Raw genomic sequence first — 144,179 nt, forward strand, 5'->3', positions numbered from 1 at the left:
CCTTTCCACCTCACTATTCATCCTTCCGGTCGCAAAATCGTTTAGTCCACATCAAAGGTATGCTAAAACCGACTGAGGAAATGGTGTTTGTTCATTGATTCGACTTATACTGGGGGATTAATCGAGGTTTTTCAGTTCGTCGGCGTTTACGGTTTAGGGAGGGCTTACGACCGTAAACGGTCTGAGCTTACGGCCTAGAAGCTTACGACCGTAAACTCCTTTTGGAGCTTACGACCATAAACTCCGTTTACGGTCAGGAGATTACTGCAATTTGTTTGTGTATTAATCAGATCCAATTGATGGTGCGGAATCCCAATCAATTGGATGATGTCAGATCAAATAGAAGAGAAGGATAAGAAGAAGATGATGAATCTTGAATGTATTGATGATATGAATTAAGTTCCCTTACACAAGATTCACACACTTACACACACTAAAACTCCTCTCTTCTCTCTTGGCCGTACACTCCTTTTTTGTTCATTAATTTCTTCCTCACACCCCTCACCCCTATATATAGTAGACATGGGACGTGAATGGGTTTACGGCCGTAAACCTGTTTACGGCCGTAAACACCCCCTTGGCCATAAACCTGACCGTAAACTCATAAAACATTACAGAATAATACAATCAACTAGAAAAGCAAAGTATAAACCAATATTTTGACCCAACACTTAGTCTGATTGCATTCCTCGTTAAGAATCAACTTAAGTGTATACTTGATATAATACTTGTTGTCTTTTATATTTCATTATATTTTCGCATCTAACTTTCTAACTTTCTAACTCTAACTTATTATTATTGTTGAGCTTTAGTGATCCTTTGAGTTAAACTTTATTCTGCATTATCACTTGTTCTAACGTTTGTTCAAGTGACTCAAGTTTTTCTCTCAACAGACATCAATAAACTCGTTCTTGGTGATCATGTGCGAGGGCTTCCACTCTTGAAATTCGATAATGAACATCTTTGTGTAGCCTGCGAATTAAGGAAGCAGAGCAGGAAGAGTCATCCAACAGTTGTGAACACCAAAGTCATAGAACCACTTGAACTTTTGTATATAGACCTTTGTGTTCCTTCTGCAATTGAAAGCATTGGTGGTAACAAATATATTCTTGCAATTGTTGATGATTTTTCTATATTTACATGGGTGCATTTTCTTAAGTAGAAATCAGAAGCCACTCCTAAGCTCAAGGATTTTATAAAGCAGATAAAGATTCAACTACGAAAGCTGGTTCGTAACATTTGCAGTGACAACGGTTTAGAATTCAAAAACCAAGTGTTTTAAGATATCTGAATGCGAAAGGAGTAACTCATAACTTTTCGGCTCCTTACACTCCTCAACAAAATGGGGTCGTTGAAAGACGAAACTGATCTTTGTGCGAAGCTGCGAGAACCATGCTATCATTTGTGAATCTGCCACTTTACTTCTGGGCGGATGCTACTGGAACAACATGCTTCACAAAAAATCGATCAATCCTCAATGTTACTCCTTATTAGATATTGAATAATCGAAAACCTAGTGTCAAGTTCTTTCACGTGTTTGGTTCCAGGTGCTTCATTTTCAATTCTAAAGAGCAAAGGAACAAATTCGATGTGAAGGCTGATGAAGGTATTTTCTTAGGGTATTCTATGACTTCTAAGGCATATAGGGTTCTCAAAAAAAAGTCTAAAAAAATAGAAGAAACCTATTATTTCATGTTCACTGACAATTATTTAAAGAAGTATCAGAAGAATGACAGTCAATCAAAGGAGATCTTTCCTAAGCCGAATCCAATAACGGTTCCTCTCTCCAATCTCTATAACAAATTCATGAATTTATTTGATGAACTAGAGAAAGCTATATCTTCAGAATCCAAAGCAGCAGATAACAAGGAAGATGAAATGAAGAAAATTATCGATGAAGCTGCAAAGAATCTTGAAAGCGAGCCCCAGAATCCGAAAGATCCTCAAGTTGCGAATGCTCCATTTCAGGGAGAGGGTTCTACATCAACCTCCACACCTGGCACACCTTTTCAGGGTGAGCATTCAACTCCTCAAGTGACCCACGAAAGTCCACTCGAGGGGAGAATCCAATTCCAGAATAAAAGGAACATACATCATTCGAGGGGGAGAATGAAAATACGAATGATGATTCGGATGTGCAGTCAGAAATTTGAGGATGTAACTGCTGAATTGGATCCAACATATGATCCAAATTACCCTCCTTTGACCAAATGGAACATAGATCATCCCAAAACACAAGTACTCGTAGAATCATCTTCGGGAGTTCTTACGAGAGCACAACTAAAGGCAAAGCAGACTGCATTATTCTCTAAAGTGAAATATTGCATGTTTAATTCGTTTATCTCCAAAATTGAACTGGAAAATGTTAAGGTTGCTCTTGATCATTCTGATTAGGTGCAAGCAATGCAGGAGGAGCTCAATGAGTTCGAACGAAACAAGGTCTAGAGATTGATCCCCACTCCGAAGGATGTATCTGTTGTCGGTCTAAAATGGGTATTTCGTAACAAACTTGACAAAGAGGGAAATGCCATATGAAACAAGGCGCGGCTAGTTGTTAAGGGGTATTTCCAAGAAGAAGGAATTGACTACGAAGAAACCTTCGCACCAGTTGCAAGGTTGGAGTCTGTTCACATCTTTCTGGCGTATGCAGCTCAAAAAACTTCGAAGTCTTCCAAATGGACATTAAGTGTGCCTTTCTGAACAGGGAACTAGAAGAAACAGTATATGTGGAATAACCACCAGGGTTCGTAAACGATAAATATCTGAACCACTGTTACTTTCTGAATAAAGCAATCTATGTTCTAAAGCAAGCACCACGAGCCTGGTATGAAACTCTTACTAGATTCTTAAAACAAGCTAAATATAAACAAGGTTCGGTTGACCCAACCTTCTTTCACAAGAAAGATGGTGACCCTTGGATGATTGTCCAAATTTATGTTGATGACACCATTTTCGGTTCTATAAATCCCAGTTTAACTGCTGAGTTCCAAAAGTTGATGGAAACTAAATTTGAGATGAGCTCTATGGGTCGAATTAATTTTTTCCTTGGTTTGAACATAAGACAGAGTCAGGAGGGAATTTTTATCAACCAGGAGGCTTACACGAAGACTTTACTTGCTAAGTTTGGAATTGTGGGAGATTCAAAGGTGAAGGTTCCAATGGCATTCGGAACGAAACTAACACAGTCTTTGGACAAACCGGCTACTGATATGACACTCTATCGTCAAATGATAGGTTCTTTAATGTATCTAACCGCTAGTCATCCGAACATCATGTTTTATGTTTTCTATTGTGCCAAGTTTCAAGAGAATCCTCGCGAACCCCACATGACTGCTGTCAAGAATATATTCAGGTATCTTAAACGAACTTCCTTGCTCAGAATATGGTACCCTTCAAGCTCAGGGTTCTTTGTGCAAGTGTTTTTGAATGCTGATCTCGGAGGTTGCGGTTTAGATCGTAAGAGTACAACGGGAGGATGTCAATTTCCCGATGGCAAACTTGTTAGTTGGCAATCAAAGAAACAAACCCGCGTATCCCTATCGACTGCTGAAGCAGAATACATAGCTGCTGCCTCTTGCACTTCACAAGTTATCTGGATTCAAAGTCAGCTTCATGACTATGGCATCAATATGAAGCGAATCCCCTTGTATTGCAATCCTGAGAGCGCCATTCGCATATGTCACAACCCAGTTCAACACTCTAAGACCAAACACATTACACTGAGGTATCACTTCATCAAAGATCATGTGGAAGATGGAAACATGGAATTCACTTTGTTAGATCTGCTGATCAGCTGGCTGACATCTTTACAAAAGCCTTACCTGAACAAACCTTTAATCACATTCTTCAAGGCTTAGGAATAATTGAAGCTGAATCAGTTCCGAAACTACCTTCACTCTAAGAAAGTATTGATTGAACTACAAATGGGTGTGAACGTTCGTAGTAATTCGCAGTCAACTGTTCATCTACAAAAGTTTGTGGTGATTTGTTGTTTACTGTTCATTCGCGAACGCTCGCAGTGGCTCGTAGTCCACTGTTCATTCGGAGGTTCGGAACTTCTTGTATACTTTTATATATTTCGTGTGTTATTTAATTTATCTCTTTCTATTTTAATTTCATTTTCAGAAAACTCAAAAATCCGAAAATATTTTATTTCTTTCTGTTTTTATTCTTTTTCAGAAAACTCAAAAATCCAAAAATATTTTCTATTTTTATTTTTATTTTTATTTTTATTTTTATACATAAAAATCAAAACAATAGATAATTGAGCAGGACTGGCATATCATATCATGATACTCTCAATTACGAATGATGGGGCATGTATTGCATTTCTAATCTTTACACTAGTTAAGTGTCCCTAGAAGCATGTTGTTGCATGTAGTCCGAAACCTCTGAGACTCTATGTTGAAGCCTTAATGAATCGTTAATACCAATCGTTTCTTCCCAATTAGGCTATTCATTCACATAAGTCATGAGCTACCTTACTCTTCTCATATCGAGTTAAGAGTTGACTGCTTGGTCACTTTCGCATAGCAGAGGTACATTTTTCTTTGGAACCACCTACCACTACTTCTCCACCACTTTCGCATTCATAAATGTAACCCTTGAGACTCTCAGAAATTAACACTGAGGTTTATGGTTGCACAATCACTATGTTTATGATCTTCAATTCGTTATAGCCACAAATTGAGTGAAACCCAAAATCCAACACATATTTACGAATTGACGGTGAACGATATAAACGTTTTAGCTTTTTCACCGAGGAATTAACGAATGTCCACCTTCGTGGCTTGTACCCTGAAATCTTTTTTTATTTTTCTGCGGTCTTAATGAAATGCTCTAGTCCTAAGACGTTTCTTCCCAAAGATCTTTATGAAATTTGTTTTACTTCTTTATCTTTGGCACACTCTTGCACCGGGATCCATCTGCTTTATGTCTTTAGTGACATCACTAGAATCCCTTAGAGAATTTGTTTTACTTATTTATCTTTGGCACACTCTTGCATGAAGATCTTCATGATTTTCAAAAATCTGGTTCGTTGTCCTAATGATTACGTTCAGGTTCGGAGTACAACATATGGTAATTAATTGCGAAAGTATGAAACTGCGAAATTTAGCATCTGAAACGACGGTCTTTATGGATAAGATTTGAATTTAGGCGCGTGAAGATTGAAACGTCGCCTGCTGTCACGCCACCTGACGTCACAGCTGTCAGTCACGCCTTTTTAGGCGTCTTTTCAGTAATTTGATGTAACCAACCGCCAGATTTCTCTCTCCTATCAAATCGTATATAAGGATTTCGACGATTCATTATTCATTACCACTTTCAAAGCAATCGAAATTCTTCTGGCTATTTCTCTCTCCATTGTTCATCATCTTCCTCACTAAGCAACAATGGCAGCCTCTTCTGAAACACCTTCTATTGCTGATCAAACGGTACAATCAACTCTTCTCAACATCAAGGCCAACCAGAATCTAATCCTGGATCTTGAACCAACCAAGTACAACGCTTTTCTCTAACCATTCATCGAATGTCTCCGCTATTCACCACTAATTATCGCTCTAACCAAGATTGAGAATGTACCCTTGGTTCATCTGTCCAAAGCGTACTCGACTGCTAACTACCAACAAGGGGAAGAGATGATCACTTTTGAAGTCGACAACAAGAAAACCCACATCACCAAATCAAGGTTCTGTAACATGTTGGGGCTTCCTCAAGGTCGTGACCTAATTAACCCAAAATCCATCTCCAACTCTGCTATCTTGGAAATGTTCTATCAAATGGGCTACAGCGGAGTATCTAGCCACCGTCTCCATGTTCAAGAATCCTAACCTTCCACCTGTTAGGAATGCTCTGTTCACCTTGCTTTTCAAAAGCTTTTCTGAGAAGGGTAACAGGCTCGGACTGTGCTAGCAATCAGTTCATGACCATCATGTATGGTGTTTACTCAGGAGTCAATCTCGACTACGGATCGGTGCATTGGTCTCAACTCGTCCAAAGTACGCTTTCTTCAACTAGGCACAATGAGATCTCATATGCTCGTTTTTGGACTCTATTTGTTCATAGGGCTATCGACCGGCCCAGCATTCCGGTGATAGAGGGTTCGATTATGGCTAACATTCAATTTTTCCACACCACCAACATCATTCTGTCGGACACTTTCAGATTCACCTTCATTGGATCCATTCTGGAATCAATGCTTCGCACCATCCCAGCTGCGAGTGAAATTATTCAGTCCGATCGCAGTCTACCAGCTTCAGGTCCACGTCCATTGACTGATGCAATTAGAATGGTTCTTGAAGAAGTTGATAAGCCAAAGAAGGGAGGTAAACGAAATGGGAAGACTGGTCCGTCCGAACCTGTCCAAACTCCAAAGAAGAAAGTAAAGCGATTCGATCGCAAGCCAAGAACTCCAACCCCAAGTGATGAGGAGGATTCACAATCCAACACTATCTCTGAGATTCGCATTGAAGAGCAAGTCTAGCACGAACAAGATGACATTGCTATGACTTCGCAACCCCAAGTTTCGGAGCCAATACCTACGAACCCTGAGGTTACATTTCACATGCCAACATCTATCCCAATTATAGATGATTTCTTTGATAATAATCTATGGAGCTCAATATCTCATAAAGCATCCAACTTTGGAACCAAAACCCTAAAATGAACTAAAATGATGCACCAATAAAAAAAGTGAGAAAGCTTTGAGATTTATACCTCAAAATGAAGCTCCAAACTCAGATAAGCTCAAATCCAAAACCTGGAATCCCACTCCTTCTTCTTCAAGGCTCCTTCTTCACTCCAAAGAAACACATGATCACTCAATAGCTCACAAATGGACAACACAAGCTCAATGGACGAGTATTTAGGGTTTGAGAGGGTTGATTGTCTGAGGATGGTGGCCAGGAATGAGGCCATCTTATTCTCTATATAGGGACACCCCCTCATTTAGGGTTTTCACTCTATGCCTAGTACGCCCAGCGTACTAGGTGGCTCCGCTTAAATTTCATGCACATGAGTACGCTAAACGTACACACACGTACGCCCAGCGTACTCAGCATCCACCTTTCTCAAATAAGGGACTTATCCTGCCAAAACTTCAAACTGTCATAATCTCCTTGTTATATGTGCGTTTCCAATGAACCTCATATCCACGGAAAGGTAACGGGAAGCCCTACGCTTCTAGCAACTCGTCGCAGCCCCGAGGCTTCCTCATGCCCGGGTTGCAGCCCACGAACCCTAAATCGCGGACAATCCGAAACAGGATGTTACAATTCTCCCCCACTTGAATTAGATTTCGCCCCCGAAATTGCCCCTTATCAATCAAAGATCGAACCCATTAACCCGAGAAGTACCACCGAAAGGACCTCATATCATCCAACAATCTCTTCCAAAGACATTTGAGCCCAAACCAGAACTCTCAATCCCGGAAAAGGGCAGACTCATCTGCTGCTGCGGTACTCGTTCTGTCTCTCCAGAACTTGAAAACTCTTGTGGTATGTCTCCCTGACATACCGTCCTTGCAAGATATCATCATGTTAATCTCTCATCGAATAACAGACTCTAAGAACAATCTACCAATTCTAATTCTCTAATCGATCCCAGGCATACTCAAAAGGAACGGAAGGGCCATATCCCACCAAGGACCCACCGCCTAAATAGTTATCAGCACTCTTCTGAAGGAATGATCCTCAAAATTTGTTCTCAGACACAAGAAAATGATCTTGCTCACTCAGAAGTATCCTCTGACATCTATAAACATAAGCCCCAGCTTCCTCTCAAATATCCCTTCCAACACTGAGCACCAGGTCAACTCCCGACCCAATACTGGAACCTCCAAAGGTTACCCACTGCACACCCAATAAAACGACTTATCGGCCTCCTTCTCATAATAACTATCTCGGCCCATCGTGACACACAAGTCACGAAGTTCGCTTTACCCCAAGCGAATACTACAACCCCATCCGAAGTCGTCTCACCTCCGACCTCTGTCATCTACCACCTACTGGTTCCATGCGTCTCGCGGTTCTTCCCACACCAATGAAACTGACCCACTCCGGTCTAAGACATCTGATGGAGATCACTAACCCTCAAAATGAAACCCATCTACGAATCTGGAACCTCATCTCACCTACTCAATACAGGAATGGATCCACACTCAAGCTCGAGAGTCTGATTCAACAACAGAATTGGAACCGCTCATTTCCAATCTGGTACTCAACTCATGACCCAAGATTCGCAAATTCGTGCGCACCCCATCTCTATAATTTCTTCTGACTGCGATAACCCCTCCTCAAATCGGGATATAACGATTTTCGATCACCACGGAGACCCCAGTCTCGCCCGTGGTCCGACCACCAGGTTCCCGAAAACTAAATTAATAGGGCTACCCAAGCCTAAAAAAAAGTTCTTCGGCGTCATGCTCTGACTAGCGAATAATACGGCTCCGCGTAGTATCACAACACTCTTTCACTGACTAAGAAATACTACGGCTCCCCGTAGCCCTATGACACTCTTTCCCCGACTCATGAATGCTACAGCTCCTCGCAGTCTTACGATACTCTCTCGCTGACTCACGTATGCTACGGCCCCCCGCAGTCATACGATACCCTCTCTCTGACTCATGAAATCTACGGCTCCCCACAAGCTTACGACACTCTCTCACTGACTCGTGAATGCTACTGCTCCACGTAGTTTCATAATACTCTCTCACTCGTCGTGGGCTCACCCCATGGTTTTTCCCTGACACTCCTAAGTGATTACTCCCACTCGGATCTACTCGCTCTCTTATCACCCCACAATCTAATCCTCGAGTCATTCCACAACTGAGTTCACTAACTCACGCTCCGTGGTTCAATCATAGATAGGTACAAACACACACCCAGATTAAGCATCTCTAATTCTGACGACAATTGCCGCAACAAGACACTTTCTCCTGCTACCATTCCCATTTGGATAGTCTCGTCCTATGACAATTGGCTGAAGGGTTCCCACTGTAACAATAGTCACTCGGTACTCCACTTGTCATCTCACAACTCAAGTCTCAAAATAATCCTAAAAGTTTGGGGCGTCATACTCAGATACCCCGATACACCATCACAGAACTTCATAATGTCTTGTCTCATCCAGGGATCGTCCACTCACGACATCATACTCAGTTACCACAATACACTCTCTCAGAATCTCACCATGTCTTTCCTCGACAACTGATCTTCCATTCGCACAACTCGCAACCTCGAAATACTCCAACTCACAGCTTGAAATACGGAGGAATCATCAATGACCAAGAACATGCTGACGACAATCTGAAATCCCATCTCCTACTGCTCAAAACCCATGCGAGAATACTCATACCGATTCTGAAGTTGATTACCAAACAACTGTTGCCCTTCTTGGAGTGCATATAATAACCCATACATCGAACTAGAAATTTCTCAATAGTCGAAACTGGACCTCAACGAGCCAACCGCCTCGAATCTCAATGACTACAACTTGAAGAGTTCCTAACCACAATAAGGTCCCTAGCCAGCGACTACTTACTGTGGTTGCATTATCTCACTCTGCACCTTGTCTCATCCACCAATGACCCAAGTCTCATATTCCCGTACCGCATATCTCCATAACCAGTTCTCTAACCGCACTTCAACAGGTCGCTGATCCTCTCAATAGAATACCCAGTCCTCCCCCACTCAGGGTTCGAACCATCACCAATTGGCATACCACCAATGTACTCCATAGACTGTTTCACCTGGTACATCACACTTGACTCTTGGAATCGTACCACGCAACACTCGATGATCTTCTCGATAAAGACCAAGCAACTCCAAATATCCCGAATCTCATATGAAATCCTCAGAATCCTCCCCACATGATTGTCTCTAGTCATCCCGAAACCTCGTACCGACACACCGTCGGGTATCCCAACTATCCCAAGTTAGTCATAGCTCTTAATCTGGGATTAATGCACTATCACACACCTCGTCTCCGATCCCTCATCCAAAATTTCAGCATGTAGATCATCATAGAAACAATAGACTTCACTCTCACAGTCGATACTCAATGCAAGCAACGAGGGCCACTGCCCCAGTACACTCCTCTTAATCTCCTGGAACTGCTGCTAAAAAGCATGCCTCACTCATTAAGGCACCTTCCCTGGTTCCTTCCATCTCAGTCCCCACTAATGACTCCTTCATGGTATAAGAAATACCTCACAGCAGACATACTGCCCAAATATTCTGGTGAAAAGGTCACCACCATATGCTACCCCACGGGGTTTACCTCCAACTCTGAAACCGGAAGCTCGTTATCTCTTTTGCTTCTCCCAGGAAACGGGGACAACGCAACTCTTGTCACAGAAGGTGACGTCTCATCTATCGGCCGATTGCTCAACTCAGACCGTGATCCTTCATAAGCATCATCTCTACTCATCCCTGAGTCTTGCGACTCCAACTGGCATCTCACCCATAAAATCTCTCGAAAACTAACTCGATTTCCCTCTCAAGGTATGCTCTATTGAAACTCGTTCAACATGGCCCTCTGGCCCCACACTCCGTCATATATGTTCTCAAATCTAGTCAACCACAACGGGATAACTGGTAAAATCAGAAGCACTAACCGCCACGAATCATGGTACTCGAACCATGTTATCTCCTCTCAATCTGCCACGAATCATGGTACTCGAACCATGTTATCACCTCTCAATCTGCTACAAATCATGGTACTCGAACCATGTTATCACCTCTCAATCTGCTACAAATCATGGTACTCGAACCATGTTATCACCTCTCAATCTGCTACGAATCATGGTACTCGAACCATGTTATCACCTCTTAATATGCTACTTAGAACATCTGGAATTCTCCCTGTTTTAAGTACGGGTCCTCTGCTTTCAGTAGTACGGGCCCATACTACCTACCACATCTACCCATACTTTCCACACAGATCGTCCCAGATTTCCTAAGTAGTTGCTCAACCTTCTTGATCACCAATCCCGACATACCTGGTCGCTACCTAGTGAATACTCTCCTCTATCAGCGTACTCTTCTGACTAAAGTCACTCCCTAGGCTCTTCCTAGGTTCTCACACTTCTCTGCCATCAGTTGCTAAAGAACTCCTTATGATGTCAGCCATCTACCTCTTGAATATCGTCATATTCACTTAGTAGCTGGCTCCCATCATGAAGAGTTCCACAAAGCACAAAGCAAGCAGCATTCGGGCATCGAATAATCTCCACCAACACGTAAAACCACTCTAGGTTACAACTCCACTTTCTCTACTCATACTCAAAACGTATCACCGAACTCAAGCAACCCTACCTCTCAAGGGTATCTAACTACTCCCTCAATAGGCTCCTACAATGCTCATCTAGGTATCTCTCCTAGATTACTCCTCTACTCAAAGTTCTCTCTAAACGTTTCCTACTGGATACTCTCACTCCGCACATACTCAAAGCACATCACAGATCGCAACAATTCCTAGGCTAAGGCATCACAAATCAGGCAACTCTAGCCCTAAAATATGAAATACCTAGCCTGTCTTCTAGCATGCATCACTAATATCTCAATAATAACTCATAACACAAATAAGTAAGGGTATTTTGGGAAATCACCGTTCGGGATATGGCTGATTGTACACACTGATCCTTCTCGTTTTTCTCTTAGAAACTCTTGCTCATTTTAGAAAAATCATTTGTTTTGAAAATTTTTCTCAAATCCTCAATTTGAGTCCAGACATACCCGAAGGTGCATCCAAATCCTTCAAACCAAGGCTCTGATACCAACTTGTAACACCGTAAATTTTCAAACAAATTTTTCATTTTAAAATCACATAATTCACATAATACATTTCACAAAAATCCCATTTATTTAATTAACAAAACGCAACTCCATAATTGTTTGATTAAAATCCAGGATCCTCAAATCATGACTCTTTCTCTGGTGTGTACAATCAAGTCGGCACCTTCTCGCGATCCTGAGAAGAACCTGAAACACATATCACATAACACGGTAAGCACGAAGCCTAGTGAGTTCCCTAAAATACCACACATATCTCATTAGCCTCGCATGGCTATACTCAGATAAGACCCGCCGGTCAGTGTGTCTCAGTGGGACCCTCCGGTCCCAAAACTCGGGTGGACCCTCCGGTCCTAACTCAGTAAGAACAGAATAATACACAGCATAAACCACAAAGACATAATGCAGGATATCACAATACTCAATATAAGCACATAAGACCCTCTGGTCACACAAAGGTTACCACTCTAGGTAAATTATAGTGAGAAGACTCACCTCGGATGATGAACAGCTCCTAAAGATGTTGTTGCTGCACCGGCCTCTCACACTGGACCAAAATCCACAATTACCCAATTAAGATCTAAGTCCAAATCCTCACTCTTTAGGTCTAAAGGTAGTCCACTAACTAGCCTATCAATAACCTAACACTCATTGGGCCCACCAAGGCCCAATAATGAATGGGCTCTCCCGAGGCCCAACTCTCAAGTCCAAGTGACAAGCCCAACACAAGGTCCCAAGGCACATATATATAATATTTCTCTGTTCAAAATATCTAGTACACAAGCCCAAAGATCCAGGCCCAACCCTTAAGTCCCAAAATAAGATTTAGCCCAAAAAGCCCACAGCGAGGTTACGCGGGGCGTACCTCCCTTGGTACGCTCAGCATACACAAGCATGCACGAAACCTGATTGGGGACACAAACCCAGTACGCAGGGCATACTAGGATTACGCTCGGCGTATGTCCAGTATGGCTTTTCTCACTCTCTTGGTCTTAACCCGTTAAGACCTTAACTCATATCATAGATCTAGACTCCCTAGAGGCTCTTACTCCATAAAGTCTTTGACTTTAAGCCTTTTCATGGCTGATAAAGTCACAAAAATCCAAAACTCTCATTCTCTCATCTCAAAAATGCACATATCTCATGTATGGGTTGATTCAAACGTCCAAGTCTCGATTTTTATGACTCTACACCACTAAATACACTCAAAGAAGCTGATAATAATCTCTGGAGCTTAATATCACATAAAGCATCCAACTTTGGGACCAAAACCCTAAAATGAACTAAAATGATGCACAAATCAAAAGAGTGAGAAAGCTTTGAGCTTTATACCTCAAAATGAAGCTCCAAAATCATATAAGATAAGATCCAAAACCTGGAATCCCATTCCTTCATCTTCAAGGCTCCTTCTTCACTCCAAAGAAACACATGATCACTCAATATCTCACAAATGGACAACACAAGCTTAATGGACGAGTATTTAGGGTTTGAGTGGGTTGATTGTCTGAGGATGGTGGCCAGGAATGAGGCCACCTTATTCTTTATATAGGGACACCCCTCATTTAGGGTTTTCACTTTGTGCCTAGTACACCCAGCGTTCCCTCTGGTACGCCCAGTATACTAGGTGGCTCTGCTTAAATTTCACGCACATGAGTACGCTAAGCGTACACACACGTACGCCCAGCGTACTCAGCTGTCACCTTTCTTAAATAAGGGACTTATCCTGCCAAAACTTCAAACTGTCATAACCTCCTTGTTATATGTCCATTTCCAATGAACCTCATATCCACAGAAAGGTAACGGGAAGCCCTACGCTTCTAGCAACTCGTCGCAGCCCCGAGGCTTCCTCATGCCCGGGTTGCAGCCCACGAACCCTAAATCGCGGACGATCTGAAACAGGATGTTACAATCAAGTTTGAACCTTGACTTATAGATGTTTAAATCTGCTCATATTGTTCTTTGTTATGCTTTTGGTCTTTTTTTGGGTTGATTAGAGAGTGAAGTCATTTTAAGGGCTTGTTATTCCATATCTGATTTTGTATTGGACTCCTTGAGCATAAAGGTACAAGATTTATGAGATAATTGGTTTCATGCATGCATTAAGGAACTTATCAAGTCCCTTTTTAAGCTTAATAGCTTCATTTAGGCATGCATGAACGTAAAGTTGGCAACTTTACGTGGTTTTCCAGCTCAAGAAAGGCAGATCTATGTTTTGGGGCTATCTCTTCAAGGATTAAGTGCTTATTGGTTAAGCCATTGCACTATCAAGCCTTATGGTTGGGTTTTGGACCCTGTTTGGTAATCCCTACGGGTAAAGTTGGAAACTTTACCCTTCTAAATCTCATTTTGGTCTAGATATGAGCTTTGGAGCTCCTAGAGTCGAAGAAGGCAGCTTAATGTGTTAGGCTGTTGGAACTCAGGCAAACACGGCGTGTTTGCAAGTCAACACAACGTGTTGGCTGGGGTTTTCCCCGACTATTTGGATGATGGCGAATCACGGCGTGTTCCATGTTGACCTTGACCTTGACTTATGTCTTTGACCAAATTTGACCTAAAGGGGGTGCTGAGGTATTTTGAGTTGTATCTAAGGATTGATTACTATTTAGGTGTCGGGTAGAGCTGATATTCGGAGCCAGGACCTATTCATCTATAGCTCAGATTCGGAGGTGAGTTTCCTCACCATGTATAGCGGGTCGAAGGCACCAATGCCGATCCATGACCCGATATGTTAGAATACTCATTGTCTGTGTAACACTAGTATGTATATGTGCTTGTATGTTTACTGGGAGGGGCCCGGTGATTATCATGTATGTTATTACTTGTTATGTAGTATGAATTGTATGTGGGCGGGGCCTGTTATGTGAGTTAGGGTGGGGCCTGTTATCGGGGCCTGTTATGCGATTTACGGCGGGGCCCGTTATACTCATTGGGCGGGGACCGTTATGCTCATTAGAGCGAGGCCCGTTATACTCTTTGGGCAGGTCCCGTTATGTGTTTTATGTTGGTAGGCGGTATCTTGGGGAACTCACTAAACTAAGCTTACGATTTTCAGTTTATGTTTCAGGTACATCCGGTTCCAAGGGGAAGAGCTCGGGATGACTGCATCGCACACACCACATGGTTTCCTCTTTTTAGATATTACTCTGATCGATATGATGTTTGTTACACTTATTTTTATTTGGGTTGTATGGATAATGTTTTGGAATACTGCTTTATTAAATTAAAAAAAATGAAATTTTTGGATCGTATTTTTGGGACGTTTCAGAACTGGTCCCATGATACGACAGCTCGCTGCTCTAGGGTGTATGAACTAGTAACCAACCTCCACCAATCCTTCGTTCCAGACCGAAGAAGGTTCATAGCACACTAGACCTTTGGTTCAGTTGGGCAAGAGCACGTAAAGAAACATCCCTCGACATAAGACAGCTACCTCATTGCTATGATCGGATCCTGAACTCCGTCAAACACCGGGGGCTTCGTATTATCGAAGTCCCGGTACTGGAAAGCCCTCCCAGCACCAATCCCTACAGCAGCAACGACTGTGATGGCTGCAGCAGCAGCAGTCTCAGAAAGTGCAACATATCTGTCATCAAAGAAAACCATCTTAGCGGTCTTAATAGACCCAAAAAACTCTGGTATCTGACCCCTAAAGATGGAAACAATCTCCTCCTAAATGATCTCCCTAACCCAGTCCTCAGTCAATGCTGGCCTATCCTGGCCACCCGCTCCTGATCCTGATTCGGATCCTACCTCAAATCACCTCGTAACCACCATACTAAAAATAGACTAGGGAGATATCAGATAAACGCACATAATACCATAGGGACCAATTCCCAACAAAACCCTAGGGGCTGTGACTTCCCTACTACGTGTACGGGTCCTGTGCTTCTGTTAGTGTGGGCCCATACTACCGTCCATACCTACCCGTATTTGTCTCAGAAGATCATCACAACAACCCTAACAACACACTAGAATACGCATACACCCTATTCTCACTTCCTAGAGAAAGGATAGACATTCCTCGACTGGTCGACTGACCCCACATAACTCATCCATGAAACTTCCACCAACCCTGCAGCATTCGTGTATGATAATCATACATAACACTGGTTCCTATAGACAGTCGAATATTGGATTCTATCCTTAGCCCACAACCAAACAAGGAACATGAAATAAGGCTAAACCAAACATTCTCAGGCTATAAAATCTTAGTTATGTACAATTTTTATGCATACACTAAGCAACTATAGTAATTATGTCAATTTCATATAAGGAAAACACTAAGCTATCAAGCATCATATAATCAGGAAATTCTATCATGCGATTCATGAAGATCCCTAGCCTATAACAAGCATGTTGTTCGAACATATCACAATATCAAATAACAGTGTGGTAATTTGGGGTCTACTTACCGGCTCCGGTTGAACGTACACATCGCATCCTCTCTTGATTATTTTGAAAGCAATTTTGAAAATCATTTTTAAAACCTTTTCATTTCCTTAGTTTGAGATTGGATTCACTCGAGTGTTCCTCCGATTCACACAAACCAAGGCTCTGATACCAACTTGTAACGACTCATAAATCATAGAAAATTTAAAAATTTTAAAACAACCCATAGTTATAAAAGGTTTACAAAATCATTGTTTCCAAATTGTATATCAATATTAGAGTATCCCAAAATCATAAAGCCATAAAACAGAGGATGTGTATGGTCACGCCTTCACCTTCCCGCGATCATCATAAGTACCTGAAACAACAAACTAAAACTGTAATCCAAAGCTTAGTGAGTTCCCATAAAGTAGCAACACACAAACAAGTGACATATACAACAACATGACGGGTCCAATCAACCATCAGGTTAGAATACCCCCAGGCCCAATCAACCTCCGGGTCCAGTCATCCTCGGGATGGAATACCCCAGGTTGGAATGCCAATATACAACGGGTCCAGTCATCCTCAGGATGGAATACCCTCGGGCCCATTTAACCATCGGGTTGGAATGCCCCCGGTATGTTGGCTCACGCACAAAGTGTGACACCAGTCAAATTTTGGTCAAAAAAAATTGATCAATAATCTTAATTGGGATGAACCAAGTGGTAGAATTTGTAACAAGGTTTCCAAAAACATAAAGAACACTGAAATCCGAGTTATAACGAAGAAGTTATGACCAATCGAAAATCCGCGTCAAAACCGGCAAAACACTGTTCAGTGTAAAAAGTGAATTTTCGATAAAAGGCTTTTTAGCCTTAACAATCTAAATGAAACTTGTAGAATATGTTAAACCGAGAACGTTCATAAAAAGAACGTCAAAATCTGACTTCGTATGAGGAAGTTATGATTTTTCGAAGTTTCGGTTTAGCAGTAGACAGCTAAAAATTCGAAATATAAATCGATCGATATTTATCCGACGCAACTTAAACGAGAATCGAAGGTCTCGTCAAACGTTGCACAACGGTAAAAAGACAGACGAAAACGGACGTCGGATGAAGAAGTTATGAATTTTTAACGGAATCCGATCCCGGTCTGTTTAAAATAATAATATTAAAAATAAAGTCAAAATTAGCCAACGAAGTCTAAAAGAAAGTCGTAGAGTATGATTTTACCTACGTGTGCATATAAAGAACACCAAAAACGGAGCTCGTATGCGAAAGTTATGATTTTCGCAAGTTTTGGCACAAAAATAAAGAAAAATAAGAAAAATCGGGCAATTTCGCATGTTCCACGTCACCCTCCACGTGTTCGCTTCTCATTGGACCGCAGCCTCGCGTGTCATCTCCTGATTGGTCCGGAGTCGTCACCTTCTTTCCCCCATTGGACCGAACTTCGGTCCACTTAGAAGACACCACATGTCCGAAGTCACGTGCTCGCACCGGGTCCGATCCGCACCGCCTTGGCAAGAGCTGCCGCGTGTCCTGCTGACTCACCTCCTCGCCTCGCCTGCTGTCCGGACCCTCGCCTCGTGTACCACCCTCCTATCCGACGTGTGTGCTGATGACTAAGCAGCTTCGGACCGAGGCCTCGGCCTATAAAAACCATGCGAGACTCCTCGGCTAAGAACACTTTTTCACCCCATTTTTCACCCATTTTGCACCATTTCACCCCGTAAACTTTCTCACGACCCCCGAAGGCCCCGGTATCGTGTCTAAAGCCCGAAGCAAGCCCCGGAGCCCCGGAATTCTTGAGAATTCATCCTCTCTCCTGTCGAAGTGAGTTCATACCCCTATAATATACCTTTTTAAATGGTTTTATATGCTTTTTAGGGGGGAATACAAGTTTAACACAATATTAAATTGTGTTAATAACTGTATGTGATAATAATCACACAAATAATTTCCGTATGCTTTTAAGAACTACCAAATACTCTCAAAATAACGTGAAGCCATGTTAAATCTTTATAGTCATGTAAAAACTCCGTTAAATTCTTTGAAAAATGTTTTATAAGCTATTTCAAAGTATAAATGCTAAAATCATGTTTATATATGTATAAATATATAAATAAGATTTGAAGGGCTTAGGACTAATGAATTATCCTATATCCTTTTCATTGTTTGGATGTGGAATTAGGGTTGCATTATTTGTCCGAATGTCGTTTCCTTCTTAATTATATATATATTATACATATATGAGTCTAAAAGGTTACTCCTTTTAGTATCATTACCTTTGTATCAGGTTGAGAAAAGGTGATATTCCATGAGAATTCATGCTAATCAGATAGAACATATAAATTATAATAGGTATAATTTATGATTCAAAACTAAATATACAAGTATGATTCATGACTGTATACTTTCCAAGGAAATTATCAAATACATGTTTGGAAAACTAAGAATATACTGTCAATCATTATTTCAAAATGATTGGGTTTTCAAAACTAATATACATGTAACGCTTAATATGCTTTTTATGAGATTCTATATTCAGGTTGTTTAATTCATTTTAGACAACATAGGAAGTCCTGACATTATAACCAGAATCTCCAGCCGGGGATCGAAACAAGTGTGTGTAGATCTATATCGGGAATTGACAACCCCGCACTCAGGCTGCTAGCTACAGTTAGATGAGTGACAATTGTTATCACCAGTTTAAACGCCCACAAAGCGTTTGTTTCAGGCCATCCGTCATAGTATGGTTATAATAAAAACTACTCATTAAAAAGGTATTAACAATACGTTAGTGTATAAACAAATAAACGAAAGTACACCTTCAAAGTACCAGTTTATAGAATACAAAATACAATGGTTTAATACAGTTTCCATTAACACCTGGTGGAGCCAGGCACACTCTCAGTTTCAAGTTTTCATAAAGGAATACAAATACAAAACAGTAATACAAAGAGAACGGTGTATGGGATTAAACCACTTATTCAATGGAACTTAGTCACACAATCTCGGTAAACTAGTATAACATAAAAGACCTTTAGTGGTTAATTCTATAATTCCTTAGTTGCTACATCATAGTTATACATAAGTAATGTCCAATTGACAGTAAAGTGTGTGACTTTCGCCTTACTTCCTGTTCTTTGTTTGGTTGTGGGCTTAGGGCAGATACACCCAGTTGACTGTCAACTCGATATTATGATATGTATAATCAGTATAAACTAGGTAATTACAGAGGGAAACTATTGAGGTTATCAGTTAATCACCTCAGGAGATATAGGATTTCCTGGAGAAACCAGTGAACTTATTCAAAGAACTTAGGGTATACTTAACAGAACTAAAATACTTATGAACTCACCAGCTTAAATGCTGATCTACTCTTTTCAAATAACTTGTATTCTCAGGAATCCAGTAGACAGGTACACTCCCGAAGCTTTTGAGAAGATTACCTACTACCGTACCGCGACTCTTGTCTTCTGTTGTACCTACTTTAGTGTTTGAATATGTAATGTTTAAAACACTTATGTAAAACTTATACTTATTAATGCAATGGTTGTTTGTACTTTGATTACTATGTTACATGTGTTGTGATACTTACCTAAAGTCCTCCGCCCCCGAACGTTTCCGCCGTTCTGGTTTGGGGGTGTGACAGATTGGTATCAGAGCAGTGTTTATAGTGAACTCAGTATATCAGTCATAAAAGATATACAACTATAAACCCATTGGGATAAAAACACTCTGACCAAGAGTTATACTTTAAAAATATATTAATATTTTATAAAAGTATAAGTACATGCAGAGTATATATATACCAGAATGAGTATCACAAGGAGAACAAAACTAAAGTATTTGGAAGTTGGACATTACAGTTAAACCTAGACAGTGACGTAATCATATCTGGGATCAATATAGCCTGATCAACTATATTCATCCGAGGTATGACCAACACATGTTTGGGGGAGTGATTGTAGTGTTGCAACTGGTCTAAAACTTACCTAAGTACCAGAAGAATTCTAGAACCAAACATAAAGACTAAAATACTATCGGAGTATTTTAGGATGCTATAACAAGAAAACTGAAGACTTGTTAATTTCTTGTATCTAGAAGTCCAAGAATCAAACTCATAACTAAAATAACATGGAGGTATGTTACATACCTTTGAGGAAATGTTAAAAAGATCTTTTCTGATAAATCTATAATTACTAAGTGGATACGTTAAGGTTATATATAGTCGAGATTTTATAGACTTAGAATAGGTGATTTTCACTCTACTTCCTTTTCCTTGTTTGGATGTGGTTTTAGAGTAGGATTACTTATTCAAAGGTCTATTTGATCTGGATTATATATAATTGGTACACACCATGTGATTATAGAAAGACCAGGAAGGATCACCTTCGTAAGAATTTTAATTTTCTCATAGATTCTTTAGACATTCCCATTCTCGTATACACCCGTTAGATAAACATAGTTACTCCAACAATCAATAGAAGAGTCAAGGAGGATCCAAAAGAATTTCATTAGGAGAATCCCAAGAAAGAAACATAGGAGAAGTAAACAAATTATAGAAATCATTTAGTACCCTTACCCTATTAAGGACACCAATGAGAGATTCGCATGAACTTCCGAGATTCAAAGTCTTCATTACGAAGTAATGGGGACCAGTGTCAGAATCGGAAGTGAGACAGCCCGGGAATTCAATATACCTACAGAAGAGAAGGACACCCTATGGATACCAGGAGGAAACAAATCATTATCATCCAGAATAGAACAAAGGAAAACCACGCATGATTCATGTGAAGTGTTCGAACACCTGTTCACCTAAGTAATAACTAGTAAATCAATTCAACCTAGTGAGTCAGTGATTTCATTACTCACATTAGGTTTTGAGTTTATCCTCTTTTCCGGTCACAGCTAATAACAATAACTCAGATCACGGAATCTTAATTGATAATGATTACTTCACAAATTCATAAGTCTATTTTATGTAGACACTGTTATGAATTATTTTCGAATATTTTCGAAAAATGGGAAACGATATCCACCAAACGAAGGTAACTTAGTTCGGATGATACTCGATTCATAACCACTCTAGAAACTTATTTCTGTTCTTTACCAGGACTCCATCATAGGGATGCAGGTCGAATCATTAAGAAGAATATAACGAAACGAAAGATTTCTACATAAATACAAATGGTTAGAATACATCTAAAGACAACTATCGTCGCTCATGAGCTCATTTTCTTATCATGTAACAGAATCATGCCTTCAAGGATATGTAACCAACCCACCAGGGAAGCACCAATCCTTCAGATAGATGCGGCCACATTTCAAGCTGCGGTCACAGCAGCTGTAACAGTTGTCATGGCACACCTTAATGCTAACAATGCAAATGTTAGTAGTAATGCTATCGGTAACCCCGATCGTGGTGATGGCCAAGTACAGTAACGAGCACTTACTTGGAAGAACATCTTGAACCTTAAGCCTAAAATCCTTAAACGAAAGTTCAAAAACAAGAAAGGGAGTGTTCAACTCAAGAACCTAACAGAGGGCAACGAACTGAGGTAGTCAATACCCCCATCAGCCCTGTTGTTCTAGCACTGACTAAGCTGTATTTAGGAAACCTCCCACACTGCAGCAAGTGCAACTACCATCATCATGGAGTTTTCCGAAAGCCGCATTGCGATAGACGCAACTTGAGGAGGCATACCGCCCACTTCTGTAGAACTCCGGTTGAGTTCATCACTTCAACTACCAATGTTGGAACCATTCCCATATGTCACCTTTGTGGTGAAATAGGACATTACAAGAGGGATTGTCCAACAGAGAAGAACGACGGGGGAGCAGGAAGATTTTGACCCCAATACATGGGGAAGCATCAAAGAACCCTTCTATATTTTGGTACGCTTCCAAACCCCGATAACTAGCTACAATTATGATTACTCTTCCGTTCAAATTAAATCACAGTAAATATATAAAATTTGAAACCCTAACAGGTAAGCTATAATGACTTAGTGTATACATAGGGGTCATTTATAATTAAGATTTGTAGACTTAGAGTGAGTAATCCCGCCACATTTCTTGTTCCTTGTTTGGTTGTGGATTTAGGGCAGGGTTGCTCAGTCAAAGGTCTTACTAATCTTAGTTATACATGACTTGTATACACCAAGCGATTATAGAGAGACCTAGTAAGGATCGTTTCATGAATGTTCATAATTTCAAATTAACAGAACCCTCGTATTGGTAGTACCCGCCAATTTTGAATCAAAAAGGGGTTCGTAGTAATAATAACAGAATAAAACCAGAAGTGCTGAAAACTTAGGTACATAGGATATCATCCTAGTAATCATTCGTCCCAGAACGAATTAATATCTATTTCGTCGAGAAAATTCTGACATCCTCATTCGACATGGTTTGGCCTGGCCCTTGCCATGTGAAAATTCTTATGCTGTATCAGAGAACTTTTTCCTTAATCAGCCGTAAGATGAAATTCTTTCAATCCATAACACAAAACCCTTAGGTTGTCTCTTGTTTCAAAACTTCAGAAGTACCCATGCGAAGAGTACCACGCCATTCTAGTCTACTCAGTAGACATGAAACTTCAAACGAAAAGCACCGAAGTAGTCTTAGAAGTCAGTAACTACCGAAGTACCTCAATAGATCTCATAGGAAAATCATTGTATCACAGGTCAAGTTCAAGAATAGAGACTAAGAACTCATTAAGTTAATCTATCGCTGCTAAGTGTATACACGAGGGTGGTATATAAGTTAGACTTAACAAGATTAAGGATGTGCGACTCCGCCCTATCTCCTGTTCCTTGTTTGGTTGTGGACCTGAGGCAGAGTCACCCATCCGAACGTTTTGTAAAATCTAAATTATATACGACTTGTATACACGAGGTAATGGTGGATGAGCCAAGTATGAGTCTGATCATGAACTTCGGAGCAAAAGCCAGCATCATGTATCCTACCAGGTAGAATTCAACATGAGACCACAACAGTGGGTCGAGCTGCTAAATGACTACGAATTTGAAATTCGTTATCATCTCGACAAAGCCAATATTGTAGCTAACACCATAAGTCGGAAAAAGTACCCAGGTCATAGTACCAATCATTAACTATGATAACCCTTTCAAATCTTTCCACACAAAGTAAGGAGGCTCAACAGGCAGCCTTTAAACCTGAAAATGTGACAAGTAGAGAAGATAACTAGAACGTGTGAGTGCACGGTATGCCAATATCTGTTATCTCCACTGAAATAATAGAATCATCTCCCAGTTCAGACCGTCACTCAAAAACCTCTAGGAACCAGAGTATTCATGATTCTATGGGATCGGCTATGGTAAAGAATGGGATATTCATTTACCAATTAGTCGAGTCCTTTAACACGCTCACATTCAAGTTGCTCCATTCAAAACCTTCTGTGGTCATAAGTGCAGATTATATCTGCACTGGACTAAAGTAGGTAATACGCAATTAGCTAGAGATCCAATTTCCACACAGCATCCTTGCTGATCTGGAATTCATCCGAGAAACTACCAAAAACAAAATACGAATCGGGAAACGCCATAAAGCTTCTAGACTTAACCAGAGAAGCTACGGCTTCGATAAAAGAAAACCCTTGGAATTCCAGGATTGATGACCTTGTCATATAAAGGTCTCACTCAGGAAGGATAAGATGCGCTTGAGAAAGCGTGAAATACAAAACTCAAAGTACATAGGACCATTTGAGGTTCTTACTAGAATCGGTCTTGTACTTTTAAAACTTAAACTACCACCAAAAACTTAATAACATTCATCCCATCTTTCACATATCTAATCTAAAGAGGTGTCTATCCGATAAAACACTTGTTATTTCACTTAATGAAATCAAGTTAAATAAAAGTCTACACTCTGTAGTAGAACCAATGAAAACCATGGGTAGGGAAATCTAAAGAACCACGCTAAGTCTTATCCCGTTAGTGAAGGTTCGCTGGATTACAAACCAGGGACCTGAATTCACTTGGGAAGGAAGGATTATACCTAGTCCATGAGTATCACTTTAGACTTAATTTCGGGACGAAATTCCCTCTAACAGGGGGGATAATGTGACACCAGTCAAATTTTGGTCAAAAATAAATTGATCAATAATCTTAATTGGGATGAACCAAGTGGTAGAGTTTGTAACAAGGTTTCCAAAAACATAAAGAACACTGAAATCCGAGTTATAACGAAGAAGTTATGACCAATCGAAAATCCGCGTCAAAACCGGCAAAACACTGTTCAGTGTAAAAAGTGAATTTTCGATAAAAGGCTTTTTAGCCTTAACAATCTAAATGAAACTTGTAGAATATGTTAAACCGAGAACGTTCATAAAAAGAACATCAAAATCTGACTTCGTATGAGGAGGTTATGATTTTTCGAAGTTTCGGTTTAGCAGTAGACAGCTAAAAATTCGAAATATAAATCGATCAATATTTAGCCGACGCAACTTAAACGAGAATCGAAGGTCTCGTCAAACGTTGCATAACGGTAAAAAGACAGAAGAAAACGGACATCGGATGAAGAAGTTATGAATTTTTAACGGAATCCCGTCCCGGTCTGTTTAAAATAATAATATTAAAAATAAAGTCAAAATTAGCCGACGAAGTCTAAACGAAAGTCGTAGAGTATGATTTTACCTACGCGCAGTGGCGGAGGCTCATGGAGGCCAGGAGGGGCCATGGCCCCCCTGCTTTTTTGGTTTCTAATACCTTTAAATATGTTTATTTATTAATTCTAATCAATTCAATGACTAACTACCCTTCCAATTTTAAGTTTAGTAGCGTGGGTTGAAGATAGGAAATTACAACCAAAAGTCAAAAACTCACACACTGGATCAAAATTAACCTTTTTCGTTAGGAAATTAAGTAAGAAAACTATATAAAAAACAAATATCTAATCTCTTTTACCATTTTTTACATAATCTTAAGAAAGCAGTAAACCCTACTAACTTATTGCCGCTGCCGGAAAAGAAATTATCAAACCTCACCAAAAGAGTAACACTGTCGCCGGACTAGCTCGTCTTCTCCGTGAACTCTTTGTATCCCCTCCGCCGGTCGCCACAGTGATCTCCTCCGTATACTCTCCCTCATCTCCGAGCGGTCGCCGGAGTACTCAACACTTAACCTCGTCGTGTGCTCCGCCTATTGCAGCTTTCTCTAGTGTCTCCTCCGCCTAACTAAACTAAGTTGTATGTAGTATCTGCCCTCTCTTTTTCTCTTCCTTTCTCTCTGTCACTATAAATGAAAAATATTGTATACAGTCGTCTAGTAGGTGATATGAAAAGACTAACCTAATAGATGATGATATGAAAAGACTAAACTAAACTGTAAATCTGCAAGACATTAAGCAAAAGATAGATATTACCTTTTCTTTATTTTGAAAAGTTTGATAACAATAACAAATATCACTTAAATGTATATTTATAATTTGAGAATGAGAGTGAAATAACGATTATGTATTTTACTTTATTAATACCAAATTCACAGGAAATTTATTATGCAGTGATTGTAGATTGATATTTTTGATTTTAGATGAATTTAATATTGTTTTTAAAATAAAAATTTCTATGTTGGTTTTCATCCGGAGTATTCAGTTTTTTTTGTTTGTTAAACTATCTACATTATTTGTTATTTTATAAAATTTAAGTTAGTTGTTATCAAACTATACATGTTATTTGATATTTTATTTTGTTGTTTGTTAATTAGTAGTTAACTTTGCAAGGAAGTATTATACAGCAACATCAAAAAACAATTATTGTTATGGGTTTCTAGAAAGAAAACCTCAAAAAACTACTCACAAATGTTTTGGTTGAAAATTTCACGGTGTTCTTGAGAACTGATCTAAAAATATTCATCTTGAATTTTCGTAGTTTTGAATCAAATTAAATTTGTTTATGTAGTTATGTTTTGAAGCGTTTGATTTCGGCCCCCTACTTTTAATGTCCGTGTTCCGCCCCTGCCTACGCGTGCATATAAAGAACACCAAAAACGGAGCTCGTATGCGAAAGTTATGATTTTTCGCAAGTTTTGGCACAAAAATAAAGAAAAATAAGAAAAATCGGGCAATTTCGCATGTGCCACGTCACCCTCCACGTGTTCGCTTCTCATTGGACCGCAGCCTCGCGTGTCATCTCCTGATTGGTCCGGAGTCGTCACCTCCTTTCCCCATTGGACCGAACTTCGGTCCACTTAGAAGACACCACATGTCCGAAGTCACGTGCTCGCACCGGGTCCGATCCGCACCGCCTTCGCAGGAGCTGCCGTGTGTCCTGCTGACTCACCTCCTCGCCTCGCCTGCTGTCCGAACCCTCGCCTCGTGTACCAACCTCCTGTCCGACGCGTGTGCTGATGACTAAGCAGCTTCGGACCGAGGCCTCGGCCTATAAAAGCCATGCGAGACTCCTCGGCTAAGAACACTTTTTCACCCCATTTTTCACCCATTTTGCACCATTTCACCCCGTAAACTTTCTCACGACCGCCGAAGGCCCCGGTATCGTGTCTAAAGCCCGAAGCAAGCCCCGGAGCCCCGAAATTCTCGAGAATTCATCCTCTCTCCTGTCGAAACTCTGCCCGGTTTGAGCCAGTTTCTCGTTAAATAAACTCTTTACGGGAAACGAAACGTTGCCCGAATCACCGCTTATCAAAGTGAGTTCATACCCCTATAATATACCTTTTTAAATGGTTTTATATGCTTTTTAGGGGGGAATACAAGTTTAACACTATATTAAATTGTGTTAATAATTGTATGTGATAATAATCACACAAAGAATTTCCGTATGCTTTTAAGAACTACCAAATACTCTCAAAATAACGTGAAGCCATGTTAAATCTTTATAGTCATGTAAAACTCCGTTAAATTCTTTGAAAAATGTTTTATAAGCTATTTCAAAGTATAAATGCCAAAATCATGTTTATATATGTATAAATATATAAATAAGATTTGAAGGGCTTAGGACTAATGAATTATCCTATATCCTTTTCCTTGTTTGGATGTGGAATTAGGGTTGTATTATTTGTCCGAATGTCGTTTCCTTCTTAATTATATATATATTATACATATATGAGTCTAAAAGGTTACTCCTTTTAGTATCATTACCTTTGTATCAGGTTGAGCAAAGGTGATATTCCATGAGAATTCATGCTAATCAGATAGAACATATAAATTATAATAGGTATAATTTATGATTCAAAACTAAATATACAAGTATGATTCATGACTGTATACTTTCCAAGGAAATTATCAAATACATGTTTGGAAAAATAAGAATATACTGTCAATCATTATTTCAGAATGATTGAGTTTTCAAAAATATACATGTAACGCTTAATATGCTTTTTATGAGATTCTATATTCAGGTTGTTTAATTCATTTTAGACAACATAGGAAGTCCTGACATTATAACCAGAATCTCCAGCCGGGGATCGAAACAAGTGTGTGTAGATCTATATCGGGAATTGACAACCCCGCACTCAGGCTGCTAGCTACAGTTAGATGAGTGACAATTGTTATCACCAGTTTAAACGCCCACAAAGCGTTTGTTTCAGGCCATCCGTCATAGTATGGTTATAATAAAAACTACTCATTAAAAAGGTATTAACAATACGTTAGTGTATAAACAAATAAACGAAAGTACACCTTCAAAGTACCAGTTTATAGAATACAAAAAACAATGGTTTAATACAGTTTCCATTAACACCTGGTGGAGCCAAGCACACTCTCAGTTTCAAGTTTTCATAAAGGAATACAAATACAAAACAGTAATACAAAGAGAACGGTTTATGGGATTAAACCACTTATTCAATGGAACTTAGTCACTCAATCTCGGTAAACTAGTATAACATAAAAGACCTTTAGTGGTTAATTCTATAATTCCTTAGTTGCTACATCATAGTTATACATAAGTAATGTCCAATTGACAGTAAAGTGTGTGACTTTCGCCTTACTTCCTGTTCCTTGTTTGGTTGTGGGCTTAGGGCAGATACACCCAGTTGACTGTCAATTCGATATTATGATATGTATAATCTGTATAAACTAGGTAATTACAGTTTATGTTGGTAGGCGGTATCTTGGGGAACTCACTAAACTAAGCTTACGATTTTCAGTTTATGTTTCAGGTACATCCGGTTCCAAGGGGAAGAGCTTGGGATGACTGCATCGCACACACCACATGGTTTCCTCTTTTGAGATATTACTCTGATCGATCTGATGTTTGTTACACTTATTTTCATTTGGGTTGTATGGATAATGTTTTGGAATACTGCTTTATTAAATTAAAAAAATGAAATTTTCGGATCGTATTTTTGGGACGTTTCAGAACTGGTCCCATGATACGACAGCTCGCTGCTCTAGGGTGTATGAACTAGTAACCAACCTCCACCAATCCTTCGTTCCAGACAGAAGAAGGTTCATAGCACACTTGACCTTTGGTTCAGTTGGGCAAGAGCACGTAAAGAAACATCCCTCGACATAAGACAGCCACCTCATTGCTATGATCGGATCCTGAACTCCGTCAAACACCGGGGGCTTCGTATTATCGAAGTCCCGGTACTGGAAAGCCCTCCCAGCACCAATCCCTACAGCAGCAACGACTGTGATGGTTGCAGCAGCAGCAGTCTCAGAAAGTGCAGCATATCTGTCATCAAAGAACACCATCTTAGCGGTCTTAATAGACCCAAAAAACTTTGGTATCTGACCCCTAAAGATGGAAAAAATCTCCTCCTAAATGATCTCCCTAACCCAGTCCTCAGTCAATGCTGGCCTATCCTGGCCACCCGCTCCTGATCCTGATTCGGATCCTGCCTCAAATCACCTCGTAACCACCATACTAAAAATAGACTAGGGAGATATCAGATAAACGCACATAATACCATAGGGACCAATTCCCAACAAAACCCTAGGGGCTGTGACTTCCCTACTACGTGTACGGGTCCTGTGCTTCTGTTAGTGTGGGCCCATACTACCGTCCATACCTACCCGTATTTGTCTCAGAAGATCATGACAACAACCCTAACAACACACTAGAATACGCATACACCCTATTCTCACTTCCTAGAGAAAGGATAGACATCCCTCGACTGGTCGACTGACCTCACATAACTCATCCATGAAACTTCCACCAACCCTGCAGCATTCGTGTATGATAATCATACATAACACTGGTTCCTATAGACAGTCGAATATTGGATTCTATCCTTAGCCCACAACCAAACAAGGAACATGAAATAAGGCTAAACCAAACATTCTCAGGCTATAAAATCTTAGTTATGTACAATTTTTATGCATACACTAAGCAACTATAGTAATTATGTCAATTTCATATAAGGAAAACACTAAGCTATCAAGCATCATATAATCAGGAAATTCTATCATGCGATTCATGAAGATCCCTAGCCTATAACAAGCATGTTGTTCGAACATATCACAATATCAAATAACAGTGTGGTAATTTGGGGTCTACTTACTGGCTCCGGTTGAACGTACACATCGCATCCTCTCTTGATTATTTTGAAAGCAATTTTGAAAATCATTTTTAAAACCTTTTCATTTCCTTAGTTTGAGATTGGATTCACTCGAGTGTTCCTCCAACCAAGGCTCTGATACCAACTTGTAACGACTCATAAATCATAGAAAATTTAAAAATTTTAAAACAACCCATAGTCATAAAAGGTTTACAAAATCATTGTTTCCAAATTGTATATCAATATTAGAGTATCCCAAAATCATAAAGCCGTAAAACAGAGGATGTGTATGGTCACGCCTTCGCCTTCCCGCGATCATCATAAGTACCTGAAACAACAAACTAAAATTGTAATCTAAAGCTTAGTGAGTTCCCATAAAGTACCAACACACAAACAAATGACATATACAACAACATGACGGGTCCAATCAACCATCAGGTTGGAATACCCCCAGGTCCAATCAACCTCCGGGTCCAGTCATCCTCGGGATGGAATACCCCAGGTTGGAATGCCAATATACAATGGGTCCAGTCATCCTCAGGATGGAATACCCTCGGGCCCATTTAACCTTCGGGTTGGAATGCCCCCGGTATGTTGGCTCACGCACAAAGTGTGACACCAGTCAAATTTTGGTCAAAAATAAATTGATCAATAATCTTAATTGGTATGAACCAAGTGGTAGAATTTGTAACAAGGTTTCCAAAAACATAAAGAACACTGAAATCCGAGTTATAACGAAGAAGTTATGACCAATCGAAAATCCGCGTCAAAACCGGCAAAACACTGTTCAGTGTAAAAAGTGAATTTTCGATAAAAGGCTTTTTAGCCTTAACAATCTAAATGAAACTTGTAGAATATGTTAAACCGAGAACGTTCATAAAAAGAACGTCAAAATCTGACTTCGTATGAGGAAGTTATGATTTTTCGAAGTTTCGGTTTAGCAGTAGACAGCTAAAAATTCGAAATATAAATCGATCGATATTTAGCCGACGCAACTTAAACGAGAATCGAAGGTCTCGTCAAACGTTGCACAACGGTAAAAATACAGACGAAAACGGACGTCGGATGAAGAAGTTATGAATTTTTAACGGAATCCCGTCCCGGTCTGTTTAAAATAATAATATTAAAAATAAAGTCAAAATTAGCCGACGAAGTCTAAAAGAAAGTCGTAGAGTATGATTTTACCTACGCGTGCATATAAAGAACACCAAAAACGGAGCTCGTATGCGAAAGTTGTGATTTTCGCAAGTTTTGGCACAAAAATAAAGAAAAATAAGAAAAATCGGGCAATTTCGCATGTGCCACGTCACCCTCCACGTGTTCGCTTCTCATTGGACCGCAGCCTCGCGTGTCATCTCCTGATTGGTCCGAAGTCGTCACCTCCTTTCCCCATTGGACCGAACTTCGGTCCACTTAGAAGACACCACCTGTCCGAAGTCACGTGCTCGCACCGGGTCCGATCCGCACCGCCTTGGCAGGAGCTGCCGCGTGTCCTCCTGACTCACCTCCTCGCCTCGCCTGCTGTCCGAACCCTCGCCTCGTGTACCACCCGCGTGTCCGACGTGTGTGTTGATGACTAAGCAGCTTCGGACCGAGGCCTCGGCCTATAAAAGCCATGCGAGACTCCTCGGCTAAGAACACTTTTTCACCCTATTTTTCACCCATTTTGCACCATTTCACCCCGTAAACTTTCTCACGACCCCCGAAGGCCCTGGTATCGTGTCTAAAGCCCGAAGCAAGCCCCGGAGCCCCGGAATTCTTGAGAATTCATCCTCTCTCCTGTCGAAACTCTGCCCGGTTTGAGCCAGTTTCTCGTTAAATAAACTCTTTACGGGAAACGAAACGCTGCCCGAATCACCGCTTATCAAAGTGAGTTCATACCCCTATAATATACCTTTTTAAATGGTTTTATATGCTTTTTAGGGGGGAATACAAGTTTAACACAATATTAAATTGTGTTAATAACTGTATGTGATAATAATCACACAAAGAATTTCCGTATGCTTTTAAGAACTACCAAATTCTCTCAAAATAACGTGAAGCCATGTTAAATCTTTATAGTCATGTAAAAACTCCGTTAAATTCTTTGAAAAATGTTTTATAAGCTATTTCAAAGTATAAATGCCAAAACCATGTTTATATATGTATAAATATATAAATAAGATTTGAAGGGCTTAGGACTAATGAATTATCCTATATCCTTTTCCTTGTTTGGATGTGGAATTAGGGTTGTATTATTTGTCCGAATGTCGTTTCCTTCTTAATTATATATATATTATACATATATGAGTCTAAAAGGTTACTCCTTTTCGTATCATTACCTTTGTATCAGGTTGAGAAAAGGTGATATTCCATGAGAATTCATGCTAATCAGATAGAACATATAAATTATAATAGGTATAATTTATGATTCAAAACTAAATATACAAGTATGATTCATGACTGTATACTTTCCAAGGAAATTATCAAATACATGTTTGGAAAACTAAGAATATACTATCAATCATTATTTCAAAATGATTGGGTTTTCAAAACTAATATACATGTAACGCTTAATATGCTTTTTATGAGATTCTATATTCAGGTTGTTTAATTCATTTTAGACAACATAGGAAGTCCTGACATTATAACCAGAATCTCCAGCTGGGGATCGAAACAAGTGTGTGTAGATCTATATCGGGAATTGACAACCCCGCACTCAGGCTGCTAGCTACAGTTAGATGAGTGACAATTGTTATCACCAGTTTAAACGCCCACAAAGCGTTTGTTTCAGGCCATCCGTCATAGTATGGTTATAATAAAAACTACTCATTAAAAAGGTATTAACAATACGTTAGTGTATAAACAAATAAACGAAAGTACACCTTCAAAGTACCAGTTTATAGAATACAAAATACAATGGTTTAATACAGTTTCCATTAACACCTGGTGGAGCCAGGCACACTCTCAGTTTCAAGTTTTCATAAAGGAATACAAATACAAAACAGTAATACAAAGAGAACGGTGTATGGGATTAAACCACTTATTCAATGGAACTTAGTCACTCAATCTCGGTAAACTAGTATAACATAAAAGACCTTTAGTGGTTAATTCTATAATTCCTTAGTTGCTACATCATAGTTATACATAAGTAATGTCCAATTGACAGTAAAGTGTGTGACTTTCGCCTTACTTCCTGTTCCTTGTTTGGTTGTGGGCTTAGGGCAGATACACCCAGTTGACTGTCAATTCGATATTATGATATGTATAATCAGTATAAACTAGGTAATTACAGAGGGAAACTATTGAGGTTATCAGTTAATCACCTCAGGAGATATAGGATTTCCTGGAGAAACCAGTGAACTTATTCAAAGAACTTAGGGTATACTTAACAGAACTAAAATACTTATGAACTCACCAGCTTAAATGCTGATCTACTCTTTTCAAATAACTTGTATTCTCAGGAATCCAGTAGACAGGTACACTCCCGAAGCTTTTGAGAAGATTACCTAGTACCGTACCGCGACTCTTGTCTTTTGTTGTACCTACTTTAGTGTTTGATTATGTAATGTTTAAAACACTTATGTAAAACTTATACTTATTAATGCAATGGTTGTTTGTACTTTGATTACTATGTTACATGTGTTGTGATACTTACCTAAAGTCCTCCGCCCCCGAACGTTTCCGCCGTTCTGGTTTGGGGGTGCGACACAAAGCAGTAAAGCCTCAACCACAACTCAAAATATGTCGACATATACATAACAGATAAACATATAATCAGCCAAGATACAAACAAGAAGATCTACAGATCACTACCGCATAGCAACACCCTATAAACTAGGATACAGATCAAACATATCACTACAACATAACAACATACGGTAAACCAGGATATCAATCTAATGGGCCGACCTTGGTGCCTTTGACCCGTAAGTATAGTGAGGAAGACTCACCTCATAGTCTGAACAATAGTTGATGAGGTATCGACTCCGAATCTCAGCTCTAACTGTCACCTATCCAACCAAATGGCCAATTATCAACCACAATCCAAAATACCCAAAATACCCTTAAGTCAAACTTGGTCAAAGTCAAAGTCAAACTGGTCAAAATCAATAAGTCAACTGAGTCAACACATCCGAGTCAGCCCAACTGAGTCTTCTCAGCCGAGTCGACACAGAACACATACTCGGGGCGTGCTAGGGCGTACCCAAACCTTGACCACAGATAGGAGAGTTCACCTCGTACGCGCTGCGTACTTAACTTATGCAGGGCGTACGCCCAGACTTCTCAAAACTTCGTTAAGAGCTTAATGCCTTAAGCTCTTACGTCCAACTTTCAGATCCAAGGCTAAATCATCCTCAAGAGTTATAAAGTTTCCAACTTTATGACTTTGCATGTCCATTAAGTACCCAATACCCCAAAGTACAACATCTTAATGCATTAAGACCTTCTAAAAAAAGCATGGAGCAAAACTAACCATCCAAACCACATTTTTATGACTCAAGACCCTTCCTAAGGTCTGAAAGGACGACTTAAAGGGTCTAGAATATGCCATGATCAAGAATCACCGTTTTGGAACCAAAAAGTGTCGTAAAAGAACAAAAATCTAGATCTACAAGATGGAGTGGTAAATTTGCAAGCTTTATACCTCCTGGAGGTTGCAATCAAGGTAGAAATCACAGATCCAAGGTGCTTCCCAACTCCAATCTCTTCACACTTCACTCTTCACCTTCAATAACTCCTCTAACCACTCCAATAGGCTACAAAAGGCACTCTTTCACTTAGGGTTTGCTTGGGGGTCGTTCTCACAGAGGGTGGCAAAAGAAGGAAGGGGGCATGAGGTCATAATGACGTTTATATAGGGCCAAAACGTAAAAAATTATGGTTTGCATGATCTTCACGTACGCCCTGCGTACGAGGTATACGTCTAGCGTAGTAAGGCGCGCCCTAATACGCTTAGCATACATACGTACACTCAGCGTACTCCCCAAACTCTGAAATTACAAAAATGCCACTGTGGACCCTTTTTGCACTCATTCTTTCACTTGGGGACCAAAATGAAATATAATTCAATTATAGGGTCAAAATTAGAAGTACCTCATCATTAGGATATTACATCTTTCCTAAAGGACTTAAGGGACACTTCAAAAGGTCTTTAAGCTCCCATTTGCCAAAACAACTCTTGCTTGCAAAAGAACTTCAAATCTTTATATTGTAAATGTTGTTGCACTTAAACCATTAACACTATAATTAAGCCCAAAACCACGAGTAGAAGCTCATGGTTGGGATTATGGTCTCAAGTGGTTAATTTATCTTCAAGGTGGTCATTTATTTATCTTGATACATTTAAAAAAGAAATATAACTAGTCTAACTAATTTATTACAAAGAAAAATACTTATTTATCTATTACATCTTATGAATAAATAAATATCAACCAAACACAACACAAATGTCCAAATGATTTGTTTATACACAACAACAGATCAAATATAATAATAAACAACTCTTTGTTTTTTCTAAGGCAACTTTTATATAACCAAAATGCATGAAAAATGGTTATATATAAAAATAAACACTTTTAACCAAGAAGTTGTCAAAGAAGACAAATATGGATATTTCTTAACCAAAAGAAATCCATACTTGTTTTTTAAAAACCAAAGATTATCAAACATGAAAAATCATTCTAATGTATAAAATATGGATCTGATACCACTGATGGATTATGATACAAAATATAAGTGTGTTTTTCATTAAAAACCGGTCAACGGAAGCATTAAATATAGCAAGTTTATTTTTTGAGTTTATAACAAAACCAAACCATCTAGGATCCATTTATAGAGGTTGGAATGATATTAATACAAACATAGAGTGATTTAGAATGACAACCTTTGGAGCCTTTGACCCATTTGGAATTCGGCCATAGAGAGAAAGAGTAGAAAAACTTGTAAAACAACTAGCCAAAAACTCATGCAAAATCCTTCCTTCTATACGCCCATGCAAGACATACCTTTATATTATAATAACATAAAGTATTTGTAGCTTTTTAGAAGCAGGGCAGGAGGACATAAGAAGAAGGTTGACAAGTAACCTCTTCTCTTATAAAAGTATTTTCGGCCATGCTTAAGAAGATGACAAAATTTGTCTAACTAGTTTATTTAGCCATGGTATGTTAACTCATTAACTTAATCATGGTTAACTAATGTATCCAAAACTTTGTACATGACTTATTAAATCACATCATATGATATAATATTTAGTTATACTCTCTTTAATTATTATTTTCACAAAACAATAATTATTCCCTAGTTAAATACAACAATTGATATTATTTATTAATAATAAATATACAAAATGTGTCAAATTGATAAAGGTGTAACCCTATAGGATCATATATTATTAACAATATCACTCAATAATGATTCTTGTGCATATAGATTCAACAGGACTGCCACTCATTGTTGTTCCTAGTAAGTATTGGACCAGTCAATTGTTGATGTCAACGTGCAAGTGGGAGCTAATGGAGATTAATGCCAATAGCCATAACAAGCCAGTAATATTACTATAAATAGCAGTGTCCTTTTGGGTTACACGCAAGAGCAAAATAAAGTGAAAATGAAAAGATATTTATTTTAGGGACTTCTTTTGTTAAATAATTAATATTTTAATTAATTAATTAGAAAACATAAAGAATATGAAATATTCTGGGATGATTTGATTCTTGGATAATTACCAAAAGCCTAGATAATTACAAATATATTTGGTAATTATCTTTGGGGTTTCAAATCACCTCCCTATATATAGAGGGGTCAAAATCCGGTTTTAGGTACATGATAAAATAGTCTTTCACCTCCAATGTTCGAAAACCCTAAAAAAATGCTAGAAGCGTCTGAGCTCGTCGCCACGCCATGGTAGATCATTTGTCATGTCGTGGTAGCTGCCAGATTCGTTAATCGAGTCTTGTTCTTGTTGTTTCTCGAGTTATTTTCAGATTTGTTAGTGTTTTGCGTCTTGGGTCCAATCACAATAGAGGAACTATATGTTGGGTTCTCAAGTTCGATCAACTGGTGGGACCTAAGAAGTCGAAGAAAAACACTATTTTATGATTCATTCTATTAAGTCCATTAAGTTAAATAGATTGTTTGTGCTAGATCTGGTTATTACGAGTCTATAGATTAGAACAATATTATTTCTTCCTTTGTCTCAATTTGGTCTTTGACTAGGCTACCCATCAGGATTCACCATCGAGTTAGTAGGCTATGAAATATCATAACTGATTTACACGTCCCACTTAGACATTTTATGTGTTATGACTTATAGATTTGTGAATATGTGTTTATGTTCTACATTTTTTAATTATATTAATTCTCACTTATAGGTTGGTTTTACTTGTGAACATTTGGGTTTCATTAACACACTCACCACCCAACTATAGAATAAGTCTATAGTGACACGTTAAAAACAAACATACATTTCATTAATGGAAATTATCATTATATACATACAAAACCATTTATTTTTAACTTTTTTGAACTGAAATTCAGAATAGTCATATGAGAAATTTGTTTCTTTCTATTAATACATGCTTTTACTCCATTCATTTTCTCCATAATATTCCAAAAATCAAACTCTATAACCCTAGCCTTATGTTCAACTTGTTTATCCACCATTCAATGTTCTAGATTTTTTTGTCACTTATCCAGTTTTCTTTTTCTTTAATAGCTCCTATAGTATCCTTTCTTTGTTAACTGAATCGCTTAGATTCTGCTTTCATCGGTTCAACTCCACTTCTTTGGCAAGTATAATGTTCTTCATTAAATCAAGCAGCTTGAGCTCATTGGCCGAGTTTGAAGGCCTGCTAGATTTGGGAGAGAATTTCGACCGGTTGCAAGATATTTTAAGAGCAAAAAGAAGTAAATATTTTTAGTTAATCAGGAAAATGAATGAGTGAGTGCTTATAAAGTGAAGTTTTGTTATGGTTTTACTAGGTTTAAATAGACTTTGGATAAAATAGTATGTATGGATTCTAGTGAAATCATAAAGGGATGTTATTGTGATATGTGAAGTTTTTGTCCATAATAGGGTGATTGGAAAAACTATTTCCTATTCTAGTGTGGTTTCAAAAGTATTTACCATATTAGTATTACTCTAATTTAAAAACTACTATTATTGCTTAGAAAAAAACATGTTTTTTATTCATCCCTGCCCCTGGAACAAAGCAGTGTACAGAAGAAAAAAAAAAGACAAAAACTCAATCTAGGGCTCCACTCCCGTCGCTCCTCCGCCTGCAGCCTCTTCCACCCATCTTCGGCCACCTGCGGACTCCTTTACCCGTTGTCAGTTCATCTCCAACACAGAAACCTAAAGGTATGGAAAACTTAAAGCATTTATGATTCTTCCAGTTTCAATCTGATTCAGATTTTAATTCTTCCACGCAATCCGATTTTGATTCTTCTCGTTTCCAATTTATATGCATTGTTGATAAATTTTTGCATCTTGTTAACTTTTTTGTAGATGGATTTTATCACAGCTTGTGTTTTTATCTTTTTGTAGATGAAAATGATTGCAAACATGTCATTATGTTTCTTTTTTCTTGTTATCACAGATTGGTATGATCATTTTTTAATCATTTTTTGCTTGTTTTTGTTTGTTTTGTAGATGAATTCTATTATAGACATGATTGACAATAATTATTTTTCTATAATCTCTAAGTTGTTGTGACTAATGAGATGAATATAGACAATGAAGTTGAGTTAAATGAAATATTGGAAGATGGAATTGAGATGAAGATAATGAAAAAGCATCTTTTGACAACAATGTTCAAGTACCTTCAACTTTTACTAATATGGAAGGAACAAATTTGACCATTGGTGACAATTGGATTGTGTCACGTTCAACAAGTAAGAATGACTTTACACGAGAATTGGGAAAATATTCTTTCAAGGATAAAGAGGAACTTGTTAGAGCAATCAAGATCCATTGCATTAGGACACATAGACAATTTGAGGTCATTGACTCACGCCCAACTACTTGGACTCTACGATGCAATTTATATTAATCTGGTTGCAAATGGAAACTTCATGCAAGTAAACGAAAACGTAGTAGATATTTTGAAATCACAAATTATACTGGTTCACATATTTGTTTACGCTATAAGTTTTCTCAATACCATCCGAACCAAGATGCAAGCTTGATTGCTATGGAAACTAGGCACCTTATAAAACCGCAACCTTCTATCAACATTCCTGCTTTGAGAGCTGAAATAGTTGAAACATCGGGCTATACTCCTTCATATAAGAAGGTTTGGTTTGGAAAACAAAAAGCAATTGAACATGTGTTTGAAAACTAGGAAGAGTCTTTTGTCGCTTACCAAAAGATATAGGCGCACTTCAAAAGTTCAATCCATGAACTATGGTTGAATGGTGTGTTTCAAGATCGACTAATGTGGATGAAGTTGGCCACAATCACCATTTAATGCATTACTTCCAAATTTAGAACTGTTACGGAATAAAAAAAAGTTGTCCTCGTTCAACAAGACTAAAAAATGGTATGGATATTAAAGAATGAAGAAATGTCACTCTTTGTGGAATTTGTAGGCAACCGGGTCATAATTAAAGACGATGTCCGTCTAAGCCAAGGTAATTAAAAAGACTATTTTTTATGGTATTGTTGTAGCTATTCTCTTTTTTTTCTACATGTAAGGATTTGTTATCGGTTCAAGTTCAAACTAATTGTGATGTTTTTCTTTTTATAACAAACGATGTTGGAGTTTTTTTTACTTTAAAAACATTGTATGTGTAATGTTGAAGTTTTTACATCTTAAAATTATTATAGGTTTAATTTATGATGGCTAAAATTTGATGGTCAAAGGTTTGTATAAGAAAAACGTATATTTAAAAAAAAGATAATTAAAAAAACTGTAATTAAAAAAAACAGTAAAAAGGGTAAAAAAACTTAAATAAAAATTGTTATTTAAAAAAATAATAAAAAAAACTAATAAAAATGTGAAATAAAAGAGAAATGGAGAAAATGGGATATATATAAAATAAAAAAACATTAAAAAAACTGAAAAGTAAAGAAAAATGAAAATAAATACTAATATGACAAATATTTTGTAAAATACATTAGAATGGAAAATAGTTTTTTCAATCACCTTATTATGGACAAAAACTCGTGATATGTGGGGATAAGGTGTTTTGTGGGAGTTAGGTGTCATCCATTAAAAACAACGGAAATGAAATATTGTTATTTTGTAATCCGAAATCCAAAGGGAAAATGACACATTAGCCCTACTAAGTATTGTACATTTGCTCATTCAGTCCCTTAAGTTATTTTCGTTCTTTATGAGGGAACAAACTTATTAGTGACCTGTCCATTTAGTCATTAGACCTCCTGTAACCGGTTAATAGTATCACGTAATTAAATGAAATGCCACATAATAATCTTTTTTATCAAAAAAGGGCCATGTTGATTAGGCATCTGGTTGAAAAACATCCCTGACTTCTTTCAGACATTTCCATCGAACATTTTTTGTGCACAGTTCATCCTCGACTTCTTCTTAGCTAGAATAAACGAAAATGAAAACTAACTTTTGGATGCAAAGCCATTAGTAGTGGAAGGAAACAAGAGCAGATCATGTAAATGGAAGCTATCTATTATCATGCTGGTGATTAACTCTAAAGAGGAAGGAGGAAGGAGGAAGACGATGGTGGAATCGTCGAGGTTTAATGAAGGAGGCCGCTGGTGCTCAACTAACTGAATGTATAGTTAGTTATAAGAGTAAAAAAGATGCCAATTCCCTCTAGAATCCATATCTGGTAGAACCAATATTGCATTCTTCACAAATTTGCTAACATATTTGAAGGACCATGGATGATGAATTGGAAATATGGGATCTCTTCCTTCTGATTGTTTCCACACAGGCTGATAAGTAACCTACTTCAAAGCATCCTGAAATTATAAGTTACAACAATTTTAGCAAAAAATGGAGGTCGATTACAGAAAGAACATATGAAAGAAATGGCTACGAAAGCTTGAATACACACTCACACCTGTAAAGCATCTTGCATTGTTGTTTCTCCAACAAGAAGAAGCTAATAGTTGTGAAAAATGGAACTTAGAAAAGATCAGCATCCTCCTTCCGGTGAACTCTTACAACACTTTTCAAAAGCCTTTCGGATTCTGAAGTAATCAAATCCGCCCACAGCCAGTAGTTAATTGAGGGATGTAGAGATCGACAATCAAGGTAAAACAAGTTAAAATGGATAATAAAATTGCATTTCTGGGAAAAGAAAGAACATACCTGTGAGAATTTTAGAGTGAGAAAGAATTGTGAGAGAAGATGAAGTAGGAGGAGGAATTTTTTGACTTTTCAAAGTCAATGCTTTTGGAAAATGGGTTAATGTCTATGTGGCAAAGGGGTAACCAGGTTACCCATTCATTTTGTCTAAAGTAACCAAATCGACCCGACAAAAACCATTTTGTTCCCTTTAAAGGCACGAAAAAAACTTTAGGAACTTAATGGGCAAAGTTGTAATACATAATAAGGTCGTTGCGTCATTTTTCCAAATCCAAAATGTATGTTCGTAACGAGACATTACAGATTAGTAATCCAAAAATAAAGTGGTCATTTCCTTTTATTTTGTCATTCCAAAGGGTCATATTTATAAAAAAAACTTAAAAATGGAAACCAAAATCCTGAAAATCAAACCCATAAAATAAATTCATTTGTGGTGTATGTTCGATCGAGTAAGATGAATCTAGGGTTCTTCATATCAAAGCTAAATCTTTGGTTATGTGGGTTCTTCAAAACTAGACTAGAAGAACAGGTTTAAGCTTCATGAGAAGAATATGTTTGAAATTTTTGGTGATTTGTGATAAGGTGAAGAGAGAAAAAACTAACAAAAGGGAGGCAAGAGGAGCCGGAGAATTGATTTTCCGGTGAGTTATAGACGTTGGCTAGGTGTGTATGTGTGTGTGTGTGTGTGAGAGAGAGAGAGGAAGGGAGGTCAATGGTGACCTGCGGAGTAGATCGTTAACAAAAGAGAGAAATGAGAGGGACTGATGACAAATGAGAGGGACTGGTAAATGGTCATCGGCCCCCATCCGAAACGCCGAAGGGGTGATTGTACATAAGATTTAAGGGATTGTATATTTGGTTACTTGTTAATTCTATAAAATAAAAGAAATAAACAAATTATAAATTTTAAAAATATATATATACAAAAAGAATGTAGTAGTACAATCATTATACATCAGCTAGGGACCAAAATTGAAATGAAAACAAATCATAGAGATGATGAAAAGAATGAGGTTAGGGATGAAAGTGAAACTTGAAAATTACCCCGAAACATATGGAATTTACTCTTTTATGAATGGTCAAGATTCAAGACTATTATATCATAAGTGGTACCAAAGTATAGAAATAATGTTGAGTCTGAAATCCTTCCTATATATATTAAACCGTTTGGCAATTACAAGACATGTTATTTGTTTAAATTTTGGTGAATTACAAATAGTACTAGCCAAATCTTTTGGCGACGAGTCCTTGAATGGAGCCAGCCAAAATATAAAGTGTTACGATGAGACAAAAAATGGTATAAATACGAAGAAGAATCCAGTTGAGGGACCAAGGTACAACCTTGTTGTGCACAAAGTACATCTCAACAGGGAAATAAATGGTCAAAGGCCAGAAGATGACCGACCCTGCAAATGCCACGACTTGGTTGAAGTAAGGGAACATCATCCCTACTGACATGGTCAATATCACGTATATCGTCCGAAAGCATATTCTAACAGGATTCACTCTTTTTATAGTAATAAACAAACAGACCCTAACATCCCTTTCCCTTGCTAACATGCTTTCTGGGAACTTTTCAGCATACCATCTTTCCACAATTGCAAACAATGTCTGACTGTATATCTGCCAACATCCACAAAATCAAAATTCAAATTATGAATTTATGATATCTTAAATTAAATATCATTACCTGATACCCTCCAACCAGATGGAGAACAATGCATGCGTTACCAAAGTCTATGAGCCAGAATGGTTCATAGAATCCAAGCCCAGTCAAAAGATTCCCAGGAGTCGAATCTCCAAAGGCTGCATACCCACAACCTGTTAAGATTTATGGAGTCATGAACAAATTGACAAGTTCCTAAGAGTTTAAGGGCCATAAATGTAACTTAGCAATTAACAATTGAATTAATATTCAATTATTGAACGTCCACTTGTTACGGTGCAGAAGGAAATTATTGGACGTCCACTAAAGCAATATTAAATTGTTTGTGGCAAAAGGAAATTATTGCATCACTATCACAACTCCACTTTCTCCATGTGCAGATGGAATTATTTCAAGCTATGGAGCTACTTTCTTCAATTGGCAGACAAATTGAATGGTGGAATTTACAAATTGTTGGTGGAGCATTATTTAATTGGTGGAGATTGAATTCATGCACTAATATCCAACTATAAATAGGTCCTTCGGCAATTCAGAAACATAATCCCATAAGCTCAAAACAAAGAGCAGATAACAAGCCTTTTGAGCAGATAAATTCCAAAGAAAATATTGTGAGATATTTTGTGCAGAGTCTAAATTTGGCAGCCAAAATTAGAGTGATACAATATTGTGAGTGATCAGATTACAAGTGCAGTTTAAGCCTTGTATGATTGTAATTTTCTTTAGTGTTAATAAAATCCCCTCTCTCTCGTTCGCCCGTGGATGTAGGTCAGATTAGACCGAACCACGTTAAATATCGTGTTCAATTTCGTTTGCAATTTTTCAGTAGTTTTATTCCGCTAGTGTCACCGAAATCATTTATCGATTTGTTTGAAGTACTTAACTTGTTTTGTTGCATTCCCAACAAACTGGTATCAGAGCTATGGCTGAAGATGGGAAAGTTAAGATCGAAAAATTTGATGGTCAAGATTTCGGTTTCTGGAAAATGCAAATTGAAGATTATCTCTACCAAAAGAAGTTACACCAACCTTTGTCCAAAGACAAACCCGAAGAGATGACGCAGGAGGAGTGGGACTTATTAGATCGGCAGGCACTCGGAGTGATAAGGTTATCATTGGCAAAGAATGTAACTTACAATATTGTCAATGTGAAGACAACCTACAGTCTGATAAATGCGCTGTCTAATATGTACGAAAAACCTTCAGCGGCAAATAAGGTTTTCTTGATCCGACAACTTGTAAATCTGAAGATGAAGGAGGGTAGCTCGGTGACAGATCACGTAAACGAATTCAACTCAATAATATCAAGATTGATATCTGTTGAACGAAACACATAAGTTCTGCAGATGTTCCTAGCAATTATGGAGTCATGAACAAATTGACAAGTTCCTAAGAGTTTAAGGGCCATAAATGTAACTTAGCAATTAACAATTGAATTAATATTCAATTATTGAACGTCCACTTGTTACGGTGCAAAAGGAAATTAGTGGACGTCCAATAATTTCCTTTTGCACCGTAACAAGTGGACGTTCAATAATTGAATATTAATTCAATTGTTAATTGCTAAGTTACATTTATGGCCCTTAAACTCTTAGGAACTTGTCAATTTGTTCATGACTCCATAAATGTTTGAAGTACTTAACTTGTTTTGTTGCATTCCCAACAAACTGGTATCAGAGCTATGGCTGAAGATGAGAAAGTTAAGATCGAAAAATTTGATGGTCAAGATTTCGGTGACACTAGCGGAATAAAACTACTGAAAAATTGCAAACGAAATTGAACACGATATTTAACGTGGTTCGGTCTAATCTGACCTACATCCACGGGCGAACGAGAGAGAGGGGATTTTATTAACACTAAAGAAAATTACAATCATACAAGGCTTAAACTGCACTTGTAATCTGATCACTCACAATATTGTATCACTCTAATTTTGGCTGCCAAATTTAGACTCTGCACAAAATATCTCACAATATTTTCTTTGGAATTTATCTGCTCAAAAGGCTTGTTATCTGCTCTTTGTTTTGAGCTTGTGGGATTATCTTTCTGAATTGCCGAAGGGCCTATTTATAGTTGGATATTAGTGCATGAATTCAATCTCCACCAATTAAATAATGCTCCACCAACAATTTGTAAATTCCACCATTCAATTTGTCCGCCAATTGAAGAAAGTAGCTTCATAGCTTGAAATAATTTCATCTGCACATGGAGAAAGTGGAGTTGTGATAGTGATGCAATAATTTCCTTTTGCCACAAACAATTTAATATTGCTTTAGTGGACGTCCAATAATTTCCTTTTGCACCGTAACAAGTGGACGATTCAATAATTGAATATTAATTCAATTGTTAATTGCTAAGTTATATTTATGGCCCTTAAACTCTTAGGAACTTGTCAATTTGTTCATGACTCCATAAACAAGTTAAGTACTTCTAAAAAATTGATATAACGATTTCGGCAACACTTACGGAATAAAACTAATGAAAAATAGCAAACGAAATTGAACACGATATTTAACGTGGTTCGGTCTAATTTGACCTACATCTACGGGCGAACGAGAGAGAGGGGATTTTATTAACACCAAAGAAAATTACAATCATACAAGGCTAAAATCTGCCCTTGTAATCTGATCACTCACTGTAAGATATCACTCGTAATTTTTGGCTGCCAAAAATTAAGGCTCTGCACAAAAAATAATACCTCACTAATTTCTTTCTGTGTATATACAAGAACTTGAGTTGTGTTGCTGCTCTGCTGCACCTTATACAATTGAAAGAATAAGAGACCTATTTATAGCCTTTGAGTCGTAAACCATTTTCCTTCAATTCGCACAAAATTGCCGCTTTGTTTGACTTTTAAAAGAACACGTATCAATTTGCGGCCGAAAGTTGTTTCTTTAACAAAAGAAAGCCACCGTCCAATAATATTCAATTATTTTGCCGCACCGTCCAATACAACAATTATTAAACAATTGTTTTGCCGTCCGTTCAATTTTAAACAATTGAATTCAATTGTTTAATAATTGTTGTATTGGACGGTGCGGCAAAATAATTGAATATTATTGGACGGTGGCTTTCTTTTGTTAAAGAAACAACTTTCGGCCGCAAATTGATACGTGTTCTTTTAAAAGTCAAACAAAGCGGCAATTTTGTGTGAATTGAAGGAAAATGGTTTACGACTCAAAGGCTATAAATAGGTCTCTTATTCTTTCAATTGTATAAGGTGCAGCAGAGCAGCAACACAACTCAAGTTCTTGTATATACACAGAAAGAAATTAGTGAGGTATTATTTTTTGTGCAGAGCCTTAATTTTTGGCAGCCAAAAATTACGAGTGATATCTTACAATGAGTGATCAGATTACAAGGGCAGATTTTAGCCTTGTATGATTGTAATTTTCTTTGGTGTTAATAAAATCCCCTCTCTCTCGTTCGCCCGTGGATGTAGGTCAAATTAGACCGAACCACGTTAAATATCGTGTTCAATTTCATTTGCTATTTTTCATTAGTTTTATTCCGTAAGTGTTGCCGAAATCGTTATATCAATTTTTTAGAAGTACTTAACTTGTTTTGTTGCATTCCCAACAAACTGGTATCAGAGCTATGGCTGAAGATGGGAAAGTTAAGATCGAAAAATTTGATGGTCAAGATTTCGGTTTCTGGAAAATGCAAATTGAAGATTATCTCTACCAAAAGAAGTTACACCAACCTTTCTCCAAAGACAAACCCGAAGAGATGACGCATGAGGAGTGGGACTTATTAGATCGGCAGGCACTCGGAGTGATAAGGTTATCATTGGCAAAGAATGTAGCTTACAATATTGTCAATGTGAAGACAACCTACAGTCTGATAAATGTGTTGTCTAATATGTACGAAAAACCTTCAGCGGCAAATAAGGTTTTCTTGATCCGACAACTTGTAAATCTGAAGATGAAGGAGGGTAGCTCGGTGACATATCACGTAAACGAATTCAACTCAATAATATCAAGATTGATATCTGTTGATATTGGATTTGAAGATGAAGTCATGGCGTTGCTACTATTATCATCGTTACCCGATAGTTGGTCTGGCACAGTGACCGCCGTTAGCAGTTCAGCCGGAGGTGCCAAGCTATCATTCGAAGGTATTCGCGATTTAATCCTTGGTGAGGATGTGCGCAGAAGGAGTGCCGGAGAAGGTTCCAGTAGTCTTCTAACTACTGAAGGCAGAGGAAGAAAGACCAACAGAGGAGGTGGTGGTAGAGGAAGATCGAAGTCAAGAAAGAGAGGTCAGTCGAAGAACAGACAAGATATTACCTGTTGGAACTGTAATGAGAAAGGTCATTTCAGAAATCAGTGCCCAAAGCCTTCGGCAGACAAAGGCAAGAAGGAAGTAAATATGGCAGCAGATTCTGAGATGATGCACTCATTTGTTGTGTTGAAAACTCAACTGAATCCTGGATCATGGATTCTGGTGCGTCGTTTCATGCTAGTCATTCCAGAGAAGTAATGTATAATTTTAAGCAGTACAAAGGGAAAGTCAGATTAGCAGATAACAAGAGCCTGGATATTACTGGAGTTGGGGATGTGGTCCTCAAGACAACCTTGGGTACGAAGTGGACTTTGAAGAATGTCAAGTTCATTCCAGACTTGAAAAGGATGTTAATATCTGTGGGGCAGCTTGATGATGAAGGTCATCATGTTACATTTGGTGATCATCAGTGGAAAGTGACAAATGGAAACTTAGTTGTTGCTAGAGGTCAGAAGCGGGGTACACTTTATATGGTGGAAGTTTCTGATGCTGAAGCACATGCTGTTGAAGAAGTTGGGGCATCTACTCTATGGCACCAAAGACTTGGCCATATGAGTGAGAAAGGAATGAAGATGCTAGCCTCCAAAGGAAGAATACCAGATCTGAAGACTGTGACAGTTGACTTCTGTGAGCCATGTATTATGGGTAAACAGAAGAAGGTTACTTTCACAAAGATTGGTCATCCGCCGAAGTCCATGAAGTTAGAGTTAGTTCATTCAGATGTTTATGGTCCCACTTCAGTTTCTTCAGTGGGAGGGTCCCGATATTACGTTACTTTCATTGACGACTGCACAAGGAAAGTTTGGGTTTATTTCTTGAAGCATAAGTCTGAAGTTCTCAGCACATTCAAGAAATGGAAAGCTATTGTAGAAAATGAAACAAACTTGAAAATCAAGTGTTTCAGATCAGACAATGGGGGCGAATACAGTAGCAAAGAATTTGTTGATTATTGTGCTGACCAAGGAATCAGAATGCAGAAGACGGTTCCGGAGACACCTCAGCAAAATGGAGTAGCTGAGAGGATGAACAGAACATTGAATGAGAGGGCTAAAAGCATGAGACTGCATGCAGGTTTACCCAAGATGTTCTGGGCAGATTCGGTCAACACAACTGCATATTTAATCAACAGAGGACCCTCGGTTCCCATAGGGTTCAAGATTCCAGAAGAGGAATGGCAAGGTCGGGAGATTTCGCTCAAACACTTGAAGGTATTTGGTTGTGTCTCGTATGTCAAAATCAAAGACTCGGAGAGAGACAAGCTAGAGGCAAAGGCAAGGAAGTGCACCTTTATAGGTTACGGGTTGGATGACATGGGGTACCGCTTCTGGGATAATGAGAATAAGAAGGTTATCAGAATTCGGGATGTGGTGTTCAACGAAAATGCTCTATACAAGGATGAACTTGCAAAAAGTTCCAATGGTGACAAGCAACCAGAAAAGAAGGATCAAGTTGAGTTAGAAGAAATCTCAGATGATGATGTTGTAAAACCTATTAGTACTCCAGAGATAGGTGAAAGTTCAGGAAGCAGTGGGAGCTCCGATGTATCTGGAGATAGTGGGAGCACAGTGGATAGTAGTTCAGAAGATGAGGTTGCAGATGATGCAGAAACCGAAACTCCTATTATTCGTAGATCCACTAGAGCACGAAGACCTCCAGTAAGGTATTCTCCTTCAGCTAATTACTTGCTGTTGACTGAGAATGGTGAACCTGAATCTTATCCAGAGGCCTTAAGGATGAAAGATTCCATACAGTGGAAGACGGCTATGGAAGACGAGCTGAGCTCACTTGATAAGAACCATACTTGGTCCTTGGTCAAGCTCCCGGCAGGGAAGAAAGCATTGCAGAACAAATGGGTGTTTCGGGTCAAAGATGAGATTGATGGCACTAAAAGATACAAGGCCAGATTGGTAGTAAAGGGTTTCCAACAAAAGAGGGGTGTTGACTACAACGAGATATTCTCCCCAGTTGTGAAGATGACTACAATCAGAATGGTCTTGGGAATTGTAGCCTCTGAAGATCTCCATCTAGAGCAGTTAGATGTGAAGACAGCTTTTCTCCATGGTGACCTGGAAGAAGACATCTACATGGCACAACCAGAGGGTTTCCCAACAGTTGGCAAGGAAAACCTGGTGTGCAAATTAAAGAAAAGTCTGTATGGATTGAAGCAAGCTCCAAGACAGTGGTACTTGAAGTTTGATAGCTTCATGCAGAGGAGTGGGTATCACAGATGTGAAATGGATCACTGTTGTTACTTGAAGAAATTCAACTCCTCATACATCATCCTGTTATTATATGTTGATGACATGTTGATAGCTGGGTCCGACATGCAGGAAATCAACAAGCTTAAGAAGCAGTTGTCCAGAGAGTTCGAGATGAAGGACTTAGGGGCTGCTAAGCAGATATTGGGCATGAGCATAGCCAGGAACAGAGTTACCGGTACATTAAAACTTTCACAAGCTAAGTACATCAAGAAAGTTTTAGAAAAGTTCAGCATGGCAGATGCTAAAGCCAGAAGTACACCTTTGGGAAGTCAGTTGAGACTCTCAAAGAAGCAATCCCCAAAGACGGAAGAAGACAAGAACCAGATGACTAAAGTTCCCTACGCATCTGCAGTTGGTAGCTTGATGTATGCTATGGTATGCACCAGACCAGACATTGCTCATGCAGTGGGAGTTGCGAGCAGGTTCATGTCAAATCCAGGAAAAGAGCATTGGGAGGGAGTAAAGTGGTTGTTACGCTACTTGAAAGGAACATCTGAGGTTGCCCTATGTTTCAGAAGAAAGGGTGTGATCTTGGAAGGGTTCGCCGATGCTGATTTGGGTGGATGTGTGGATTCAGGAAAGAGCACAACAGGTTATGTGTTCACAATTGGAGGTACATAAATCAGTTGGATGTCCAGGTTACAAAAGAGTGTTGCTCTCTCAACCACAGAAGCAGAGTATATGGCTATTGCAGAAGCAGCCAAAGAGCTTATATGGTTGAAGAACTTTCTATCAAAACTTGGAATGTATCAGGAGGATTGTGTATTGCATTGTGACAACCAGAGTGCAGTTTACTTGGCAAAGAATCCAGTGTTTCATAGTAGAACGAAACACATTCAGATGAGGTACCATTTCATTCAAGAATTAATTAATGATGGAACTCTAAATCTGAAGAAAATCCTTGGAACGAAGAATCCAGCATATATGTTCACCAAGGTGGTTACCACTGAAAAGTTGAAGCTTTGTATGGCTTCAACTGGCCTTTCAGAAGTTTGAGAAAAGGCATGGCAGAGAACGAGAGAGAGAGTGTGTGTGACTAAGGAATGTCGCAAAGTTTTGGATGGCAGAGAAAAGCTAAGTTGTTCAAGCCTCCAAGTGGGAGATTGTTAAGATTTATGGAGTCATGAACAAATTGACAAGTTCCTAAGAGTTTAAGGGCCATAAATGTAACTTAGCAATTAACAATTGAATTAATATTCAATTATTGAACGTCCACTTGTTACGGTGCAGAAGGAAATTATTGGACGTCCACTAAAGCAATATTAAATTGTTTGTGGCAAAAGGAAATTATTGCATCACTATCACAACTCCACTTTCTCCATGTGCAGATGGAATTATTTCAAGTTATGGAGCTACTTTCTTCAATTGGCAGACAAATTGAATGGTGGAATTTACAAATTGTTGGTGGAGCATTATTTAATTGGTGGAGATTGAATTCATGCACTAATATCCAACTATAAATAGGTCCTTCGGCAATTCAGAAAGATAATCCCACAAGCTCAAAACAAAGAGCAGATAACAAGCCTTTTGAGCAAATAAATTCCAAAGAAAATATTGTGAGATATTTTGTGCAGAGTCTAAATTTGGCAGCCAAAATTAGAGTGATACAATATTGTGAGTGATCAGATTACAAGTGCAGTTTAAGCCTTGTATGATTGTAATTTTCTTTAGTGTTAATAAAATCCCCTCTCTCTCGTTCGCCCGTGGATGTAGGTCAGATTAGACCGAACCACGTTAAATATCGTGTTCAATTTCGTTTGCAATTTTTCAGTAGTTTTATTCTGCTAGTGTCACCGAAATCATTTATCGATTTGTTTGAAGTACTTAACTTGTTTTGTTGCATTCCCAACACAACCACCACAACATAGGTAGAAGAAACTAGTTGTAAAGATTGCAATGCTGGAAGCCTTCTTCATTGTCTCTTTTTGAGATGGGGGTGTCATCAAAGTGCTCTATACCACCAATCATCAATCATCAATCATCAAACAGAAAAAACAAGGACACTGAGATCACACTGTACCTGTATTTCAAGAAGGATGAGCGAAAACGTAAATGAAAATGCAATGTCTCCAAGAGCTTGAGCAACCAGCCATACTTTTTGTGTGGGGTTGGTTGTTGAGATGCCATTGATGCTACCTTGGATCTTCCCTTGTCCTGTCCAATTTCCATCACTTCATCAGATGCTTCGCTCGCTTAAATTGATGATCGATTGAGACTTGAGAGAGATCCATACCTATTACTTGGGCCAATCCAAGTCCCATTCCAATAAAAGAATAGGTGAAGGACATGGTTGCAGCAATAACCGATAGCCATTTTGTATGAAAAATGTTGGGTATTTGAGACGCTACTATTTCAACAATTCCAAACAAAAGCATATAGTAGGTATCCTCATATTCGCAAGCAGCTTCATGCCCTTCTTTGTGGTAGCAATTTGATTGCCTAATTGCCCTGTCAAAACCTTCAAACTTCAACATTTCATAACAACTAACATATGCAAATTGTATACATTTCATTCAAATGTTGACACTTGACACTTAGTTGTTGCTAACACAATAGAATTTCAATTCGTAGAAAATTTAGCATACCTCATGCTAATCGTAGATGTAATTGTATACACAACTCCTGTTTTGAATATATTGAAATATACCAAGCATCCACATACCCATCCATTTTTCTTTCCTGAAATCCAAGTACAAACTTGTAAATGTAAATTGATGTTTATGAACAAGTCAAAATAATAATAATACAACCTCACCTAAAATAGTCTGAACCGCCTGCAAGTAGGAGCGGTTCATAATCATGGTGGTGGTGCCATTGTTAGGGTTAGGGTTAGCATAAAGATGGATGTCACAGATAAAGGATGCAGAGACAAGGGTAAAAAAGGCGAAGAGTAAAAGAGACAATGGACCAGCAATCCACCCCAGCTGTGCCATGCTCCATGCCAACGATAGAACCCCTGATCCTATTACTCCTGTTATAATATGTGCTAGGGCTGTCCATACATTGCCTTCAATCAAAAACACAAATATCAATTCATTAACATCATCATCATCATCAAGTTCCTACACCCTAGTCAATATCGTCAGAAACAAAATTAATCGGATCGCCTTATGAATTTAAAAGACCCGTTGATTAATTCACTGACAGAAGTAGACTCAACCAGTTAGTTTATGAGGTGAGGTTTGCAACAATGGCGTCTGCTGGTCTCGTCCGGCCATTGGTCGATTCTTCTTTGTTCGATATGTGATAATACATATCTGTTTTTCTATTTATGATAGGCTTTTTGATATAATAAGTTTTACAAATCTTGTAGAAAAACATCATAAATGGTCCCTTAAATGGTCCCTTGTTTCTTCATATCTGAAGTTTAGTCCTTGTGGTTTAAAAACATCATAGATGGTCCATGTGCTTTCAAAACGTTTGACGATTGTTTTTATTGCTAACTCCGTGAAGTTTTGTCCGTTAACTGAAGGACATTTTCATCATTTCACTACCATAGGGACCATTTATGATGTTTTCTCTTATTTTATAAAAAAAATATGCAAAGGTTCTATGGGATCTTTTGTTGTAGATTCGTTTACTTTTTGTATTGAAAAACGCCAATAGGAAATCATATAGCATCTTTGATGAATTTTTTAATAGAAATAATTGTAAATATGTTACAGATGAACGTTTTCATAAATATAGTCCAATTGTTCCGATTAGGGTTCTTTAGTTAAAGCTTTCACTTAATTTTGTGATTCTATCTGCACATTTTAACTGGTTCGAGCCTTAATTTGTTAATGGCGTCAAGATCTCACAGTGGGCAATCTAGGGTTTCAAAAAACATTAAGTTTGGGGTATCAAATGTGGCGAATTGGAGGCATGGTCAGAAATTTTCATCGATATATGAGCAAATCATTAAAGGAACAAAAATCGGTTGATATTAAAAGAATAATATGATCAATTGATGATTCCTAAGAAATTAATTCCATGCTGGTGTGTGTTAATATATATATATATATATATATATATATATATATATATATATAGAGAGAGAGAGAGAGAGAGAGAGAGAGCAGGGGCGGAACACGGACATTAAAAGTCAGGGGCCGAAACCAAAAAATTTCAAATGTATTATATGTTTTCTTTTAAAAAAATTGTCAATAGTTAATAGTTTTCTCACATTGATTTCTACTACATAACACAATTAACTAAGAATTAACAAATAAAAATAAAATAACAATTTATAATTATAAGAAACAAGTAAGTATTTTATTTTTACAAAAAATGCTCTATAAAAATTATAATTAACCTTAATAACAATTAACAAATAATAACATAACTAACACATAATCCAATGTACATAAAAAAAACTAACGGTTAATATATGAATATTACTAACAATCTAACAGCTAACCTATGGATATTATGAATCATATAAGTACATGAATATACATAAATATGTAACATGCTAACAAAACCAACAAAAGTTAACATATGAATATGTAAGTTGTTTCTTTTACGTATAACATTGTTATTATTATATAAAAATAATAAGTGATAGTTAATCTTTTGCAGCCTTTATTGCTTTAACAGCTATGACCTAAACCTCATACTTCACATCTCTTTTCATCACATCTCATTTTGAGAAAGAGAGAATACTTCACATCTCTTTTGAGAGAGAGAGAAAAAAAGAAATACGTTACAGTGAGAAAGAAAGAAAGACTTACAAAGTTACAAAGGTTAAGAGACATTGTTGAGGCGGAAAGGAAGCCATAGAACATGGTGGTCAGCATAAATCCGTTGGAGAGGAAGCTACCAAATGATGCTGGTCGGAATAGTAGTCGGCAAACGACTGAGATGACTGAGGAGAGGCAGAGGCCGAGTGTTTGTACGGAGAGGAAAGACGAACGGAGAGAAGGAGTGGTTAACACTCCGACGGCGGCGGTTGGATTTCCCGATGAACATTTTTTTTTTTTGCCGGCGACAATCTTTTTAGTTTAGGTTTTTGGACTTTCTCCTCTGTTCATAGTAGTTTTTTATTTATTTTTATAGAGATTTAATTTCCTAATCTATTGTTATTCTAACTAACATTGAGATTGGTTTTGATTTTCTTTCAGAAATTTTCTGGATTTTTGGTTCGTAATATTTGGCTTCCTAATTTATCGCTTGTTTTTCTTTTTTGTAGTTAAAAAGTGATCTAATTAATATTTGTAGAATTAAAACCGGGGGGCCAAAAAGATAGTTATAAAACAACCCAATCTTATGTATATATGATGTACTGGTATTAGGCAAAAAAATCAGGGGGGCCATGGCCCCCAGGCCCTATAGAGGATCCGCCTCTGAGAGAGAGAGATGTTACAAAAACAGAAATAGCAATGTATATTCTTTTTTGCCACACATATACACATCCATACATACACACATACATGATAAAGTCACACATACATACACAAAGACGTGCAAAAATACATTGTCACAAACACATACACAATTACAACACTGTCTTTTTGAAAACTCTACCAACTATAAAAAGACATAATTTATAGTATATTACGAATAATTATTCATAATAATGATTATTGGTTTGTGAAAACAACTATTTAAAAATTTTAATTTTTATATATTTTTACAACCTACTAATATGAAAAAAAAAATTGTAAAAAGATAGGAAATGAATTGAAAAAGAATAAACTTTTAAAAGGAAAAATCTACACAAGAATATATAAAGTAAACAAATAAAATGTCAATTTTGTAAAATGAATTTGTAAAAACACAGTTGTAAAAAAAGATTTAAAAGGAAAAATTATTTATCAAAACAATCCAAGTTTTAGAAAAATATATAAAAATAAAGTTGGAAAACTTTTAAAAAAAGCTTGGACCAAATTTGAGAAAAACTAAAAAAGGAACTAATATAAAACCTGAAAATCGGGTGGGCTGCCATGAATCCGAATTCGAAAAAAAAAATTAACAACAGGGACTATTTCTGTAACTTTTTCTCTCTCAGAGACCATTTCTGTTTATTTGAAAACTACAAGGAGCAAAAAGAAAAAAAATATACTATAGGTTATCTGGTCTTGGGATCCATATTGTGAAATGTAATGTATATAATTTTGGAGAAAAATACTAACCAAATCTTTTGGAAACCAATCCTTGAAGGGAAGCAGCGAAAGTAAAAAATGTTAGAAGCATACAAAAAATGGTATAAATACGAAGAAGAATCCAGGTGGCTGTCCAAGGGAGAATCCTGTTGTGCAGAAAGTACATCTCAACAGGGAAATATATGGTCAAGGGCCAAAAGATGATTGATCCTGAAAAGGCGAGGACTTGATTGAAGTAAGGGAATAAAATTGCTACTGTCGTTGTCAAAACAACATATGTAGTTCGAAAACATAACCTAAAAGGGTTCACTCTCAAACTCCCAATCCCAACATCCATTTCCCTTGTGATTATCATGCATTCTTGGAACTTTTCCGCATACCATCCTTCCACAATAGCAAACAATGTCTGACTATATATCTGTAATCAAATCAATGTATCTTATTCTTAATCAACAAGAAAGAAAGAAGACTGAAAAACCACAATCAAAAGTACCTGATAACCGCCAACTAAGTGGAGAACAATGCATGCATTACCAAAGTCTACAAGCCAATACGGTTCATAAAATCCAAACCCAGTCAAGAGATTCCCAGGAGTTGAATCTCCAAAGGCTGCATACCCAGATGCACCACAGCAGATGTATAAGGAAGCAGTTATAAGGACTCCAATAGTGGACACCTTCTTCATGGTCTCTTTTTGAGGCGGAGGTGACTTTAAAGTGCTCTACAACAGAAAAACTGTATGAATCATCATCTTGCTTGGGCCAAATATTATTAGTATTATTATGCATGCTTGCCATACCTACCTGTATCTCAAGAAGGATTAATGAATATGTAAACGAAAATGAAATATCCCCAATAGCTTCGCCAACCAACCATACTTTCTGACTTGGATTACTAGTTGAGATTCCATTCATGCTCCCTTCAATCCTCCCTTGTCCTGCCATATTCAACTTCTTCATCTTTACATGTACATGCATTATTAATTTCCGCTCCAACAACAACATTTACCTATTACTTGGGCTATCCCAAGTCCTATACCAATACAGGAATAGGTCAAGGACATGGCTGCAGCAATAATTGAGATCCATTTCGTATGAAAAATGTTGGGTATTTGAGAAGCCACTATTTCAACAATACCAAACGCAACCATATAGTATTCATCTTTGTATTCACAATCACCCTCATGCCCTTCTTCATGGTAACAATTTGATTGCCTAATTGCTCTATTCACCAAACAAATTCAGTATATAATATATCTACTAAACACAAAATAGAAAATCAGATACTGTTGCAATGACTGAATCATGCATTAATTGTGATTGTAAAATAAAAGCTGCACATTGCTTACTGCTTAGGCAGAAAAACTTAAGTTCCATACTTCCATTCCATTAAGGTACAAATATAAAATTGGTAAAAAAAAAAAAAAGTTATTAAGCATACCATACCTCATGCAGATTCCGGATGTGATTACATAGACAACTCCTGTTTTGAATAGACTGAAGTATACCAAGCATCCACATATCAATCCATTCTTATATCCTGTGATCCAGAGTACAAAAGGAGATAGATATTAAGTTGCAGCCTGGAAGTGCGTGCGTGGTGCTTATAGGTCTCACCTAAAATCGTGTGAACCGCCTGCAGGTAGGAGCGATTTATGGTAATGCTAGGGTGGTTGGAATAGAGTTGAATGTTGCTGATAAGGAAGGCAGACACAAGGGAGAAGAATGCAATGAGTATAATAGATAGTGGGCCAGCAATCCAACCCAGCTGTGCCATGCTCCAAGCCATTGATAAAACCCCTGACCCTATCACTCCAGCTATCAAATGTGCTAGGGCTGTCCATACGTTTCCTTCCCCATCCACAACACAAACCAAACAGATAAATACCTCATAAAACTCAATACGTAATTACATCCCCAAACACCACCAGAATCTACTTTATACCTTTAAAAAATCAACTTAACAAATAACCTTTTTTCCCCTTAAATTCAGCTCGTATCGTATCGTTTATTGATTCGTTTGATTTTCTAATTCATGGGGCACGCATATAAAGAGTGAAGTAGAGCATACCGGTGAGTTTAAGAGTTGAGGTCTGCAGCAATGGCATCTGTTCTTCTTCCTCTTCGTAGTCGTCTCCAGGCATTTTTCCTTGATTCTTCCCTGATATACGAGATAATACGTGGTTTTGTGTTTTGGAAAATACTGAACCTCATCAATATTTATCTGATTGGTGGTCGGTTTCCTTGATCTCCAAAGATTCCTCCCAGAAGACTTCCGAAAAAAGGGGTGGTTCTTTATAAAGTTATATTTAGGGTTGATGTCACTTGAGGGTAGCAATGTTTTTCGAATTAGTTTAAAAGGTTCCTGAAGTTATTTTTTTGGCTTAACATAGGCGTAAAGTGGATGCTGACCTGTTTTTTTGGTCATCCATATAGCCAGTTTTATATGCCATGTAAGTACTTGAAATTTATGCTCAAATGTTGATGTAGGAAGATGTGGCTTAAAAATAAAAGTCTAGGGCTAAAGTAGACATGCACACATATTTCTAGGGACTGTTAATGTAAATATGGGGAAATGTGTATAACCCATTAGATAATGTACATACAGAGGTTTGAATTCCCGGTTCTAATTCTTCTTTGTATCTTTACGCATAAAGACATACATATTGTGGAGGGTGGAGATTTAAGAATAGTAGTGTTTCAGTTATAACTTTACAGTGGATAATCAATCATATTTCTGCAGCAAGTGAAAAACCATACTGTTTTTGGGTGCATATTTTACGTGATTTTTTTTAATCTCAAATCAGGTAATTTATATTCATTTCATTGTGTCGTATTTGTTTTGGTGATTTGAATCGAAAATGGGGTCCCTCAACAAAGAAATTTTGTGTTGATGTGGAGTTTGTAAGAACGCACGCAAAGTGTTCGATAAAAGTTCTCAAAGAGGTCGAGTGGTGTTCTTGGGGTTCAAGAACAAGAATTTGTTTTAGACATTTTGTGCATTTTTAATTAATTAAGTTATACAGATTTCGATTAGCCTATGTATAACCTGACATCCGTTTCAAATTCCGATTATCATATATTCCAATTAGCCTATCTATATTAATCCTATTCAAGTTTAACAAACCTTTTTACATTTTTTTTTTTACAAAAAACGTTTATAAAAAATATACAAAAATAATACTCATACAACATTATATGTTTTATATAGTTGAATATATGAATTAAAGATAATAAGTATATAACCTTATCTATATTAAAAAAAATATGATTGTAAGTGAAGAAAGTTACGAATTATGATTACGGTGACCATAAATTCTTCAAAAAAAAATATTAAAAAAAAACAAAACTTAAGAAAAACATTAAAAAATATATTAAAACAAAACGTAAAAGAATTAGAAAAAATTATTCCAATAGAACATCATAAAACATCAATAAATATATTTGAAAAAACATAAACAAATAAGAGAAAAAATATTTGAACAAAATGTTAAAAAATATTAACGAAAAAAATATAAAAGAAAAACATTAAACAATATATTCAAACAAAACCTTATAAATATCTAAATCCTCAAATATATAAATAAATTAAATAAAAGCAATAATAAACAATAGAGAAAATTACATAAATGGTCCCTATGGTAGGAACAAATTACATAAATGGTCCCTATGCTGGAAGGACAAATATGTCATTTCACATGGAACTTAACTGAAAAAGTTAACGCTGTTAGCCCAAAGGACTGTCTCTGCAATATTTAAAAACCACAGGGACCATCTATGTAAAGAATTCGTCATAAGGACCATAATTGGTCGATTTTGTCAACCACAAGGACCATTTATGTAATTTTGTCTATAAATATATGACATGACCACATGGGTAGTGGGATTAGCCCTGTCGAAAATACCCGATACCCGAATTACCCGCCTGATTTTTTCGGGTATCGAGTAAATTTTTTCGGGTAATCGGGTAACCCGATTTTTTTCAGGTCGGGTAAAGGGTATGTTTGTTGGGTTTCGGGTATACCCGAATTACCCGAATTATTTTAAATTTTTTTTTTCATAGACCTTGTACTCTGTAGCATGTATTTGATCACGCTTAAACCAACTATCATTATTATAAAACATGAATCTCTTTTATTATGACAATATATGACACTAACAATATTAAAAGTAATTGTTTATATATCATCTTGTTCTTTAAAACTTAACTGTTTTCAAGATTATAGTTTTTATTGCAACCAACAAACTCATTATCTCGACGAAACTTCAGAACATGGCAAAACTTATGGCTACAATTATCTTAAACATTTTAAACTTTTAAATTAAGATCTTTAAGTATTTGTTTTTTAACATCTTATTAGATTAGATTAAGTTGTTAAAAAATTGCTTGATATTTCAGGTATTATTAACTAAAAAATCTTAAAGCTTGAGTAACTTCGTTTATGCTTGTTTGTTTATATAAACAAGACTAATAAAGCACAACGTATTTATTTCATTAAATTTATTTTCAGGTGAAATTCAAAAAGAAAATTATATATTTCGGGTAATACCCGAATTACCCAAACCCGACCCGATACCCGAATTACCCAAACTCGAATTACCCGAATTTAATTTGGGTCGGGTAACGGGTATTTTTTAACATGAAAAACCCGAATTACCCGAAATCCGAAAAAATTACCCGATCAACACCCTAAGTGGGATGGTCCTTTTTTGCTCTTTAGTCGTTTGACATGCAATTTTTTTTGGAGCTGCAAACTTTAAAAAAAAAATTATTTGGCAGTAAAAGTTTTTAATTTTTAAATTAAACAAAAAGTTTCAACCACCATTTAACAAAAAAAAAGCTCTTTAAAATTTTAACAAATTGAATTAAATATCTTTCAAAATAAATAAATTATATTTATACTTTTGGTAATTATATTATACTATCAAATGTAAATATATTTCAACAATTATAATATCTTTGAAACAAAACATATTTCATATCTAAACTAGATGGGGAGCCCCGCGTTGCGGGGGATGGATTTAGGCAACTTCGATCATTTTGTGTTTTCATGTCCATTTCATTGCTCGTGTTCAACTATAGTTCATTGTCTTAATTGGTATTCATCGTAAAGTATGTTGCTATTTTCTGCAATTCGCTCGTTTATGTAAGGACGTAACAAAATAGAACAAAACTTTCTAAATTATGTCCGTGTCTGACAATATATAAATAGGTGAAAAGATTTTGATATTATATATGAATCCCAAAAGTTTTACATCGGAGAATACACACACTTTCGGTAATGGCCAACAAAGCAATGGCTAAGGCCAGGTTATGGGCAATACGAAGACCTTATAAAACAAACATAAGCACTATAAAAATATGGACAATGTTTCAATACAATTTTCTAAAAATCAGTTGAGTATTAGTAATCGTATACCTACAAATCAACAATACACACACTTTCGATCAAGACCTTGGATCATAGCATATGTGCTCTCAATGCATGCCTATTATTAACTGAAGATATTTAAGTGCATAAAATATTATTTATTTGCATTCAATTTAAATTCATTTGTACACCAACCCCATCAAACCCTAGATGAAAAGGGCCACATATTATGTAAATACAATGCATTATTCAAGTCTACATTTTATAATAGATTATGAAAATTAAGAAAACTGAAGGAATGATATGTTGCTTTTCTGTTGCTGAAGCTGTTTCAGATACGTGGGGATTGCATCCTCTGGAGTTCTACTAAAAAGCTTTGTAGGTAAGTGCCTAAAGATTGCTGCCACAAAACCATTATATACATGGTTTTAGATGATTAAGATAAAAACTCCAAATCATACTATAAAAGTTAGTTACTTATACCTGTATAATTTTGCTAACAGTTGAATCCTCAGCAGGACCAATAGCATAAGAAGCCTTCATAGTAGATCTGAAGCATTTTACAAAAGCCATCAGATTCAACATTTCCATATATGCATTCCAATGCCAAGTTTCGAAATGGGATAGTTAGCAAATGTGATACTTAGTTAAAATGTTTTTGAATTAATAATAAAGAAAAGACTAATATGAAGATTGATGGGGTCAGGCGTAAAGAAATCCAACAGTACTTACGTTTTCATTGAATACAAATCGAAGATGACTCCCGGGTTCATAAATTATTTTAGTTCCAGTGACACCCACCAGACCTGCATTCACAGATTTGTTAGTTTTAGCTTTAATATCCCATTATTTAAATCTATTGTATGAATCCCATTTAGATGGCATTTATTGATTACTTAATATGGATAAAACCTAATCCATTTACATGTTTAAGTTGAAGAATAGATCGTTTTATAGATCATAAATATATGTCAGGTCAATTGTTAATTATTGTATCTAGATAAAATTACAATTACTTACATTCAATCAAAAAAAAGGTAAAACTAACAATGACTTACCAATAAAAATAGCAACTATCCAAACATAATTTTAGGCAAAGTTATATTTCCTAATACTCATACATTATCTTAATCCAAAACTTGAAAAATAAATGAAAATTAATGAATCATATATATTACATACCTGTTTTATTTGCATCATCTGTTTTTGGATCATTTTCTGATTCTGAAGTAGAAGCCCATCAATCTTTTATGTCATCAAACTCCCAACGGTCTCCTGTTGGAGACCGATTATAGCACAAAATGATCTCCTTCGAATCAAAACCTGATACAACATCCTGCAATTGCTAAAATCAAATTTCTACCAAAAAATAGCATTTTACTTTTTTCATGTTTTTTTTTTAAATTTTAAAATTGTTTTTTTTCGGTATTTGGATGAGATTGAAATAATAGACAGATAGGTTTTTTAAATCTACAATGGTGTAATAGAAAGAAATAAAAGTAGGATGCTATAATACACAAAAAATGAAAGTATATGGCTATAATTAGAAAGATTTTTTTTGACAGGAGAAAAAAAAAGATAAACTATTAGTGAGGAAGGGTAAATTGGTATCTCACAATTTGCTGGCCAAACACTGTTTCTTTTGTAATCCATACTAAGATTTTGAACTCAACGCAAATGGTTGCTGTCGTGCAAGATAAGGAACTTCCACAACTGTCCCTAAAACATCATCTCCAACAATAACTGTGTCCCCTTTTCAAGCAGCTTTTCTCTTGATATACCCTAAACCAAAACACTCATTTCCCTCTTTTCCACCCGTATAACTTGTCAATTTTCCTACCTACAAAAAAACATATTATAACATATCTTGGTTTCTTTATTTTTAGTTTTTAATTAAAAAAAAATAAATTATACCTTCTTTCCTTCAACTGTAATTGGAGTATCGGGTTTCATAATAATAATAATAATAATAATAATAATAATAATAATAATAATAATTTATATTATATTCAGCAAATAACAATCTGCCATTGATGAATACCTTCAAATGGGTGTGAGAGAAAATGAGTCGATAAATCAGAGCAACTAAAGTTCCTCTTCATAATGCCTTGAATCTTCCCCTGTTTAAAAAAAAACAAATCAAAAGGTTCAAACCCTTCTAGAATAAATCAGTAAAGAGAAAAATAATCAAGAATGTCAACTTCCTAAACCTGACTACAACCGTCTTCTTTTTTGGCCACGTCGATAATGTTTCAAAAAAAGAAAAAAACTTTCGGATTAGGGGTTCACCGGAAAAAAAAAATCACAGAAGGTTAATATCAGAATGAGGATTAGGGCATGAATGAGATGAAAAACAGTAAACCTTTTGATTTGTTGACCGGGCGACGACCTCCAATCTATGTCACTTCATCAAATGCTTAGTTGGCTATGTGGCTTGCCCTGACCACTTTACAAATAATTTGTTAAATAAAGAAAAAATATTGATTCCAACATATAGACGAAGCCTGACGAATTTCAATGGAAGTCACTCATAAATTACAGATAAACCCTTTATCAAATGGCAGTTATAATGCATAATAGAATAATAAAATACCTTCAGAAAAGTAAGATGGCAGCAAATTTAGAAGCCGAAGAATGAATTCTGCCTAATATGAGAAAAAAAGGACGTATACATTTGTTAAAGAAGAGAATGTGATAGAATCCTTATAAAAATAAAACAACTAAAATAATTTCTTTTATCAAGAACAACATTAAGGGACCTGAAATTTTTTAAATCTATACAAAGTAAAATTTTTGTTAATGCATTAAAGTGTAAAAAATGTATCAATTATGGTCGTTGTCATTACCTGATTGGACTTCAAGTATGCGATGTTGAGTAAGTAAGGCTGACGGCTGTCTTCTTAATGTACTTCTCTTCATACACTCTATCCAGCAATGCTTTAATGACTGCCTCATAAAATAAGTAAAAAGTAAAAACACATGCAATTTCTTTAAATTTCAGAAAATACATCAATTCAATTAATAGAAGTTGAAAATTAATAGAACCTCGGCAGCAAATTGAACTTAGTATGTCAACTATATAACCATATCTATATTTGGTCCTAATGAATGGTATTTCATAAGTTCCAACTCAACTCCATTTTTGTATTCAGACTAAGCCAAGTAATTTTAACTTTCGGTTCCCTGTTGTTGTTATGAGACTATTATTATTGAATTCAAATGGAAGCTTTTGCAAGTAAATTTATACAAACTCACCCATATATGTTGTCATTTTCACGCATATTTGTAAACATGATCTAGTGAACAAAAGTTGATACATATAGAAAGTTTGTTTCGTTTGTAGAGAACACTAAGGCTGTTCTTGAACCCAACAACACCAGTTGACGTATTTGAGTACTTTCATCGAACACGTGGCGTGCAATCTTTCAAACTCCACCTCAAGACACAATTTCTTGTGCAAGGACCTAATTTTCAATTCAAATCAGCAGACCAAATACAATCTAATAAAATCACAAAGAATTAGACATTATTAGTTACCTGATTTGAGATGAAAAAACCGGAGGCGGAAGAAAACGAAGCGAGCAGCAGAAGACCATCTGATTGGAAGAAGGGAGGCGGTGTTCTGTGCTCTACCCACCAAAAAGGCCATATAATTCAAAAGCGACCCCCATTCTGTGTACGATCTGGAAAAATTTCAATCATTTTTGTTGTATACCATCAGTGCGAAAAATTAGGGATTACCCTCTCGACCATCCATTCAGTAAAGAAAAGAAGCAGGAGATGTTGATGCTTCGATTTGAATTACAGAAGCTTGAAATGTGAACCTAAAAACAAAAAAAATTGATGTATAACTTACGTGTGTAGATCTATTGGGGAAGATGGTGGCGATCGCGGTCATAAGCTTAAAATGGAGATACAGAATGAGGATTAGGTCATGAATGAGATAAAAACCTGCGACGACCTCCAATCTATTTAACGGAGAAGAGAGGACAGGACGATGCCGGTGTGTCGATTTCTTACAAAACAAAGAGAAGATAAGGCTTGGATGGCGATGCGGAAATAAACGGATAAGTGAAACGTAGGAACGCTTAGCTCTCGGTCGGATGAGTTTTCTTCGTCTTCCTCGTCGTGAAGCGTCCTCATCGGAGATCGAGGCTGTATTGTTGCTATTTTTTAGCACTATGCCGGTGGGAAGTAAATGAGTTGAGATAGAGATGGAGGGTTTTGGAGAGCCCGTGAGAAGCATCGAGATAAGCAGACTGGCCAGTTGGATAAGAAGCGGGGGAAGGAAGGAACTGGAAGGACCGATTAACCTACAGTTGTTGGTTTGTGGGGATAAAATGACCGGGAAACCGGAACTGTTCCCGACACGTGTACATAAAAAATATAGATATTGACATAAACTAACCCTAAATAATTAGAGGACCGATTCTACCAAAAAATAAGGACGTTCACTATTCATTAGAGTGGTCATCTTTAATATATACAAACTGCAAAATGAGCTATAACCAAGGGACCATTTCTGCCAAACAAAAGGATATTAATGAATTAACTAAAGAAGTACAGGGACCGGATATGTAATTCAAGGGACCAAACGCGGACAAACTATGCCAATTTTACTGTTCTTTTGTTCCACAATTTTAATATATATATATATATATATATATATATATATATATATATATATAATAATTATAAATATAGTTTGACAATTATGATGTCTTTATTTAAAACAACTATATCAACGGATTTTATAATTTATTAATCTTCATCTATCAAAATAATAAATATTTATTATATAAATTTATAAACCAAAATTAATATCATACAATAAGATTGTTTCTTTTAGAATATCCAAACACTTGTAATATGTAAAAAATGTTTGGCTTGAGTTTTTATAAAATTAATAAATCTTATTTACTTTAGTTATAAAGATATTCATAATTTACTAATATGCATAAAAAAAGGTTTTACCAATTTTCTTTATTTAATTGTTTTTATATCAAGACTAAGAAGGAATCATGGGAACGGAGAACAAGGATTGGGAGTTAAGTAAAGACTTCAAAGTAAAATGCTACATTTACTCATTTAGTAAGAAATGGTTGCCTAGAAAACATATCGACTCTTGGAAAGTCAAATAGTGGTAGCAAATAAAATTGTATATTGTAATCATTCTATGTTGTAAGACAAGTATAAGAAACTTAAGGACATTAAGGGCTCGTTTGTTTTTTGGCAAAAAGACTTTTTAAGGGTTTACATCTGACGGCGGGTAGACGTTTGTCAAAAAGAGCGTTTGATTTTTGGAAGACAAAAGATTTCAAAAAGACTTTTTCGTCTCTTTTCCGGAAAGACCTAAAAACGCCGCTTCTAATTGCAGAATACGTTTCTAATACATTTTTCTCATCGTCTCCATTCGCTTTTTCCCTTTCACTTGAAACTGCATCCTCCCACCGTCCACCGGCGATCTCTCCGCACCGTCCATACCTCCGGCGGACGTCAGTTCTTGCTCCGCCTTCGGCGCTCCTCGCTCAACCTCCGTCGCTCCACGCCGTCATCGCTGCCGCCGGCTCATCAGGTATGTTCTATTCTGTCCCTCTTCGTTCTCCTATTTCGTTTATCTTCCATTATCTCCCTCTCAGCTTGTATTGTTAGTTTAAACTCCATTAATGGTGAAAACCCATCTACCATTTTGTCAATTAAAAACCTTCTGTGTTGTTGATTTCTCAGGTAACTTCTATTTATCTCTTTGATTTTGCTTCGTTTTGTACTAGAATCAAACTACTTACTGTTCATCTAAGCTTTATCTCTTCCTTTCTTGTGATTTTGTTTAGTTTAAGATGTAACTTACGTTCATCATATTTCCTGTTCAGTTTTGATTTCTGGAAGTTTTGTATAGTGGGTGTCGATTTGTCAAATTATTGCTTGGGAATTTTGTGTTTAATCTGTTCTGTCACTCTTCATTCTTGTTTTTCTGTTTCTTGTTTGAAATCCCTTTGGCATCAAATCCAGCCATCAGGGGTATTGTTGTCCAAAATCTATAGTGTCCTTTCTATAATTCAAATGTGGAATCAGTTGATGATTTATGTTTGATTCTTTTTTGATTTTTGATAAAACTGGTTATACCATCATAAATGGTTTTTACTTTCATTGAATAATTTGTTATATATTTTTTTAGATTCATTGTCTATAGCAACATACTTCATAGAGGATGTAAACAATAATTGAACAAGTAATCTGCAAAAACTCAAAAGGGTAGCTTTGTTTTTTTTGAAAAATTAATTTGATTGTGAGAAAACTTGCATTTCTTTTGAAAGAGAAGGAAAAACTCACAGCCTTTAGAGTTTCTCTTTAAACTGTTTAGTTTCAAACTACATGCTTCTAGTTTCAAACTGTTTAGTATAGTGCTTTTATTCATTACATGCTTCTAGTGTAGTGCTTTTATTCAATTTTGTTTCTTGATCAACATCATGTTATTTGTCATTAGCTTTAGATTCATTTGAATCAAATGTTTCTATTTTATGTTGTTTGGCTAACATGTTCTAATCCACATATATGAATCATGAAGTTTTTAGTTTTTTAAGTCGATTCTTTCATGGACTTAATTTATAAAGTTATTATATGTAGCTTGTCTAAATGGGAGACAAACTACAATGGTCGAACGAGCAAGTAAAATGTTTATTAGATATATGTATCGAAGAGGTTAACAAAATTGGTAAAAAAGGAGGTAGCATTGTAACACCCGTTTATTTATTAGTTAAATAAACAAATTAATGAACGAATGGTAGCCTAAAATAAATAATTATATATGCAGGGTGTTGGGTTCTAGGAGTTAATTGCCACATTTTAGAAGTCGGGGGTTAAAAGTGTGAGTTCGGGACTCATTTTATAAATATTTATGAAGACAGGGGCTCCATGGTAATTATTTGAATTTAATTTAAAAGGAAATGAGATGGAAGGGCTGATTATGTCGTAATTAAGATATTGGGGGTCGTTTTGTAGTTTATGGGACTTAATTCGTAAGGGAATTTCCATGGATTGGGTTGAAAAGGTAAATTTTGGATTAGTCTTGTAAAGATTTTAGAAGTTGGGGGCTGTTTAGTAAAATCTGGACTTTGTTTGCAAAGAAATTTAAGGGGCAGGGTTTAAAGGGTAAATATGGGGCCTATTTCGAAAATAATTATGAAGAGGGGGGCCGATAGTGTGAAAATGGGCAGAAGTTTGAAGGAACTCGGGTACGCCTCATGCAGCCTCCATATATATACTTGGTGCATAAGAAACCCTAACCCTAGTACAAGAGCACAGCCGCCACTTCCCCTTTCCATTATTTACGGCGCCGCCACCACTAATGGAACCCTCTCCGGCCATCGATTCCACCACCGAATCCGACCACCGAGTCGTCGCTGTGCTCCTCCGCTGATGACGTGAACCACCGTGACCCTCCAGCCGCCGCGTTGGCGAGGCGATCGCCACCTGGTCGCTGCTACTTCGCCGTCATGGAGCCTCCTAGCGTCATTGCCGTCCTCACCCGTAGCTGCTGCTTCGCTTCACCTTTCCTTCTTCCTCAGTTCGTCGACGAAGGCCACCATTCCGCCGCCTGATGCCGTCGGTTATGTCGTGTATGGCCGGAGATGGCCTGTGACCGCTGCCCGTTTCGGAACTCGTCTCGCTGCCGCCGTTCTTTTCTTTTCCTTTCGCTCCATCCGCCGCCAAGGGCGCGCTTCTGTTGCTCCGGTCATGGTCACCACCCCAAAGGGCTGTCGAGTTCGTGTGGGTTACCACTTGTCGAGTTGGGGTGCGTTTCCTTGCTCAGCTCGTCTCTGTGCGTGTATGCCTGCTTGCTGTTGGCCAGAAAAGCGTGGAAACCACCATGGCAGCCGCCATGGTGGCTATTACCTTGCTACCGCCGCCTTATGCCACAAAGTGGGTGGTTGGCTTCCCTCTCCGAATAAAGGAATGAAGAAGTGCATGTTTCAGTCGATGTGTGTGCGGGTGTATGGCCGGAGTCCTCGGAAAAGGCATTACCACCACCATAGGGTGGTGGCTGCCACCATCTGCCGCCGCCGGCCACCACAAGGTGGTTGTGTGTGGGTGTGTATTTGTTTAGTGTGTGTTTATTTTGATATTTAGCATTGTAAAATGTAAATCACAGCTTGGAATAATAAAAGAAATTGAAAACCACCACCTTAGGGTGGTGGCTGCCGCCACCGGCCGCCGTGTCGGGTGGCGGTGTGCTTATCTTGTGAGTTTGATTCGTTTGGGGTGCTTGAAACCCTAATGGGCCCAGTGAAGCCTAATGGGCTAAGTGAAAACCCTAATAGGCTTAATAATATTCTAGTGGGCCTAATAGGCCCAATAAAGCCCTAATTGACCTAAAAGCCCAATAAATTGATAAATGGGTTAGTATTTGGGTTGGAAACCTTAATTAGGGTTTGGAAAACCCTAATGCCATCAAAACCCTAATTTTGGAGAATTAATCGGGACACACGGAAATTATTTAATAACTTGGAATATTAAATAATAATCATTGGCAAAAATTAATATAAACAATATTGGACTTAATGGATTAAGTCCTTAGTGGATTAAGCCCTTAATGGGTTAAGTAGGAAACTTAACCCTAATCATCATTTTATGAGAAACCCTAATTTCGTTTGGGTTTATTGTTGGGCCTTTCTATTGGGCCTTGATGGTTGGGTTATTAATGGGCCATCCAAAGTCAAGCAATTGGACTAGAATAACTTAATGGGCCTAGGGTAAGGCCCATGTAAGGGGCTTGGGCCCAATTTGGAAAATTGGGCCATAGATGGGCCATAGTTTGGGCCTTAATGATTATATGATGTTGGGCCTTAGAATGAGACCATGTATAGGCCTAGGCCCAATTTGGAAAATTGGGCCATGTGTTGGGCTTTGATTCCTAATTGACTTTGGGCCTATGGCTTGGGCCTTGGGCTTGCATAAAGCCAAGCTTGGGGTAATGTAGTAATTATCCAAAGTATGTACTCATGGTTATCTAGTGGAACCCAATTATTAATTTAGTGTTATTTTGGTGTTGACAGTTCGGGAATCTGTCAGCCAGCAGCTGGGGTTGAGTCTGCGGGACTTCAGCAGTGTGGGATTGTGTCTATGAGACTTCAGCAGTGTGAGGTGAGTTACCTTCCAGTAAGGGTGGGTCTACGGCCATAATGCCGGCCCACCATTAGGAGTTGTTAGATGATTGTCTTCGTGGTAATTGTCTATGTTTGTTACTACCTGTTATGTTTATGTGCTGGTATGATATGATTTTATGTGATAGTGAAAGTAGGGGGTGAAATAGTCCCCGGTTACCGGTTGATAGGACCGAAGGGGTAGTTTAGTACCCAGTCATGTTAGCCAGATTGTGATATATGTGATATGATATTATGTGGTAGTAGTAGGGGGTGAAATAGTCCCCGGTTACCGGTCGACAGGACCGAAGGGGTAGGCCAGCACCCAAATATGCTAGGCAGTATGTGATTTATGTTTATATGCTAGGGTTTTATGTGGTAGTAGTAGGGGGTGAAATAGTCCCCAGTATCCGGTCGAGAGGACCGAAGGGGAGGCCAGCACCCAGGTATGCTAGGCAGTATCCGGTCGAGAGGACCGAAGGGGAGGCTAGCACCCAGATATGCTAGGCAGTATCCGGTTGAGAGGACCGAAGGGGTAGGTCGGGCACCCAGATATGCCTGACAGTATATGTATGTTATATGATTGTATGGTATGTGGTATGATGGGGGAACTCACTAAGCTTTGTGCTTACGGTTTACAATTTTGGTTTCAGGTACTCGTTTTCAAAGGAAAGGAGCCGGCTTGATCGCAGCGCATCACACTATGTTTTCCGCACATGATATCTTTGGGATTACACTCTGATATGGTTTTATGATAATATGTTTTGATTATTGACACTTTGGTTTGACATGAGATATTAATATGAATGTTTTTAGACTGATGGTTTTATATAATAACTTAATTAAAACGAAATTTTTGGCCTTGAATTTTGGGATGTTACAAGCATGCACAAGGAGTCTTGGGTTACATTAGGGAAAGCTCTAAAAGAAAAGTTTGACATGGATACTTCACAAAAACAATTGGAAAATGCTTTTGATAATCTAAAAGCTAAATACGTAGGGTGGAAATATTTGAGAAACAAGTTAGGGAATTTATACAATGCTCAAACAAATTCATTTGCCTTAGTGAACACAGAATGGGAAGAATTCAAGAAGGTGTGTCTATATAATTTAATTTTTTTAGTTTATGTCCAATTTTAATAATGATGTCAAAATACTTATAATTACTATTAATCTTCGTTTAGGGTCATCCAAAGGCAGGATCATTGAGGACACACCCATTGCCTTATCCCAACCTTTGTGCATCTTTGTTTGATGGAAGTAGTGCTAGCGGTAGCATTAAATGGACCTCTACTCAAACTACACCCGCAGATACATCATCTTCTTCTCATCGTGTCCAAAGACTTCTGATTGATGACAACCCTTTTAATGTCCTAGAAGATGATGATGATGATGACGCTTCCAATGACACTAGTGCTCGAGCTTCTAGTGATAAAGCTCATGGTGGTTCTACTTATAGGCCCGATAAAAGGGCTAAAACCACTGATGCTTCTACTGATAGGCCCGATAAAAGGGCTAAAACCACTGATGCTTCTACTGATAGGCCCGATAAAGGAGCTAAAACCAGTGATGCTTCTACTGATAGGACTGATAGAGATAAAGCCTCTAAAACCTCTGCTAGTCTTGATGAGTTGAGTCTTGATATGCAAAAAGCTCTGCAACATTTGGTGAATAGCAAGGAAGGGCCAACAGTAGAAGAATGTTATGAGAGGTTGAAGCTAGTAGGATTAGACCCAATGGATCCTATATTTTTGGCAACCTTTCACCTTTTTGGAATGTCCATGAATATGAGAGAGGCATGGATGACATTGCCACCGATACCTGAGGTCTTAAAAGGGTGGATAAAGATGACTGGCACCACATTAGGGATGTTTAAGTAGTCTTTATGCTTATGTTTTTTCTTTTATTTTGAACAATTATGTGTTTCTTGAACTTATGTTTGACATTATGTTTTTTGCTATCATTTGAATGACTGTGTACTTATTTGACACAAATATTGCTAGTATTGAGATTATATGCTTATTTGAAACAAAATGTGTGCTTTGAATATGATACAAATGCTTATGTTTTTTGCTTTAGCATATTAGGATTTAACAAGTGTTGATGGTTTAACAGGTTCACAATGGATTACGATAAAAAGTTGCGCCTCCTAATTGTTATGAATTTGTATCTTCGCTTTTTTTGGAGAAGAGGTGTGAAAAGAATGCGAGATAATACCTCAAAAACGTCTGGGCATCAATTCACATTAGAGTTATTACAAGGAACTAATAACCAATGCATTGAGCTCTTACGTATGTCACGTGATTCTTATGTTCGGCTTTGCACACATTTTAGAGTAAAAAGTTGGTTAAAGGATAGTAAACATATATCGGTTGAAGAGAAGATGGCGATGTTCTTGATGATGATCGGTCACAATCAACGTTATGTAATCATCAAACGTAGATTTCAACACTCAAAACAAACGATTCGTAAGTATTTTTATGAAGTATTAGATAAAATGATGGTGTTCGCAAATGATATAATAGTACCAACTTCCTTTAATCCAAATCCAAACGTTCCGGGACATAATAGGAGGTTACGAAGGATTTTCAAAGGAGCGGTTGGTGCACTTGATGGAACTTTGGTACATGCTATTGTCCCTCTCGACAAACAACATTTGTATAGAGGAAGGGGAAAAGGCGATTGTTATCAAAATGTATTGGCAATATGCGACTTCAATATGATTTTTACATTTGTCGTGGCTGGTTGGGAAGGGATAGCACATGATTCAAGAATATTATCTGAAGCTTTAACAGATCGAGACACACCATTCCCATTTCCACCGCCAGGTTTGTTTACATTTTCATTTTAATATTTCTACTTTTTGTTTAAATTAATTATTTCCTTATATTTACAGATAAGTATTATCTTTGTGATGTTGCGTATACACACACCCGAGGATTTATGGCTCCTTATCGTAATGTGCGGTATTGGCTTGGAGATTTTCATCGAAGACGTGCATTAACCAACAAAGAAAAATTTAATCACTCACATGCAAAACTTCGAAATGTCATTGAACGTGCTTTTGGTGTCTTGAAAGCACGTTTCCCTATATTGAAGAGAATGGCTCCATTTCCATTGGTTACACAAAGAAACATCGTCATTGCATGTTTTGCACTTCATAATTATATAAGAAAAGAGGGATTAAGTGATGAGTATTTTTCTCAATATAATCAAGTCGATATATCACTTCAAAGCAATAATGTACAAGATGATGATGATGAGGAGGAGGATGACGTGGACGAGGTACAACCACGCGGAAGTGCAAGAGACCGGGAATATATGGTTCATCTACGAGATCAAATTGCTGACCAGTTAATGTGAAATGTAGAATGAATGATTTCATAAAAAATATGTTAGTTTTGTGAATTTAGTTTTAATATTGTAAGACAATCATCAAAACAATCATTTATGTTTTTAAAAAGATCTACTTTAATAAGTAAGCGGCCTTCCGGTTTGAATCGAAATATATATAGTTTATCTAATGTTTTAAAAAGTATTATATGTTTGAAACTGTATGAAATTGTTATTGACAAAGTTTGAGTCAAATATAAATTTTAATAGATTAGTAATGTATGAGATGCTGCGTTTTTAGCATTTGGGCTTTGGTTGTTTCAACATTAATTTCAAATATCCGTTTTGTTGTTGAACAATGGAAATTAATGCAAATCGGGTGGCAACGTATAAGTATACAATTCTTATTAAGAAAAAATCTAATGTGTTTTTTTATGTTGCTTTTTCATATTATCTAATATTTTCTTACAAAATACTAAAATCTATTAAATTGTTCGTAAATATTATTAAATGGATAGGTTTTTCAATTTATTAAAAACCAACGTGAATTATTCATATTTTAATATGAGAAAAAAATATGGTTAATTGATCTCCTTTATTACAAGATCTCTTAAGTTTTAGTTCATTCTAATTAAAAAACAAACAATCTTTTTGGATTAAGACTTTTTGTATGAATACATAAAAAAGACTTTTAGTCCACGTCTTCTTCCGCAGACATGGAAAAAGACAAAAGACATTTGACCACTTCCAAAACAAACACCACCTAAACTTCCAAGGAAAGCCTATAAGAATAAGGTTTCAAATGTTAAACTTCATCATGTATCAAAGTGACGAGCTCATTCACATTTTAATGATTATGAGTACAAAATCCTTTTAAGGGGTATGTATATGTAACATCCTGAAACTTTCATTTTCATGATGTTAAGATATTAAAGAAAATGTTAGAGCTTATGAGACACGATAGGGTTTCAAGGTTCTTGCAATACAAGAAACGTGGAAAAAAATTGAGAACTTTTCCAAATATGTGTTAATGCTCGAGTTTAAGTGAGTTTTGTATTTAAACAAGTCACAGTATGTTTAAGAACTAAAATTATATATTTATATGTTTTAAACTATACTTATTCAAGAAATGGCAAAATGACAAAGCATACCTCTATTATGTTTTGAAAAGGGACAAAAAGGTGAAAAGCAAATATATCGGCACTTGTCATGCTAAATGTAATTGAAAGGATGGAAATGTTGCTTCTATACATAATAATTATGTTTAAATGTAAATGGTACAAGAATACATACGACAACACAAAGATTTAACAAAGACCCAAGGTATAACACCATCATAGTCTAAAGTGGGACAAAATGGAAAATACACATAATGATAGTACGACAGAGATAAAAATGGAAGTAAAGTTCATGTAACCTACCTGCAAGTATAACAAATTTTTTTGAAGCTTGAAGTCCTAAAAAGATAGGACAAAAAGGGTTATATGCATGAATCTTAAAAAATAAGGCGAACAGGACCAAAACATGAGAAATTGTGGCAATCATGTCAAATGAGTTATAGTATGGTATAAACTGTATTGGGACATGTTATAATATCTATTAGGAGTAAAATGGTGTAAAAGGTTTAGTAGTTAGACATGAATATGAAGAAATAGCAAAGTGTGTTGCTATAATTGGCAAAAGGAACAAAATAGATTGCTACAGTGTGCAATCATTGGATAAAGAAAGATAAAGGTTATTTATAATGAAATGATGGTTCTTGACGTTTTGGTGAATGAATGACACCAATCTAATCTATACTAATATTGTACATTGTCTTCTTGCCAATTCTTAAGAGTGGTTTTAGAGCGGTTACACAATAGAGTTAAAAAAAAAAAAAAAAAAAAACTTAAGTTAAATAGGAATAAGATGTATCCAATTTAGAGTGAGAATGAAAAGGATGCATATAACAACATAGTAAATCGGCAGTTGAACTTGTAATATACAAATCAGTTCTTGTTCACACTTGAATGGTGATGTTCCATGCGTTGTACAACTCTTTGTCTGGAACAGTAGTTGGTAGTTTGATAGTAATCAATCCAGTTTCCTCTTGATACCCAAACTCGGCGGCATCTTTGGAATTTGAATCAATGGTGACACTTTTTGGTCTTGTGGTTGAATATGCTCCAAACAGACCACCACAGCCTCCTCTAACTTTCAACCAAACGGTTCCTAATTGTTCCTCTATCTCATCATCATACTTTACCTCCACAATCGCACCTCCAGAGTTAAACATTTGAATCAGGCCAATGGGAGCAAAACCAATCCCATTCCCACCTCCACCTGACAATATTGTCTTGACAGGAACCACCGTAAAAACCTCATATTCTCTAGGTTTCAATGTTACTGGGATAGATGCATTCTTTGGAAGGTAAACCAGTTCTCCTGCAAAATAAGTAAGTTATATATAGGACTGCAGTGTTGGAATATAATAAATTAAGTTTAAGACTTTGTGTTTAATTAAAAAGAATTAAACGTACCACCAAGGTGACTATATACAATGGCATCTCCACCCCAACTAGAATCTGCAACTGTATGCAAGTAATTCACATCTTCAGCTCGGATGATGCCAGTGATGGTGCCTGGTCGCTCATCGTGGGTCAGGATCTTCTTTCCATCTTTACACCACCCTGCTCCCTGGCAGTTGAAAACTCCCACCACTCCACTCAAATTATTTAAATTCCAGATCTTCAAAAGACTGCATCACCATCCATCCATCCATCTTTTATTAAACAACACTAAACCACACATCATGTTTTAATTAATATACATCACCTTTTTCCATCTCTGGTGGGATCGCAAAACAAGCAATCTCTAGTTGGCCTCCCTGGAAGTTTCGCCCTTAATATCGATCCATCAGGAAGCACAAGCTTCTTTAACAAATTGAAGTCGTGATGCCCAGGCTTGTCACTGCATTATTGTATTTATATTTATAAATAGTTATATTTATATACATGCATTCAAATAAAGACACAGAGAGACCCCCACCTCACCTGACATAAATAGCACAGCCACCCACTGCACGAGCAGCACCATGGTATTCAGCCATCGGATGCAGGCTCTATATATACATATAATGTAAAATTAGGCACAAGAATTGATAATAAAAAAAAAAAAAACGTGTCTGGGAGTGGGATGTATCATGTATGTTAGCTTACATGAAACATATCCCAGTCGGGCTGCATGAACTCTCCAAGAAAGATGGTGTTGTAAGCAACAGAAGCAATATGGACTGTGTGGGAAGCTGTAACCCTTGGCCAGAAATCATCTGATGCCCTTATAACAGCTGTCCTCTTTGCGCTTCATTCATGAAGTAAGTATTAAAATATTAATTACCAGGAATATTTTAGATTATGCATACAAAATATATATATATATATAGGTACCTACCTGTACAAACCATCGGTGTTGTGACTCATGCAAGAAATGATTCCGTTATCAGGGAAGTTCCTGGAAATGGAAGCCTCCAATGCATGGTGGTACTTCCTGGCAAGTTTCACTCGACCACCATGTCCCGCTCCAAGTGTTTCAAGAATGTTTTGTGAATCTACTTTCACACCATCAACCCCAGTAGACGCTAGATATGAGTGCAACTCGTTGTAGAAGTTGAACACTTTCTCAGGGTGCACAAGACCAAGCCCGTTTTTGGTAATGGCTTCCAACGCATCACACTTCTCATTCCACTCCATTCCTGGAGATGAAACCGGGAAACACAACTTGGAATCATAATGTTCCATTTCCGCCACTCCAGGTCTCACTCCACCCCAATATCCAATTATCGCATGCCACACATAAACATACCTAACATACACTATATATTTATTAGTGATTACAAATTAATACTCCATCGATCAACATCTAACAAACTGATTAATGAAGACTTTATATATCATTCATGCAGACATGCAACAACAAAATCGATTGTACGTACGTACTTGATGTTATGGTGTTCTTTAATGTCCGTGACAACGTGACGGAGTCCCATGGATGGATCCTCCACTCGGTGACCTTCTTTACCATCTTTCTGGAATTTGTGGTTCTCTTTGATATGAGTTAACCTATTTGCATAACTATAGGAAATTTGGGAAAAATCTTTATCAAACATATACTATATATTATCATTTATACAGAAGAAAAACAAGTGACGCTTTAATTTAACTACTCACTTAGCTGTATTATCTGCTTTAGCTTCAACACTAGCTGGATCCATACCAACAGATTGCCATCCATCATCAATGATTACAAATTTTGGGGAAATTCCTCCTTTCTCGAAACTGTATTTAAATTTGTCACATTATCATGCATATATATATATATATATATATATATATATATATATGGGCGATTATCAAACAATCATCATCATTGATTCAACAATTAATAGAGATTTATTGGAATGGCAAATGATAAGAGTTATACCTCTCAAGCCCTTGTCTCACACCTTCAGAAGTAACATCAGTGTAGAAAGCATCCCATGTGCACCACCCAAACCAATTTAATATGTCAGGCATCTGAACCAGTTATGATGAAAAGAGAGAGAGAGATTATTAATTTAGCATCCATCAATTACTTAGTCATCGTAGAGAATCAATCAACCAAACTACCTTCTTTCGTTCGCGATGACAAAATGTCTGTAAATGTCTCTCTACACTCCTGTACAGTTTTAAAATTCATGTATGAATCTTTATGTATTGTGTACATCACAAAAAAGAAATATATATATATATATATATATATATATATATATATATATATATATATATATATATATATATCTGGAAAAACAAGAGGAGGTCGGCCATACTTGACTGCGTTGGTGATAACATCAAACGGATCCAATCCAGCAGCCACAAAAACCAGATAACTCCCTTCAAATTCTTTCACGGCAGGATCCCCTACGAATTCATATACGTTGTTATTATATATATATATATATATATATATATATATAATCAAACATCACAAGGCAGGATTCTTCAAATACCACTTTCCAAGCAAATCTCCAACTCATTATTGGCATTTCCTTGTATAACCGCTCTAAAATCACCCTCAAGAATGGGCAAGAAGACAGTGTATAGAGCAGATTGGTGGCATCCATCAGTAACTTCATTATCTTCACCAAAATGTGAACCGTCATTGGTTTCAACTATAAGGAATTGAGTCTCAGTTGGAATATCCTGACCACATGTTCCCATTCTCTGTGTCATCCACCACAATTTGAAGCGGAACACAGACATAAACCTCAATCCCCTGAATTTTCACCCATTCTTCTCATCAACAACTCTACTTAATCAAATGTTTATCTACCAATTTAACTCACAAGCTGCCTAACTATATAATCAGCAGCAGAACCGTGAACAAAAAAAAATTATAAATTACAACAGTGACGGACTTACTCGAGTTTTCCGACGGGAAAAACCATGCGACTACCAGTCAGGGACGATTGCACACCGATGAAGGCGCCATTGATCATCCCGTCGCCGGTTGATAAAGTGACGAAAACATTGTCATGTACGTCCGTTAACACAGGATTCGCGAACACATTCAGCTTCCGATCTGTAATCGATATACCTGCTCCGACCGTCATCCTTCTCCGAATCAAACTGAAGCAACGATTTAGAGAATCAATCTGATAGGCTGCTAATATCGTTACTATTTATAGTAGAAAGGGGACATGTTTTTCATTTGATTGGGTTAAGTTGGACCCGGAACATCTCACGACCCGTATTCGTGGCAGTTTATATGATTAACCCTTGTTTAAAAATTAAAATAATGCTAAAAAGATGATACGCAATATATTAGGAAGACACTTTCTGTACAAAATATCTTTTGTAAAAGATAGTATTTGTTTAAAAAAATCTGAAAAGACTGGAATTGATGGAATTTGGTTATAATTTGATTATATGTGACAAAATATCTACATATACTGTTAATCATCATGCCATATCATAAGTGTAGTCCACTTGTTCAATAACATGGACTTCTTTTAGTTTGTAGTTAATTTCTATTTTAACAAATGACAAATATAAAGATTAGTTTAATCACAAAATTATTAAGGATTAAAAATAAAATCCTGAATTTTGTTAATTAGCACTTTATTCCTCTATCTTAAAAAAAGTTATGATTTCTAAAACTTAATGCTAACCTCACTGATAATAAAGTTATAATTAGATTGAAAAAAGAAAAATAAAATTTCTTCCTACTTTACTTTCTTAATTGATCTTCTTTATCTATTTAATAATTGACATGTATAACATGATATTTTTCTTTCATTATATTTTTCTTTTAATTTTGACATTTGTTATAAAAATAAATAAATAAATGTAATATAAATACATTAAACATTTCTAAGAAATAAAACTATTGTTTTTTTTAAGACTAAACTGCACAAATGGTCTCTGTGGTTTACTCAAAATTGTCATTTTGGTCCAAAAATATTTGGACTAGCACCAGAGGTCCAAACTTTTCATTTTGTTGCGGGTTTGGTCCAATTTGCTTTGAACTTTTTTATAATGACGGATTTGCCCTTGCTTTTTCAGTTTTTTTATTTATTTAAATGTTTTTATAATTAAAAGAAAATAAAAAACCAATTAATCTCTCTCTCTCTTCTCTCTCTCTCATGTTCTTCTTCTTGACCTGATTGTCTTTTTCCTCAAAAAAAAAACACACACGTCACCAGAAATTAGAACTCCAAACCCTAATAACTCTTGATAATGATCTTTGAATGTTCCGATCAAAATCGATGATCAACATTACTACTAGACGCTTTGATTGATGTTAATAGAAGTGAGATTTGAGGATTTTCTCTTCTTTGAGATCGATTTCAAAGAAACAAACGTATAAGAAGCGTCTTCAAGAGCTGACACAGAGGAGTTGATTTAACTTGTCGTTGTATATGCGTCTCAGAGAAGGTCTAGATCACAGGGGTGTACAAGAACCTTTTGTAAGAGGTGTCTCAAATGGGTCTCGTGTCCAGATCACAGGAGTGTTCATAGAGAATCGGGTTGGAGGAAATGGGTCTCGTGTTTTTGACTGGAATCTATCTAGGTGCGATGTCTTTTTCTAATGAGAAACGAGGATACGATGTGCTTGATCTTCCAGTTGGATTTTTGTGGGTTTTCTTGTTTCTTGCTTGATCGATCGATTAGGGATTTTTGAAGTGGATGTTTATGTATTCTTCTGTTTCTTAATCATTTGATCTTGGATTTTAGACCTGTGAATTGGGTCTTCATGAGTTCTTCTTTTTCTTGATTATTCCATTTGGGATTTATGATTTCAGTAATCGATGCTGATTTCTTCCCCTGTTCTTGAGCATCGTTCAAGCTTTAAGTTATTTTTTGTTTGGGTTTTATGGGTATTCTTGTTCAAACTTTAATGACACCTGCAAATCAGAAACAGAGAGATTGGGGGTAGAACATCTGAAGGTGGATGAAGAAAGGGATGTGTTTTTCAAAAAAATTCACAGACTTTTCATTGTTTTTGGATTGAATGTGGTTCACAAAGAAGATGCTGAATAGTGGATCCCCCAAGAAAATGTAAACCCCAAGGGCTTATGTCTTCTGTGCCTTTTTTATACCCCAAAAGAAATCAAAAATAGGGTCTGTCTTCTGAAATTGTAGTGCTCGAATCTTGTTGTGTCCTTGCTTGTTGGGAAGACATCTGCGATGAATGTTGCTGGTTTCATCGATTTCTGATCATCATTTTTTATGGTTTGCTTGGAGAAGATGAGTTGGGTTAGCTTCGTACAGGACAGGGAGAGTGAGAGATTAATTGGTTTTTTATTTTCTTTTAATTATAAAAACATTTAAATAAATAAAAAAACTGAAAAAGCAAGGGCAAATCCGTCATTATAAAAAAGTTCAAAGCAAATTGGACCAAACCCGCAACAAAATGAAAAGTTTGGACCTCTGGTGCTAGTCCAAACTTTTTTGGACCAAAGTGGCAATTTTGAGTAAACCACAAGGACCATTTGTGCAGTTTAGTCTTTTTTTAACCGTAAAACCAATTTCCGTGTACCAACAAATGATATTTCTTGAAAAATGTGATTGCGTGAGGGAAACAAATTGAATCGTCGGATTCGATTTCTAATGTAGATGGATGGCTAATCCAAGGGTTGCTAATAGCTGGCATGATTGGGCAACATGTTCAACTGGGGGCATGGCGATGCATGTGATCTGATAAAGCATGGATATTTGTTTAAAGAAATACCTTTTGCTTTTGATTTGTGTGGGAATATTTCGTGGAGATAACATCATAACAATAAAATAAAATAAAATAAAGAGTTTACATGGTCACCAGTCACCAAGTGAATCATATACTTTCTCGACTGATTTTAACTTTTTAAGTCATTAAAGAGGAGTGTTAGTGCGCATAACAGTTCTTATATTATTATTTTTTAAGGTTGAGCATGGCCGGGTTAGGTCGGTTTAGGGTAAAACTGAACCCAACCCATAAATTTCGGTTTCTGGGTTTAAGAACCTGTTGGGTTCGGTTTTAAGTTGGTTTCGATTTCTGGGTTTGTTGGTCGGTTTCATCGTTTTTGGGTTCAACCCATGGGTTTTGGGTTTAACCCGGTGGGTTTGGGGTTGTAACCCATTTTTTAGCAAATCTTTATGACTTAAAAAATGAAACAAAATTAACGACCTAGATTAAAAAATACCTCAAAAAAAAAAAAAACAATTACAACACCAACACAACATGAAAAGTTTGTTGCTAAAAGTTTAACAGACACCAAACTTTAAGAAGTTTTTAGAAACAAAAACAAATACCAAACAACAAAATTGAAATTGTCATTACAAGCAAGTTCAATATTCAATCTTCAATCTTCATCCATGTGAATCACTTCATCATTTCTCAATTCATCTAAAAAAAAGGTTAGTATTGAATTATAAACTTATAATTATGCAAAAATACTTAACAAGTTCTATTTTCCCCAACTTATTTTCGAATTCTACCACATATGCAGTCGTCATGTTTTTAAATTGAATATCAATCGGACTGGAACGTATCCAATCTTGTATGCAAATCAGAGCTTCCGCGGTCTTCTCTGTAAGGGAGCTTCTAGTCGCATCAATCACCCTCCCGCCAACACTAAATGTCGACTCTGATGCTACGCTAGAGATCGACATTCCTAAAACATGTCTCGCCACTTGAAAGTACAGGAAACTTTATGGAATTAAGTTCCCACCAATTTAAAATCTGAAAATCTTCCACCCTCTTTTCCATTCCATCTGAAAAATAAACTTCAACCTTTGTTTTATTAACCCCTTTCCCACATTGTTCCAAAAACCTTGCAAAATCATCTTCTAAATCAACTCCATCCCCACCATCAAAATAACCAGTTGTATGTCTAGAAGATGATACATCCTTTGTCTTTTCACATCTTTCTCTCTGTGCTTTGTTCTTGAAGTGTTCAAACAACTCCATCAATGTCTTATTGACACGCTCCAAGATATTTTTTGTTTTGAGAGAATCATTGCCATAAATTAACTCTAGGCAATACTCTAGATAACACTTCTTATTGCGAGGATCTAAAACCACTGCAACATGAAGCAAGAAGTTCATATAATCAATGTTGTCCCAATATTTATCATACTTTTCTTTCATCGATATTGTCATTCATTTCTTTTTCTCGTTCATGCTTGCACACATTTTGGTAATGCTTGCTTGCATTGTCACAAGTTCACCAAAAAATAAATTGGTTGTCACATACTTAGACCCAGATATCTTTTTTATGACATTGAAAAATATCCTCAAATAGTCGATAAAAAACCTAACAAAATAATAAAACAATATTAGATTCCAAACATATTAGATTTCACACTTGAAGTAAAATATATAAAATAAAAATAACTAGCAACCTCCCAATCGTCGGCATCGGGAGCCCCCACAACTTTATCATGTCTTCTTATTTTTCTTATACTCCCCTGATGTAACATCCCGACTCCCAGGTATAATATTTTTATATTTATTTATGAGTTGATTGAGCAACTCGAAGAGTTGGATGCCCCAACTTGTCAAGTAGAGGCGGATTGGCCACGTGGGTTTTATGACCAACTCGACGAGTCGGAGGGACCAACTCACCGAGTTGGCGCTGTGTGAGGAAACCCTAAATCTCCGGGGTTGGGTCCTATTTAAAGGATCTTAAGGCCTCATTTCCGCTTCACCAACCACCTTACTCCCCTGTGTGAAACCCTAAACGTCTATATTGAGCTAAGAGAGAAAGAGAGCTAATCTTTGGGCATTTTAGTGCATCTTTTGAAGAGAAGAGAAGAGTATCAAGGCAAGGAACGAAAAGAAGCTGTTGGATATGGTGTTATTTCATCTATAGCTTCTGTTGAAGGTAAAAAGTCTTCACCTTGCTCATTATTGTGATTAGATCTCGTTTTCATGGAGTTTTAGGGCTTTTTCCATCTTTTCTTGAGACTTTGAGTGTGTTGAGCTTACCAAGTGATTGAGACTTCAGATCCGGACCTTGTGAGGTCCCTAGAGTCCAAAGGTCCCAACTTTATCCAACTTTAAAGGAGATTTTACGCTTAAGACCCTAAATGGAGCTTGTTTTGGCATTTCAAGCCCAAAGTGCCATGTATGGACGTAAAGATTGTAGCTTTACGTGGTATCTCAGCCTTAGGAGGCTAGATCTAGAGTTTGGGGTTGTGAATCTGCCTTAAAACGTCTGAATGAGAAAAGAGACTTAAGGGACTCGCCGAGTTGATGAGCCAACTTGACTCGTCAGCTAGGGTTTTCCTCGACAAGTCTGGACATGAGTAACTCGGCGACTTGATGAGACAACTCGACGAGTTAAGATGGATTTTTGCGATATTTCTGAAGGAATGAGGGGACTCGACGAGTCACACAGATGCACTCGACGAGTCGGGTCAACATGGACTGTTGACTCGAGTGTTGACTTAAGTTGACTTTAGGGTTGGTCAAGTCAGGGATTATGAAGACCATGGAGGGGTAGAATGGTCTTTTAGCCATACCAAGAGTTAAAGAGAGAGAATAGCCTTTGGTTTATTTAGAATTGTGATTGGAGTGTTAATTAGAGATAATTATCATATGTGTTAGGCGGAGGCTAGATCAGTGATTCGTGTACGAGATTTATTTGCTTGCTTATGATGTAAGTCTTCTCACTATACTTACCATGAGTGGTAACTTTGTGTGACCGGAGGGTCTTGTATGCTTATATTGAGTATTGTGATATCCTGCATTATGTCTTTGTGATTTATGTTGTGTATTATTCTGAGCTTTACTGAGTTAGGACCAGAGGGTCCACCCGAGTTGTGGGACCGGAGGGTTCCACTGAGACACATTGACTGGAGGGTCTTATTTGAGATGTATCCATGAGAGGCTAATGAGTTATGTGTGGTATTTTGGGGAACTCACTAAGCTTCGTGCTTACCGTGTTATGTGTTATGAGTTTCAGGTACTTCTCAGGATCACGGGAAGGCGCCGACTTGATTGTACACACGAGGCGGAGTTATGTTTTGAGGATCTTGGATTCTGTTTAAACAATTTACGAACATGTGTTTTTGATAAATTGTCATTTTGGGGATTTGCGCACTATGTTCATGAGAATTATGTGATTTTTAAAATGAAAATTTTATTTGAAAATTTACGATGTTACAAGTTGGTATCAGAGCCTTGGTTTGAGGGATTCAGATATACCTTCGGGTGTGTCTGGACTCAAACTGAGGATTTGAGAAAAAAATTTCAAAAGAAATGATTTTTCTAAAAACGAGTAAGAGTTTTAAGAGAAAAACGAGTTGGAGCAGTGTGTACAATCATCCAGAGCCCGAACGGTGATTTCCCAAAATACCCTTACTTATTTGTGTTATGAGATAATTATGAGATGTTAGGGATGCATGCTAGAGGCTAGGCTAGGTATTTCATATTTTAGGGCTAGAGTTGCTTGATTTGTGATGCCTTAGCCTAGGAGTTGCTGCTATCTGTTGTTGCCATGAGTATGTGCTGAGTAGGAGTATCTAGCAGGATTCACTTAGAAAGAGTTCTGAGTCGAGGGATAATCTAGGAGAGATATCTAGATGAGTATATGAGGAGTCTACTAAGAGAGTAGTCTGATATTCGTGAGAGATAGAGTACTTGTGAATTGGAATCCTAGGAGGAGGACTTGGGGTGACTACATGTAACGCCCTGTTTATTTAAATAAATTAATAAATGTAAGTCCCAGACTGATTTGCGAAGAATTTTAGATGTTGAGGGTTAAAAGTGTAAATTACAGATTAGTTTTGTAAGTATTTATGAAGGCAGGGAGTAAATGGTAAATTCTAGACTCTAATTGTAAAGATTTTTGGAGGCAAGGACTGCTTGGTAATTATTAGGATTTAAATTGTAAAGATTTTGAAGTAATGGGGGCTAATAGGTAAGTTTCGGATTTAATTGGAAATGAATTTGGTGGGGAGGGACTAATCTTGGATAAAGGAATGGAAGTTTGAATGGACACGGGATATACCCGTATCCCTTCCCCACATCGTATCCTAAAACCCTAGGATGCAATACTCCAGCCGCCGCCATGAGAGCTCCTAGGCCGCCACTTCCCGTCGATTTGAGCTCCACCGTTCGCATGCTGCCTCGCCGGTGTGAGCCACGACGACCCCTGCTACCGGAGACGGAGTGTGAAGCCGAGTTCAGCTGCCATCTCTTTCTCCTTCTTGTGCGTTTTCTGATCAGACGAGGTCGCCAACGACCATCTCGCCACTAGAGCGCCGCCGCGACGCTGCTGTCGGCCAGAGACGTCAGGAACAACTCGGAGGGCCACCGAGGAACGAGGAATGCGTCGTTTTCTTGTTGCTCGAGTCGCGAACTGCCGAGAAGCCACTGGTAGGGTCATATGCCGTTTCTTTTTCCCATTCCTTCGTTCTTTTCGAGTTTTGGTGTCGTGATTGACGGCTGTGGGTTTGTGTGGTGTGCGTTTCAGCTTTAAGTTCGTGTGTTGTGTTGCTACATGATTGGAAGACAAAAGATACCACTGCCACCATATGCCGCCGTGTAGGTGCGTTTTAGTGTGTGTATGAATGTTTTGATGAGTGTGATATTGTATGTAATAGTTGGTTGGCTGGAAATTGAAGAACCGCCACCACCACCACCATGATGTGGTGGCTGCCGCCACGTACCACCGCCGGCCACCGCTAGGGTGGTTGTGTGTGTGTATGTGTGTGTTAGTTAGTGTGTGTGTGTGTCTATTTTTGGATTAAGCTTTGTAACTGTAATTATCAATGAATAATAAAAATAATAGTAACCACCACCGTAAGGTGGTGGCCGCCGCCGTGAGCCGCCATTGACCACCACTACCCGAGGTGGTAGTGGGTGGTGCCCCACAAGCAAAACCCTAATGGACCTAGCCAAAACCCTAATGGGCTTAAAGATTAATTTTGGGCCTATTGGGCCATGTTTGAGTGTAAACCCTAATTAGGGTTTAGAAAACCCTAATTGTGAGTAATTGGGCCTTAGACTTATTGGACCCACTTTTGGGCTATTGAGATTAGATTGCATATTAAGCCCAATTTCTCCATATCATTGATCTAGTAGAGTAAAGGACTTAATGGATTAAGTCCTTAATGGGTTAAGTAAGAAACACTTAACCCTAATCGTCATTTTATGTGAAACCCTAGTTTCACTTGGGCCTTGAGTTGGGCTTTTCGATTGGGTTTTGGTAATTGGTTTATTAATGGGCCATCCAAGAACAAGCAAATGGACTAGAACAATTAAATGGGCTTTAGGGTAAGGTCCATAGGAGAGTTTGGGCCCAATTTAGAAAATTGGGCCATAGAAAGGCCATAGTTTGGGCCTTGTTGATTATATGGTATTGGGCCCTTAGAATGCTAAGAGTTGGACCAAGAGTAAATGATTGGGCCTTAAGGCAAGACCATGTAGAGGTTTGGGCCCAATTTGGAAAATTGGGCCATAGTTTGGCCTTGGTCCATTATTAGACTTTTGGGCCTTTGGATTGGGTCTTGGGCTTGAGTAAGCTAAGATTGGGGTAAAGAAGTCTTTTACCTCAAGCATGGACTTATGAGTATATGTGATGGAACCCAATTATTAATTGGGTGTTATTTTGATGTTGACAGATTCGGGAATCTGTCATCCAGCAGCTAGGGTTTTGTCAGCGGGACTTCAGCAGTGTGAGGTGAGTTTCCTTCCAGTAGGAACGGGTCTACGGCCACAATGCCGACCCGTTTAGATGTTAGTAGTTCCGTACTTTGGTCCGATGCCGGGGTTAGCCCGATACGGTTTATATGTTTCCGGACTTCGGTCCGATGCCGGGGTGGTCCCGAGAAGTAGTACGTATGCTTGATGTCTTTGTGATTCATGCATGTTTATGTTATGTGCCTTGTGTTCCGGAATTTGGTCCGATGCAGTAGTTATATGCTTATGCTACAAGTTTATGTATATGATATGTTCAGTTATTCCGGACTCCGGTCTGATGCAGTGGGCAAGGCCCAAGTTAGTCCGGGCTGCGGTCAGATGCAATATGTAGTATATGTGTTTATGTTATATGTTATGATTATGTTATGCTATTTTCAGTTAGTTCCGGACTTCGGTCCGATGCAGTGGGCATGGCCCTAGTCAGTTCCGGACTTCGGTCCGATGCAGTGGGCAAGGCCCTAGTTAGTTCCGGACTGCGGTCCGATGCAGTGGGCATGGCCGTAATCAGTTCCGGACTTCGGTCCGATGCAGTGGGCAAGGCCCTAGTTAGTTCCGGACTGCGGTTCGATGCAGTGGGCATGGCCGTAGTCAGTTCCGGACTTCGGTCCGATGCAGTGGGCAAGGCCCTAGTTAGTTCTGGACTTCAGTCCGATGCAGTGGGCAAGACCCAAGTCAGTTCCAGAGTTTGGTCCGATGCAGTGGGCAAGGCCCAGTATGTGCTTTATATGTTATTGTATGGTATGTGGTAGTTTGGGGGAGCTCACTAAGCTTTGTGCTTACAGTTTTCAGTTTTGGTTTCAGGTGCTCAGTTTTCAAAAGAGGAGCTCGGGAAGATTGCAGTGCACACATCATTTGTTCAGCCTGGGATGTTTATACTCTGATATACTTGACAGTTGTTATAATATTTTGAGATACATTGCTTATGATTTTTATATGAGGTTTATCGACTATGGTTTTTATTATAAAATTAAACGAAATTTTCAGACCGTATTTTTGGGTTGTTACACTACAGGTTGGTGTGGAAGGTAGTATTGGGCCCGTACTACTGAAAACACCACATCTATATGCAACCCAAGTAAGAATCCTTAGGGTACCAAGGAGCATGTAAGGGCAGGAAATCAAGTGTGAGTATGCTCGAGCGAGTCTCTGATGATTTTTGTGTTGTGTTTCACAAACATCATGGTGGGTACACACCACAACCCCGAGGGCGGTAGTGTTAGTGACGAGGAGATCCTCCGAATCATTCATGAGGAGGTGGCCGCAGCTATCCAAGAGGCGATACCAGAGATGTTTAGATCTAATAAGATCGTACTGATTAAGACATTTGATGAGCGTTATGTTGTTGTTACTGAGGCTGTTGCTGCTGCAGCCACCACAACCGTAGCCGCTGCTAGGCCACAGGGAGGTGACTCGTTGTTGTTCCGGGAGTTCAGCAACACGAAGCCACCAGAGTTTGATGGGACACAGGATCCAATTGCTCCTATGAGATGGATCTCCGACATTGAGGGGTGTTTTTACACGTGTTCATGCCCCCGAGCACTTGAGAGTTCAGTTTGCGCTGAACCAGCTTCGCTTGGGAGCGAAGGACTGGTGGAAGTTTGTGACAACCAGTTTTACTCCTGCAGACCATGCTGCAGTGACGTGGGAGAGGTTCACACATTTGTTTCGAGACGAGTATGTTCCCCCGATGGAGAGGGAACGGTTAGCCCAGGAGTTTCTGTCTCTCAAGCAGAAGACAAAAATTGTGACTGAGATTTCGAGGATGTTCCATGAGAGGGCGCTGTTTTACCCTGAGCACATGTCTACTGAGTAGGCACGTGTGAGTCGTTATCTGAGCATATGGAGGAGGGATATACGAGAGTTCATGGCGAACTCGTCTTACCGAACATTGGCCGAGTTGCAAACCAATGCCCGACGGAGGGAGATTGAGCTAGAGTTACAGGCCAGGGAGGAGGGTGAGTCCTAAGGAAGGGACAGGAGGCCGATACAGTCACAACCAGCGACGAAGCGGACGAAGCCCGCTGATGCGAGAGCTGGGGGCCAGAAGGGCCGCACTTGTGGCAAGTGCGGCAAGAGTCAGGAGGGATCGTGTCGGCCAGGTATTTGCTACAAATGTGACAAAGAGGGGCACATGGCGAAGGATTGTCCCAAGGGGTTTGCAGTTTGTTTTCACTGCAACCAGACCGGCCATCGGAAGACCGAGTGCCCTCAGCTCATTCTGGGATAAGCCGAGGGTTTTACTCTTGCTGCTTTGCGTGCCACTGATAGTCGGTCGGTGAAGGCCGAGGCTCCGAGTGCTCGTGGGAGAGCTTTTCAGCTGACAGCGGAGGAGGTCCGCGCAGCACCTGATGTCGTGGCTGATACGTATTTCCTTATTTATATTATTTTGAGATTTGTTGTGCTTATTCTGTGCTGTATATAGGTACTTTTCTTGTGAGTTATGTACCTGCTTTGGTGTTATTTGACTCGGGTGCGAGTCGATCCTTCGTGTCTTTAGCTTTTAGTCATCACATCAGTATCCGACGTGAGGCGTTGAGTCGACCTCTGAGGGTTTCTATAGCCGACGAGCATGCAGTTTTCGTTGCTGATGTATTCCGAGGATGTGTACTAGAGACTTTTGGTGTTGAGTTCCCGATAGACTTGGTACCGATCGCGACGGGTGATGTATGTGTCATAGTGGGCATGGATTGGTTGAGTCGGTTCGGAGCTGTGATCGACTGTGAGCGTCAGATGGTGACCATACGTGTAACGCCTGCAGATTCGGGCTAGTCACTTTAGAGACAATAAGCGTCAAAAAGGACTTTTTGATGGGAGATTATTTAGAATTAATATCTTAACCAAGTTATAGTATATGTCACAAGGGTTCCGTACATATAAAGAATGTTGAAATCCGAGTTATAACGAAGAAGTTATGACCCGTCGAAGTTTTACGGCAAATCCGGTACGACACCGGAAATCATAAAAAGTGAATTTACGATAAAATACTTTCTAGCCTTAGCGATCTAAACGAAAGTTGTAGTATATGTTAAACCTAGAGTGTGCATAAAAAGTACGTCCAAATCTGACTTCGTATGAGGAAGTTATGGTTTTTCTAAGATTTAACATAGCACTGCACAGCCCGAAATTCGAATTTTAGATCGGTCGATATTTAACCAAAACAGTCTAAATAAGAATTGAAGATCTCGTTAATAGGATCTCAACGATAAAAAGACAGTAAAAAACGGAGCTTGTATGCGAAAGATATGGACGAAACTTAGTCCCTGCTCTTCAAGCGCGGCGAATTCGATATAGATTTGTAAATCCGAGATAGAATGAGAATTAGCCGATGGAGTCTAATTGAAAGTCGTAGTACTCATAAATACCAATACGTGGATATAAAGAACATCGATACTAGAGCTCGTATGTTAAAGATATGGACGAAACTTAGTCCCTACTCTTTGAGCGCGATAAATTCGATACAATTTTGTATATCTAAGATAGAATGAGAATTAGCCGACGGCGTCTAAATGAAAGTTGTAGTACTCGTAAATACCAACGCGTGGATATAAATAACGTCAAAAACGAAGTTCGTATGAACGAGTTATAATTTTTAATAGCACATTTACGTATTAAAATAAAGTGTAAATCATCTATATATATATATATATATATATATATATATATACACACACACACACACACACACACATGTATATATCATTAGAAAGGTATCGACGATGCGGTCGTTATAAGACTAGTGTTGAGTACTTTCGTCATTAGTTTAGTACAAATATCATTAAATCTATTTAAAATAGTATTATAAAGGGGTGTTTAGTCATTTAAGTAAATATAGAGGGTGGTTTTTGAAAATTTAATTACTATAAATAAGAGCCTCTAGGCTCTCATATTTCTTGCACCATTCTCTTGATTCAAGAGTCTTTCTCTTCTTATCCCCCGAACATTTCGGTCCCTCGTGATTCGACTTCTCTTTCTGTAGTTTTTAGTATATTAAGGTGAGCGCTGAAGCGCTGCAAGAATCATTCTTAGAAAGATTCAGCGACAAAGTTCTTCCCCTACAGAGCCCGGCTCCTAGCTAAGTAAGTTATGCAACCCTACTTTAAATATAGCTTATAATATCGTTATTATGAACCTATAAATAAAATTTATTAGTGATTCAAAGTCGTTATACTGATTGATCTACTTACGGGGATGATATCTAGGCTGTGATTTAGTGAGGTGTTTAAAGTGGGATTTCCAAACAGTATACTTCGTATACCAAACGGACCCTACCTTCGATATGATCCTACCTGGTTGTTCCTTACTTGATAGATCATGAAGTAGACTCTGAGTTAATGACGAATCTAGACTAATAATTAGTCGCAATAAATATTAGACTAAAATCTAGTGGTAATAATACTAGGTTTCGTCGAAGGAAATCATATTGTTAAGAAGTGAAGCGCTGCTCGAATTTCGAGTCGTTACTTTAACAAGTGAGTGCATAGTTACTTTCATCTTACACATAGATATGAAGTATTTTATATAAATTACGTGCTATGTGTGCATATTATTTGAATACTTGCTTTCTATGCTGGATGAACGATTTTATACATGTTTTAAATGATTTAAATTGTATATGTATTTTATATCTACGAATATGTTGGGTAAAACATGGGTAGATGAACGATAAGAGATGAAAGATGGTATGAGTAAACATTGGCAGCTATAGACTTAGTGCCTAATAAATAACATTGGCAGCTATGGACTTAGTGCCTATTAGATAAACATTGGTAGCTATACCTGTTAGAGAAACGTTGGTAGCTATGGACTTAGTACCTGTTAGATAAACGTTGGTAGCTATGGACTTAGTGCCCGATAATTGAAGATTAGCAGCTATGGATTTAGTGCTTTACGAACGAGCATTGGCAGCTATGGACTTAGTGCCTGTCATATGAACCCTGGAAGCGACGGACTTCGGAATGAACGAATGCAGGATAAATGATTCTTAGGGTAGACCCTTAAGAATAACGAAGATAATAGGGATGGGTAATTAGGTTAATTGTTTGATGATTAAACATAATAATTATATTATTGTGGGTTGAAAACCCTATGTACTCACCAGGTTTCCCAATCTGACCCACTCAGTTTATTTGTATCACAGGTGTCGATATGAAGTTACATTACATTGAGAGATTAAAGAGACATAAATCACTAGTGATAATGAATGTAATTTATGTTTATGCTTATGTTTCTATATTGAAGATGACATCCCAATGTTTTAAAATGAATAAAATATATTTCTTCGGAGATGCTTTGATAACGTATTTATCATGTTTTTTCAGGGAACAAATTCCACAACTCTTTTCTTTAAAAGGTTACTCTGATTTTCAAAATAAAGTATAAACAAATCGGTCTTTTCTGGCCATGAAAATGGGGATGTCACAATACGAGACCCTAGTGGGGAGTGCTTACGGTGTATGGCGAGGGTACCAGATCTGGATCAGCCTTCTGCTCTGCTGCCAGGGCGAGACAGAGTCTACAGCAGGGTTGTATGGGCTTTTTGGCATACATGATGGATATGCGGGTTGCTACAGAGAGGCCGAGTTCTATCTCTGTGGTTCTGATAGTGTGCGAGTTTCCGGATGTTTTTCCCGAGGAGTTGCCGGGTGTGCCTCCCAAGAGGCAGGTGGAGTTCCGGATTGATTTGGTTCCAGGTGCGACGCCTATTGCCAAGGCACCTTATCGCCTTGCGCTGCCTGAGATACAAGAGTTATCCTCACAGCTCCAGGAGCTGCTGGGGAAGGGTTTTATCAGACCGAGTAGCTCACCGTGGGGAGCTCCGATCCTTTTTTTCAAGAAAAAGGATGATTCATACCGGATGTGCATCGATTACCTGGAGTTGAACAAGCTGACGGTCAAGAACCGTTATCCACTACCGAGGATCGACGATTTATTCGATAAGTTGTAGGGGGCATCTTGGTTTTCCAAGATTGATTTGAGATCTAGATATCGTCATATGAGAGTTTGCGAGGAGGATATCCAGAAGACGGGATATTGGTCGACCTGGCCAAGATTGAGGCAGTCATAAGATAGGAGGTGCCGAGATCCCCGTCCGAGATCAGGAGTTTTCTGGGTTTGGCCGGCTACTATCGGAGATTTATAAGAGATTTCTACAAGATTGTTGTTTCTCTTACTAGATTGACCCGGAAGGGTGTTACTTTTGCTTGGGGGCCCGAGCAGCAGGCCTCATTCGAGACTCTTCGCCAGAGATTGTGCGAAGCTCCAGTGTTAGCCCTTCCCAAGGGAGTGGAGGACTTTGTAGTCTTCTGTGATGCATCTATATCAGGATTGGGTGCGGTGTTGATGCAGAGGGGGCATGTTATAGCATATGCATCGAGGCAGTTGAAGCCTCATGAGACGAGGTATCCCACCCACGATTTGGAGCTGGGGGCAGTGGTGTTCACCCTCAAGATCTAGCGCCACTATCTGTATGGAGTCCGGTGTACCATATACACAGACCATAAGAGCCTGAAGTACCTCATGTATCAGCCCAACCTGAATATGAGATAGAGGAGGTGGTTGGATGTAGTGAAAGACTACGACTGCAAGATCTTATATCACCCAAGAAAGGCTAATGTGGTAGCGAGTGATCGGGCAGGTTTCCGAGTTTGAGACGGATAGTCGGGGGTTTATGACTTTCCGTGGGCGGATTTGGGTGCCCTATACAGGTGGAGCTCGGCGCATACTGATGGAGGAGGCACATAGATCGAGATTCTCGATCCATCCAGGAGCCACTAAGATGTATGTGGATCTGAAGAGAGATTACAGGTGGCCCTGTATGAAGAGGGATGTGACTTGGGTAGTCGAGAGGTGCTTAACCTGTCGTCGGGTTAAGGCGGAGCACCAGCATCCACAAGGCCCGTTGCAGCCTCTAGAGATCCTCCAGTGGAAGTGGGAACAGATATCCATGGATTTTATCACCAAATTACTGTGACAACCCGTTAATTTCGTTATTGTAAAAGTCAAACTAAGTCAAACTTGTTGTTTTGATTTATTTATTTAAGGTTAGATTGATAAACTTTATGTGTTTAAAAGCCTTTTATTAGAAGTGTGTTTAAGTTAGAAGTGTAGTGCTTAATCCGAGAAGTCTCGCTTGGGCTGTAAACCTTCGGACCGCAAACCCTCGGTTCGCAGCTGAGAACATACTTCAGACCGCAAACCCTCGGTTCGTAGCCGAGAAATCCTTTTTGACCGCAAGCATCGATCTTATCCACTCGGTGCGCGAACCAACGTATGTGTCCCATCAGTTTTGACCCTATATGGGGACCGGACCGAAAACACCTCATCGCTTCTACCATTCTAGCCGATAACACACTTTTTACTCTCAAGAACACCAACCGAAAACCCCTCATTCTCTCTCAACTATCATCAAAAATCCTTTGAAAATCCCTTGTATCTCCTTCGGATCTTGCATAGAACATCAAGTGTTCTTCATTTCATCAAGATCCTCAGCCGAAAACCCTTGAATCTCCTTGTTTTCACCAAGAACACCAAGATCTTCATTAGGCCGAAAACCTAAAGGGCTGGCCGAAAACTCATTGTAGCCTTCCTAAATCGCTTCTAACACTCTTATTTTTATGTGAAACTTAAAAATTAGTCTATTTTCTTAGCGTGCTTGCGATTATATTCACTAATTGTATACATATATATTACGTGAAATGCTTTTAGGACTCGTTTTTTCCTCGGGATCTAACTTGGGGAAAACAAATGTCCTATATCGAACCTTCAATTGAATCACTCACATAAGGTGAGTTCATACCCCTACAATTTACCTTTTTCAATGTTTTTAGGGGGGGGGGGGGAATACAAGTAAAACACAATAGAATTGTGTTAACTCTTACATATGAAAATAAACAAACAAATGATTTCTTATGCTTACAAATATTGCTAAAAATCATTTTCAAACTCTTTTAAACTATTTTAGATTGCTGTTTATTATCAAAATCGTATTCATTTATATATTTATGTATAAGTATGCTTTAACGGACTTAGGACTATTGCTAAATACCTTGACTCCTGTTCCTTGTTTGGTTGTGGGCTTAGGGTAAGATCACTAGTCCGACTGTCGGTTAAATCATAATTATACATGCTAAATATATACATGAATATTAAATCTCATTTTCAAGAACATACTTCACTCAATTGCATATGCTGAGCAAATGAGTATTTTCTCCAAATCATTTACAGTTCAAACAAACATACTAGTAAACTATAATAGGTATAGCTAAGAGATCAGTCACACTATTTCTTAGATCAGAGAAACAATACATGAATCAATACATACATACTACTACATTTCATTACAAAGTATACTAGTCATTTACAAGAACAAGAATGAACTTACATACTATATGTAAACAAGTTAACTAGAACGTGAAACACTATTTCATGGCATAGCAATATTCTTGTTAGGTCATGTTTTGTAACCAGAGTCTCCTGGAGGGAGAGCGTGAGTTTGTGTATAGATCTATACGGGACTGACCATCCCACACCTTGTTGCTAGCTACAGTGGGACCTGCAGGTCTACGAGTGACAAATGTCATATCATTTTCGATGCCTGAAGAACGTCGTGTTTTATACTAGTCAATCAAGCATGGTTATAACCTTATTCACATTAAAACCTTAATTAACCAATTCGGTTACAAGGCAGTTAAGTCATCAGTAGTGTATTTTAAAGCAATACTACTCTAAATCTTCATTTTCCATTACATACATACAGTGATATTCTCACATGAGAAATGCATACTATTTTTCTAGTAAAGATAGTTTACAAATATGCAAAACATACATTTTATACTATTTCAAGTACAAACATACATTTTATACTATTTCAAGTACAAACATACATTTTACACTATTTCAAGAGAACAAAACATACAAACAGTTTGGTCTTGGGTAGAAGACTACTTTTCATATAAGAAGAAAATATAGGATTTTCTGGGAAGTATACTAACATTTTCATGAAACTATTACAAACATTTGAAACTAAAATACTTATGAACTCACCAACTTAAATGTTGATACTCTCTTTCAAAATAACTTGTATTCTCAGGGAACCAGTAGATAGGTACGCTAGCACGGGTTTTGGGAAGACGGAGCATGTTGAAGACTCGTCTTTAATTTTTTATACATTTTTGGTGTCATACAACTATACAAAGAACACACATGTATTAACTATATTATTAATGCAATGGATGTTGTTGCTTTTTTTACTATTGTGCATTGTTATGATATTGTACATGACGTCCTCCGCCCCCGAATGTTTCCGCCATCACGGTTTGGGGGTGTGACAGATTGGTATCAGAGCATTGTTTATAGCGAACTAAGTATATCAACCCATAAAAGATATACAACTATAAATACAATGGGATTAAAACACTCTGACCAAGAGTTATACTTTTTAAATATAACGAATATTTTACTAAAGTATACATACATGCATACATACCAGAACAGTGTCAGACTAGAATAGAACAAAAGTATTGTAATTGTTGAACAACACAAGTAGGCTTGGGGATATATAATCAGATCTGGGATTGATATAGCCTGATCAACTATATCTATCCGAGAAGTAATTAGCATATGCCTAGGAATGGTTGTGGTGTTGCAACAAGTCTAAAAACTTACCAACTCTTACTACAATGAAACACTAAAATATAACATAAACTTAAAATACTATAGGAGTATTTTGTGGTACTATAATTAATTTATGTGAAAACTAAAAAGTTCTTTACTAGTAGGTCTATAGCTGTTGAGTGGATACGCTAAGGTTATATGTGACTAAGATGTTATAGACTTAGAATCTGTGATCTTCGCTTTACTTCCTGTCCTTGTTTGGTTGTGGTCTTAGAGTGGGATCACTTATTCGAATGTCTATTCTATCTTGGTTATATATAGCTGGTATGCACTACGTAAGTATAGAAGTAACTGGTATGGATCACCTTATAAATATCTTTAGGAATACATCTATTATATGTCTCTTACACCCCTTTTCTCGCTTAGACAACATGGCTGGATTTCACCTGCCGGGTGACCCATACTTTCCCGATCAAGGGAACGATGGATGGATCGAATTTGAACCAGAAGAAGATAACCATGTGGTCCCGATAGAAGAAGACCCCGAGGAGAATTCTGAGGAAGAGAATGAGGAGGAAGTTCAAGAAGACTCTAACTCAAAACCCGAGGTATATAATCCACCACAAGTTGCCCAAAATCCTAACCCTCGACAGGATTTTCAAGGCCCGACGCCTCTGTGGGCAGTGAACTTGGGAAGATGGAGCCACGAACATGGACAACCACCTCCTTATAATGGGGACCGAAGCTTCTACAACCTGAACGAGGGAGGTTCAGCTGACAAAGTCCTCCCTATCTTGGTTCGACGTGTTGCTCGCAATGCTGAACAAGGAAGAGCAACCATCGACCAAGTCATGGAGATTCGTACTAACTCAGGAGTCAACACAGTTCGCCTCCGCCATCTGACCAATGACCAAGAGTTAACAAGGACTGACGTTGATGCACTACAAAGGGAACTGGATGCCAGCCGATCCGAAGTTAGAGAACTTCGGCAGAACCAAGTGGCATTGGAAAGGCGTGTGTGGGAAACAAAACACTAGTTGGCTAAATACAGGTCAGAATCTAGTACTAACCAGAACAATACTCCTCACGAGTAGAACATACTCTACTCACTCTTTTGGATATAGATTAAGTCTACTTGTAGACTCAAGTGTTATTTTTCCTGTTTATGTATAGACCTTGAAATTTCATTTTCGTTAGGTCTTTATGCTGTCAAGGTTTTGTCTATGTTGGTATATTGTAGACCTATTGCAAGGTCAAATTTTCCCTGAACTCTATACATCTATAATACCAATGAAATTGACAGACATCTATTTCTCTTGGAAAATCTCTATCCAAATTCTTTCATCTTTCTAGTGGTAGACCTCTATTGCAAACACTTAAACAATTACATGTTGAACTAGGGTGATTTAGTTCAAGGAACACTCACATTATACTCACTATTGACATCTTACCATTATCTTCATTTTTATAAACTTATAGTTGAAAAATGCCTCCTCGTAAATCAAACAGACGTAATCCACCAATAAATCCAACTCAACCACCACCACCTACTCCACAATTCGATCCTGTAGTTTTTCAAGCTGCAGTGACCGCGGCTGTGACGATAGCCTTAACTCAGATCAACACTAACGGTACTAGTGGAGGTGGAACGAGTATTAACTCTACCCAAGGTGATAGTCATGGGCACCCTAGGGAGTGTTCATACAAGGACTTCACCAACTGCAAACCCAAAGCCTTTAATAGGATTGGGGGAATCATTGCCCTATCACAATGGTTTGAGAAAATGGAGTCTATCTTCGAGATCTGCTCATGCCCAGAAGGAAGCAAAGTAAAATTTGCTGCATGCACCTTCTCCGACAGGGCCCTCACATGGTGGAATGGACATGTCAAGTCACTTACTCTCATAATGGCTAACTCAATGGGCTGGGACTGAAGGATCTGATGATAGGGGAATACTGCCTGAGAGGCGAAGTTCAGAAGCTTGAACAGGAACTTTGGAGCCTTACTATGAAAGGCTCTGACATAGTAGCCTACACAACTAGGTTCAGTGATCTAGTGGCTCTATGTCCAGGGATGGTCCCCACAGAGAACAAGAAGACCAAGAGGTAGCCTACACAACTACCTCTCGGTCTTCACAACTAGGTTCAGTGATCTAGTGGCTCTAAATCGTTTGGCACTATCGAATGAGTCTCTGTGCCTTCATCTCCAATACATGTGCACACACTGGCTTTCCATCATTGTGTTTACTATCCAATTGGACTTGAGTGAGTTTGAACTTTTCAAGTCTTCGAGCTTGTGAGTCGGGGAGAATAATTGGAGGAGGTGGAGGAAGTGAAGCATGATGTTGTGGGACATCATCTTCAAGAGGAAAGCTTGTTCCAAGAGATTTGGGAAGATCATACTTGTCTGAACCAGACATCTACAATAGGAGAGATTCAAGTTAGTTGATTTAAAATCCTTAATATAACACCCAATATGAAATATTAAGGCTAGGACCCAACACAATATTTTATAACTTGGAAGAGGGATGCCGTAATCCAAGCTATAGAATATTTGAAGGTAGGTGAATGACGATTCACCAATTTCCACCATGAAAAACGAAAAAAATTAGGTTTTAATTGGTTTGAAACTCCTAGATCTTTTGAGATTCACTGAACTTTTCAATGGCATGTTTCAATCTCGATTGTGCCCTTCAGATTTTGTGACTGGGATGCCGAGGATCACAAAACAAGGTGTGAATAACCATGCAAATTCACTTGGTACCCTTAATATTATCACCTAATCAATGTGTTGGTTAACCACACGCGCTCCACCGATCTATGATAAACATTAAGTCACCCTTTTCCATCCTTAATAATCCAAGTTAGTGTGCCGGTTAACCACACACGCTCCACCAACGACTTGGTAAGGTACAAAGTGTAAATTTCATGTGTTAGCACCAAATACACATTTTCCTAAAGTAACTAAGATTTGGATTTATAAAAGGTTTAGTTACTTTCTATTCATCATTATACTTTTAAAGAGAATTATAGTCCTTGTCCTACCCGTTCGGCTAACGACCCTCCACCAGTCAAGGAAGCGGTGGGTGAGAGTGGACACCCATTAAGCTGCCATTTTATAGGCAACAACCTTATACCCCCTTATAGACCGGATTAGTGAATGAGGCCTACTAACGGTAAGATTGACTTGCTCTTATACATATATATATTATTAACTTATAATACTATAAAGTATAAGGGTTGAATGTTAACTTTTAAAACTCTAAGGGTTGGAACTAAAGTGTGTGTGAGACTTTACAAATTCCAAAACTTGAGGGCAAGTTTTGAACAATTCAAGAACTTTTGGATTTTCATAACTTATGAGTTTAATTAAGGTTAAAAAAAACTTTTAATGAAGAGACTCTTGGACATCCATAACTTGAGGACAAGTTATGGAGTCCATAAAACTATTTATGATGAAAAAGACTCTTCAACTTGTGTAACCTATGGTTTTTAATGGACTTTAAAAGAAAAGACTTTTGGTAATCCTTAACTTGAGGACAAATTATGGATTCCATTAAAACACATCAAGATCAAGAATTAACTAACAAACAATTTGCAAATAATTCCTATGATATAACAAAACTCATAAGTTCATGAACATCCATATCAACAATTTTAAGAATCATATGAAGACATACAAGACTTAAAAATTTGATAATAGCCTTTGAAATTGGATTAGCATAATCATTACAATATCAAAAACAGGTTTTATAAGTCCAAAACAGTTTAGTGTAATGATTCTAGTCCAATTCCAGCTAAAAACTCGAAAATCTGTACTCAGGGCCTCCTACTCGTCGAGTGCAAGAACCTACTCGACGAGTAGGATTAATATATGCTTGGACTCGACGAGTCCCCCATGGACTTGGCGAGTCCACTGTTCAGTGGGCAGAAAATAGACTTTTTTTTAGCATTTTGCATCAAGTATTCAAGAAAACAAGCCTAGGCTATGATACCACTGTTGGGTTTTGAGCATTCTAACACTCCTATGGTGTACATGCAACCCTATAAACCTTGGATCTATGTTTTCTCCAAAATACATGCAAATAAGAATTTCCAAGGTTTACATCCTAACTAGCATGGCATGGGGAACTTGAATCATAAAATTATTAGTAGAATGACATACCTTTTAGTGGTGGTTGATTGCTTAGAGTTTAAGAGCCTAGAACCAATAGTGTGGATGCCTCAAATGGAAATCACAAATCACCACAAACTTTGGAAAACTCTTGAGAGAATAATGCACACTCTTGAAATCGGCCACCACTATTGTTCACATACAACTAGTGCCAAATCAAGTGCCAAAGAGTCCTTTATATAGTGTGGAGGATTAGGGTTACATCCATATAAACCCTAATACCCATGACTCTTCCTTTCCAAGGATCCATGGGTTAAAAGCTCCATGGACCATCCATGGACTCCCATACAAGCCTAGCCCATATTAAATAAGCATTAGCACACACTATATAAATATAAAAGCCCATATTTAATTAGTCACCTTTTTTATCACTAAATTAATTCTTAATTAGTTTAAGATCAATACTAATTAAATAATATGATTTCATATTAATATATTATACCTTATAATATATTAATAAATCATAAACATACTATTCTCAAAAGATTATCCATACAAATTGTTCGAGTGAAGTGCAACCCAAATGGACCATGCCGGGTCGGGTCAAGTATATACCAAATAATGTTATGGACTTAGACACCTTATCCAACAAAGTTCTCTAAGTGCGAATTTTGGATTCGAAGAGTCGATTTCTTGGGTCACGTGGTTAGCGAAGAGGGAATTCACGTGGATCCTTCCAAAATCAAGGCCATTGAGAACTGGTCAACACCAAGGACGCCTACAGAAATTCGTCAATTTCTAGGCCTCGCTGGCTACTATCGCATGTTCATTCAAAACTTTTCAAAGATTGTGAAACCACTTACCACCTTGACCCAAAAATGTATGACCTTTGACTGGGAAGAGAAACAAGAAAAGGCATTCCAAACGCTAAAGCAGGCCTTATACAGCGCACCGATATTGTCCCTCCCAGAAGGGATAGAAGATTTTGTGGTATACTGCGATGCGTCCAACCAAGGGCTTGGCTGTGTTCTTATGCAACGAGGAAATGTTATCGCATATGCCTCAAGACAGCTTAAGACACACGAAGTCAACTACACTACTCATGATCTTGAGTTAGGAGCAGTGGTATTTGCTCTGAAGATCTGGAGACACTGCCTGTATGGTACGAAAAGCACTATCTTTACAGACCACAAAAGCCTTCATCATATATTCAACCAGAAGGAACTCAACATGGGACAACGAAGGTGGGTCGAGCTACTAAATGACTACGAATGCGAAATTCGTTATCATCCCGGTAAAGCCAATGTAGTAGCTGACTCCTAAGTCGGAAAGAATACTCGGGTCGTAGGTTCAAGGCATTGACTATGACAATCCATTCACATCTGTTCACACAAATTAAGGAGGCTCAACAGGAAGCCTTAAACCCTAAAAATGTAACAGGTGAAACTCTGAGGGGGGTGGATAAGAACTTAGAAGTCAAGGATGACGGAGTCTTATACCTTATAGATCGGATCTGGACACCGAAGTTCGGTGGTTTCAGAGACGTTGTCATGAACGAAGCACACAATACTCGATACTCCATTCATCCAGGTCCAGACAAGATGTATCTGGACCTCAAAAGGTTATATTGGTGGCCCAACATAAAAGAAGATATTGCTACCTTTGTAGGCAAGTGTCTTACTTGCGCCAAAGTTAAGGTAGAATATCAAAAGCCCTCAGGATTACTACAACAACCGGAGATACCTGAGTGGAAGTGGAAGTGGATTAAAATGGATTTCATAACCAAGTTACCCAAGCCAAAGGGTGGACTTGATACCATTTGGGTGATCGTCGACAGATTAACCAAGTCTGCGCACTTCCTACCAATTAAAGAAACTGACAAGATGGAGAAACTGACCAGAACATACATTAGAGAGATCGTGCGACTGCACGGTGTGCCATTATCTATTATCTCCGATAGAGATAGTGGATTCACCTCGAGGTTCTGGCAGTCACTACAAACATCTCTGGGAACTAGGTTGGACATGAGTACAACCTACCACCCACAAACTGATGGACAAAGTGAGAGAACTATACAAACGTTGGAAGACATACTGAGACCTTGTGTGATCGACTTTGGTAAAGCGTGCGATATCCATTTACCATTGGTCGAGTTCTCATACAACAACAGCTACCATACTAGTATCAAAGTTGCTCCATTCGAAGCCCTCTATGGTTGGAAGTGCAGATCCCCTCTGTGCTGGGCTGAGGTGGGTGACACGCAACTAGCTAAAGGACAAGTTTCTGACAGCACTCTCACTGGTCCAGAAATCATCAGAGAGAAAACAAAAAAGATAGTACAAATTCGTAAACGATTGAAAGCCTATAGAGACAGACACAAAAGCTACGCTGACAAAAGACGGAAACCCTTGGAATTTCAGGTTGGTGACCTTGTGTTATTAAAGGTCTCTCCCTGGAAGGGCATTATATGCTTTGGAAAGCGTGGCAAACTAAATCCAAGGTACATTGGGCCTTTTGAGATTCCCGCTAGAATCGGCCTAGTAGCTTACAAACTCCGACTACCTCAAGAACTTAGTAACGTACACCCTACCTTCCACGTATCCAACTTAAAGAAGTGTCTATCTGATGAGACTCTTGTTATCCCACTCAATGAAATCGAGATCAATGAGAGCCTCAACTTCGTGGAAGAACCAATAGAAATCATGGATAGGGAAGTCAAACAAACCAAACAAAGTCGTATCCCGATAATGAAGGTCCGTTGGAATGCAAAGCGGGGACCTGAATTCACTTGGGATCGAGAGGATCAAATGAAACATAAGTATCCGCATATTTTCCCTTAGTCCATAGGTATCTCTTAGATTTAATTTCGGAACAAAATTCTCGTTAACGGGGGGATGATGTCACAACCCGTTAATTTCGTTATTGTAAAAGTCAAACTAAGTCAAACTTGTTGTTTTGATTTATTTATTTAAGGTTAGATCGATAAACTTTATGTGTTTAAAAGCCTTTTATTAGAAGTGTGCTTAACCTAGAAGTGTAGTGTTTAATCCGAGAAGTCTCGCTTGGGCTGTAAACCTTCGGACCGCAAACCCTCGGTTCGCAGCCGAGAACATACTTCGGACCACAAACCCTCGGTTCGCAGCCGAGAACTCCTTTTTGACTGCAAGCTTCGGTCTTATCCACTCGGTGCGAGAACCAACGTATGTGTCCCATCAGTTTTGACCCTATATGACCAGACTGAAAACAACTCATCACTTCTACCATTCTAGCCGAAAACACACTTTTTACTCTCAAGAACACCAACCGAAAACCCCTCATTCTCTATCAACTATCATCGAAAATCCTTTGAAAATCCCTTGTATCTCCTTGGGATCTTGCATAGAACATCAAGTGTTCTTCATTTCATCAAGATCCTCAGCCGAAAACCCTTGAATCTCCTTGTTTTCACCAAGATCTTCATTGGGACGAAAACCCAAAGGTGTAACGTCGTGATTTTCACCATAATTTTTTTTTCTTTTTAAAACATTTATTTAACAGAATACGTTAGCGGAAGACTTAGTTTTTAATTCAAAACATTTTTCAAAACCACAACGTTACTTCAAAAATTCAAACATAATTCCAAACCATTTAAAATGTAAATGAAATACTTTAAAGTAAAGAATCAAAACGTGTCCAAGAGTGGTATCTTTACTATAAATCTACTACCCATAAGAACCCCTCACCAAGGCCAATCTTTTAAACTGCCCGCACCAATCAAGGCACAAAAATAGAAAAGATACAAGTGTTAGCCCCCGCTGAGTGAGTTCATAAAGTTGCATATAAAACATACAAACCCCAAATGGGTCAATCATTCATTTTATGATGAAGCATAAAAATGATATACAAGTAAAAGATAGCAACAACCGCATAATATAGTTCTCAATCACGTATTCAACCTCATACATGCATATATGTTCAACCGCAATTCTACCACATAACATATATGATCAACCAAATACAATATAAATAACCGCATAGCATGGAAACTATCATGTTTCATATATAGGCAACCTTTACTTATTCAACCTTTTATTAGTAACCAACCTCTTGTTACATATTCAACCTTTTAATATACAACCAAGCTTTTGTTATATATTCAATATTTTAATATGCAACCAACCTTTTGTTACATGTTCAACCTTTTAATATGCAACCAACCTTTTGTTACATGTTCAACCTTTTATTATATCTATCCAACTGATTGATAGAAAAGTGTCTCTTAGTGCTACCTAACCCAAGAGAAACATCCCGTTCACTACTTGTGTGCACGGCCAGCCGAATGCTCTAAGTGGCTCATGACTTCCACCCAAAACACCAACCCCGTGACTCCACTTTCGCTACTCCAACTTTGCATAGTACAAGTACCCCATAGTGTTATTCAGGATCGGTACAAACGGTGTCAATTCTACCGACACACCTCCCGATTCTCACGTGATATTTGCGCTGGCCGCGAACGAGGGACCAACATCACTCCAACCGACGAACACCGAAGTGCCCGCGAACCATGTGTCACACGGTCATCTAGAAAGACCGGCAACTAACAACCGATGTGGCTATAGCTCTTCCTATAGGTACTCTTTCAACCTAGTAGGCACCCTCAATGATCCGGATAAGGTTTTAGGCCAAAGATCATGAACTACCCAAACCCGCTACACATAACCCCGCAATGTCATTTATACATTAAGTAAAGCATGTAATGCATACCATATAAATGTGTATTAAACATGCAATGTATTCATAACCGACAGATCAAAACATAACCATACATCATATTTCAAGCAACTTAAGCTAGCATGCTATATACATCAAGTTCATCAAAGTGTAAGCAACATAGCAATTAGGTCATAACATGGCATTAACACCAAGCATATATTAGCATCACAGATATCATATCATCATCAAGCACAAGTAATGGCATGGTCATCCTAAAGTGAATCAAATCACCATCTACGGATTGCACGTTTCAATAATGCAACCTTATTGAGTTAAAACTATGAAATCACATTTGATGACGACTGAACGATCAACACTAAATCTCATAACATTCTCGTGTCTAGAAATATCCCACTTCGAGGCTTCCTCCTCGCCCGACAAATCATCATATGCAACCAAATAGTAGAATGAGTAAATATATGGTACCTCGTTCCTATTTTTACTAAAATGAACCACTTATTATTATTATTATTATTATTATTATTTGAAATTACATCTTTTATTCCAATAAGATTTTCCACTTTAATGGAATACTACAAGGGTTCATGCCTTCATGGGATACGAATATGGCATACGTTTGTAGTATGACAATCTGGCGTCAAATTATATCATCCATAACCTACATATATATTAGGTAATATAACATGTATGTATTGATCCTAAATAAAAATTACTTATTTACTTCTGATCATTCCCTTTCATAGATGTAATTTTACTTAAGCATCTTTTCATTTATGGATACAAAATATTAACAAATGATATCAAAATTTACAACCCACTATCGATTAATATGATTTATTTAGTTAGAAATATTAATATAATATAAGTGTTCCTCTTGATATGTTGTATCAAGATTTAATTTAGCTAGGTAAATAGAAGTTTATTATACTTGCATTAGATGGTTACCAGGTATAGATATAACAAACACATGAAATATAACCTCACAACCTAGATAATTTAACACACCCACATTCATATCTAACAAAATAGTTAGGGAAAATGACCTAAAAGCCCAATGAAGTTTTCAAATCGTTCAAAAAACCCCAATATTGTTTTGGTTGTTCAAGAAAACCCAAGGAAGTAAACATTCTTCTAAAAAAGCCAAACTAACTTAGGCTTTTCATTAAGGGTAACTGGCATCTGTGGGTTAAAACTCTTTGTTTACAGGGTAATGGAAGTGAACCACAAGAAAAGATGACATGGCTAAGGGGGTGTTTGGCTTATCTTTTTGTGAGGCAAAAGTCCTTTTGGCAAAAGTTACAAAAAATCAGGATTTCCTGACTTTTCCAAAAAGTCAGTTTTTCTTATATCAAAAATCCAAAAGTTGCTTTTAAAATGCTTTTACCAAACATCTTTTGCATTTTATCTTTTCCAAAAGAACTTTTGGCTCTCAAAAGATAAGCCAAACACCCCCTAATTATCGTTTATTACTTGGAAATAAAAATCCCACCATCACAAAGACTTACCTTTCAGTGAAATCGGAACATATGCGATCTAAGGTTCTTACTGGGTGAAATCGTTGTGGCTGTGGCTTAAGGAAGGAAGTGAATGCCAAATTAAAATCGTTTTTACAGAAGGTGAAATCGTTTTCTACATATGGTGAAGGTGAAATTGTTTTTACAGAAGGTGAAAGAGAGCTCAAAGAGTGTGCAACAACCATGTCAAGAGATGGTGACTCCCTTAACATTGATGTCTACCACAAAGGTGTTTTTTCTTCCTAGTCAATTCATCGAATTTCTTTCTAAAAAGCATAGCATCCTCAGTTGTCTTCAAATTGTAAAAATTCAAATCATTTTCCAGTATTAAAATCTTCACTTCCATTGAATTTGCTTCTGGTTCTTCTTCATTTCTCCTATTCTTGTTTTTTGGTTCATCAGCATCAACCCATTTCCAGAAATTACAACTTTTGTATTTCGATCCTTCATGTTCAGAAAAAATTAACTCACATAACCAAGAAATTATTACAAAATGGATATAAACAGCTTTCAGATAGACTTACCAAAGAACAAGGACAAGTCATAAGCTTTTTTCCAGGATTAGCTTTGGTGGTTGATGTACAAATTCGAGCACTGTACCCACAATCACAATGCTTCCCATCATCAAGTGTCCTCTTTGATTTTGAAATGTTGGTGCTTGACTTGGAGATCACAGATTTAGAGGAAGAAGAAGAAGTCATGGGAGAAGAAGGAAAAAGCCGTTAAGGAGGAGATGTGTGCCCTAATTTGTTTTAGTAAAGATGGGTTATATCCATGATAATATCCTACATGTCATGTTTTAAGCCAACAAAGCAATCCACATGTCAAAAAAACTGCCAAGTCATCTATTCAATTATTCCTCCGGTTGCCCTCAGGTTACCACAGTTAGATAAGAACAAAAAGTCAAGTTAGATGCTATTTTTTGAACGAAATCTTACTTTGTTGGGTTTTCTTGAACAACCAAAACAATATTGGGGTTTTTTAAACGATTTGAAAACTTCATTGGGCTTTTAGGTCATTTTCCCAAATAGTTATAACAATATTCTTACCTCATCTCTACTTCACCACTCGGAAACCAAATGCATATAGTTTTATATTTCTTGTCGGCCATACATCAAAACCAACGGCACTATCCTTAGGTTATTAAGTTGGCAAATCCAACTGGAACCATCGGCCAAATGCATGTTATGCTAACCAGGAGAGTTGGCTAATCAACCCGTCGCCAGAAATATCCTCGAAACAATACTCAATGTCACCCCAAAGTTTAACTCAACAAGAAGTTGGATCGTACAACTCACTGAGATGTTTCTGGTTCTTCGAATCACTAGATCGTATCCAAGGCTCCTTAATTAAACACCCATACTTCATCGATATCTTCCGTCTTCAACCCATACGATCCACATGGGGATCGATGACGAAACCTTCACCATATATAAAAGCGATGGAACAGGCCGTATCTATGGCATTTTCTCACTGTTGAATCCATCTCTTCGGCTCCATTGGAAGGGTGTGCCTAGGATTTTAGGGCATAAGGTGGGCTTATGGATCGTAAAGAAACGGAACAAAGAATCCAAAAGGTTGTGACGTGTTTAAATAAAATGATTTTAGAGATTTGGTCCTTAAGTTTATGGTCTTATGCACTTGATACCACATTACCACTTTCCTTTTTCAATTTAAGTTTCTGAAATCACAACTTCAACCCCTCAACTTCATATATACCATTTAATGAATTATATTTATCCTAAATACCCACAAATTAAATATTTTGACCATTCTTTTAGGTATAATTAACACCCCTTTTATTTTAATTCATTCGAATTTATAATCGTAAAACCGAAATTGCTAACGGAAATTAATATTGAAGTAATGGAAAAGCTTATGTCATTTACGGAAGGATTTTCAGGTCGTTACAAAAGGGTTGGCCGAAAACTCATTGAAGCCTTCCTAAATCGCTTCTAACACTCTTATTTGTAAGTGAAACTTACAAATTAGTCTATTTTATTAGCGTGCTTGCGATTATATTCACTAATTGTATACATATATTACGTGAAATGCTTTTAGGACTCGTTTTTGGCTCGGGGTCTAACTTGGGGAAAACAAACGTCCTATATCGAACCTTCAATCGAATCACTCACATAAGGTGAGTTCATACCCCTACAATTTACCTTTTTCAATGTTTTTAGGGGGGGGGGGAGGGGAAATACAAGTAAAACTCAATAGAATTGTGTTAACTCTTACATATGAAAACAATCAAACAAATGATTTCTTATGCTTACAAATATTGTTAAAAATCATTTCAAACTCTTTTAAACTATTTTAGATTGCTGTTTATTATCAAAATCGTATTCATTTATATATTTATGTATAAGTATGCTTTAACGGACTTAGGACTATTGCTAAATACCTTGACTCCTGTTCCTTGTTTGGTTGTGGGCTTAGGGTAAGATCACTAGTCCGACTGTCGGTTAAATCATAATTATACTTGCTAAATATATACATGAATATTAAATCTCATTTTCAAGAACATACTTAACTCAATTACATATGATGAGCAAACAAACATACTAGTAAACTATAATAGGTATAGCTAAGAGATCAGTCACACTATTTTCTAGATCAGAGAAACAATACATGAATCAATACATACATACTACTACATTTCATTAGAAAGTATACTAGTCATTTACAAGAACAAGAAGGAACTTACATACTATACATAAACAAGTTAACTAGAATGTGAAACACTATTTCATGGCATAACAATATTCTTGCTAGGTCATGATTTGTAACCAGAGTCTCCTGGAGGGAGAGCATGAGTTTGTGTATAGATCTATACAGGACTGACCATCCCACACCTTGTTGCTAGCTACAGTGGGACCTGCAGGTCTACGGGTGACAAATGTCATATCATTTTCGACGTCTGAAGAACGTCGTGTTTTATACTAGTCAATCAAGCATGGGTATAACCTTATTCACATTAAAACCTTAATTAACCAATTCGGTTACAAGGCAGTTAAGTCATCAGTAGTGTATTTTAAAGCAATACTACTCTAAATCTTCATTTTCCATTACATACATACAGTGATATTCTCACATGAGAAATGCATACTATTTTTCTAGTAAAGATAGTTTACAAATATGCAAAACATACATTTTATACTATTTCAAGTACAAACATACATTTTATACTATTTCAAGTACAAACATACATTTTACACTATTTCAAGAGAACAAAACATACAAACAGTTTGGTCTTGGGTAGAAGACTACTTTTCATATAAGAAGAAAATATAGGATTTTCTGGGAAGTATACTAACATTTTCATGAAACTATTACAAACATTTGACACTAAAATACTTATGAACTCACCAACTTAAATGTTGATACTCTCTTTCAAAATAACTTGTATTCTCAGGGAACCAATAGACAGGTACGCTAGCACGTGTTTTGGGAAGACGGAGCATGTTCAAGACTTGTCTTTACTTTTTGCTATACATTTTTGGTGTCATACAACTATACAAAGAACACACATGTATTAACTATATTATTAATACAATGGATGTTGTTGTTGTTTTACTATTGTGCATTGTTATGATACTGTACATGACGTCCTCCGCCCCCAAATGTTTCCGCCATCTCAGTTTGGGGTGTGATAATTACCGAGAACTGCGCGAGGTGTCGACGCGATATGGGTGATTGTGGACTGGTTGACGAAGAGTGCCCAATTCCTTGCTATCAGTGAGGGCTCTTCTACAGAGAAATTAGCCGAGATTTATGTGTGAGAGGTGGTGGCACGGCATGGAGTGTCGACATTGATAGTGTCATATTGGGATGTGCATTTTACTTCCAGGTTCTGGAAGAAGTTTCATGAGGAGTTAGGTACCCGATTGCACTTCAGTACCACATACCACCCACAGATAGACGGGCAGAGTGAGCGGACGATTCAGACGCTTGAGGACATGCTGCGAGCATGTGTTATGGACTTCAGAGGAAGTTGGGACACCTATTTGCCCTTAGCTGAGTTTTCTTATAACAACAACCATCATTCCAATATTGGTATGCCTCTCTTTGAGCTCTTATATGGGAGGAGGTGTCGGACCCCCATCTGGTGGGGAGAAGTAAGACAAGAGTGATGGGTGGCACTAAGATAGTGCTCAAGACGACTGAGCAGATTCAACAGGCCAGACAGAGATTACTGACAACCCAGAGTCGCCAGAAGAGTTACGCAGACCGGCGACGATCCGAGCTAGAGTTCCATGTTGGAGATTTTGTTCTCCTGAAGGTATCCCTATGGAAAGGGGTGATCCGATACAGTAAGCGGGGAAAATTGGGTCCTAGATATATCGGTCCTTTCAGAGTGACTACCAGAGTGGGGAAGGTAGCTTATCGGTTGGAGCTACCTGCAAAGTTGAGCCAGATTCATAACACCTTCCACGTGTCTCAGTTGAGGAAGTGTGTAGTCGATGAGATGGAGGTGGTACCCTTAGGGGACATTCAGGTTGATGCAAGCCTGAACTATATTGAGAGGCCGACAACGATTTTGGATAGAAAAGTTAAGATCATGAGGAACAAGGAGGTGCGACTGGTTAAGGTGCAGTGGGAGCACTACAGGGGATCCGATTGGACTTGGGATCCGGAGTCCGAGATGCGCGAGCAGTACCCAGAGTTATTTCCGGAGCATGACTTCGATGGGGAAGTCTGATTCTAGTGGGGGAGAATTGTAACATCCCGACTCCCAGGTATAATATTTATATATTTATTTATGAGTTTATTAAGCAAATCGACGAGTTGGATGCCCCAAATCGTCGAGTAGAGGCGAATTGGCCACGTGGGTTTTATGACCAACTCCACGAGTCGGAGGGACTAACTCGCCGAGTTGGCGCTGTGTGAGGAAACCCTAAATCTCCGGGGTTGGGTCCTATTTAAAGGACTTTAACCCCTCATTTCCGCCTCACTAGCCACCTTACTCCCCTGTGTGAAACCCTAAACGTCTATATTGAGCTAAGAGAGAAAGAGAGCTAATCTTTGGGCATTTTAGTGCATCTTTTGAAAAGAAGAGAGGAGTATCAAGGCAAGGAACGAGAAGAGATTGTTGGATATGGTGTTATTTCATCTAGGGATGAGCATATGGACCGGGGAACCGGCCGGAACCGGCACCGGAACCGGAACCCGATGGAACCGGTCGGGCCGGGACCGGGACGTTATTTTTGTGGATTTTTGGAACTAGGAACCGGTAAGAACCAGAACCGATATAACCGGAACTGGTAGAACCGGAAAAAACCGGTAGAACCGGCAAAAATCGGAACCGTATGATGCTATTTTTCGAGGACCGGTTCCAACATTTGAAGACACGACAAGAACCGGTAGAACCGCCGGGCCGGTTCGGTTCTTGATTTTGGCCGAAGCCGGTTCCCGGGTCGGGTCCGGTTTGGGCCGGTTCGGTCCTTTTGCTCATCCCTAATTTGATCTATAGCTTCTTTTGAAAGTAAAAAGTCTCCACCTTGCTCATTATTGTGATTAGATCTCGTTTTCATGGAGTTTTAGGGCTTTTTCCATCTTTTCTTGTGACTTTGAGTGTGTTGAGCTTACCAAGTGATTGAGACTTCAGATCTGGACCTTGTGAGGTCCCTAGAGTCCAAAGTTCCCAACTTTAGAGGAGATTTTATGCTTAAGACCCTAAATGGAGTTTGTTTTGGCATTTCAAGCCCTAAGTGACATGCATGGATGTAAAGATTGTAGCTTTACGTGGTATCTCAGCCTTGGGAGGCTAGATATAGAGTTTGGGGTTGTGAATCTGCCTTAAAACGTCTGAATGAGAAAAGAGACTTAAGGGACCCGCTGAGTTGATGAGCCAACTCGACGAGTCAGCTAGGGTTTTCCCCGACGAGTCTGGACATGAGTAACTCGATGACTTGATGAGACAACTCGACGAGTTAAGATGGATTTTTGCGACATTTCTAAAGGAACGAGGGGACTCGACGAGTCACATAGATGCACTCGACGATTCGGGTCAACATGGACTGTTGACTCGAGTGTTGACTTTAGTTGACTTTAGGGTTGGTTAAGTCAGGGATTATGGAGACAATGGAGGGGTAGAATGGTCTTTTACCCATACCAAGAGTTAGAGAGATAGAATAGCCTTTGGTTTATTTAGAGTTGTGATTGGAGTGTTAATTAGAGATAATTATCCTATGTGTTAGGCGGAGGCTAGATCGGTGATTCGTGTACGAGATTTATTTGCTTGCTTACGAGGTGAGTCTTCTCACTATAATTACCATGAGTGGTAACTTTGTGTGACCAGAGGGTCTTGTATGCTTATATTGAGTATTGTGATATCCTGCATTATGTCTTTGTGATTTATGTTGTGTATTATTCTGAGCTTTACTGAGTTAGGACCGGAGGGTCCACCCGAGTTGTGGGACCGGAGGGTTCCACTGAGACACATTGACCGGAGGGTCTTATTTGAGATGTATCCATGAGAGGATAATGAGTTATGTGTGGTATTTTGGGGAACTCACTAAGCTTCGTGCTTACCGTGTTATGTGTTATGTGTTTCAGGTACTTCTCAGGATCACGGGAAGGCGCCGACTTGATTGTACACACAAGGCGGAGTTATGTTTTGAGGATCCTTGATTGTGTTTAAACAATTTATGAACATGTGTTTTTGATAAATTGTCATTTTGGGGATTTGCGAACTATGTTCATGAGACTTATGTGACCATCATCCTCATTCCCACAATAAGTTTTGAAACCAATATCAACCACAATTAGCATGTAGTAAAAATAACACTAAACTGCACAAATGATCCCTGTGGTTTGCTCAAAATTGCCACTTTGGTCCAAAAAGGTTTGGACTAGGACCAGAGGTCCAAAGTTTTCATTTTGTTGCTTGTTTGGTCCAATCTGTTTTGATTTTTTTCAAAATGACGAATTTGCCCCTGTTAATATAATTTTCTTTTTTTTTCTTATTTTTTTTTCTGATTTCCAGATTTAAAAAAATAAAAAATAAAAAATAAAAATAAAAATCAAAATAAAATAAATCTCTCTCTCTCTCTCTCATATTTATTTTTCTGATTTTGAGATTTAAAAAAAATAGAAAATAATAATAAAAATAAATCTCTCTCTCTCTCTCTCTTTGGAAAACCCTCCGTTCCAACCATGTTTTCTTCTTCTTTCTTGATGACAAGCAACCCAAACACCCCTATACTTATTGTTACTGCCTTCCTTCTTCTTCTTCTTCTTCTTCTTCTTCTTCTTCTTCTGTTTTAATCGAGAAAACCTCCACCGGAGGTGGGGTTTTTCGGCTGTCAATAGGGAAACAACCCCCTCCCGTTTTCCTTGTGCTTATCGTCGGCTTCATAGCAACCCAAATGCCCCCACCTATTGGAGTCGTCGATCTAGAAACCCTTCATCGGAGCCGACAGAGTCGTCGATCTGGAAACCCTTCGTTGGAGTTGTTACCACAACCACTGGTCCACACCGCCTCTGTTGTTGAACCTCTATGAAAACCCTTTGATCTTGAAAACCCTCTGATTTGATAGCCTTCGTTAACCAGAGAAGAATTGATGGAGAAGAATGAAGATATGAAAGATCTAGGGTTTTCTGAGGAACATAGAGAAGGAGAGAGAGACAGATTTTCCTTTGAGCGTTTTCACATTTTCGTTAAGGTTTCAAGACAGTGGTTGCAACACTTGTGGTTGAGGGTTTCTTTGTGGGGAAGATGATGATGATGATAGGAACGGCTAGATCTGGGCAAATACGCTAACAATATTGGTTTCCATACACCGGAGTCGCCGAACATATTCTCGAGCTAGACGTCAGAGTCGCCGGATTCACCACTATTTTCTCTGTTCATCTTCTCTGATGGCCGTTTTTTGTTCTCCGATGGTTATTTCAAGTCAAGACTAGGTTTTCTGTGGAAAATTTGATGGATTTGAGAGAGAGAGAGAGAGAGATTATTGTAAGAATTTTGTTCTCCAGTTGTTATTTCAAAAAAAAAAAATTGTTTTTGTTTTTTTTAATTGTTGTAATATAAAATAAATAGAAAAAGTAAATATCAGGGGCAAATTCGTCATTATAAAAAAGTTAAAACCAAAATGGACCAAAGTCACAACAAAATGAAAAGTTTGGACCTCTGGTGCTAGTCCAAACTTTTTTGGACCAAAGTGGCAATTTTCAGCTAACCACAAGGACCATTTGTGCAGTTTTGTCTAAAAATAAAAACAAATTAAAACGTAAGTATGTAAATTATAAGAAAATTAAATATAGCATACTTCATAAAATACCTATCAAATGCAGCCTCATACTTTTCCGCTGTTTCTACATCGAGGCATGGTTTCTTAGTACATTTTATCTTCACTTTCTCAACACATTCTTTGAAAGTAGTAGCCATAGCACCTGATGACCTCACATACTTTATAGCATTTCAGATATTTTCGATGGAATCAAAATGGTCCTCTAACCCATCTTTAACCACAAGATTTATAATGTGAGCACAACACCTCAAATGCAAGTACTTGCAATCCAAAAAAGAATAAGATCCCCTAAGCATGGTCGCTAGATACCTAAGTGCCCCATCATTAGAAGAAGCATTATCCACAGTCATTGTAAACACTTTCTCAATGCCCCAATTTCGTAAGCATTAATAAACCAATTTTCTTATAGTCACACCTTTTTTATTTGCAATATTACAAAAATTTAGAATTTTTTTCCTTAAAACCCACTCATCATCAACCCAATGTGATGCTAGACAATTGTAATTAGTGTTTTGTATGGATGTCTAAGTATCAATGGTAATTGAGAAAACTTGATCTTTTAAAACATCCTTAAGTTGAGGCTCATCTTCTTTGTATAACTTCAAACAATCATTTGCGACGGTCCACCTTGATGGAAATTTAAATAGAGGTTGTAAGTATGATACAAACTCCTTAAATCCCTCATCGTCAACTACACTAAATGGTTGATTGTATTTTACACACATACGGGCTAACGATTTCCTACACTTGTCTTGGCTAAAGGAATGAACTTCCAAAGAATTAGCCCCCGATTCTCCTGATTTTTTGAAACTCAACAAAGATTGTTTTTTCGAATCACTGGATTTGCCTTTAGGATCATAAACCAGAGAATTAACACAATAGAGTCTCAAGTGACTTCCCATTGAGCTCATACAATTCCTCTTGGTGTGTGTACACGTCAACTTTGGACAATATGGGCATTTCACTTTGTTCAAAGTCGTATCTATCTTATTTCTTTCAAAATGTTTCCATACCCAAGAACCTTTTTAACCACCATCTTTATTTTCACCAACTTCTTCATCTTCCTCAACATTAACAATTGGTGGATCCGGATTAGATTGCTTACTTCTACTTTCAGCCTCATCAACTATTTTTTGAGATCCTTCCATCTATATCGAACACAAATAACATATTCAAGATCAACAAAACACATTATACTTAAAGTATTAAACAAAAAACAAAAAAAGATTCAAGCTCAATTATCTGCATTGTAAAGTTGTAACAGTGAACATAAATTAACAAATTCTGAAAAAAAAATCAATGAATAATGTAGAAACTTATACAGATGTGTAATCAGTGAACAATAATCAATTAATCAGTTAACAAATAAAGATTCTGAAAAAAAAACGTGAAGGCTTACTTGAAACTTGAAATCAGTGAACAATAATATATATATATATATATATATATATATATATATATATATATATATATATATATATATATATATAACTGATTGTTAACAGATTATGAAACTTGAAACTTGAAACAAATTCCTAACTATCAACCTCAAAACAGATTTCTAACTATCAACCTTAAAGATGTGAAAAATGAATTCTATCTTCAATTAATCAGCATGTTGAAACTTGAAACTGAGAACTAGTGTAACGTCCCAAAAATTATAAGGTAAAAATTTCATTTTTAATTCAACCAAAAAACCAATTATCTTTTATTTTAAACATTCAAAGTGCAACATAATAAAACAGTCATCAGAGTACAATCCCAAAATCATCATATTGCGGAAACATGGGTGGATGACCTACGATCAAGGCACGCCCTTCCCTTTCGAACCGGAAGTACCTGAAACCATAACCATAAAACCACAAACACAAAGCTTAGTGAGTTCCCCAAAATACCACATACCATACATACCATTAGGCATAGCCCATATATTGGGCCCAACCCAGCATACAAATTCAAGATTCATGAAGACAGCCAACACCCTATGTAACATACAATAGGCCTAGCCCTTCATGATCCATGGGCCTAGCCCAACATAATGAATGGGCTTAGCCCGTCGTACAATGGGCCTAGCCCAACATACAAATGGGCCTAACCCAACATACCATGCAAGAGTCACAAAGACAACTAGGATAACAAATCCTAGTGGGTCGGCATTGGTGCCTTCGACCCACGGGTACAGTGAGGAGACTCACCTCAAACCAAGATGTAACAACTCGTTATTTTTCAGGTCAATAAAAGTCAAACTCTTTAAATAAAATTTCGAGTTTTTTTGATTTGGTTAAGATCATAAGGGTTAAATATGATTTAAATTATATAAATGATGTTTTTATATAAGTATTTGGAATAAAATACACTTAAAAATCAAAGTTTTTCCCTTTGGAACCAAGAACCCTCGGACCGAAAATCTCTTTTCGGCCGAAAACCCTTGAACCGCAAACCCTTCGGACCGAAATTTCCTTTCCGACCGAAAACCCAACCGATATATATGTTTTCACCCGAAAACATAGTCATTTCTCACTTTTCCAGCCGAAAACACACCCATTTTGCTCTCAAGTATCGTACAAGAATCTTCATATCTTCAAGAAAAATCCTTCAAATCTTCATAATTTTCACCAAGAACACCAAGAACAATCTTCAAATCTTCAAGCTGACCGAAAACACCTTGGACCGAGAACTCGTTCCTAACCGAGAACTTGGTTCTCGGTTGAGGTTTTAAGACCGAAATCAAGAATTTCATTGAAGGCTAGACCGAAAACCCTTATCAACACATCAAACAATTCTCGGTAATTTTTGTAAGAAATTCCTTACATAAATTAAGTGTTGTCTAACACTTTAATTAATTATTTCGCTAATTTAAAAACGATTACGTGTTTAAATATTATTAGGATACCGCTATTTCCACGTACGTTAGCCCGAGGATCATCTCTACAGTTCCAATCTCCAGATTCTAACACACACTAAAGGTGAGTTCATACTCCTACGTTTTCACTATTTTCAATGTTTTTAGGGGGGAATACAAGTTAAACACAAGGACTCTTGTGTTAACATTCAAACGATTTCAAACTATCTCAAACCATTTGCAATTGTTCCAACCCGATTTATTGCTGCATTTACCAAAATATATTTTTATATATTTTTAACCCTTTTGTAGCATGACGAGCAAAATGGTATTTTTCATAAATCTCTTACTACCGCTTTATACACACTATTAAATTGCAAATGTTTCAGTTCATTATAGGATAGACATTTAAACTATAGTTGGTATAGTTTATGAATCGCTACACTATTTTGCTGAGTTCATTAAACAATACAAGAACATATATTTAAACTATAATAGGTATAATTTATGGAACACTACTCTATTTAACTAGTTCAAGGATACACTACTAAATAATTATTTAAGTATAATTATTTTACACTACAATGTACACTACTACAAGGTAATACATACAGTTTCAAGTACAAGAGAACACTACTACACTACACGTAAACTAGTTAATACAGGGTTGTGAGGCACTACTTCCGGGTACCCATCAGGGTACCGGTTCAAGTCCTATAAATTATAACCAGAGTCTCCTGGAGGGAGATCATAAATTTGTGTATAGATCTATACGGGACTGACAATCCCGCACCTGAGCTGCTTGCAACAGCTAGGCCGACAGGCCTGGGGTGATAAATGTCATAACATTCAGACGCCTGAAGAGCGTCGTAGAGGCCACTAGGTCATATCAAGCATGGTTATATGAATTCACAATAGTATTATCTAAAACATTTGTTTACGGGATTAACACTGCTTCAAAAGTTTTATTTTAATTAATGAAACTACAGTACACTATTTTACACTACAGTTGGTGGATTCCAGGCACTCATACAATAAGGTTTTCATACAAACACTACTACATTACACTATTTTACACTACAACTGGTGGATTCCAGGCACTCATACAATAAGGTTTTCATACAAACACTACTACAATACACTATTTTACACTACAACTGGTGGATTCCAGGCACTTATACAATAAGGTTTTCATACAAACACTACTACAAACACTACTACATTACACTACTTTTCTAGTACAGAGTACACTATTACAACATACAAATTCAAGAAACATTTATAACATAGTTTTATTTATTAATAAGACTATAATTTACTAATACAGACTACATTTTACTATTACGAAGTACAACTCACTATCTCAAAGTACAGTCCACTATTTCAGAATACAGTAACTACATACATTTTGGTCTTAAGGCCTAAGACTACATTACCTTCACTAAAGAAAATATTGGATTTTCTGGAAGTGCACTATAACATTTACAAAGAACAAAGACAAGCTTTCCATCTCAAATACATACTTATGAAATCACCAACTTAAATGTTGGTACACTTTCAAAATCACTTGTATTCTCAGGGAACCGGTAGACAGGTACACCCGCAGGTTTTGAGAAGACGGAGCTTTTAGAGTCATGTCTTTTATACTTTTTCTATACACTTTTGATGTCATACAAACTATGTATTGAACAGATGTACATACTATATTTTATCAATGTAATGGTTGTGTTTGCTTGATTACTATTATGCAATTGTTGTGATACTGTACATGACGTCCTCCACCCTCGAACATTTCCACCGTTCCGGTTTGGGGGTGTGACAGATTGGTATCAGAGCATTGTTTATAGTGAACTAAGTATATAAACCTTACAAGATATACAACTATAAAAACAATGAGGCCGAAGTGCTCTGACTAAAAGTATACTTTTAAAATCTAAGTATTTTATAAGAAGTATACAAACATACATACGTACCAGAAACAGTATCATAGAAAGAACTATACAAAAGTATTTAGATGTTAGACAGTTAAACCTAGGCCGTTATGTAATCATATATGGGATAAATATAGCCTGATCAACTATATTTATTTGAGATACGACCAACATGTGTTTGGGAGTGATAGTTGTGTTGGAACAAGTCTAAAACTTACCAACAATACATACAAGAGAAACTCTAGAACCAAACATGAAATTAAAATACTATAGGAGTATTTTATGATTCTACACCACTAGAACAAGAACATTTAGACCTTGATAGTTATACATAATTCGTGTACACTAGGTGATTATAGAAGGAACCAGTGTGAGTCACGCTATAGAAATTCCTTACAAGTGTTGCTATAAATGAAATTGGCGATTGTTTACTTATATTAGCAGACTTCCACTGTAAATCGCTTAATAGAACACTATAACAGTCAGGATAAGATATATCTTGTTCATTATCACCTGACTCATGACAACTATAGAGGACTTATCATCATTTTTTTCTTAAATCATTATAAAGAAAGATGCCTCCAAAGAAGTCCAACAGGAAGAAAAACAACCCTCCAACGAATCCCCCACCGCCACCACCTCCTTAGTATGACCCTGTTGTCTTCCAAGCAGTAGTAACAGCCGCCGTGGCTGCCGCCATGTCGCAGATCAATGCAAGTGGCACTAGCGGGGCAGGTAGTGGTGCCAACCCATCTAACCACGGGGATAGTCATGGACACCCAATGGATTGTTCATATAAAGACTTCACGAACGCTAAGCCCATTTCCTTTGATGGCACTGGAGTTGTCATTGCCTTAACGCGTTGGTTCGAGAAGACCGAATCAATATTCGAAATCTGCGTGTGTCCTGAAGCTAGCAAAGTGAAATTTGCAGCATGCACTTTCACAGACAGAGCTCTCACTTGGTGGAACAGCCAAGTCAAGTCATTGACTCTCCCAATAGCCAATGCTATGAGTTGGGATGATTTGAAAGAACTAATGCTAGCAGAATACTGCCCGAGGGGCGAGATGCAAAAACTAGAGTAGGAGCTATGGAGTCTGAAGATGAAGGACTGTGATATCGTTGCTTACACTGCCAGATTCAGTGACCTGGCCCTTCTGTGTCCCGGGGGAAAGGCCTAGTATGCTCAAGAGTCATATTAAAGTGATATTACTAAATAACATATGATACTAATGGGTCACACTAACAACAACTTGACACAATTGATTATTTATTAGAAATTGATTTTAATAAATATTCAATAAAACTCTTATAATTAAATTGGAAATTATTTATTTCATGGAAATAATAAATTCCATTAGCATGTAACTTAATATATATCATATGGTATGATTTATAAGTCATGTACAAACTTTTGGACTAGTTGAATCATTTTGTCTTTTTCCTAAAAGACAAGGTTTATATTTTATAAAAGAGTTTATAAAAGTTTGACTTTCTTTCTTCTTCTTTATACAATTTTCGAGATATGCATAAAAATAAAGAAGTGTATGACTTGTCTAATCATGCTTTAAAGGCATTGGATACATGCTTATGATAATGGGGACAAGTTTGCTTAAAGTGCTAAGGACTAATGGTTAATAACTTCACTTTATGCATATAAATAAGAGAGCTTGCACTTGGATTATTTGCTCATTGATTCCTTGATGCAAAATCCGAATCCTCTCTTCCCTCTCCCTTTCTCTCTAGTTTTGGTTAGAAAACTTGAAGAACACTTGCATCTTCAAGCCCTCTTTAAGTTCATATTGGTTATGAACTTAAAGCTTAAGGGTTTAAGAGTTTTGGACTAGCATCTACATCAAGTTGAGTCCTTGTTGGTGTCTCAAAAGTTCCACATTCTTCATCAACTTCCAAGCCTCCCGAGAGGACCCAAAGAACTACAAAGGTTGTTATTTCTTCACCTCTTCTTTGGTTGGTGTTTTAATCTTTCTATAACTTGCAAGAAGATCCTTGGTGGGTATAAAATGTTTATGTTATTTCAAAAAATTAAAGTCTTCCATTCCCATTCCATTCCCATATTTTTCAAGTTTATGAAACTATTTTTGAACTAAATCCCAACACTGGGATGGTCACCCCAGAGAGTAAGAAGGTGGAAAGGTACATATGGGGATTGACACCCCCGACTCATGGGAATGTTTTAGCTGCCAATCCACTTGATTTCGATAGTGCCAAGCGTCTGGCGCAGACTCTAGTGGATCACAAAGATCACCAAGATTCCGTAACAGCCGTTCCTGATCAGCCCAAAGAGAATGGCAGCAAAAAGAAATTCTGGAACAAAAGAAAGGGCCAATCTTTGCAAGAGCCCTCAAAGAAACAGCAAACAGTGGCAGTCCACGCTGCTACCATTCCTGCTGTTGTTCCTACTGCTCCAGCACCTCCCAGTCGCTATGCTGGTAATCTACCGAAGTGCAACAAATGCAACTTCTACCACCACGGACCTTGTCGGGAAATACAATGCACCAACTGCAACAAGAAGGGCATACATCCCGCTTCTGCAAGACACCGACACAACCTAATGCTCAGGCCCCCGGAGCTGGAATAGGTCAGACCTGCTATGGGTGTGGTGAAACCGGGCACTAAAAGAGGGATTACCCGAAGGCAAGGAATGCTGGAAACACAGGAAGAGTGCTAGCAATGGGCCAGGAGGAGGCAGTAGCGGATCCCACCGTAGTCACGGGTACGTTTTTCCTTGATAACTCTTATGCACGCATTCTATTTGATAGTGGTGTGGAGAGGAGTTTCGTTAGTCATAAATTCAAACACTTACTCAAACACAAACCACAATCACTAAACGAAACATTCACTGTCGAGATGGCTAACAAAAAGAAAGAGAGCACTAACGATATATTCATAGGATGTACCCTCACTCTAAACGATTATTCTTTCCCAATCGACCTTATGCCGATCTCTATAAAAAGCTTTGATGCCATCATCAGCATGGATTGGTTAAGTCCTCATCGTGCTGATATCCTTTGCTACGAAAAATCCATTTGCCTCAATCTGCCAAATGGCGGAGCCCTCATTATTTACGCAGATAAACCCAATACAAACCTTCGCATCATCTCGTGCATCAAAGCCCAAAAATACCTACGAAAAGAGTGTCACACATTCCTAGCCCATGTTGTCAATGAAAAACAAGAAGTAAAAGACCTCGAGAGCATTCCCAAAGTCTGTAATTTTCCTGACATCTTTCTCGAAGATCTTCCAGGAGTTCCTCCTAAACGCCAAGTCGAGTTCTGAATCGACTTGATTCCTGGAGCTAACCCCGTAGCCAAATCCATGTATCGCCTAGCACCAGCAGAGATGCAGGAATTATCCAGCCAATTAAATGAACTGTTCGGTAAGGGATTCATTCGACCGAGCTTCTCACCCTGGGGAGCACCGGTCATGTTCATTAAGAAAAAGGATGGATCTTTCCGAATGTGCATAGATTACCGTGAACTAAAAAATCTTAACATTAAGAACCGATACCCTCTTCCACGAATAGACGACCTCTTCGACCAACTCCAAGGAGCCAGCTACTTTTCAAAGATTGACCTAAGATCAGGGTATCACCAATTACGAGTTCATGAGAACGATGTCCCCAAAACAACATTCCGAACTCGTTATGGTTACTACGAGTTTGTAGTAATGCCCTTCGGTCTAACAAATGCACCCGCGGTATTCATGGATCTAATGAATCGGGTGTGCCGTCCCTTCCTTGAAAAATTCATGATTATATTCATAGATGATATACTCATCTACTCACGAAGTGAGGAAGAACATATCCATCACCTGAGACTAGTCATAGAAACATTAAGGGCGGAAAAGCTTTATGTTAAGTTCTCAAAGTGTGAGTTTTGGATTAGGAAGGTAAACTTCTTTGGTCACGTGGTTAGCGAAGAAGGAATACACGTGGACCCCTCCAAAATAAAAGCAATCGAGAACTGGTCAGCCCCCAGAACGTCAACAGAGATCCGTCAATTTTTAGGACTTGCTGTCTATTACCGCATATTCATACAAAATTTCTCCCGAATCGCTAAACCTCTTACTGCCCTGACCCAGAAGGATGTAACTTTTAGTTGGGGAGAGAAACAAGACAGTGCGTTTCAAACACTAAAGCAAGCCTTGTGCATCGCACCTATTTTGTCTCTTCCTGAAGGGACAGAAGACTTCGTAGTATACTGTGATGCATCCAATCAGGGGCTAGGCTGTGTGCTTATGAAGTGAGGAAAGGTTATTGCCTATGCCTCAAGACAGCTAAAGGCACACGAAGTCAACTACACCACTCATGATCTTGAGTTGGGAGTTGTAGTCTTTGCACTAAAAATTTGGAGGCATTACCTTTACGGTACCAAGTGCACAATCTTCACCGACCACAAAGGCCTCCAACACATCTTCGACCACAAAAAACTTAACATGAGGCAGCGACGATGGGTAGAGCTACTCAATGATTAAGAATACGAAATTCGCTATCATCCCGACAAAGCTAATGTAGTAGCAGATGCCCTTAGTCAAAAGGAGTACACAGGTCGTAGAGTGAAGGCACTAACCATGACAATCCATTCACATCTGTCCACACAAATCAAAGAGGCGCAATTAGAAGCCTTGAAGACGGATAATGTGGCAGATGAAGCCTTAAGAGGAATGGAGAAAAACTTAGAGATCAAGGGTGATAGAGTTCGTTACTTCATGAACCGGATCTGGACATCGAAGTTTGGTGGCTACAGAGAGGTTGTCATGAACGAAGCTCACAAAACTCGATACTCCGTTCATCCTGGTTCAGATAAGATGCATCTGGATCTCAAGAAACTCTATTGGTGGCCAAACATGAAAGCAGAGATTGCTACCTACGTGGGCAAGTGTTTAACTTGTGCCAAAGTCAAGGTAGAATATCAAAAGTCCTCAGGTTTACTTCAGCAACCAGAGATACCTGAGTGGAAGTGGGAGCGAAATACAATGGATTTCATAACCAAGTTGCCTAAGACCAAATATGGGCATGACACCATTTGGGTAATCGTCGACAGATGAACCAAATCCGATCACTTCCTACTAAGAAAGGAAACATACAAGATGGAGAAACTGACCAGTTGTTACATCAGAGAGATAGTACGACTGCATGGTGTGCCAGTATCTATTATCTCGGATAGAGACAGTAGATTCACCTCGCGGTTTTGTCAGTCATTACAGAAATCTCTGGGAACTAGGCTGGACATGAGCACAGCATACCATCCACAAATCGACGGGCAGAGTAAGAGAACCATTCAAACACTAGAAGACATGCTGAGTGTCACAACTAGCAATTTTGCCAGGAAATTCTGTGATCATGTAAACATCAACTATGATAATACTTGTAACATTAACTTGATATTATACACTATGTTCATTCTATGACCACAAACTTAATCAAGATTCACAAGTGAAGTTCAAAACTCTACACAAAGTATCCAAATAGTCAATTGGGGAGTTGAAAACCCTAGAGACCCTGGTTCAAGTTCATTATGGACTAGGATTTCCTTATTGGGCCTAATGGACCAATAAGCATTCAATTAAACTACATTGGGCTTGGAAACCCTATTTGGATTCTAAATAGACCCAATTCATAAATCTATAACATTTTGGACCATTTGGGCCTAGAATGATTCATTCTAACCCTAATGGGCCTTATTGGGCCAGAAATTTATTAATTTTCCCTAATGGGCCATAAACCCCCTTTTTTCTTTCAAATGGGTCGTGAACCATCTAATGAGCCTAATGGGTCGAAAAATAAATATTGGGCCTCATAATTTTGAACTAAAGCTAGAAATGGGCCAAGCTAATCCACCTCCTTTCTCTTTAGCCTATTCTCGGCCCAATGAGGAAAAGAAAAGAAAAATTAAGGGAAATTAGAGGATTAATGAGAGCTTGCCACCTCTTTATTGCATGGTGGATCTCCATGCACATCACCTCACTCCCTCTCTCTTCTCTCTTCTTCTTCTCGGCCGAAACACCTCACACCACCCTCACTCTCTCAAAAATCTTTCAAGCAAATTCTCTCAAATACTCAAGAACATCCTACTTCCTTCCATCCAAATTTTCGAGATTCTAAGTGTTTCAAGAAGATCTTCACCAAAAATCATCTTTCCTTGGTAAGTCCTTACATATCTAAGTTGTATAACTTCATTCTTATGTTAAGATCACTCCTTCTAAGCATTTTGTGATCATACTCTTAGAAAACCCCCATAAGCTCGAGATCTATTCAAGGAAGGCTTGCTAGAACCGAAGCCTCTTCCATTTCTTCTTCAAAACCGAGAACATCAAGCAATGTGAGTTCATACCCCCCTTGTTTTTGGTTTTCACTTGTTTTTGAGGGAGAATACAAGTATTTATGTGTAGATCTATGTGTTTATGCATGATATGTGTGATTTTCTTGGCTTTTGTTTGTGTTTGGGTGAAAAACTCGATGGATCTATAGAGATATAACAAAAATAAGTGTGAATCTCAAACAAAGACATTTTAGACACCAAACTACAAAGTTAAAAGTGTTATAAATGCCTAGGTTGTGAAAAACCAAACAAAATCTTGTATAAGGATCATTTTTGGCAAATAAACAAAAGTTTGGGGTAAAGAGTGACACCTACGATTTTATAGGGACTAAAAGGGTATTATTAGCTTAAAAATGAGTTTTTATAACAACCATATTTTTCTAAGGGTCAAAAGTGTAAAATTTGACATTTGGGCCTTAATGTGGGCCTCACGGCCTATTGGGCTCAAATTGCGAAAAACATCAATCTTTGGGGATTAAAATGTTATTTAATCAAAACTTGAGCCAAAAATGAGAATAAACGAGATTAGGGGCTGAAAATGACACTATCTCAAGATTTGGACCAAAAATGTTAATTTTATAAAAATTAGGCTGAAAATGTTACTTTATGCAAATAAGGGCTGAAATTGTAATTTTCTGCAAAAATGGACTAAAAATGTCATTATATGCATTTTTGGGCCAAACCCGTCAATCACTAAACATTTGGGGCGAAAATATAGATTTTTATAAATTTATGGACAAAAATGTTATTTTTAATTTAAAATAGACAAAAATGACATTTTATGTAAAATAAGCCCTTAAATGTTCAAATTAGTTCTCAAGGGACCTAAAGTGTAATTTTTAATAAATACGGGTTCAAATTATAGAATTTTGATGTATCAAACTAAAAATATCGTCATAACAAAAAATTGGACTTTTTATAACGTTATGGATAAATAACTCGATTAAACGAAATACAACAATGGTGCAATTATTAGGCCTAGTATTTGCTATACGTGTTTATTGGGCATTTGTGATCCAATTACATGTTTATTGGGCCCAATGTATTCATCACATGTCTGTTGGGCCTTAGTGGCCCATTTACATGCTAATTTAGCCTGGAAATAACTTACACGTCTAATGGGCCATAGTTGCCTTTTCTTCATGTTTGTTGGGCCTTATCTTGTCATTTCATACGTTATCTAGTGTTCGAATTTCTAAATACATATAACATTATACAAATTCATGTGGAGACAAATGAGATCTAGTGAGACGTGTCGGTTGACACCACTGAGTGTATGGCCGTAGCTTGTAGTTATAATCAGAGTCTCCTGGAGGGAGAGCGAGAGTTTGTCTATAGATCTATACGAGGGTGACTCCCCCACACCTGAGCTGTTCGCTACAGTTAGACTGGGTCAGTCTAGGGTGACAAAACCTTGAACGAAAATTTGGCATTTGGAAAAATGCCAAGACAGGCAAATCAGTCACTATCATGTATGGTTATAACGACTCATATAGAGATCCATTCCCATTAAGACATTACGGAAAATTAAGAACTCGTAAGTCATAATGATACAAAACATTTCTACAGTGTAAGGATCGCGACATTTTTATAAATCAGAAAATACCGGATTTTCTGGGGAAATACTATTATTCAATTACCACTTACTTACAACAGAAAGAATACAAAGAAATTTAAATTGCATTCCTATATGTTATTACTATGAAATTCACACATGCATTTATACTCGATTTTCACATCATTTTTCAGACATTTTACAGAAAATATCGGATTTTCTGGATTTACAAAAGATACAAAGACTTTTATTCAAACATGCTTATGAACTCAGCAACATTATATATGTCGATCGTTTTCAAAAGAGCTTGTATTCTCAGGTAATCGTTAAGCAGGAGGATTTTCAAGTGTGTATGGATTTATATTATGTAATGCCACTCATCGTGCTATTAATATTTTGGATTTATGTAATCTATGACAATGTACTTGATGTGAACAACACTAGCTGTAATATGTAATGTTTGGTGATGAATATGTTATGTTTCATGTATATTCATTGTGATGATATTTCAATTGATAGTCACACAAGCCCTCGGACGTTTCCGCCGTCTAGTTCGGGGGTGTGACACTGAGAGTCTGTGTGATCGACTTTGGTAAAGTATGGGTACCCATTTTCCACTTGTCGAGTTTTCATACAACAATAGCTACCACTCTAGCATTAACGCTGCCCCTTTCGAAGCCCTCTATGTTCGTAAGTGTAGATCCCCTCTGTGTTGGGCTGAAGTGGGTGACATGTAGCTAGCTAAAGGGCAAGTCTTGGATAGCACTCTCACTGGCCCAGAGATCATTCGAGAAACCACAGAAAAGATCGTCCAAATCCGAGCACGACTGAAAGCCTCTAGGGATAGACAAAAGAGCTACGCAGACAAGAGACGAAAACCCTTGGAATTCCAGGTTGGTGACCGCGTTCTATTAAAGGTCTCACCCTGGAAGGGAATTATACGTTTCGGAAAGCGTGGAAAACTAAATCCAAGGTACATCGGGCCATTCGAGATTCTCGCTAGAATCGGCCCAGTAGCTTACAAACTCCGTCTACCACAAGAACTTAACAACGTACACTCTGTCTTCCACGTGTCAAACGTAAAGAAGTGTCTATCCGACGAGACTCTTGTGATTCCACTGGATGAAATCGAGATAAACAAGAGTCTTTACTTTGTGGAAGAACCAGTGGAAATCATGGATAGGGAAGTCAAACGAACGAAACAAAGTCGCATACCACTAGTGAAGGTTCACTGAAATGCCAAGCGGGGACCTGAATTCACTTGGGAGCGAGAAGATCAGATGCAACAAAAGTACCCGCATCTTTTTCCCTAGTCCATGATGTATTCACTATACAAAGAATTTCGGGACGAAATTCCCTCTAACGGGGGGATAATGTAACAACCCGTTATTTTTCAGGTCAATAAAAGTCAAACTTTTTAAATAAAATTTCGAGTTTTGTTGATTTAGTTAAGATCATAAGGGTTAAATATGATTTAAATTATATAAATGATGTTTTTATATAAGTATTTGGAATAAAATACACTTAAAAATCAAAGTTTTTCCTTTGGAACCGAGAACCCTCGGACCGCAAACCCTTCGGACCAAAATCTCCTTTCCGGCCGAAAACCCAACCGATATATATGTTTTCACTCGAAAACATAGTCATTTTCTCACTTTTTCAGCCGAAAACACACCCATTTTGCTCTCAAGTATCATACAAAAATCTTCATATCTTCAAGAAAAATCCTTCAAATCTTCATAATTTTGACCAAGAACACCAAGAACAATCTTCAAATCTTCAAGCTGTCCGAAAACACCTTGGACCGAGAACTCGTTCCTGACCGAGAAGACCTTAAGACCGAGAACTTGGTTCTCGGTTGAGGTTTTAAGACCGAAATCAAGAATTTCGGTGAAGGCTAGATCGAAAACCCTTATCAACACATCAAACAATTCTCGGTAATTTTTGTAAGAAATTCCTTACATAAATTAAGTGTTGTCTAACACTTTAATTAATTATTTTGCTAATTTAAATACGATTACGTGTTTAAATATTATTAGGATACCACTATTTCCACGTACGTTAGACCGATGATCATCTCTACAGTTCCGATATCCAGACTCTAACACGCACTAAAGGTGAGTTCATACCCTTACGTTTTCACTATTTTCAATGTTTTTAGGGGGGAATACAAGTTAAACTCAAGGACTCTTGTGTTAATATTCAAATGATTTCAAACTATTTCAAACCATTTTCAATTGTTCCAACCCGATTTATCGCTGCATTTACCAAAATATATTTTTAACCCTTTTGTAGCATGTCGAGCAAAAGGATATTTTTCATAAATCTCTTACTACCGCTTTATACACACTATTAAATTGCAAATGTTTCATTACAGGATATACATTTAAACTATAGTTGGTATAGTTTATGAATCGCTACACTATTTTGCTAAGGTCATTAAATAATACAAGAACATACATTTAAACTATAACAGGTATAGTTTATGGAACACTACTCTATTTCACTAGTTCAAGGATACACTACTAAAGAAGTGTCTATCCGACGAGACTCTTGTGATTCCACTGGATGAAATCGAGATAAACAAGAGTCTTTACTTTGTGGAAGAACCAGTGGAAATCATGGATAGGGAAGTCAAACGAACGAAACAAAGTCGCATACCACTAGTGAAGGTTCACTGAAATGCCAAGCGGGGACCTGAATTCACTTGGGAGCGAGAAGATCAGATGCAACAAAAGTACCCGCATCTTTTTCCCTAGTCCATGATGTATTCACTATACAAAGAAATTCGGGACGAAATTCCCTCTAACGGGGGGATAATGTAACAACCCGTTATTTTTCAGGTCAATAAAAGTCAAACTTTTTAAATAAAATTTCGAGTTTTGTTGATTTGGTTAAGATCATAAGGGTTAAATATGATTTAAATTATATAAATGATGTTTTTATATAAGTATTTGGAATAAAATACACTTAAAAATCAAAGTTTTTCCTTTGGAACCGAGAACCCTCGGACCGAAAATCTCTTTTCGGCCGAAAACCCTCGGACCGCAAACCCTTCGGACCAAAATCTCCTTTCCGGCCGAAAACCCAACCGATATATATGTTTTCACTCGAAAACATAGTCATTTTCTCACTTTTTCAGCCGAAAACACACCCATTTTGCTCTCAAGTATCATACAAAAATCTTCATATCTTCAAGAAAAATCCTTCAAATCTTCATAATTTTGACCAAGAACACCAAGAACAATCTTCAAATCTTCAAGCTGTCCGAAAACACCTTGGACCGAGAACTCGTTCCTGACCGAGAAGACCTTAAGACCGAGAACTTGGTTCTCGGTTGAGGTTTTAAGACCGAAATCAAGAATTTCGGTGAAGGCTAGATCGAAAACCCTTATCAACACATCAAACAATTCTCGGTAATTTTTGTAAGAAATTCCTTACATAAATTAAGTGTTGTCTAACACTTTAATTAATTATTTTGCTAATTTAAATACGATTACGTGTTTAAATATTATTAGGATACCACTATTTCCACGTACGTTAGACCGATGATCATCTCTACAGTTCCGATATCCAGACTCTAACACGCACTAAAGGTGAGTTCATACCCTTACGTTTTCACTATTTTCAATGTTTTTAGGGGGGAATACAAGTTAAACTCAAGGACTCTTGTGTTAATATTCAAATGATTTCAAACTATTTCAAACCATTTTCAATTGTTCCAACCCGATTTATCGCTGCATTTACCAAAATATATTTTTAACCCTTTTGTAGCATGTCGAGCAAAAGGATATTTTTCATAAATCTCTTACTACCGCTTTATACACACTATTAAATTGCAAATGTTTCATTACAGGATATACATTTAAACTATAGTTGGTATAGTTTATGAATCGCTACACTATTTTGCTAAGGTCATTAAATAATACAAGAACATACATTTAAACTATAACAGGTATAGTTTATGGAACACTACTCTATTTCACTAGTTCAAGGATACACTACTAAAGAAGTGTCTATCCGACGAGACTCTTGTGATTCCACTGGATGAAATCGAGATAAACAAGAGTCTTTACTTTGTGGAAGAACCAGTGGAAATCATGGATAGGGAAGTCAAACGAACGAAACAAAGTCGCATACCACTAGTGAAGGTTCACTGAAATGCCAAGCGGGGACCTGAATTCACTTGGGAGCGAGAAGATCAGATGCAACAAAAGTACCCGCATCTTTTTCCCTAGTCCATGATGTATTCACTATACAAAGAAATTCGGGACGAAATTCCCTCTAACGGGGGGATAATGTAACAACCCGTTATTTTTCAGGTCAATAAAAGTCAAACTTTTTAAATAAAATTTCGAGTTTTGTTGATTTGGTTAAGATCATAAGGGTTAAATATGATTTAAATTATATAAATGATGTTTTTATATAAGTATTTGGAATAAAATACACTTAAAAATCAAAGTTTTTCCTTTGGAACCGAGAACCCTCGGACCGAAAATCTCTTTTCGGCCGAAAACCCTCGGACCGCAAACCCTTCGGACCAAAATCTCCTTTCCGGCCGAAAACCCAACCGATATATATGTTTTCACTCGAAAACATAGTCATTTTCTCACTTTTTCAGCCGAAAACACACCCATTTTGCTCTCAAGTATCATACAAAAATCTTCATATCTTCAAGAAAAATCCTTCAAATCTTCATAATTTTGACCAAGAACACCAAGAACAATCTTCAAATCTTCAAGCTGTCCGAAAACACCTTGGACTAAGAACTCGTTCCTGACCGAGAAGACCTTAAGACCGAGAACTTGGTTCTCGGTTGAGGTTTTAAGACCGAAATCAAGAATTTCGGTGAAGGCTAGATCGAAAACCCTTATCAACACATCAAACAATTCTCGGTAATTTTTGTAAGAAATTCCTTACATAAATTAAGTGTTGTCTAACACTTTAATTAATTATTTTGCTAATTTAAATACGATTACGTGTTTAAATATTATTAGGATACCACTATTTCCACGTACGTTAGACCGAGGATCATCTCTACAGTTCCGATATCCAGACTCTAACACGCACTAAAGGTGAGTTCATACCCTTACGTTTTCACTATTTTCAATGTTTTTAGGGGGGAATACAAGTTAAACTCAAGGACTCTTGTGTTAATATTCAAATGATTTCAAACTATTTCAAACCATTTTCAATTGTTCCAACCCGATTTATCGCTGCATTTACCAAAATATATTTTTAACCCTTTTGTAGCATGTCGAGCAAAAGGATATTTTTCATAAATCTCTTACTACCGCTTTATACACACTATTAAATTGCAAATGTTTCATTACAGGATATACATTTAAACTATAGTTGGTATAGTTTATGAATCGCTACACTATTTTGCTAAGGTCATTAAACAATACAAGAACATACATTTAAACTATAACAGGTATAGTTTATGGAACATTACTCTATTTCACTAGTTCAAGGATACACTACTAAATAATTATTTAAGTTTAATTATTTTACTCTACAAAGTACACTACTACAAGGTAATACATACAGTTTCAAGTACAAGAGAACACTACTACACTACACGTAAACTAGTTAATACATGGCTGCGAGGCACTACTTCGGGGTACCCATCAGGGTACCAGTTCAAGTCCTATAAATTATAACCAGAGTTTCCTGGAGGGAGAGCGTGAATTTGTGTATAGATCTATACAGGACTGACAATCCCGCACCTGAGCTGCTTGCAACAGCTAGGCTGGTAGGCTTGGGGTGACAAATGTCATAACATTCCGACGCCTGAAGAACGTCGTAGAGGCCACTAGGTCATATCAAGCATGGTTATATGAAACTCACAATAGTATTATCTAAAACATTTTGTTTATGGGATTAACACTACGTCAAAAGTTTTATTTTAATTAATGAAACTACAGTACACTATTTTACACTACAGCTGGTGGATTCCAAGCACTCATACAATAAGGTTTTCATACAAACACTACTACAGATACTACTATAGTACACTATTTTACACTACAGTTGGTGGATTCCAGGCACTCATACAATAAGGTTTTCATACAGACACTACTACAGTACACTATTTTACACTACAACTGGTAGATTCCAGACACTCATACAATAAGGTTTTCATACAAACACTACTACAAACACTAGTACACTACTTTTCTAGTACATAGTACACTATTACAACATACAAATTCAAGAAACATTTATAACATAGTTTTATTTATTAATAAGACTATAATTTACTAATACAGACTACAGTTTACTATTACGAAGTACAACTCACTATCTCAAAGTACAGTCCACTATTTTAGAATACAGTAACTACATACATTTTGGTCTTAAGGCCTAAGACTACATTACCTTCACTAAAGAAAATATTGGATTTTCTGGAAGTACACTATAACATTTACAAAGAACAAAGACAAGCTTTCCATCTCAAATACATACTTATGAACTCACCAACTTAAATGTTGGTACACTTTCAAAATCACTTGTATTCTCAGGGAACCGGTAGACAGGTACACCCGCAGGTTTTGAGAAGACGGAGCTTTTAGAGTCTCGTCTTTTATACTTTTTCTATACACTTTTGATGTCATACAAACTATGTATTGAATAGATGTACATACTATATTTTATCAATGTAATGGTTGTGTTTGCTTGATTACTATTATGCAATTGTTGTGATACTGTACATGACGTCCTCCACCCCTGAACGTTTCCGCCGTTCCGGTTTGGGGTGTGACACAAGATAACCGAACACACAAGCTGCTGCTGCCGGAATCCTCACACGGAATATAACCAAGTTATATTCGATCAATAATTAAGATAAATTCCCAAAATCCAAGGCCCAAACAATATTCTATCTTGCTAAAGGGTAAAAGACCATTTTACCCTTCTTATAACTGGTCCAACATCTCATAGCCCACAACCCAAAAGGCTCAAGGCCCAAAAAAGCCCAAAATGAACATCCTTGGGAGTATGCCCCGCATACTCACCCCCAAAGCACAACGTACAAGCTACTGATGCATGAACCACACATTACGTTGAGCGTACTCCTACGTACGCCCAGTGTACTCATCAGAGACCCAAAATCCATAATAAGCTCTTATTGAGTTAAGTCTAGAACGTCCAAACATAAATTTGACCGTTAAGGAGTGTCTTAAGTCATAAGGTCCCGACTTTATGACTTTTCATGGCTTAATGGAGTCCAAACCATATTCTAAGCTTCCTAATCTTCATAAAATGTCACTAATACTTGCATGAAGGAGTAAAAACCCACAAGATGACATTTTTATGCACCTACAACCTTAGAAATGCTACGATCCAACATTCTAAGCTTTTGGAGTATCTCATACTCACAAGGATGACTCTAAGGACCAAAATGAACCCAAAACATACCCTAGACTAGATCTAGCACATAGAGTCATCAAGTTAGAAACTTTATACCTCCTGGAAGTTGATAAAGATGATTAGAGCTTGGATCCACAAGCTCCATCCAAGCAATGCTTCAAACAAGATCTCCTTCTTCTCCAAGGCACACTAAAATCACACCAAAAACCTCAAGAATGCTCAAATGAAGGCTAGGGTTTCAAATCTAGGGTTTAATGAGATGGAGGCTGAAGATAAGAGGGTTTTGAGTTGAGTTCAGGCCATTAAATAGGGTCCAGTACCCTAAATTAGGGTTTGTATCTGGCTGGAGTATGCCCAACGTACTCCTGGTACGCCCATCGTACTCCAATGGGTACCAGCGATCAACTTGTCCAGTACACCCAACGTACTAGGCTTAGCCCTTAAACCTACAAACTTCCAATAGCCATAACTTCTTTGTTCTAAGTCCGATTTCAACGATCCTTATATCCATGAATTGGTAATGAGAAGCTCTTCACTTTTATCAACTCACTCTTGCCTTAACACTTTCCGAACTTAAATCCAAAATTCATAAAAGGCCTGAACTACTGCTTTACGGTTATACCCTGTTGGATATAGTGTCTAAGTCCATAACTTTATTTGGTATATACTTGACCCGACCCGACATGGTCCATTTGGGTTGCATGGCATTGCAATACTTGGATAGACTAAATGAGAGAATAAGGCACTTATGATTATTAATATATTATAAGTTCTAATATATTAATAATAGTATTATTTAATTAGTATTGATCAAGTATTAATCTAGTATTAATTTGGTGATCAAAGTGAGACTAATTAAATATATAGGGTTGATTATGACAATCATCAATTCTTTTATGGTGGATTAATGATCCATGGTTTATGGGTTTGGTTATAACCATATGGAGCTCCATGGATAGTCCATGGGAGTTACAAACCCATGGGTCATGAGAAATCAAGAGTCATGACAATTAAGGGCATTCATGTGTGAACCCTAATTGTGACAACACTATAAAAGGAACCCTATGGCTAGCAAAATTGTGACCTAGTGTTACTAGAGAGGGCATAACCGATTTTGAGGTTAAGTGACATTCTCTCAAGTTATTCCAAGTCTTGTGGTGTTGTGTGAAGCATTTGAGGCACAACATTTGGGGTGCTAGGCTCACAAAGTCTTGAAGGAATCCAAGCAACAACAAGGTATGTTTTTCTACTAGTTTTATATTTTATGTAATCCCCATGCCATGCTAGTTAGGAAATAACCTTGAAAAAGAAATTTGCATGTATATAGAGAAAACATAGATTCAAGGTTATTAGGGTTGCATGTACACTTAGGAAGTGTTAGAATGCTCAAAAACCCATCAGTGGTATCAGAGCCTAGGATTGTTTTCTGTATACTTGATGCAAAACTGCTTAAAAATCGAAAATTCTGCATTCTGACGACTGGACTCGCCGAGTCCATGGGGAGGACTCGCCGAGTCCATGAACAAATTCATCCTACTCGACGAGTAGAATAGTGCACTCGGCGAGTAGGAGCGTGCTGGGCAGTTTTTTTGAGTTTTGTTGCTGGAAATGGATTAAGATCATTATCCCATTCTATTTTGGACTTGTAAAATCTGTTTTTCAAAAATGATAATGATTATGTTAACCCATTTTTGCATGACTTTTATCAATTTTCAAGTATTGTATATAGTTATATGATTTCTTGAAATTGCTTGACATGAATTTGTGTTCTTATGAGTTTTTAGAAGATCATAGGAATTATATGTAACCTCCATGTATGTTTAATTCATGATCTTAATGGCAATGATGGTGTCCATAACTTGTCCTCAAGTTATGGATAACCAAAAGTCACTTCTTTAAATTGTGATTAAAGAACTAAAGAAGTTTCATAAAATGAAGAGTCTTCATTTTATGAACCATTAAAACTCATAAGTTACAAATTGAAGAGACTTGGAATAGTTTCAATTCTTGCCCTCAAGTTTTGGAATTTGAAAAGTCTTACACTTTAATACTTTAATTCCAAATTAAACCTTAGATTTTTAAAAAGTTTAAAAATCAACACTTATACTATTATTATAATTTTATTATATAGATATGTATAAGAATATGTCATTCTTACCGTTAGTAGGCCTCATTCACGAAGCCGGTCTATAAGGGGGGTATAAGGTTGTTACCTATAAAATGGTGACTTAATGGGTGTCCACTCTCACCCACCGCTTCCTTGATCGGTGGAGGGTCGTTAGCCGAACGGGTAGGATACGACTTTAAATACTCGTTAAAAGTATAATGAATTATAAAGTAACTATACATTATAAATTCCCAATCTTAGTTACTTTAGGAAAATGTGAAATTGGTGCTAGCCCATAAAATTACACTTTGTACCTTACCAAGTCGTTAGTGGAGCGTGTGTGGTTAACCGGCACACTAACATGGACTAGTAAGAGTGGCAAAGGGTAACTTGACCTTATTATAGATCGGTGGAGCGCGTGTGGTTAACCGGCACATCGATTAGGTAATATTGTTGAGGGTACCAAGTCAATTTGTATGGTTATTCACACCTTGTTTGTGATCCTCGGCATCCCAGTCACAAACTTGAGAGGGCACAATCGAGATTCAAACATGCCATTGAAAAGTTCAATGTATCTCAAAAGATCTAGGAGTTTCAAAACCAATAAAACCTAATAATAAAATATTTCGTTCTTATGGTGGAAATTGGTAAATCGTCATTTACCTACCTTCAAATATTTTATAGTATGGATTACGGCATCCCTCTTCCAACTATAAATAGTTTGTTGGATCCTAGCCTTAATATTTCATTTGGGTGAATTATTAAGGATTCCTAATCTAATGAAACTTGTCTTTCTTTCCTTTCAGATGTCTTCCAACAATGCTTCTGGCTCAAACCCAACAGGCTCCTTTTCCCTTATGAACTTGTGTGGTAAGGGCATCTTTGATGGATCCAATTTCAATGAGTGGATCAGAAACATCAGAATGATTACCTGCTATGAGGACAAAGAATATGTCCTCGATAGGGAGCTTAAAGTTATGAGTGAAGCCACTGCTACTCCTGAAGAGTTTGCGGAGTTTGTTGCACATGAAAAGGATGCTACTAAAGTAGCATGCATCATGATGGCCACCATGACTCCTGAACTTCAAAAATCCTATGAAGATTTCTACCCCTATGAGATGCACCTGGATCTGATGGAAAGGTACCATCAGAGCGCGCGTCAGGAGAGGTATGAAATCATCTCCTCCATGATAACCGCAAGGATGAAGGATGGTGAACCCATCACCGGTCACTTGCAGAAGATGCAAAGGTTCGTTGACCGGTTGCTGAAGCTAAATGTTGACTTTCCTGAGGAAATGGCGATTGACATCATTCTCCATTCCTTACCTCCAAGTTATGATCAGTTTCGTATGACTTATCATATGAACAAGGAGGAAGTCACACTTAGCAAACTTCAAGGACTCTTAAGGACAACTAAAAATGGCCTTAAGGGTAAAGCGGTTGCTACTTCTACTCCTTCAACAGCCCCTGTTCTGGCTATTGGGCAGGGAAAGGGTAAGAAGAGGAAAAGCCCTTCGAAGGGTACCAAGGGTAAGACTCTTGATGGTTCCTCTTCAAGTGGGACAAAGAAAGGTCCCATTACTCCTTCTTCAAACCCAAAGGAAGCACAATGCTTCTATTGCCAGGATAAGGGACACTTCAAGCGAAGCTGCCCCAAATATCTGCAAGATCTAAAGGATGGGAAGGTTAAACCCACCCATGCAGGTATTTACATAATATTGTCTAACAACTCATCTAATGCTAATTCTTGGGTGCTTGATACAGGGTGTGGTATTCACATTTGTACTGATTTGCAGGCACTAAGAAGAAGTGAGCAAGTGGAGCACGGGAAGATAAACTTAGTCATGGGCAACAGGAAAGCATCACCTGTTACCAAGATAGGAGTTTATTATTTATTGCTTAATAATGGGTTAATGTTAGATTTGAATAAGTGTTGTTACTCGCCCGAAATGGCAAGAAATATTATTTCTTTTCATGGCTTGTGCAAACAAGGTTTTTCATTTTCATTTGATAATAAAAATGGTGCTATTAATGTTTATTACAATGATGTATTTTACTTTAAAGCATTACCTTGTGATGGTGTATATGAAGCCGTGAATGTTGTAGACAATCTAGGAAATAATGTGTTGTATATTGATTCTTCAGATAGCTTGGATAAAGCATCCTTGTGGCATTGTCGTCTTGGACATGTTAACAAGAAGCGCATAGGCCAACTCCAAAAGGCTGGAGTCTTGGAATCATTTGACCTCAAGTCAGATGATAGTTGCGAGTCTTGTTTACTTGGAAAAATGACAAAGTCACCCTTCACAGGTACTTGTGATAGGGGTGAAGGTTTGTTGGACCTTGTACACACGGATGTGTGTGGGCCCTTCAGAGTTGCTACAAGGGATGCTAATCGCTATTATGTGACTTTCACTGATGATTATAGTAGATATGGATATATTTACTTAATCAAGCATAAGTCAGAAACCTTTGAAAAGTTCAAAGAGTTTAAGCAGGAAGTGGAGAATCAATTGGGCAGGAACATCAAGATGCTCCGATCCGATCGGGGAGGAGAGTATCTTAGCATTGAGTTCCTTGACTATCTTAAGGAATGTGGGATTGTCTCACAATTGACACCTCCCAGAACACCACAGTTGAATGGTGTAGCTGAGAGGCGCAATCGAACCTGGCTGGATATGGTTCGTTCCATGATGAGTCGAGCTTCGTTAGCAATCTCTTTCTGGGGGTATGCCTTAGAGACTGCCGCCCATATCCTTAATCTAGTCCCTACTAAAAAGGTTGCCAAAACACCTCACGAGATGTGGACTGGGAAAGTTCCCAATTTGGACCACATCAAGATTTGGGGTTGTGAAGCTTTCGTGAGGCGTGAGACTCATGATAAGCTTGAACCTCGAAGTGAGAGGTGTATTTTCATCGGCTACCTACAGAGATCCTTTGGTTACCTCTTCTACAGACCCAGTGATAATGTGGTTTTTGTAGCAATAAGAGGAGTCTTTCGTGAGAGAGAATTCATAAGCCAAGGGGACAGTGGGAGGCATATTGACCTTGAAGAGCTTCAAGAGTCAAGTGGTGAAGGAACCTCAAATGCTATCGACCAACCTAAGGAGGAAACTCCTGTTGATCCGATAGATGAGTCTGTACCTCCAAGACGTTCCACTAGGGTGAGGAACACACCTGATTTTTATTATGGTTATCACATCACCACTGAAGGTGATACGTTTATTAGTGATAGCACACTAATAGATTTGGATGAACCTAATAATTACAGGGAAGCCATGACAGGCCCTGAGTCTGCTAAATGGAAGGAGGCTATGGACAGCGAGATTCAGTCCATGTATGACAATCAAGTTTGGAACTTGCTTGACAATGTACCAGGTCGCAAGACAGTTGGGTGCAAATGGATCTTCAAGAAGAAGACCGACATGGATGGGAAGGTACATACTTACAAAGCGCGACTGGTTGCGAAGGGCTTTACTCAAACTCCGGGAGTTGACTATGATGAGACCTTCTCACCAGTAGCTAAGACTAAGTCTATTAGAGTATTGTTAGCCATAGCTGCATTTCATGATTATGAAATATGGCAAATGGATGTCAGAACCGCTTTCCTTAATGGAAAGTTGGCTGAGGATGTTTACATGGCTCAACCAGAGGGTTTTGTCGATACAAGATACCCTAATAGAGTGTGTAAGCTTGATAAATCCATTTATGGATTGAAACAAGCATCTCGCAGATGGAATCTTTGCTTTGATGAGAAAGTCAAAGAGTTTGGCTTTTCTAGGAGTGAGGATGAGTCTTGTGTGTATGTCAGGGCTAGTGGGAGCATAGTTAGCTTCTTGGTGTTGTATGTGGATGACATACTTCTCATAGGAAACGACGTCCCAACCTTGCAGGAGGTTAAGTCCTGGCTTGGGAAGTGTTTCACTATGAAGGACCTTGGGGAAGCTGCCTATATCCTAGGGATAAGGATATTGAGAGATAGGAGTAAGAGACTAATTGGACTTAGTCAAAGTACTTACTTGGATAAGGTGCTGAAGAGGTTCAGCATGCAAGATTCCAAGAAAGGAGAATTACCAATCCAGAGTAATGCCAAGCTGAGTAAGACTCAGAGTCCGAGTACAGAGGCTGAGATAGCTGAAATGAGTCATATACCATATGCTTCCGCTGTGGGCTCGATCATGTATGCTATGACTTGTACTCGCCCTGATGTGGCCTTTGCTTTGAGCATGGTCAGTAGATATCAAGGGAACCCTGGCAAGGCACACTGGACAGCGGTAAAGAACATTCTCAAGTATCTGCGGAGGACTAAGGATTGGGTCCTTACCCTCGGAGGCAGTGATGACTTGAGAGTGGAAGGATATAGCGATGCTAGCTTCCAGACTGATAGGGATAATTTCCGCTCTCAGTCAGGCTGGGTCTTTATCCTAAATGGAGGGGCAATTACTTGGAAAAGTTCCAAGCAGGAGACAGTAGCTGATTCTACTTGTGAATCAGAGTACATAGCAGCAAGTGAAGCAGCTAAGGAGGCGATATGACTAAAGAACTTCATCGGAGACCTTGGAGTTGTACCAGCTATAAAGGAGCCAATGGAAATTTTCTGTGACAATGAAAGTGCGGTTGCTTTGGCTAAGGAACCGAGAGATCACGGGAGATCTAGGCACATTGACAGAAAATACCTTTTCATTAGACATCGAATAGAAGAAGGACTCCTCGTGGCTAAGAGGGTATCATCAGATGAGAACCCGGCAGATCCCCTCACGAAGGGACTGAGCAGGGTTAAGCATTTACAGCATGCGAGGCGCATTGGGCTGAAGGATGATATTAGTTTCAATAATTAGATTCCTGAAACTTGTAAAATGTAATTGACATTTGATGATAAATAAAAGTTGTTATTTATTTATGAGTAAGGTGTTACTATCTTGTGTTGATTGTTTACTATGTTTCAATTTTGCATGTTTTTACTTCCAGAATAATTATGTTATTATTCAAACCATCCACAGTCAGTCAAACTTTGGAAGTAAGTATTGATTTAAGACTGTCATGAATTTGGCTTGTATGATTTGTCTAAAAGTGCTTTGGACAATGCAATGGTTGCTACAACATTCATGAGTACTCATAAGGGCTGAGTATTGGATCCAACCCACGCTCACTTGCATCACTTCATGGAATTTATCTCGAGTGATCGTGAGACGGTAATATCATATAAATCTTCAAACCTAGAGATATGAGTTGTTGACTATGAGTTGGTTATTCATTTATTGCACGAAAACGCATTGGTAACTCGATGTCATAAAACGTGCCTTTGTGAATAATTCAACAAGTAGTTAGTACAAGCATATCAGTCGAAGTTTATCTGCTCCTTCTAGAAATAGAAGCGATATTTGGGCCCCTCGATGATTTGGTTTTGACCTATGTACCGGGCCCGGTCAGAACCTAATTGATGTGTTCAATTTAGTTCTATGTCGAAACAAATCAGAGATCGAGAAACAAATGCTGGACAATAAGTAAGACCATGTTCCATGTGTTTGTCCGACTGATATCATGAGAACAGAGGATTATATGATCACTTATATTAAATGGCGTATCATCATCATCTCAGTTCCGAGAGACTTTGAAAGAGCTATGATTGCTAGTCGGATTTTGAAGTCATATTTGCAAATATAGTTATTAGACTTATCCAAGTGGGAGACTATTGGATATAGTGTCTAAGTCCATAAATTTATTTGGTATATACTTGACCCGACCCGGCATGGTCCATTTGGGTTGCATGGCATTGCAATACTTGGATAGAATAAATGAGAGAATAAGGCACTTATGATTATTAATATATTATAAGTTTTAATATATTAATAATAGTATTATTTAATTAGTATTGATCAAGTATTAATCTAGTATTAATTTGGTGATCAAAGTGAGACTAATTAAATATATAGGGTTGATTATGACAATCATCAATTCTTTTATGGTGGATTAATGATCCATGGTTTATGGGTTTGGTTATAACCATATGGAGCTCCATGGATAGTCCATGGGAGTTACAAACCCATGGGTCATGAGAAATCAAGAGTCATGACAATTAAGGGTATTCATGTGTGAACCCTAATTGTGACAACACTATAAAAGGAACCCTATGGCTAGCAAAATTGTGACCTAGTGTTACTAGAGAGGGCATAACCGATTTTGAGGTTAAGTGACATTCTCTCAAGTTATTCCAAGTCTTGTGGTGTTGTGTGAAGCATTTGAGGCACAACATTTGGGGTGCTAGGCTCACAAAGTCTTGAAGGAATCCAAGCAACAACAAGGTATGTTTTTCTACTAGTTTTATGTTTTATGTAATCCCCATGCCATGCTAGTTAGGAAATAACCTTGAAAAAGAAATTTGCATGTATATAGAGAAAACATAGATTCAAGGTTATTAGGGTTGCATGTACACTTAGGAAGTGTTAGAATGCTCAAAAACCCATCATACCCTTAGTCTACAAAACACAAAACGAACTCTCGGATCACCTAATCTACATTATCCCCACCCAAAATGGGTCTAAAACTCTGCTTCCCCAAGACCCC

General features: G+C 37.8%; 4 protein-coding genes and 3 long non-coding RNA genes across 9 annotated transcripts; 2 read left to right on the forward strand and 5 right to left on the reverse strand.

The window, feature by feature from the left end:
• Positions 1-42,053: 42,053 nt before the first annotated feature.
• LOC145115054 (putative amino acid permease 7) lies at positions 42,054-52,354 on the reverse strand. The gene is made up of 8 exons (XM_079051203.1): positions 52,290-52,354; positions 51,885-52,136; positions 51,715-51,808; positions 51,363-51,577; positions 51,150-51,283; positions 50,985-51,081; positions 42,613-42,743; positions 42,054-42,545 (listed from the first exon to the last, which is right to left on the reverse strand). The coding sequence occupies exons 1-8, from the start codon at positions 52,345-52,347 to the stop codon at positions 42,144-42,146; spliced, it is 1,383 nt and encodes a 460-aa protein (XP_078907329.1). The 5' UTR covers positions 52,348-52,354; the 3' UTR covers positions 42,054-42,143.
• A 2,643-nt stretch (positions 52,355-54,997) lies between these two features.
• Positions 54,998-57,527, reverse strand: LOC145114980 (putative amino acid permease 7). Of its 2 annotated transcripts, none has more exons than XM_079051110.1 (8): positions 57,283-57,527; positions 56,829-57,062; positions 56,658-56,751; positions 56,221-56,435; positions 56,016-56,149; positions 55,706-55,933; positions 55,243-55,630; positions 54,998-55,142 (listed from the first exon to the last, which is right to left on the reverse strand). In XM_079051110.1, the coding sequence occupies exons 1-8, from the start codon at positions 57,353-57,355 to the stop codon at positions 55,132-55,134; spliced, it is 1,377 nt and encodes a 458-aa protein (XP_078907236.1). In that variant the 5' UTR covers positions 57,356-57,527; the 3' UTR covers positions 54,998-55,131. The 2 variants fall into 2 exon arrangements, with proteins under 2 accessions (XP_078907236.1, XP_078907237.1); XM_079051111.1 differs by lacking the exon at positions 54,998-55,142 and having other exon boundaries at positions 55,199-55,422; positions 55,509-55,630; positions 57,283-57,525.
• Positions 57,528-57,592: 65 nt separating this feature from the next.
• LOC145114982 (uncharacterized) lies at positions 57,593-61,517 on the forward strand. Its single transcript, XR_013711364.1, has 3 exons — positions 57,593-58,018; positions 60,910-60,965; positions 61,087-61,517. It is a non-coding gene; the product is annotated as an uncharacterized LOC145114982 (long non-coding RNA).
• On the reverse strand, positions 60,868-61,913 carry LOC145114981 (uncharacterized). 2 transcript variants are annotated; one of them, XR_013711362.1, is made up of 3 exons: positions 61,766-61,913; positions 61,067-61,133; positions 60,868-60,983 (listed from the first exon to the last, which is right to left on the reverse strand). It is a non-coding gene; the product is annotated as an uncharacterized LOC145114981 (long non-coding RNA). The 2 variants fall into 2 exon arrangements; XR_013711363.1 differs by having other exon boundaries at positions 60,870-60,973.
• A 690-nt stretch (positions 61,914-62,603) lies between these two features.
• On the reverse strand, positions 62,604-64,275 carry LOC145117049 (uncharacterized). The gene is made up of 3 exons (XR_013712469.1): positions 63,430-64,275; positions 63,177-63,228; positions 62,604-63,029 (listed from the first exon to the last, which is right to left on the reverse strand). It is a non-coding gene; the product is annotated as an uncharacterized LOC145117049 (long non-coding RNA).
• Positions 64,276-71,845: 7,570 nt separating this feature from the next.
• On the forward strand, positions 71,846-73,086 carry LOC145116183 (uncharacterized). Its single transcript, XM_079052538.1, has 2 exons — positions 71,846-72,551; positions 72,620-73,086. The coding sequence occupies exons 1-2, from the start codon at positions 71,846-71,848 to the stop codon at positions 73,084-73,086; spliced, it is 1,173 nt and encodes a 390-aa protein (XP_078908664.1).
• A 1,689-nt stretch (positions 73,087-74,775) lies between these two features.
• LOC145114979 (seed imbibition 1) lies at positions 74,776-78,757 on the reverse strand. Its single transcript, XM_079051109.1, has 13 exons — positions 78,492-78,757; positions 78,080-78,345; positions 77,900-77,990; positions 77,700-77,748; positions 77,515-77,606; positions 77,262-77,369; positions 77,031-77,165; positions 76,486-76,896; positions 76,254-76,395; positions 76,089-76,156; positions 75,871-76,005; positions 75,576-75,793; positions 74,776-75,480 (listed from the first exon to the last, which is right to left on the reverse strand). The coding sequence occupies exons 1-13, from the start codon at positions 78,680-78,682 to the stop codon at positions 75,056-75,058; spliced, it is 2,331 nt and encodes a 776-aa protein (XP_078907235.1). The 5' UTR covers positions 78,683-78,757; the 3' UTR covers positions 74,776-75,055.
• Positions 78,758-144,179: the final 65,422 nt, after the last annotated feature.

This window comes from Lactuca virosa, chromosome 5 (assembly GCF_052849685.1).
Source record: "Lactuca virosa cultivar CGN04683 chromosome 5, Lactuca_virosa_CGN04683_v6, whole genome shotgun sequence".
Lineage (NCBI taxonomy): Eukaryota > Viridiplantae > Streptophyta > Magnoliopsida > Asterales > Asteraceae > Lactuca > Lactuca virosa.

What these genes read in the sequence shown, in the direction of transcription:
- LOC145115054 (XM_079051203.1), bottom strand. Translation starts at nt 52,347, where the DNA reads ATGGCCGGACGAGACCAGCAGACGCCATTGTTGCAAACCTCACCTCAT. An exon ending in TGGATTGGCCCAAGTAATAG is followed by an intron (nt 51,284 to 51,362) that starts GTATGGATCTCT and finishes GAAATTGGACAG; the next exon opens with GACAAGGGAAGATCCAAGGT. An exon ending in CTTCTACCTATGTTGTGGTG is followed by an intron (nt 42,744 to 50,984) that starts GTTGTGTTGGGA and finishes AAATCTTAACAG; the next exon opens with GTTGTGGGTATGCAGCCTTT.
- LOC145114980 (XM_079051110.1), bottom strand. Translation starts at nt 57,355, where the DNA reads ATGCCTGGAGACGACTACGAAGAGGAAGAAGAACAGATGCCATTGCTG. An exon ending in TGGGATAGCCCAAGTAATAG is followed by an intron (nt 56,150 to 56,220) that starts GTAAATGTTGTT and finishes TGAATATGGCAG; the next exon opens with GACAAGGGAGGATTGAAGGG. An exon ending in ACTTAGTTGGCGGTTATCAG is followed by an intron (nt 55,631 to 55,705) that starts GTACTTTTGATT and finishes ATTTGATTACAG; the next exon opens with ATATATAGTCAGACATTGTT.
- LOC145116183 (XM_079052538.1), top strand. Translation starts at nt 71,846, where the DNA reads ATGGATTACGATAAAAAGTTGCGCCTCCTAATTGTTATGAATTTGTAT. An exon ending in ATTCCCATTTCCACCGCCAG is followed by an intron (nt 72,552 to 72,619) that starts GTTTGTTTACAT and finishes TTATATTTACAG; the next exon opens with ATAAGTATTATCTTTGTGAT.
- LOC145114979 (XM_079051109.1), bottom strand. Translation starts at nt 78,682, where the DNA reads ATGACGGTCGGAGCAGGTATATCGATTACAGATCGGAAGCTGAATGTG. An exon ending in GGCTGTGCTATTTATGTCAG is followed by an intron (nt 76,006 to 76,088) that starts GTGAGGTGGGGG and finishes ACAATAATGCAG; the next exon opens with TGACAAGCCTGGGCATCACG. An exon ending in CCCACCAGAGATGGAAAAAG is followed by an intron (nt 75,794 to 75,870) that starts GTGATGTATATT and finishes ATGGTGATGCAG; the next exon opens with TCTTTTGAAGATCTGGAATT.